Here is a 144179-nt window from a genome sequence, read left to right as displayed (position 1 = left end):
CTTTGCTTTTCATCACATTTGCTTTGATAGAGAAGAAATGAGCATAAAACACATCTAAATTTAAAATACTAGAGATTATAATGTATTTTTCTGGATAGAGGAAAAGTTAAATAAACATCAAACATACACAATGAAATGACCTTATCTTTAAATCCCTAAAGGGACAAACATGAGACGTTTTGTGGAATCAGTCTGAGGTTATATTTGTGAATCACCTGCTGGGTCTGTACACTTGTTTCACTGAGTTTTGGACTTAAATCGGCTAAATTAAACATTCCTCTCTGTCATTTCACATGTGAGTCTTGTATGAGTGAACGGAGAGATGATGGGCTCCAGGCAGATTCAGTACTTTATGTACAGCCTCTAATCAATCAGAGCCGGAGAAGCAAATGTTTTTTGACAAGTTATCCACAGGAAACATCAGCGTAATTACTGCATACCATAAGTTTCTGACAAAATGTTTTATATTCCTGTACAGAACACTATAAAGCTCCAACTGTCCTGTTTGGCCTCTCTTTCACATCCCTGTTTCTGGACTTCAGCTCAGCACCGTGGTGAGCCACCTCACCCTTCACCCTGTTCAACTAACAGCAGAGATATCGTCCCGTATCTGGACGTTATCTCTGCTGTTAGTTGAACAGATTTCTGCACAGAACTGTTACATGAACCTTAACAAACAGACCTGTCTACACAAACACTGATGGTGCAGACAGAACTGATGAGAGGTCTGTGGGAGAACTTAAATAAGACATGTCGTGTGTGTGTGTGTGTGTGTGTGTGTGTGTGTGTGTCCATATTACTCTACAATTTGGCCCGAAAGCATTACTGACATCTTTGCATGAGTAAAATTCTATACAGAGTAGTTAACATAGATTTTGTCTGAGAGCATATGAGTTCTAAACTTTTAAAAACAACAGTGAAGTTGTGGCTACTGTATTATGAAGATACAATCCACAGAGAGGAAGATAAACCGATTCCATGAGGTGTGCATGTATCCAAAGCCTGTTCAGCCTGGATAGTCCGATGGACTCGGTTCAGTTGGGTTTGGTTTGCTTTCACGCTCCACCTTACTTCCAGAACATGTTGCAAGTTAGAACCTGACTTAAATCAATATGTAGAAAAATATTGTTTACAAATATTGCTTATAAATACACTATTTTGGGCTTTTTGAGTATTTTCTTTGTAAGTTTTATGACTGCATCTAAAACTGCAAGACAGGAAGTGACGTAGGAAACGGGAGACGGTGTTGCACCAAAAGAAGCTCCCCCCCACACAGCAGAGGCAGATGGCTGCCTGTCCTGAGCCGGGTTCTGCCGGAGGTTTCCTTTCTGTTAAAAGGGAGTTTTTTCCTTCCCACTGTCGCCAGTGTGCTTGCTCAGGATGGGAGCCTCCAACTCAATCAGTTGGTTTCCTTACATAGGCTGTTATGAATTGGCTTTCATTATGTTTTTTAAAGCGTCTTGAGATGGCATTGCTGTAATTTGACGCTATATAAATAAAGTTGAATTGGATTGAATTGAACCCAATCGCAAGAAGCACAGTAACAGCATCTTGCTTGTAGATGGTGTGTTTTTACTCTTTTAAAGGCTAATTATGAAAACACACCATCTACATGGGGGGATGTTGTTACTGGGATTGGGTGCTTTTTACAGCAGGAGGCAGAAACTGCTCCAAAAGCCCAAAATAGTGGATTAATAAGTGTTCAACATGGGTTCATGCAATATTTCTCCACATATTGATTTAATGGGGGTTCCAACCTGCACCATGTTCTTTAAGCAGACCAAACCACCTGGACAACTCATGCATTTTTCTGTGCTTGCTGGAGATCTGCAGCCTCTGTACGTCCGCTCCACCCAACGCCCCCCTCAGGCTCGTAACTTACATAGATGTGTCTCTGCTTGTAACGCAGGAAGAGGTTGTGCATGATGGCGCCATCGTGAAGGTCCTCCAGCGTCGCCATGTCCTCCACCCCCTTGATGCTGCTGTGGTGCATGGGATGCACTTTCTGCCTGGTGAGCGCATTCTGCTTGTAGGTGTACACCTAAAAAACACGAGACAGTTAGACTTTATTTAGTTCAACTCAACTTTGACCTTTTTTTTTCCAGGGGAGGTGAAGCACAGTAAAAGCTGGACCAGACACCAGAGTCATTTCCTGTTTACAGTAGAGTCTGTGCCAACTTCCCATCTATGTCTGGTCCCGATATGAACATCAGGCCACCATCTCCTCATCGTTACATCAGCCTTCCCTGCATTTGGCTTGTTTATGACACTGAGTCAGTCCAGAACAGTAAAGACCGGCTGAAAGCACAAAAGAAGTCACACGCAGCTCATTAAAAAGGGTCAATTTGCCTTCGTTAGGGCTCTTATCAGGAACAAACTGCAAGAAATAAAACCCCTCAGTTCCAAGAACACATAGCAAACATTGCAACCATTTGCAGCGCATATTTCAACATCACAGTAATGATGATGAATGGTAGAAAACAGATGGGAGGAGAAACTAAAGCACAACGGGAGATGTTCAGAAAAACAGAAATGGGACACTTCTTTTTATTTAAACTGTCTGATGTGTTGGATGACCCAGAGTCAGCGTTTATAAACAGATAAGGAGCTATTTTCTCATGATTTACGACAAGATGGGAAGAAAGATGACCAGGCCAGGCGTCGGATGTGTCGATGTTAACGGCTTCTCTCTGTCGGGTCAGACACTGACAGCAAACAACATCCTGATTTTTATCTCATGTTACCAGAGGAGTGTGAAGGCTGGAAGCACAGCCTGGTGGTTAGACAGGCAGTCCTCCGACAGACACGCAACACATCCATGCAGGAACGTAGCCTCATGCTAAAGGTCAAGGGTCAAAATTCCCACCAGTTAGAAGAGAGAAACCAGATACAGGTGAAGCACAACTACAGCCAGAGCTGGACAAGCAGAAAGAAACCGTCTGACTTTAGTTTCGTAGACGTTTCCCTTCAGCTTGTAGCTGCTTTGGTTTCTTTTGCTTTCTGCCAGGTCCTCGTCTCATCCCGGTTGTTCTGCTATTACACTCCCTAAAGCTGAACAGTGTTTATCTTATTAATTATAGATTAGGTCCATTTCAGTTTGACAGAGAAGACGGAGTCACACCCGGACGAACAGTATCGTCCATCTCCTGCAACGGTTACGTCTGTTGTTTGGTTTGTTTTCAGACGTGATGCAGAAAACGGAGCAACAGTGTTGAGTTGTACAGCTGACACGCAAGCGGCAAAAGAAACAAAGCAGGGAAGAAGAAGAGGAACAGGAAGTAAATAAAGGCACCAGAAGAAGACAAAGGTTGTGTCTCAGTTCAGGGTGTTCTACTGCACAGTACAGCATTTTACTGTCAGTAAAATGAAACGACAAATGATTTGGTTAATTTTTAGCATATTAAAGACGTCTTTCTTTCCATTTTTAATGTGTTTTTACTTTAAATGCAACAACCAAAGTTTCATCTCCGTACCATGCACGTGAATGTTCATATGGAGACCATCTATAAGATTTCTACAACCTCTGATTTCTTCTTCTCTGGATTTGTAAGCTGCAGGAGGTGCAGAGGGGAGTAAAACATCTGAACTGTGCTGGTCACCGCTCTGCAGGAGGTCTGCAGCCTGCTGAGGGGAACAGCTCCAAATAACGGTCCGTCTCAGACGTCAGCATCACGCACCAAACCTGGGCCTGTTTGGTACTTTTACAGGCAGATGTGAGCAGTCCTCTGGCGGTGTCCAGGCTGCTTTCCTTCTCTTTTGGGTTGCAGTGAGGAAGAACTCCATCAGACTCTCGCCAACATGGCTTCTGGGAGGAAGAAGCAGCCAAACCTTCTGCTGTCTCAGGAACAACACAGTTTCCCAGACATTTCAGTTGTTTTGCAGTCTTATACTTTAGTTTCTTAATATTTGGTCTTTGAAAACGTGTTTGTGGTAAATAATCTGGTTTTCAGGGGGGTGAAGCTCCGACACACTCTGCCTGTTGCTGCTCGCTTGGCCAGCTGTGGCCAGTCGGCTCCTCCTGAAGAAAGCCTGCCTCTGTCTGAGGAGTCATTCACATCTGACCCCAAGCACCCCCACACCCCCGCTTACACATTAACACCCAAACTGCCCCCCAGCATCCTGTCAGGCTTCATTTCTCACATTCCTCCTGCAGTGACGCTTCAGGGGAAGCTGAACGTCACAGAGGCTGTTTTTCTCACACTGGAAGCGGCGCGTTGACAGACTCCCATCCAGTTCCTGCTCCCAGTCCGACTGGTGATTACACCTTCTCATCAAGCAAAGGAAAAGTCTTCCTGGTTGCTATGACAACATTAAAACAGTTTACATTAAACTTGTCCCATGTAACGGTGTTTAAAGCCAACAAACACGTGCAGCAGGTCCAGCAGTCACCTGCAGGAAACACACCTGCATCACTTTGAGAAATGCAGGAATCAGATAAGTCCACCTGTTCCTGCAGTCACTTCCACTTGTTTGCTCTGAAACGGGCAGAAAATCAACAATTTTGAAGCTTTACGAGGAAGAACCAACCCGGTCGAGTATTTAGACCTCCCAGCCTGAACGGCTCGTTTCACTCTGACTGATGAAGACAGGTTTCATGTCAGAGGAAGGCTCCTAAAAACCGGATCGGTTGGAAAAATGTCTGCAGTTTCTGAATGCAGCAAAGACCAGCAGTGCAACAGCACATTTATATGTCATATATATTCTATAACTGTCATGGTTTCTGCTCTGCGCCTGATGAGCTGCTCTCTTCCCCGCCAGATTACTGATGTTCCTCACCTGTCCTGCCCTCTCCTGAAACACCAGCTCTGGATCTGCTCGGTGTGAGATCGCCGGTGTTTTTCACAGCTTTCAAACCTTGTTCTTGTACCTGACTTAGAGAGAAAACCTGGTTTGACCCTGCCTGTCCCTGACCACCGTCTTCGCCACTCCCCGCCCCACCACGCCCCGCCACGCCCCACCCCACCACGCCCCGCCCCGCCACTCCCCACCACGCCCCGCCACGCCACGCCCCTCCCCGCCACGCCACGCCACGCCCCACCCCGCCACGCCACGCCCCACCCCGCCACGCCACGCCCCGCCCCACCACGCCCCGCCCCGCCCCGCCCCACCACGCCCCGCCCCGCCACGCTCGTATTGGGATGAACTGATCAGCTGCTGCTGAATCCTGCCTGATTCTCACCCTGCCTCCTGCTCTGGTGTGGACCCTGGACGGATTGTGGACCTTGAGATTCTGGATTGAGGAGATGGTTTTCCCGGCTCTGCAGGACCATACAGATCCTGCTTGTTTCCCATCTCCTGGTAAACATTCATCTCTTGGCCTCTCCAGTATCATCTCACCCCTGTTTTGTGTTCCAGATTCCTGAAGTCAGACTAAGTGAGACCACCTTAACGGCATCATTATATCAATAAATCCGTTTAAACTTCCATGTCGGCTGAGTTTTGGGTTCAGGCGTCCAAAACCGTAACAATAATGTTCCAGAAGACACTAAAAGAAATCTTGTGTCAGAGACTTTCAAGCCTTTGGTTTTGTTTTATTTCCTGCTTTTTGTCACGGAGGCGGTGGGAATCTGGACCCAAATGCAGGAGTCGGGAAGCCAAGATGCAGAAATCAGACGGGATTTTAATTCCAGAACCGAGTGAGGGCAAAACTAACAAAATGATCCAAGAAACCCAAGACAAAAACTGAGGGGTATAAATACACAGAACACAACGAGACACAGTGAAACTAATCAGAAAATCAAACCAGGTGAAACTAATGGACAGGAACCGAGACTCCAGAGAACTAAACAGGAAAACTACAAACCAAAACAGGAAACCAGAACTAAGGAGAAACACAACAACACATCATGACACTTTTACATCCACAACTTTCCTGTTTATTAATATAAAACATCACATCCGGGAAGAGGCTCAAACTTTTCCATGAGCAGTGAAGCAGTTAGAGCGCTGCCTCGGCAGGTTGCCATCAGACTCTGACCTAATCAGGTTTCTAATTAGTCTGCTTGTGTTTGGAGAGATGAAGAGTCCATGCCACCGGGGCCGGGCTCTAAGCCTGGCGACAGATGCTAACAGGAGTAAATCTCTGCACAACAAAGCCGTTGGCCAACGTCAGCGCAGACTGAAAGGAGAGGTGGGAGTTCTGCTGAACACGCGGATCAACCGGCTCTGTTCCTGGATCAGTCCGGATAAACTCTGCTGCTTTTACTCATACGGATCAGAGAAGGGAATTTACACTCTGCAGGAAATCATTTCTCAGCTCCAACAATGGAGCTGAGAAATGATTTCTGAATTTCATTACTTTCCTGAAAAAGGACCAAACTTTCACCGCCTGACTGCGACATCATCCATCCAGATCAACGGAGACGTTAACATGTTAACATGTGCTCTGGGTCCAGTAATGTCAGCTGAGCTGCATCAGGAAACACGAAGAGATCTGTAAACCTAACAAGAACACTTACTTCATACGGCTACATGGAAGAATATTAACATATTAATCAGCAGAAATCCAAACAAGCACCACAAAAGAAGAGGTTAAACTGAGCTATCTTCAGGTCGTTGGTGTCAGAGAACCAAATGGAGGCTAATTGCTTCAATAACATCTAATGATTGAGCCGTCTTTTAGTTTGTCAGACGGGGGGAACGAAACTCTTCATTATGAGTCATTAGGAGGGAAACTGAGCCATCCCACCCCCTCACTTTCTGCCAGAGAGGTGAACAGGTAACCCCTCGCTGGCCTCAAGCCTCCCTCCTCCTCTGTCATCATCAGACGCAGCAGCTGCTCTTTGAATCCCCCCCCCCCATGTCCTCCTGCATTGTCCTGCAGTCAGGGAAGCAGGAGGAGACTGTCTGCGCCGTCAGAACGCCTGAAACCCGAGCAAGACGAGCGAAACCCCGCGACCCTCGCCGGCTACCGCGCCTACTCACACACATCCACACCGACATTTAGCTGTAATGCAACCGTGCACTCTGAGCTGCAACGTGGGCCGATTCATCTGTTAACTGCATCAACACGACGCGGCGCGGGCTCACTACTTACAGACTTGTAAAATGTTCAGAAAGAATTATTTCATGAAGTAATCAGAAGACAGAAACGTAAAGAGGAAACATAAAAGTGGAACGGGCCGCCTGGACACCTTAAAGTGTCCCTGTGGAGACGACTGGGCCTCCAGCTGCAGGGATCAGCTGTTATTCTCTATGATAGACAGATTTCATATGATCATAGAAAAATGTTTTTCTTTCTGAAATGATCATTTAGAAAATTCCTTCCAGTCGAGGCTGATTGGATCAGCTGATATGTTTTACACATTTTTATCCTGATCGGACATTTGACTGATTAAAAGTTCTCCATGTTAACAGTATGATTTTATCATTTCATGTGAACAGAAGTGAGAAGTGATAAATCGTAGAAATCAGCATCTCAAAGCGCCTCGTGTTGATTGTTGGATCCCAAATCAAAATAAAACTTGAAAAATGACAAAATTTATATCAGCAAACAATGAATTGTTATCCATCAGATACATTAACATCATAATATGATCAAACTTGTCTTTTCCACCTGTATTAAATTCTGTTGTCGATGTAAACAGACATGCTGGATTATAGTAAAGAATTTTAATCTGTAGGGAACAGATAATCTGTAGGGAGCAGCTGCAGATAAAACAAGACATTTCAAATAAATATACAATAAAAATAAACAAGACCAAAAAAAGAAGGTAAATCTGTGGAAGTTGACCTTCTAATGTCTCAATTTAGAAAAAAAAAAAAAAAAAAAAAAAAAAGAAGGAAAACAAGAGCTGATTAGGAAACGGGAAATTGCTTTAATCCAACTTTGTCTCCTGGTTCTACAAATAAAATAAATCACTTTGCCCTCTTGGTTAAAAACAGAGAAGAAGGAAAATTCACTTTGGTTAATCAGAAGCGACAGATGGTGGGTTTAAAAAAAAGGTCAGGCAGCAGAATTATACGGATTACACGGTGAGCATCCACCATATTAAAACCACTGACAGGTAACACGAGTAACAACGATTATCTCACTGCCATGGTATCTGAAGACACCTGGGAAATATTAGACAGTAGATAATGGCCTGATAATACTGGAAAGTTCTGGAAGGATAAAAAACATGCAGAAACAGGATCTGGACACTGAAACAGCACCAAAGCCGGGCATTAAATGGCACTTGGAGACTAATAGAAGGATCTGAAAATGAAGCAAAGAGGTGATAAGAATAAAGTGAAGGCTTTCAGCCTTTTTGAATGTCTGGATGTGTGCTTGAAGCAGCTCTCTGATTGGTCAGTACGGGCTTTCCTCACAGAGAGCAACATCTGCTGCTGAACAGGTGATGTGCGTCTCTCGTTACACACAGCAGACAGCCGGTAGACACACACACACACACACACACACACACACACACACACACACACACACACACACACACACGTATAAACGATCCTACAGCCGTTACTGCTTGTACACAGAGACAAAGAACATACACGTATACGGATCATGTGTTCAACGCTGCAGCTCAGCTGACCGTTTCAGGCATCAAACCTGCAACTCCTGATGTTTAAGGAAGCCTGCTGATGCTGCTGGCTACATCTGACATGCGGCGCACGCTGAAGCAGTTAACGTTGCAGCGCAGATCAAACGCGACACTCATGACACCTTTAATTCTGAACCAACCCATGACCCGTAACGTTGTTACGACTGTTATGTGGAGCTAAGTGTGACAACAGGCTCCACCATGTGGAAGAAATAAAGTCAGATGTAGGAAGAAAAGAGCAAAAATAAGAGGGATAAAATTATGACCACAGACTATAAAGAAACGGAGCTGCTGCCAGATGAGATTAAACAAGATTGGAGGAGATAATTGTTTTAAAAAGAGGTGAAATGAACGAATGATATGCCAAAAGGTGACTGACAAACAAGAACAAAGACGCTACTATAAAATTAAAACAATATCTTAATAAAAAGAATAAAGCCATGACTGAAGACAGAAGAAGAAATCAGCATTGTTTATTGAAGATGGCAGAAAGAAGAGACTAAAGGAAAAAAAAAAAACAAAAGCCAGCAAAGAAAAATTAAGTATCTTTACAAACAACTTAAGAGACGAGACTGGAAACGATGACAAAAAGGGTAGAAAGTGAAGCGGAAATCGGACAGAAAATAAAAATGTTAAAGTTGTGTGTTTGAAACATTTGACATTGCTGTGAAATTTTTAGAAATTCCTTGTTTTAATAAAAACAATTCCGGCTCAATAGATTGGTTGTTGGTTTTTCTTTCAATAAAAAACAACTTTTAATCACATTGTATTCCTTTTGCTTCCGTTTACACCACCCTCTGATAGGATCATCTGATAGTTCTTTTAGTCTACACCAGGTGGAGGAAATGGCAGATGCATATTTTATTTGTTTACTGGCATTATAAAAAATGGCTAAAATTTGACCTGAAGAATTGAATGGAAACACTAAATAAAAAACACTGTGTTAGAGTAGCATGTTAGCATGTTCACTGCTACGTGTACCACCCTCTAAATAAATTCAACATTTTCAATTTACTGACATTTAAAAAAAAAAACAAGCTTCAACATTAGCTAACAACTGGATTAAAACACCAAATGGTCATGAGGTTAGCTTAGTATGTTAGCATTGCACAGTTTAGCAGAGGTTTATGTGCATCTCACAAGCTTGTACTACAACACCCTAATGACACTTAACTTAGTCCATTTAATCTAAACCAAATGAAGGAAAACATCTTGTGCATTGATGTTTAGATAAAATAGATCAGATAACAATTGTACAGTAACATTAAACGTTCAACATGTTAGCTTAATATGTTAGCAAATTCTCTGCAGCCAGTACTAGCACCCTGTGAAAGCACAACTTAATTTAGTTATACAATTAAAACCAGGTGAAGGAACCCAAGCAGGTGTACATCTTATTTATACTCACATTTAAAGAGATTGGCTTAAATTTACCTTGAAACAATAATGTTTATCATGTTAGCTTAGCATTTTAGCATGTGTTTAGCTATGGCAAAATAAAGATACAGTTTACATTTATTCAGTCAAAAGAATCAGTAAACTTTAAAACAGGAAGTTTGTCAACACAGCTGTGATTACACACTTCATCTGAAGATTACAATCCTTCATAAACTGCATCTCCATTTCATTTTTTTTTTTTTTTTTTTTTTTTTAAAAAGAAGCTATTTTTGTAAATTTTGACAAACATGTTCATTGTTTTGCACGTGTTTCCATTCCATTCTTGTAAAATGTTGTCGGATTGACGAGATTTTAAAGAATTCAGCTTATGCAAGGTAGCCCAGTATCGTCATTTTGGGGTTTTACACTTACTGCAAAAAATTTGCTAGTTTATCTAAGCTTCCTCATTTTCTTTCCTAAAACTCTGAAATTTACTGCGCCATCTTTACCAGAAATGAACTTGTCACAACCCCCCATGTAACCTCCGGGGACATGTAAATGCAAATATAGTGTTTCTATTACACTTTTGCAATATGTTTATATATTGAAACATCTGAAAAAAAAACTCATGAGAGGGAAGAAACTTTCCAGAGATATTTGAGTCTTTTTTTTCAAAATGTAAGTCTTTCCATAAGGGTTTTTTTTTTTAATTCTTTTTTTAATTTTTTTATTTTTTTTATTTTAATACATAGTTTTTGTGCAATTCTAGGTGTAATGTTAATGCATGTATTCAAAGTGCAAACAATTCTGCACTTTGCTGAAGTCAACAAAACCTAAACTTCACTGTTGGAAATCTGGAATTTTATGACATACTTGAAGGTTTTGCCAATGCTAAATAAGAGTTAAACAGTTAGGATCACTGAATCCTTTAATAATTTTCATGTATTACTTTTAAAGGTTGTTGAGACAACCTCATAAAGGTGCCAGACTAACTTCAGACTGTAAAATGTGGCATAGCGGCTCATTAACTGCAGCAGCCGGCAGGTTTAACCCACCCTCTTAGAGCCTAGGAGCAAGGAGATAAGAATGCCTTAATCTGTCAGTAAATCTTGAGGACAATACACCAGCTCAACATGACCCTAAATCCCTCAGCGAACACATTTCCAGGCCATCCTTGTGTAATAACCCTCTTCTGCTCGCCAGCTACACAGGAAGTCTTTGTTAAAGCTGTCAGCACGGGAGGTAGTGGAGAGAAAATCCACCCAAACAGTTCACACAGATTATTGTTTGTTGGAGAGGCTCCAACGCGCTGGCTAAACAGAAGATAGGTGGCAGTTAAACTCGCATAAGCTCAGACTTGTGTTGGAAAAACTGAAGACGTTAAACTTTCTAAATTCAGAGAACTTTTGTCCTACTTTGTGTCTCGTTTTACACTGAAGTACAAAGGTGACTGCATGAAAATACACCGTGAGTCCAAAACTTTCATCCTTCGTTTTCGAATGAAGAATGGTTCTCCAGGATTCTTGAAGGACTTTTCAAAGCTCTTTGGTCACTGCTCTACCCGCACTGCGCCACTAATGTTTAGGTCTGAGTTTATGGGAGGATCCATCCCTCCATCAGACCTGTTACCACTAATCTTTAGCCCAGTTCTGGTCATGTGACATATAACAGCCTTTTCTCTCCGCTTCCCTTCCTTAAGAATGGCTTCTTGACATCCACTTTACCATGGAGGGCATTTCTGAAGAGGCTTTGGCCAACAGTAGATGTGATCGACTGAAGGTCCTGATTCAGGTCTTTGCTACATTTTTTCCTATCTCTTCAGGACAACACCTCCAGATCCTGTTCATCTGCTGTAGATTGTATTTTAGTCATGACTCCTCTTCTCTTATCCTCCACATGTCCTGTTTCTGCCTCTATGCCGAGATATGCCAAGTTTTCTGTCTTTCGGACTGATCTTTGCCCTTTTCTGAGATCCAACTTACAAATTGAGGAATAAATTATGTTTTTATTACAGAGTTCTATTAAAAAAAAAAAAGGCATAAAATGCCACTTTTTGGCATTTTTAAAACAAATACCCGAAAACAAAGGTCTATAAGCAGCTTCTTACAAAGGTCAAGTACAAAGACTGGACTGAAAATGAGTAAAAAAGCAACAAATAGAAATAGAAATGTGGGTAGTTCTTTAATGTTGGTATACTGAAAGCTCATCCCTGGAAACCTGCTAAAAAGGCCACCGGTCCCCGAGAAGCAGAAGTGTTTGATCTTTGTGATTGACACCAAATGATGCTAGCTTTGATTTCCTTCCACACGATTCCCTTTAGTGTTTCGAGTCGCAGCAAAGCACTAAAAGCAGAGGAAAGCCACTGTGTGAAGACACACACCTCTTAGTGCCCTCATGACACATAAAAGTCATTAGCCTGTGTGAAGGGAAACACCTCACAGACCAAATTGTTTTCCATCAAATCTAACTTCAAAATCTCCTTGATGAGTTGAGTAAAGTTCATTCTTCATAATCAACCCAAAACCCATGAAACCCCTGTGCCGTGCGTAACTTCAACCTCCTCCATATCCACTGTTTTGACAACACGTGGATCAAAGCTCTGATGCAGAACCATATGGGGTTTAGAGGATTTGCCACACCTCAAGCTGATTCCAAATTATAGGTAGATCTCTTTAAGCCTTTGCTCTCTGTGGGAAAGATGGGGGTTGTCCTCAGCAGGCGCATCAACAATGGAATTCAGCGAGTTTTTATGACATTGTGTTTTCCTTTCTGCATTCAAACTGCGCTAAAAGCAAAATGAAATTCCCATAAATAATCATCCATATTGTTGATATAACACCATCACTTTGCTTCGTTTCGTGCTGCTTCCATGCTTTACTGTTACTCTAAACACACTGGGCTTGCTCAAGTGGGTCAACTAAGTGTTGGTTAAACACTGACTGAGAACAGTAAAACATTACAGCAACACAAACACCATCTAACAGGCCAAAAGACAACTTTACAGAGAAGTCTTTCTAGACCAGAGGTCTCCGGCTCCTGTCCTCAAGGACCCCAATCTGACAGGTATTCAACATTTTCCTGTTTCAACACAGCTGACTAGTATTGAATCATTCTGCAGAACTTCATAAGCTTCTGGATGCATCTAATTTAAGTCAGGTTTGCTTAAGCAGGGATTCCCTGAAAGTCTGCATGAGTGCAGCCATTGAGGTGTCTTTAGACACCCCTGTGATAGGCTTTAATTCTACAGGGGTCCGGTCCAATCTGGCCAGCAGTCAGCCAGCTAACATGTCTTCATTTGTAGAAATGAAGGAAGCCGCTGAGGATGCATTCCCATCAGGATAGTGTGCTAAACTCAGTCCGGTTGGAGACTCAGTATAGTTGGGGACTGGCATTGCGTGCACTTTAGTCAAACGAGCCAAACCATTAGAATAATATATTCCCCAATCTCATCAAAGGAGGTGCTGCACTAGTATTTAGCAAAAAGAGGACAAGACCCACATGAAGAAGAAAACTGTTTCCTCCTATTTCGAGTTAAACATGGAGACGAAACTACCGCTGTCTAGTTTGTTTGTTTTTTTGTCTTATTGAAGTGTACTGCAGAAATACACTGCAACAATGGACGCAGTATGAACAACAGACGTGGCAAAAGGACCCTTTACGCCATCGCCTTGTAATTACCACAATGCATTGCTACTTCAAATAGAGGAAGTTAATTTTTTTGTAGTCCACTTCCTGTAACGGGCCGAGACCTGGGTTTATAGGCAGACCGAGTCCGCTTCTTTGATCCAAATCAGAATTCATTTGGTGCATTCGCATTTTCCCAAACAAAAGCAAACTTTCCAAGCAAATGGACTAGGATTTGAATCAAAAAGGCTGACGTGAATGTGCCTTAAATCAACCGACATGGGAAGTGATTAATTTACGTTACAGTTCTCACTTGCAAATAACAAGGATGCAGCCTGACTTCGGGGGCAACTGGTGTCACTGCAGGGATGCAAACAAAAGTTGAGTTATTAGTCCCAGCTATTGGGTTCCATGACTTTGTGTTAATTTCCCACCTCTTTCTAAGTTACCAGTTCCAACTAATTGAGCAGATCTGCAGAGGAATTCCGCAAATATACCACTTCTATCGAGCTTACAGTGTAAACGTCGACCCTTTTCCCACCCTGCTTCAATAAGACAACTTTTTACATGGAGAAATAACACATTGGTCCATTAGGCAAAGGCTGTTTGGAAGTTATTGATTCCAGCTGTTTTCCTTTAAGGATGAACTAAAACAGGACGTGGAATTTGATTGTGTAGTCTCAGAGGTACAAGTCACAAGCAACCATTTTATTTGGGAGGAATACAAAGGATTGTGGATACCAACAACTGGTCCTTGAGGGCCGGTGCCCTGCAAGTTTTAGAAGTTCCCCTACTGGAACCAGCCTTTGAGGACCAGGATTGAGGATCCATGTGATAGATTATGTGTATAAAGGTTCTTACCTGGCCGTAGTCTGTAGCGAAAACAACAACGCCTCCTGAGCAAGAGGACACTGTACTGGGAAGGTATTGGTCATCCTCCCGTAGCCACACTCGATCACCCTGAAGAAAGAAAAGATTATTTTTAAGTAAACCATTTCACGTTCTGCAGTTTTGCTTCAGTGCTTTTTTTTATTTTTTTTATTTTTTTTTTTTTTTATAGACTTCTTTATTTTCTTTTTTAAAGAAAATGTTATTTGTTGTTCTGTGATTAGGTTTCCTTCAGTTTTGTTCAAGGGACAAGTAATCACAATTATTTATTGATTTAATTCTGTAGCTCCTGTAGAGCTATAAAATGCTGGGTTTTCAGGTTTCCATGGTATTACCAAGGCAGTCACCTTTCCCTAGCCAACAGGAGGGTTTCTTCTCTCATGAAAGCATGCATAAGTGAGCAGTGTTGAGTTTCAGAGGTCTCTATATCTGCAGTTACCCGGGAGGCCAGTAAACCTGCATGTTTATTGATGCTTTTCAAAGACCGACAGCAGAGCAGAGGACGAAAACCCTTTCATACCTGCTGAACTGTCAAGTTTACTGCTCCTGCTCTAAAAGACTTTCCTTCAAGCTAACAGCTGGATACTTGAGTTTTTCCAATCTGTTGTGCTTGTGGAGAATTAGCAGCCAATTAGAAGGTGTTAGGGAAGAAGGCCAGAGTGTCGGCTGCAAATTCAGCTCATTTTTGGCTTCATATATGTGAACATAATGGCTATGCATTTAAAAATTCTTCTTTTGTGACAGCGCACGTGACTGATGAACGTGTTAGCTTGGACGTTTGTAGCGGAAATTGCAATTACACAGAAAATTTTAACGAGTGGCGCTGAAGTGGTCTTGTTGAAATATAACTGCGGTAAAGGTTCAAGGGGCCCTTAAAGTGAAATTCCTTTTAATCGCAAAGCCACATGCGCTGCGGTTCATTAGCGTGGCAGGCTAATGCTAATGGCAAAAACAAGTGCTTTTCCTTTGTGGGATCTCCCTTTTTCTCCCTCCTCTTTTCATGCCAAATGAATAGCCTTTGACCTACAGGTCCACATCGGAGGGAGTGATTGAGGCAGACGGGGGGCACCTGGCCGGGAGAAATGTTAGCAGATGAATGCGTGTGCAGTAAACACACACAGAGCAAAGCTCAGGTTTGCAGTGTCAGCAGTGGATCAGAGGGAGCCTGTCTGTTGTTCTAAACCCTCGGCCTCCCTCTCTGTAGAGGGAAGCGGCACGATTAAAAGGTCCTCTGATCTCCCGGGGAGATATAAATATGACACTCAGAGGAAACTCATAAAAGAACTCCCCTTTTGATCCAGACTATCACAAGGAGTTGCAGAGAAAAATGACATGTCATTTTTTCCTTTGTTCAGCAAAGTGTAGAGGAAAGCTGATCTTTTAGTTGCACCATTGTGGTACTGTTTGATTATTAGTATGGTTCTTGTTTTCATTTAGTCAGTTTGTCTTGTTTTTGTTGTCTATTATTTAGGTCTTAAAAAGGTCTCGGACATCTCAGGAAATGAAGAAGCAACCAAACACTCTGTAGTTCTCCTGAAGTTTAGCCTAAAAGCAGCACTATATTACATTACAACCTTGAAACTTTAGGCTTCATACTTGTTTTGATGGCACACTGACATTCATTATGTAGAGGGGCTTTGAGAGAACCTTACAGATGATTATATTTTATTGGAATTCTCACTGGATGAGTTTCCATTACACCTAGAATTGCGCAAAAACTAAATATCATACAAAATATACCATAAAACTGAAATGGAAACACTTTTTCCACATTTGCGTGTCCCCAAATGTAACGTGGGAGGCTGTGACCAGTTCATATCTGGGAAAAAAGGTGTGATATGTGACAAACAGTAAATTTCAGAGTTTTAGAAATAAAAATAAAAAGCTTAAAAAAGCCATAGCAAATTCTCTGCTGCAAGTAGAAAACCCCTAACAATGCTGCATGGCTACCTTGCATAGACTGCACTTCTTGTAAAATCTTGTTGACTTACAAATGTTGCTTTATTTTCTAAAGAAAAAAAAAAAGTAATGGAAATGCAGCTACTGATACTCCTAAATAACTGATGGAAAGGAAACTCCAAGGCTTCAAGGGACTTGTTTACAAAAAACCCACAAATAAAGCACAAGCTGCTATTTGAATAAAGATTAATCTTTTAATGCTGTCGTGTTTTTACATGCAGCTTCAGAGACTTCTTGCAACATTTTATGGTAAAAACTTTGCTCACAACCGTGTTCAAAAAATTATTTTTGTCAATTAGTTTTTCACATTTTGTTAAAGATTTCAAATAAAACATAAAATACAGCTTTTGTCCCATTTTTTTCTTGTCTTAGGTTTTAAAGAGTTAAATATGAAATAACTCCCAGATCATTTTCAAAAGGAAAACAAACACAGAACCAGTAAAAGGAGAACAGAAGCCAACGTCTGGCTCTTTGATTGTCAAAAAAAAAAGGAAAGAAAAAGGAGTCAAACAAAGGGAGATGCTTTATTCTTGTGAGCACAAAGAGGAGGCGAGTCCATATGGACATTCCTGATGTGCACCACCAGAGGAACCTGAAGCTGCCATCAGGTTTGCATGGACAAAGACAGAGAGGGGTCCACCTCCTCCCACTGGCACACTTTTCCTAGACCCCCAACTGACATACAAACACATGCAAACACACTGATGGTGTTTGTGAACAGCGTGTGCTGCCCACCCCCGTCTGCAGCGAGGGAAGAATCCAGCAGTGGCACCTCATCTTGTTTTCTCTCCCTCCTCTCTTAATCTACTCCACACACACTTTAACCTCAGAGTTTGCAGAACATTTAACCAAAGGGCTGCGAGCCAAAAGCCCCGGCTTCATCTCCTCTCACTCATTCATCACCACTGATTGCCTGAACTCTAACATCAAAGATGTCGTTTGTAGTTAATAATGGACTGCAGAAAATGAGGAGCCAAGCTGCATATCTCTGTTAATGGAGAAAAACCACACTTAGAAAGCATGCTAGCTCCACCACGGCTGCACAAAGCCTTCATTAAATGCAACAGTACCTGACATTGTCTACACTGTCTGATGATGAGATGGTACTGTACACACTTTTTTAGTTTATATCCATTCAGGCTGACCTTATTTAAGAAGTGACAGATCATATAATGATTTAAATACTCTGGCTCATTTGCATACTCAGGCTTATTTTCATCTGCAACACCTGGCAGACTGAAAGCCTAAAACATGAAATGATGAGCCGATGCTGCTTGATAAACACTTGTCTGAATGATCACTTACATCTGTGCTTAAGGATGGCTGTTATTAACAAAGACACAGTAGAATAGAAGTCATATACGACACAGTTGACACCAGTTAAATTTCTCCCAATTTAGTTTTCCTTGTTTGAAATTTGACTTTCTATTCAGGATTATCTAAGTTTGTACAAATGTCGAGTACAATGCCATCCTGGCTGATTTGCACACAGCTGATACGACAATCAAAACATGAAGAAAAAAATATGTTTAAAGTTGTGAATATATTATTATGCCTAATGAGAAGCAGAGATTACATTTCTGGATTTCTGTTTAAGTGCATACAGCTTTGCTGACATGGCCCAGTCTGGGAAGTTCAATGTCCTTTATCTGGTTTTTCATCATAGATAAATCAATGTGTCCTTAGTTATTATCTTACTAGTTACAGTTAAGACTCATTTATGCCTGTTGCAGAAGACAGACAAATGCAGATGGACTGACTGTTTTGTCCATATTCTGCATCGGTTATGCTACTACCAGAAATTGTGGGGACAGTGACGAGGACAGTGAAAGGAAAAAAAACAGAGAAGATGAAGAGGAAAAGAAAGAAGACGACAGAAACTACCAAATAAAAAGAACCTGATGGAGAAAGAAAAGTTGAAAACAGCACTTATTATTCTGGTGTTTTCAGACCGATGTAATGGGTTTTACAGCGGTGCATTACCGCTACAATCCTGTGTCAAAATGAACTCAGGACCGCCCACTAGTGGATGAACTGACTTAAACGACACATAAGGGACACATAAGACACATATGTCCCCATTACGCATGTAAAGAAGCACAAATGGGCCTTAAGAGGACAAACTTCAGGAACGTTGTCAATATCCAATCAGAATGACCGTGGGCCCGATGTTGAACCTTGAGGAACACCAGTAAAAATACACACCACTAGGCCAGTTTAGCGACCAACTATGCTCCATTTTCTGGACTATTTTTCAACCTTTAAATTTCATCGAGTAGAAAATACACTTTTGCTAACAAAGGTTTCTTTAAATTCAAAATTAAATATTTTCATTTCAAAATGTAACATTTTCAAGAAGAAAATCTGCAGTATTTGTAGAAAAGTGGTTTAGTTGAACAGGACACTCAGGAAGAGATGCTGATTTTGTGCAGTAGTGACAAACTGGAAACTGCCTTTCTTCAACGGACTGGCTTATAAACTGTGGAAATGCGTGGAGTGAGAGTCTACTCATGATTTTTCATGGGTCTATATTTATGTCTACAATATACTGTCTCATATTCTCATAATGCCTTTAAACTGTTAAAAGAAGAAATAATCACACAGAAGTTTAGGTTAAATAGGCCAAATAGTCAAGATTTCATTAACAAAATACAGACCAATGGCAGAAAATATCAGACATGTTTAAGTTAAGGGGTAAATCTTAGAGGTAATCTACATCAGCTGCCACATTGATTTTCTCCCGTCATGTTGAGATGAAAGGAAGCAGAGCCTCAGCCGAGCTAACATCAACATTAGAGAGGGAGACTTAAGACTCTTCACAGCGGCTGGGAGTTGTGGATCAAGGCCCAGCTGTTGCACCAGAGAGACCCCTGAGCCCTTCATTCCAGCTAAACCTGAGTAAAGCGTCTCCCACGGCGGAGGCAGAGGTGTCGGAGTGGTGCCAACAGGCCAGATTGTTCACGTTTCTTCCTCTGTTGGCCAAAAACTTCAAAGCTGAGATGATTAAAGCCTCCATGTGGATCATTTCTGTTAAAGCTGATTATATTAAGAGGTTACAACTTCACTTCTTAATGTGGTTCGCTTTACTTGGACATCAGATCCATTAGTGTCCTCCCAGCCACTGCAACCACCCCTATATGATGTCCTCAGTAAACAATGTGTCCATTATCCAGAGAGAAGCTCCATTTCTGGACTTCATCTCTCTCCTGACACTCCCTCCCGGCCAGAGCCAAAACATCAACACGGACCTCCCGCCCCAAAAGTCTGGGGAGTAAAACCGGCAGCGACCCGTATTTTCCCTCCGTAACCTCGACATGTGTGGCTGATGCGCTCTCTGCAGGGTGCCGAGGGGGAAGGGGGGGCATCTGCGGTGGCTGTAAGCGTTCATACGCCATCGGGGTCAAGAATGAGCAGCTGTCTCAGACTTAGAGATTCCGCTTCCTCCCATGCAACAAACCGAGTCTTGTCCTCCATGACAGCCATCCTCTCTATGAGAGGCCTCAATGGGAAACACTGTGAGGGTTTTCTCTCCTTACAAGTACCAGAACTGACCCAACACAACTGGCTGGATGTTCTCTGACAGATAAGACGCTGCTGCTCCTGCCAACAACATGCCTCTATCTTTAATTTTCTGGATTCACATTCAGCTACTGTTTTAAGAGAATACCTTAGAATGAACCGTCTGTAGACAACGTGGCCACAGCAGAGCTTGTTTTCTGCAGTTGAACAGGCACATCACCAACAGCTGCAGCAGACTCTCTGCAGAGCCAGGCTTAAAGTGGGAAAAGACACCAAGTTAAAACTAGCTATAAATATTAGCTGACATGCAAATCCTTCCTCTGTCAGGGTGCAGAGACAACTGCAGCGTTCAGGAAACTTTTATTCTCAGCGTTGCTGGAGATGATAACCACTGGAACAGACTTCAGCTAAATAAGTTGAGACTATATTTCATTAAATGATTTTTTTTTTTAAAAAGCGAGAAAATCGTTTAGGGTCAGCTTATTTTTTGCAGTTTTGATCAAAGCAGCTCTAAACGTTGCTGTGTTTGTTCAAGCCTCACATGAACAACAGATCAGAGGCTCGGCGTCACGCACCATTTATCTGAGGTCTAACAGGCTGTTTGATCTGGACTCTGAGTGCAGGTGTGCATGTCCATTCTCTTCATTTCATGACCCAAAACTTCTGAGAACCTCTTTACAAACCAGCTTTTTAAAAACTCAGGATGACAAAGAAAATCTGTGTCAACTATGCAGCAGAGGTGGACATGAGGATGATGTTAAAGCTGGAGGTTAAAACATAAACAGACATTATAGAAACTGTGTTGTGGGATAAAAAAAAGAATAAATAAGACTAAAAGGAAACAATTAGGGACCACATGGTCCCACTTCAGCCTGCAGGGAGCAACTGGAAACTAACTTAGCGATGAGTAACTGTAACACTGGCACAATAATGGTGTGATGATGTGATGTAATAAGACCATTAAAGTGTTGTCGTTTGATAATAAATAATCTAAAACCGAACAGTGACGGCTTTTCTGAGCTGCTCTCCTTCCGTTCACTGATCACTGATCACATGGCGGCTTGGGATTCCCAGACTTCACTCTCAGGTGTTAAAAATAAACGTTTATCATGAGACACACACACATTTTAACTTGATGGGTCCCAGGTATCACTGATGCCAGTTTTAACTGCATTCAGGTCTTCTCCTGAGTCCAGGCTGCAGATCTTCTCCAGGACTCCCCGGTACAGACATGGCTCAGTCCATTTCTACTCATCATGACCAGCAGCCAAAGCTTCCCAGTGCTGCTGGTCTGAATCCCAGTTTGTTTGCTCATTCATACGAGTTTATCTGGGGAGGCGTGAAGGTCCAGGTCCAGACCACCCAGAGACATAGGCCTTTGTTTGCTCCAAATGCAGGAAGCGGACTAGAACAGGCCTTCAAACATGAGTAAAAGCTGGAGGTTACCATGACGAGACATTATTTATGTTATTTATTGTTCATGTTTATTTGTGTCTGATGATTAAAGTTGGTTTGAGAAGCAGTTTGGTTGAATCTGAAGAGTGTTTAACAGGAAATAAAGACACGTTTTTATTTGGTTTGAATGAAATGGGTGTCCTGCGACGGACTGGCGACCTGTTCCCTGCCTCTCACCTGCTAACTGCTGCCACAGCCTCCAGCTCCAGTCCTGAACTGGACTAAGCGGTAAAGAAAATGAATATTACTGCGTGACTTTGCAGTAAAATTTCTTAAAATAATTCAGAATCCCACCAAGCTCCTCTGGATCCCAACAGATGCTTTTCCTGGCTGATCTTGGAGCCTGCAGGTGCGGATGTTTTCCGGACCACCGCTTTGTTTGGCCTTCAGGACATAAGTGCTCACCTCCTCATTCGGCAGATTAATTATTAACTTTTCCAAGGAGGTTTCTTTTTAAGGCAGAGGTTAAAGTGAGGAACCGTCTCACCTCACAAGATTAACTTTGTGTATTTTGAATTTGTCTGCTTTGTTCAGTCGATAAGAGCCAGAAGCAGCGCGGAGGGAGACGTTTTAGTTTCAGGACGTTTCCCTCTGCTGGCTGCAGCTTTTGGACAATGTGTGCTTTTCTTGTTCTTGTTTTCAGTGAAAATATGGTTCATTTTGTATATTTTTACTGCAGCAAATCTCAAACAATCTTTTTAGATCCTGAAGGGAAAGAAGTTGGATAAACACGTTCAGTCGGCTTTCTTTAGAAGACACAATAGAAACAATACATACTATGTGTTTAATAGGGACCTGCTGTCTGGGAAACACAGCCAGGAGGAAGTCCACAAGTACAAATTGACCATGAACCTTTGCTTGGACCAATCACCTGACAGGGTCGCTGCAGAGAGCCAATCAGCTGCAGCTCAGCGGCTGGAGGTATTTAGGTTTGAAAGCCTGGACTCAAAGAGCAAGAGTGTGTTGTGGGAACTGATTACTTCGCTGTGTTGACTTATAAGTCTCATTCGGACAGAGACGTTCTAAGAACTGCGTTCTGAGAACTAATAGCGTTCTAAGAACTGTCCTTCGCCAGAGAACCGTGTCACTTTGCATTCGGACATGAGTCGGAGACCCGATCGCTACCGATCTGACGCAACCATCTGCGACAGTGACGTGTTATTTTAGCGCCACTCAGCAACAAAACAAACCGCGAAGAGGAAAACACCACAAAGGAGCAAAAATGGAGAGCGACAAGGCCATCGTGTTCTTTGTGTGCTTTCGAACCCCCTCTGGATTTCCCCGGCTGAAAAAACGGCCAGCAGGGCTCTGACTTCGTCGTCCGTCCACTTATCAGCTGCGTTCTCCATGCTTCCGTAAACAGTGGTTTTTAAAAATGGCGGGGTCTGACGATGCGGAAATTAAGTAGCGGCGCTCAGCGCGAGGGCGTAGCTATCACCTACGTCAGCCTGCTTCGTCAGATGCGTTCCTACAGAACTAAGGAAAGACCCGGAAGTTGAGTAGGCGCTGAAATGGTTATAGGAACTCAGGGGCATGGTCCCTAAGTTCCGATCTGTCCGAATGCGCCAAAGAACTGAAAAGGTTACAGGAACGTCAAATGGTTCCTACAGTGGGAAAGAGGCTATAGAAAAGGTCTGGGAAAGCCTCACAATGTCAAAGCAAACACAAACCGACAATCGAACAAGATTAAAGTCAAGCACACAAGTACACACACTGACAGAAACACAAACACAAGATCATTTATCTGCGAGATCAGGTCAGATAAATGCGTTTCAGTCAGTGTGTCAGCACACAGGTGCACGGCCACGTCTATCTGCAAACCACCGCTTTCTCATGCTGAACACATGACATGAACAGGCAAAGCCATGTGTTGACGCCAGAACATAAGCAACACACTGCAGCACAACAAGCTCACTTTTTAGAGACTGCATCACCTGGTCTGACGAGAGATTCTGATGTGCAATCTCCATTTTCCATTTACTGAAAACTTCACAGTTTATTTCCGAGTCTGCTGTTTATGAAGGTTCCTTAAATGCCTCACGAGGCTGTTGAGACAACTGCAGAAACAACTTTTGAGTGAAAACCTGAATCTAAATAACTTCAAATTTTGTTTCCTCAGGTCATCAGCAGCTGCCAAGTTAAAGGTAGAATTAATAAACAGTAGAGGAAGAAAACACAGACGATGAGGACACAAACACATGGAGGTAAAATAAATAAAGACATACTGAACATGCTGCAGTTTGCCTGCCAGGCCTGCTGGTGGCGCCGTAGTGATGCTACAAAAACACAGCAAAACCAGAGAAGAAGACAAGGAGCGTACCTTCAATTCATGCGATGTAGACAAGGAAAGTTATGCAGAAATTAGCTAAAAAAAAAAACATAAATGTGACAAATGACTCCAACAATAAATTATTGTTGGTTTTTTCCAGTCGCTGTCCAACTTTCTGAGCCAGAACTGAGAAAACACTGGTTTTTGTTCAAGTCCAGATTATTTAAAGGTTTACTTGGCCTCAGTGTTTACTCTGAGCATGTTTTTAAGTAAAGTAAAAGCTACTGTGTCCTCCTTCTGTGTCCTCATTTATTTAAAAACAGTTCTTAGAAGGTTTATTTAAGCCCGCCGAGATATGTGCCTACTGTGTCTGTTGTGTATATTGGTCTGTTTTCAGTCACGTAGGAGAAAATGGATCAATACCAGCAGATGTCAGCAGGGAGGCAGCATTGTGTTGTATAGCTAACACACAACCAGCAAAGGAAACAAACCAGAGAAGAAGAAAATGAACCGGAAGAAGATGACGTAGAAACGGTGAAATAAATGTTTTTAGATATTTGCAAATGACTTTATAGTCATTAGTAGCATTACCGCTACTAACTGGTATCAAAACGCTTTGGTCCCAACACTGCCCCCTAGTGGATGAACTGACCAAACAACTACGTGAAAGATGCATGGAAGTTGTCACACGGCGACGTGTGACAATGTTTGAAGAGGACGTCCCCATTTATGTACATAATTCCTTAGAAAATTGTGGAAAATGCTCCTTCTTCCCTTTTATAGAGAATTGACCAGCGTTTCCAACATTAACAGACACAATGACGACAATATAAAGCTTCTTTTCTGCACAGCTAAACAAACTCCTATCATAGCTGCTGCTTAGAATTTTTCTGTTCACTTCAGTAACTGTCTTCAACAATAACAAAAGATGATGCTAATAAGCCACGTCCCTTGCTTCATCAGCGATATGTTTCTACACTGCGTACCAAACACCACCAAGCACACCTGCTTCCACGTTTCTAGATCCCACTAGAACATCCAAACACCGCAGTATTCGCCCAGCTGTTTGCAAAGACGAAACATCGCTGAATAAGTAATGGAATTAAAACATAAGCGCGTAGCAAAGCCAACAAACACGAGGCGCAGAGATCTCTAATATGTAAATGATTTGTCTTTTTGGTAATAATGATTATTATTAATAATAATAATTGTCACTAAGATAAAAAGCTTTCCATCCAGCAGCAGTCAAACTATTTTAAAATCAACAACTGCTGTCATTCCCAGAGGACATGCATGATATGCTTATTTATCATTAGGATTTTAGGCATCTGTAAACCATTTTCCCATTAAAATCAGCTCCTTCCAGCTCTTATTCCTGCTCAGCGTTTGGAAGCTAACTCCACTTTTATTAACTTCAGACTGAAATCTACTCTAAACCTGAGTCTGGAAACTAGTTTGGATAAAAACAGGGAAAACTCTTCAGCTCCACTCTTAAAGACACAACTCTGGTCGGCTGCTCTGGATGAAATATTAAAATTGCAATCAAATTAAAATAAGTAGGAGATTTTGGAGCTCCTGAGGCGGTAGCTCAACCACGGTAAACACACATCATCTATCATTAGAAATTCTGCTGTTGCTTCAGCTCCCCTCTTATTAAATTTCCAGACTTTAATGCCCCTTAAGGAGACGTTACATACCCCTTAACCATGCACCTCAGAAGCAGTGCCACGTCTGCTCTGGCCTAAACAGCATTTTCTGCGGGTGATGCTTCTTCCTTATCAGTGCATTGCTGCATATGCATGCACACGAGGCGGACGCTCTGCTGGCTGCAGCTCTGAAGCAGCAAAAAGACTCCAATCGCACCCAATCAGCTGCCAAAAAGCCTAATAGCAGCTTCCCTGGAGGAGATCTGCATGTGAAACTGGCTGTCTGCTTCTGCAGGGTTAAATGAAACCATGTGTGAGGCAGCGGCTCTGCAGCCACATCCGGCTTGTTGGGAATATTCAGACATTTTTCCGTAATCCTGCATAAGGTGCTTTTTCCCTCTTCCTTATTAAACATGCTGTAGGTCGGGTTGTTTAATAAAACTGGTTGTTTAAAGACGTATTATGAGATGGATTCAGGTTGGAAACCTACTGAACAGTTAAAGGCGCTGTCGGCGTTTCTGAGGAGTTTGTACGGACAAGCAGAAAGCTGCACTGTGATTGGCTCCTTGCAGAAAGCTTTTCTAACTGATAAAGATGACGACAGGCAGAAATAAACTGTGTTCAAACATATGAATACAGTATGTGTACACACACAGGGCACCGTAGATCATCTGTGACTAACGGCAGTCATGAACAAGCAGTGGCCGTAAAACGCTTGGAAAGCGCCTCACAGCAGCCAATCACACGCTGGGAGGAGCTGCTGACTTAACCGACTTTAAATAATGCTGATTAGTTTTTACGGGCAGCAATAATCTGACTGCTGGCTTCATTCTGGGTCTGACCGTCTCTGGGTGAAGCTGTTTTATGAGGCGTTTATGGAACTATGGCACACGTGTTCCTGTTTACAGCAGGCTGAGAAACGACTGAAGATGCTTCGGGAGTTCCCTCCAGCTTCCAGCTTCACCTCTCCGTCACATCGCTGTCGCACCAAATGCTCAGCTTCCATATAAACTCACGTCTGTGTTTATATGTCATCCTTCCTTCCACGACTCCACTGGGAGGATTGCCAGAGCTGCCGAACATCTCAGAATACAATAAACTGTAGATCAGTGGTTCCCAGTCTGTGTTGAACACACCTTTTATTCAAATACTAAAAACTGTAGAGCCCCTCCCCCACACTGAAACCATACCTGGTTCTAAACCATAGACTGTATATAAAAAGATGGGCGGAGCCTCCGTGACATCACCCGTAGGTTTCTGAAGACCCGAACCGAAGCTCGGTGGGCGGTTCCTACCATCACCATCTTGGCAGGGGCATGCATGTCGTCTCGCCCGGAAAATACAAATATGGGCAAAGAGGTGGAGCTGAGAGGGGGGCTGTGAGCGTCATGGTGGATGATTGACATCGAGTGAACTCTGAGCTTTCTGTAGCTAAGAGCTAACTGAGCTAACCCAGAGATCATGCACCTGTCAATCAAAAGGACACGCCCCTAAATATGCTGAACTTTGAGATTAAATTACTTTTAAACGGGCGAGTTAGAAAAAAATTCACTCTCCCCACAGTTGTCATGAAGGTAAACCTGACCTATTAAACCTAACATGGATTTTTGTATCAGGTTGTAAACATGTTTATTTCTGCTGTAAACATGTTTATTTCTGCTGTAAACATGTTTATTCCTGCTGTAAACATGTTTATTTCTGCTGTAAACATGTTTATTTCTGCTGTAAACATGTTTATTCCTGCTGTAAACATGTTTATTTCTGCTGTAAACATGTTTATTTCTACTGTGAAGTTGGTCTTTTTAACATGGGAGTCTATGGGGATTTGCTCTGTTTTGCAGCCCCTAGTGGATGAAGGGGGAACTGCAGTTTTATGAACTTCTGCATAGGCTTCACTTTTAACCTCCAGAGGTTGCTGCTTGTCCTAAACCCAACTATGTGGACCAGACCCGACCTCGCTAAATCCCAGTACATGGAGAAAAATCCAGTTATAGTCTTGCAAGTGGCTTTTTATTCATTTTATTTGATCATTATTATTTTTGTCCAACGCTACATGCGTTTATACTGTTATTTACTTTAGGACCTGATTTAAAAAGTTTGTGTCTTCAGCCCCATGTGAACGAAATGCCCACATGATTAAAAGAAGACTTGAGTGGACACACTTCACCTTGTCTCTATGTGGTCATTAATCCCACTGATCAAGCTTCGGGGGCCCCTGTGCTTTTTGGAGGGCCGCATGTTGGGAGCCCATGCTCTAAGTAAATAAATAAAAAAACACTTTTTAGGCATGTGTTTGAGAGTTGCATGTCGTTTAGATAAAGTTGTGCTTTGGTGCACATTTCTATACCTAGATATCATGGTTCAGGTGCAGAAATTGAAGGCAGTCCTCATTATGCTTCTTCTGTTTCAGGTCTAAATGTTTTTGCAGTGTGGATGCTGCATATTTTCACACTGACTGCAGAATAAATCCCAGATATGTAATATATTGTGCAGTTTAGACCAGAAATGAAAACTCTAGAAATGAGTCCCTTTAGTTCCTGCTGGGAATCCCGAGGTCGCGATGAACAAGACAACACAGACGTCCGTATAAGAATACCGACTCTGCAGAGAGGAGAAAACCAACAGGTCTTTCAGGGACTCCGGTAACTAGTAGGGATATTTCTCTTGCATTAACATATCTTGAGGGATCTTATTTCATGAGGCCAGCTTGATGTAAGGTCACATGTTCTGTCTGAAGTCACGTCTTCTATTTGGCTCTCATGTCCCACATGTTTATGCAAATAAATGCATCAGGATACATATATAAGAAACCAGAGCCAGAATGTTTCTCAACATTTGCTTAAAAATCCCCAACATGTCAACATGAGTCCCATAACCAGGATGTTCATTGTTGTCTTAGATTCCCTGAGAGCTCCTGACACTAAATGCTTCTTGTACTGATTGATTAAAACATGGGAGATGGTCCCCGACCCCCCCGCTGTACCTAAAGGGCACGCCACTGGAAACCTGTAGAGACCAGGTCCAGTAGGGATACCTGCCAAAACGAGTTTATTTGAACTGTATTTAGTCAGCTGAAATGAGGCACCGCAGTGAGAAAAAGTGACCCAGAAGAGCAGGAAACGTGACATTAAAATAATATATTACTATGTTTAACTAAATGTTTAACTAATGGGATCAGTTACCGAGTTAACCACAGACTCCCTCCAAAGCGTCCTAGCGCTAACGCTCGACGAGCTTCAAAATGAAGGCCAGATGTCCCGACTGGAAAAAAGGATCCTATCCATGAAATCCATATCAGAAAGCTTCATGCAACAGCCGGAGTAACCAAACTGCTGGAGATGCTGAGCGGGGATGAAGTTCACACCCAAAAGAGCGGCTTTAGCTAGCCGCTAGCTGCTAAAGCCGCTAGCTAAGAAGCTCAATGCAGAAACAAAATGCACTTCAGTTTGAGAGTTCTGAAAGCAGAGATGGACATTTTGATATATTTATCTGGAGTTTCTGGTTTTTACTGACCACAGGATCCACTTTTAACAGGCCGCTTTTGGTTTCTTCGCCTTATTTCACCACCAGTTGCGTCACCGTTAGCTCAGTGGTTTAAATATACTTCAGAGTCCAGACTCAGCTCAGAAATGGTCAACATCAGGAGAATAACTGTGTACTTTTCTTCTTTTTTCTTTTCCTTGAGGTGTGTGTCAGCAGGGTTCAGACTGGGACAGTTTATTTAAAGCAAGTCTTCTCAGCCATGACCGAACTTCTTTTAAAATTTCCAGCCAACTGGATGCCAAAAAAATGTTCCCCAGGCTGCAACGCAGGCTTCGTTTCCAGCTGCACCCACGTGCACCGCTGAAAACACATTCAACTGCACATCCACTTTATTTCCAGGCTTTGTGAGTGAACTCAGAAAGTCAGTAAATGAGACAAAAAGTCTAGTCACACCCTTAAACATGTCAAATACATGTTTTATTAGGAATCCAAGGCAACAAAGCTCAGGAGAACTCCTCAGCTTTGGGTTTAAAACACACCAGCTTTGGTCTTTAAAACCCCCAACAAGAGTTTTTCTGTAAGAAGTTTGGTCACTTAGTGTCTGTTTATGCTCAACGCAGAAGATGGAAAACCATTACACAGAGTTTGATTAGTTTTTAAGGGGCTCATCTATCCGTCATTTAGCATAGAAAACAGAGTAATACCACCAGGAATCGCAGGGGGCAGCGTTGAGTTGTGTAGCTTAAACGCGCACAGCAGACAGAACAAACCAGAGAAGAAGAAGAGGACACAGTAACCACCAGATAAAAAGCAGCATCGACAACATCAGCAGCTTCGCGCCAACCGGTGTCAAAACACGTTAGTGAACTCTGAACTCAGCACTGCCCACTAGTGGCTGAACTGATTTAACTACCATGGCAACAGAAAAGACACATGAGGACGGCGACGTCTTACAAAGTCTGAAACATTTCCCTACGTAAGGAAGCATAAAGGGAACTTTAATCCTGCACCACCCCTCCAACCTCCTGCAGGTTAATACTTCTTTAGGATGAAGATGAACTGCATGTTCTCTGTGTTTTCCAGGTTTACAGCGTTGCAAACGCAGCTCAGTTTCATGGCCAGTCTATAAGACTGATGAGCAAACGGATGGTGCAAAATTAGGTAAAAGATCAGGTATTTTGGTCGGAAAAATATGATTCCAAACAGCATTTATACATTTAATTTGCAGCTCCATAGATTCAATGAATAAATAAATAAATAGTAAACATTTTGGAAAACACAAGTCAGCTTTTACAAAGCCATGAATTTCCAAACTGCAGTTTCATCTTTGCCTATAAACATTGTCAGAACATTTAATGTCATCAGATGGGGATTTTAAACGCTGTTATAAACTAAATTTATACTTTTCATTTGCTGCACTATTTATAAACATCATTCAGCATTTTTAAACAGAGGCCAATGTTGCAGAGCGTTCACAAACTCACCATTTTAGGTTGTTAATATCACAAGCCGGTGGTGATAAATCTGGTTCCAAACAGTATTTATACATCTAATTAGCAGCATTGTGGGAAAAAAGTTTAGCATTTAGCATTGAGTGTGTTACAAAGAGCGTTCACAAACCTGTTTACAGCATCTTCCACTTTGTTTAGAAGCATCGCAGGAGGTTTAATCTCCCAGCTGGTGGGAAGAAATCCACCTCCAAACAACATTTATACATTTCATTTACTGATAAATATCATTTAGCATTTGGAAACATGGGTCAGTACTGCAAAGTTCCTAAACATGTTTCAGTTAGCTCTTAGAAACCAACCCACTGGTAAATACACATCCGTTTAGTGAGTGTAAACTGTCTCCTGCACTGGTTCAGACTAAAAACTGGTTCTCCCACCTGGAAAAGCTTCAGTTAAACAGAGAATTTAATCACAAAGCACATCAGCTATCGACTGCCTGCAGTTCTCTGTGTGATTTACAGCAAACATGCAAATCAGGCTTTGAGCTGAATCTGCTCTACATGGTCAGCTGGGACACATTTTCACACCCAGAAACTTAACCGGGCCAGAAATGGTCTTCAGCCAGTAGGAGCAGGTAAAATCTGGAATATTGTATGCAAGATGCCACATTTGTTTTAATCTTTTAATCCGTCCGGACGACGTGAAGGGGACGTCGCCGTCCACACAAGTTTTGTGTGGTCCCTCCTCACACCGTCACACACTCACTGCAAATTTAACATGTTGGTTTTGCTTTTGAAGGTAAAATAAAGAGTCAGCTGTCAGTCCAGGCAGGAAAAAATCAATAATTTTACGTTTTGGGTGTAGAAAGACGTGTTTGTATCACGCTAATGCTACGAGTACACAACAGCACCTGTATTATGGGTTATATATCGCTAAGCAACCAAATGTTGCATTCATAGTCCACACTACTGTAGGAATTTGCTCAACTTAAGTAGATATGTCTGAATGCTTTTGATGGTTTCTTTATTTGTTTTGGCAGAACCACATGGAAACAGGTTCTGGGCCTGGTTCTACATTTAAACAGGCACTAGACACCAAACAGCTTTTCTGTGTCGCGGAAGGGACAAACAGCTCCGACTGGAGGAAAAAACCTGGAGAAGATTCACATTTTCATTCACAGCACAGCTGCTGCTTTTCAGGACGTTTTCTGATCCCACATACGCAGAAAAGGCTGGAAAAGAATTCAGAATGAGTTCCAGAGAGTTTCTCTCTGTGTGGGTCTGACTGAAGCTTCTGCTTATAGTTTCTGTTTGTGTCTACAACATCTAATAACAACAATAAAACAGCTGACATGTTTTCCAAAGTAAACACTGCTCCACGTCATTGTTTCACTTTAATGGCTTTAAGCTTTTCAGCTTTCAAAGCCTGTTATGTCTTTCCTCTAAGCACTTAAACATGTATGAAAACACAAGCTAAACCCTGCTAATAGCACACAACACCTGGTAGACGTGAATTATTAACAAAGCAATAGTCTGGGGGGTCAGGGGTCACGTCACTCGGCAGACTGCAGTCAGAGGTAGGTGTGAGCAGAGACGTTGACTGCAGGCCAAACAGGAAGCAGCTGCTCGCCGACAGATCATTTTATCCACAAGTGTTTACACACCGAGCTGTGGACACGAGGTGTCCGCCCGCTCACGCCGACATAAATGATGCTGGAAGATGAAGAGCCGACTCATTCTGATGCCAGACAGAAAAATCCGGACAAGACCTTCCCACAGTAAATTCCCCAAACTTCAGGCCTAAACTTCTGGGAGATGAAGCTCTCAGGATCCTCCTCAGCTGCTGTCGGCCTGTCGGTGTGGATCTGCAGAGCAGCTGGAGGGTGGATCCATGTGAGCTCGCAGCTGACTCGGGAGAGACTCGAAGCCTCGTTTGGTTGGACAACAACCAAACCGCCAGGGAAAAAATGCACAAGCAAATGTTTCATAAGATGGGAAAAAGAACTGCCTCGATCTGAAGCGGCTTGGAGGAAATAAAGCGTGTCTGCAAACACACGGGATGACATGTTCACGTGGTTGTACGCCTGAGTCAGCTTAGACTTCCGGAGTTATCAGGATGCAAACGAGGACTTTCAGACCATTTCTGCCTGAAAAGCTTTTTCTTTGGCCAAATGCTTGGACTGTCTGCGTTTAGTCGAATTAAAACATCCTCAAAATGTAGAGAAAAGAAAAGTTGCTGATGCTTTTAAAACGGCCAACATGACTGAATGCAGCTCCGGTTCGACGCAGAAGTCAAACTGTAGACCAGGAGATGAGAACTAAAACCTCAACACAGACGGAGACTTTGGTCCGCCTGCAGAGCTCGCCCTGAGGCCTGCCACGATGTCCTTTTAATCCTGATTGGATTCCATTACCATCTTTTTGGCTGCCAATTCACTTCAAATTGCAACTCTCACTATTCTTTGATATGGCTGATTTTTGTAGACTAAAAATAATTTTAAAAAATTAACAAAACTTTTTTTGCTTGTCATTTTTCTTAATTTTAATTAAAAAACAAAAGAACAAAAAAAAAACAACAACCCAGCAGCCAGACCATTGTTCTGCTGCTTTAACGCCCAAGAAGACAAGTAAAAAGATCCAGACAAAACTATAAAAAAATCACTAAAATCTTATAATGGATTATTTTTATTTATTCTATGACAAAAATCAATTTTTTAAACAAAAAATTGATTATGAAATTGTGAAGCAAAAGATCCCGATTTTCGATTCAGTTTCCCACCCCTACTTGTCGTAGAGTGTATTGGCAAGAATCTGGAGATACGATATGTATCAGATTACAGGCGCAACAATACAATATATTACAATATTTTACAATATATTGTGACACTATAAGACGTTAGATGGAGATTCATCTGCAGGAGAATTTAACAGTAAGAAAAGTGTCTCGGCGCAGTAGACACCTAAAGCGCCGCATGCTTCACGTCCACTTCCTGATTAAGATGCTTGTTGATCGCAGCACATCCACTCCAGTTTTCAGCACCTTTCAGGTACATTTTAATCTTAGTGGAGTTTGGAAAGCCACTTTGACTGGTAGTGTCCCAGTTAAGACTTCCAGTAAAAGTTCTGGTTATTTGTCATTTCATTTTCTATACCACTTATTCCAAAGATCTGATTCAGAATAAAAGAAAACTCATGAGGACAAAATGAGGAAAAATTTCCGAAAATACTTTTCTTTCCAGTAAAAACTGGTTTTCCTCCATGTTTCCACTGACTGGTTTGTAGCTCATAAACTGGGCTGCATGCTGTTATCATTGAGGATGTGGTGAAGATAATGTTACCATGGTTACAATTCAATGGATGTAGATGTTCCAGCTAAAGAACAAACTGCAGTGGACATCCACAGAGGGAGAGTGGAGACCACTCCACTCTTTGACTGACTTGCAGTGATTCAAGATATTCTGGGATGATTCGGATCAGTCTCGGGGTTTTATCATTTGCTGGCTCAGACCAGAAACAGCTGATGCTGTTTTAACCTTCATCAAATCAAAAGGGCCCTGCGATGGACTGGCGAGCTGTCCAGGGTGTACCCCGCCTTTTCCCCACAGACTGCTGGGATAGGCTCCTGCTTCCCTGCGACCCTTCGTTGGACTAAGCGGTCAGGATAATGGATGAATGAATAAAAGTCAAACAGGACCTGAAATTTGCTTAAAATTCCCCTCAACGGCTTTAAAACCTGAAATTCTTTTTGCAGTTTTTACCATGTTTTTATTTTCCTTCCAAAACAACCGCAGAAACTCCACTTGTGTTATTTCTATAATCCCATGCGTGGTGAACACAAAGCAGTGTTTCATAGAGGAGACAAACAACCTGGCCTGAAACGAAGCTTGGTCTGATGATGTGGAGTTCCTCTGAAGTGCTGCAGGTCACACACCTGAAGCCGGACACGACGGACTCGTTCTGACTCGTTCTGACCGGCAGAATCTTCTCCCTGCGTCGCACAGCTTCTCTAATGACAGTCAAACGGGTCGTTATCGCATGGCAGGAATGTTTACTCCCATGTCTCACGTTTGCAGGTGATGCTGCCCGACAGGTAACCTCCTGCCAGAAACACCACATGTCTACAGTCTGACACGTTGAAATGAGGCATTAAGGAATTTCACAGTCCGTGATCATCTGAGGATCCTGATGTCAGAACATCACTGTAGAATTCCAGGATTTCACAATTCTTTCCATTTCATATGATCCTTTCTATAAATGTTGTTGCTCAATCATCCATAAAAATGCCCATGGCCATGTCAGTGAACATGTCTGACGTGTTTCGGGATGAATCTGTTGGTTTCATGATGCAACCAGGCTGACTCAACGGGGCGTGAAAAGTCACTGGGATGACTGTAAATGTGGAAGTTCATTCAGGACATCAAGGCTCTACATCCGGACGAACTTCAGTTTTCCTGTGATTTTTATTCGCTTTGAAACGTTTGGTATGATGGATGTGAATATAAAAAGCTTCATAAGCATGTAGTTACTTCTAGTTATTATGGAATTCATAAAATATTTACTTCTCAGTCCTGAAAATTAAGTAAGGATTCCTGGATTTTGAAATTATTTAGATTCTGCGAACACTCTGCATCTGCAACAACGCAGGCCAACACGTGAACTTTGACTTCCGCTCTGCCCAGCAGAGGATGAACCGACTTCATAACCATGGCAACGTGAAAGATACTTTGAAGTGTGAAGCTTTGAAGCTGTAATGTATGAATTGTTTGTCACGGACGTTTCTGTGCGTAAGGGAGCAGAAATGGGCTTTAAGGTTTGGGAAATATTTACCGTTTACGCGTTTTCAGTGTATGTCTTACACTTAGGTAACGTGTTGTGTGTGCAAGGTGCAATATTGACCTGAATGCTAGAGGCGCTCAATCGAACAAGACTATGAAGACAAAATCGGAAGCAAACGGAAAGCGGATCGTTCTGAAAAGCGCCTCGTGGACTTTGTTCGCAACTCTCAGCATTCTTATAACTGTTCCTCCCCGTTGCACAGTCGCAAACTCGTGTGCCTAACGATAAGCGAGTGACCTTTTCACCAGTCAGAGCCCTGGTGCTGTGCACTGCCCCCTTGTGGTGGACGCCAGTATTTAATTTTAATTAATTAATTTATTTTCATATTTACACACGTGCAAACTGAAAATAGCTGCTTTCATGTTTCTGAGAGAAAAGAAACACCCTTAGAAGCTACAAGCTTGTAAAACAAGGGTGCTAATAGACCACCCGATACATAGTGTAGCATTGTCTCAATGTTAAGTATTGAATGTTGTGGCTGCAGCATGCTTGCATTGTTTACAGCGAGTACACACACACACACGTAGCTGAACGAAAGCGTACACAGCAAGTATATCCCAGCCTTAGAAAACCTTTACAAAGTGAATTTAGCATATTATGGGACCATAATTTACACCTGTCAACAGATTACATGGGTATAGCAGAGGCTATACGTATATGTATGTAAAAAAAAAAAAAAAATTATATAAATAATGTTGACCTGTCTGAAGGATACATCAGATCAGTCTCATACTGGACAAGTTTACTAGAAACGGCTATGACACCATACTAATATACAGTATAATAAAAAAAAAGACATTATAAAACCATCCCCAACAACTGCAACAGTAAAAAAAAAAAAAAACTGTCTGGGTTGTGTTTACTGAAGCTGTATTGATGACAAATGAGAGCAACTGTTCCCCCACCTTCAGATTTCCATCAACAAACAACCTTTAAATATTTACCCGCCGGCGTTTTGATGAATTCCTGATGACAACCAGCTTTTGTTTCCCTCAACTTCCTGAACATCGACGAGCACTTGAGTCACTGGGTCTCATTAACCATTCAGTAGTTCTCATTATGCTGTTCTAGTAACTTGCCAAGATAACCAACTCTCCATTCACACGATACCAAGAGTCACATTATTGATATGAATAATGGTCCTGACCACAACATGCATTCAGCATTTAGAGGAAACCAAACTGAGGAACAAAGGCAGACTTGAATACGTGTTTAGCAGCCTGCAAGTCATTTTCTTTGGGGTTTTCACATGAGTATGAAAACCTTTCAGATGAATGGTCTAACTGTGTAAAAGTCACTTTTGCTGTGCGGTAACGGCACTAAAACAATTCCTTGAAGAAAGGAACAAGTAAAGGAGCAGTTTTAGGCACCAACAACAAAGACACGAGTTATACTGAGCATGTGAACAAACTGCACGTGAATAAACAGAGAATATGTTGCAGACCGATGCAGGACAGAGATGCATACTGAGCCCAAACCGCACTCTGTAATTACAGGCTGAAGATAATCAAAGAAACAATGTGCTGCGAATCCATTCATACAGAGAAAGCAGATGTTAAAACAGGTCCTGAGGGTCAGATGTGGAAACGTCTCGACTCCCCCTGAATATCTGACAGGAGGTGGGTGGGGTTGGAGTGGAGGCTGATGGAGGAAACAGGTGCCTTTGCAGCTCAGATATGAACTTTTAAATAAGCCCAACTTCTCCTGGCAGCTCAGATATTAACTTTAACGCTGGATTTTTACACAATGCTTCACAATTCTCCCTCCTGCTGCAGGACAGTAAAACCTTACAATTCACCTATTTACAGCTTACACAGCTCAATGTTTTACTTGAGCAAAAGTGCATCAATATTTACTTTCATGTTGTGCAAAAATACAGTTTATCTGCAGCCAAGGCAGCTACAGTTGTCATGCAGTGGAAGTGGCGTGCATCAGAGTTATCATAACTAGCTGTTAGAGCTGTAAATGGCACCCAAACATGCATCCAAGCTGTGATTGTGGCTAAATATTCATGTGACGTGGCTCACTCAGTCACATAATTACATGTAAACAGATCTGTGATGCTGTCAACACACAGTCCTGTTGCGTCCTCACGCAGTCGGAGCAACGAAACGTCAAGAAACACAAGAACCAGCTTGGCGATCCGGTCCAGACACCTGCACGCTGCGACCTTTTGGCACCTGCAGTTCTTCGTCATCTAAAGAGCCGAGCGTCTTTGAACTGGCTGCTGATGCCGAGACAGCACCTGGCTGCTGGCCGCGCTACAGATGGCTGGGAAGACGCTTCCCAAGTTCGTGTTTCAAGGCAGCCACATGAAACAACAACAGGGCGAAAAGAAGCGTCCAACCCTTTGACTGGAACATAAACACACTTATCCTGAGCAACAAAAATAAAAAAAGGTGAATATAGTCAGAGATCTGAAGACACGCTTTGAAAGCAAATAACTTCAAATGGAGGAAATTCTAACTTTTCCTTTCCAGACTCAAGTCTTTGTCGACGTTCTTCTGGTTTTTCAGCAGGAATTTCTCTCTTCTATGTGGCGGCCATTTTGGCTGGTTAAAGTTTGTCCAGATGTGCAGAAAGTTGAAAACTCGCCGTCATTCGGCTTGTTGGAACCGTTTGTCTGGAAGTTAAACCCTGAAAGCGAGACGGAGTTGTGTCTTTCTAAATGAGGCTGCTTTTGGTTTGCAGAACAAAGTGACTGAATCCCACAAACCCAGGCTGTAATCTCCACCATGCTTACTGGGCAGCTTCCCTTTTCCTCCTCACACAGTCAGACATGCAACATCCACACTAAAAGCCTGTTTGTTTGCCATTTCTGGTCAGGCATTTTTAGAGGGGGCCTCCATGGTCCCAAAAGGGTAACAGCTGCTTTAACAAAAAAAAAAAGGGACATTTTTGATTTGTCTGGAAGTTTTGAAACTTTTAAAAGAAAATGATGTAAAAATCTGCATTTAAATCCAGTTAAGTAGCTTCATGGTTTTACTGGTTCAGGTTCTCCGTTCATTTTTGTTGTTTTACTGAAAATTCAACCAAACTAATTTCAAATGATAAGATTCTGGTGTAATAATAGTAATAATGATATGAATAACTAGAAAAGCACGGACCTTCGCCAGCAGCTCGTTTCCACACCATGTAATAGTTCTACGTTTATTTCAGAAGCACTATAAGAGTCAGGGATGAGCAAAACGACCTTTTAGCATTTTAAATCCCAAAACCTTCCCAGAACTAACACCCTGCATGCTGGAATTACAGGAAAAATGTTGAAAGTACCAGAGAGTAGACAGAAAGCATCTGAAAGCTAACACTGACTGCAACTAGAGTCCTCCATCTTCCACTCACTTCTACAACCAAGTGATGTGCTTCGTTTGGCTTTCAGCTTCTCTGGAACAACGTCTGGTTCTCTGCATTTCCAGCTTAAATAGCTCACCATGATATGGAAGATTAGAGTATTTGCTGGCGTGTATCTTTGGGAGGTGAGCTCACCTTTAAAATGTCACCAGTATTTGCATCTCGTCTCCCACTTGGAACCAGTCAGGATACACTTTACAGGTTTCTGGAAGCTAAGTCAGACCACAGGAAGCCAAACTCGCAATCAAATTAAGCTTTTATTTTCCTGTTTGAGCAGATTAACAAAAAGCAGGATCAGCGTTTGGCGAAACACTATAAAAGAGCCTTTAATGTGTAAGAATGTCATTTTAAAACATGTAATTTCAGATAAAATCACAGTAAAATGTGGCGAATCGTTTCCTAAATGTCCTGACTGAGACGTACGAGTCGTGAGAAGCATGCTCTCGCAGAGCAAACGAACTGAAACTAACTAAAGTTTGAAGACTCTTCAACTTTCTGCAGACGTGCAGCTTCAGATCAACAAAGACCCGATGCTGAACTAACTGGGTTTAGACCAGTTTCCACCACTAAACACCACTCAAGCCAGAAAAGAAGGAAATGACCAAACTTTAGTCACTAAAGCCCACCTGACCTACTTTCTCCTGCTCTGTGTGTGTGTGTGTGTGTGTGTGTGTGTGTGCGTGTGTGTGTGTGTGTGCGTGCATGAGGAAGTGTGTGAAACCACGAGAGAGTCATTTGTGCATGTTTTGTATTGTTTATACAAGTGTGTGTGAGAGTGGCCAAAAATGTGAATGCATACAATTACAAGCAGTGTGTGCTTTGAAGGAGGATTGTGTGTGTGTGTGTGTGTGTGTGTGTGTTGCTGGCTGGCTGCAGAGGCCAGAGGTGGCATGTGTTACCCAGCTGTGGTCTCCTGGCATTGCTCTGCAGACCTGTAGCACAGGGAACGGTGGGAATATAAATACTGTCTTCCCTTCTCAGACTTTCTTCTGACATAAACAACAGACGCCTTGTTGGAGAAAACGCTCAGTTTCAGCTCCAGAAACTAGAGCAGTAGCTCAGCGTGTCCTGAAAACATCAGCAGGCGTTTACTCGTGCTGCTGGTCCACACTGAACCCAAACAACTGGCGGATCATACTGGAAAGTCTCCCAGACTCCAGGAGGGAGCTGTGAGCAACATCTGCAGCTAAGCATCAGTTACGGATAAAAACTACACACCTTTCATTATGTAATCACTAAAGAGCCACTGCTGCACTGGTCAACACACCAGTTTCAGCTTCATTCCTACTGGTTTGAGCAAGATCCCTCAGCCTAACTGGATCTGAGAGACACACACACCCTTACAGTCCTGCAAGGCTGCAGCCTGTAAAAAGTTAGATCACGATGTGATGTTATACTGACGGATGGGAAATTTGCTTTTCCTGCAGTTTGAGCCAGTAAAGCAAATCCAACCCAGTAAAAACGTCTTCGTGGCTTCATTCCAGCCATGGAGGAGCATTACTTCTCTTTTCACACACACACAGAATCTTCTGATTGCTTGTCGATCCTTCGCTGCTCCTGACTGGACATTAATGTCAACCTAAGCTCTCTAATTGGTGGAACGTTTGACAGGAAGTGCACTTCTTCATTATTTACAGATCTACATGGAGGTCTCTAAGCAACAAAGTAGTGATGTTTAGTCTTTTTTATAATGAAAATGTGATAAATAATGGTGTTATCATGGATTTACCACACAGTCTCTGAATAAACACAATATTTTGAGGCATCCTGGATGGGATAGAAATGTCTGGAAAACATCTTTAGACCACCTGAAGGGTCAGATATCCATCACAATTCACCCCACAGAGTCACTGTTGCTGAGAAACTGATGCATATATAAGCAATGGCGCTCATAGACGCTGATATCGTGCTGATATCGCGCTGATATCGCGCTGATATCGTGCTGATATCGTGCTGAAGTTTAAGGGTTAAGGGATTCTGCATAATTACAGGAATGACTTGAGTTTTCATGTTTAATGACAAACTCAAAGGTTCAAAGTGGTTTTGTGAACTATGAACACATCTTTTATGTATTATAGTTTTACACGTAATGGAGCAAACAGCTAGCTAGAAATGGAGGTGGGTCATTTCAACAAAGAGGTGATGAGGCTTCATACTCGCTGTGCTCTTCAGACTCCAAGTCCAGACGGATGCCACAAGTTCTTCAGAAAAACCACTGAAGGAAACTCCTCTTCTAAAGTATAAGAGATTGCACTGACATTTGCTCTAATCAGGCCAGTAGTTCATCATTTGTACTTATTTAATGCAGTCAAAGCAGTGTTTTTTTTTTTTATCTGAGAGGAGTCAAAGTAAAATGCGTCTCTGCTCTGGTGTGGTTTACACAACCCAAACCACCAGATTCAAGTCAATCCAAAGTCGATGAGACCAAACAGATTAACTGTTTCAAACTTTCACATGCAGCTTTGCTTTAAATAATCCAGTTGTTTTCTGGCATCATGGCCTTCTGCGTTTCTGTTCTGGTGAAACTATCTGGTTAAACTTTAGTTTAGGAAACAAAGCACAAATTCTTCAGGTATTAAGTCCGTCTGAAGCAGCCTGACCCTCTCAACTCCTGAGATAACTTTGTTTGCTCCATCGTGGCGTGTTTGCTCAGATCTGTGTGAGAAAGGCGAGATTCTCAGACCTGCTTCAACCCAACAGCATCTAACTTCTTCTAATGACTTTATGGCTTTTTTGGAAAAGTTTCAAGACATTAAGTGCAATTGCAGCGTTGATCTACGATGCTGATGGCTTGGCCCGTTGGGAACTGGGTTAAGTGGTGACGTGAGGCCAGCATTTGTGTAAATAAACTATAAGACTATTTATCACAGTTGACTTTAAAGTGTGTTTAAATTCCTGCATTTCTCGCAGATTAATGAACAAATTGGCCTCTGGGCTGAATCTAACTCAACAGATTAGGTTGCAGACTGTAATAGACAGACTCCCTACAGCTGCTACACAATGTCAGGTTTTAAGTGTGCATATTTTGTCAGATCAGAAAACCTCTGAAATGCAGAGTAGGACTGTACGATGTGCCTTGATGCTAGCAGGTTCCTGTTCAGGTTCAGCTGAAGGCAACCAGAGTTTAAAGCAACAGACATCTTTTCCTCAACAGAAGGTAACAAAAGTCATCACATGCACCGAGACTAAAGCAGAGACTCGCTCAAGTCGTGAAATACAACAAAATATGTCACCAGTTATGCTGATGACACGCAAATCTACATAACCATCTCACCAGGAGACTTTAGTCCAATCCAAGCTCTGATCATCAGGGCTGCTACAACTCTCAGCTGGCCTTGCCTTACAACAGCAGCTGCTTTAAGAATGAAGCATCCAAACTAGATGGCATGATAACGGCGAGGAAGAAGAGGAGCCAGGTGAACATCTCTGAGCTGCCAATGGAGGAGTCAGTGTGAGCAGGTTTTCTTCAGAGCAACTGAAGCAAATAAACACAATGAATCATCTGTTTATCATCTGTGATAGATGAGTTTACCCACATCAGTCACTATCTGGGAAAATCATTTAATGGACGGCAATAAATACTTTGGTACTTTAACCAAAAGTATTTGGTTAAAGTGGAGAAATGCTAAATATTGTATATATGTAAAACAGCACTGTGTTTTACTTGAGTAATACGTGATCAAATTTAAAGTAGAAAGAGTACAGAAACATCCATCCCATCAGGGGAAAAGCATTAGAGCAGCAGCTACATGGACCACGTTGAGTCCGGACTCGCTTGCAGGTTAAGTGCTTCCAACTTTTTATAGACGTCAGTATTTAGAAGTGAACCTGATATCTGAGGAGAGATGCTCCAACCGCATTTTAGCTCCATAGAAAAATCAATCAGCCACATTAAATCGGATCATTAATGACCCAACGTTTCAGCGTTCCCTGATATCGCAAATAAAAAATAAAAACAAAGTGCGATGTACCGTAAAGTGCTTGGAGTGGTCCTGAGAGGAGAGGAGTGGCATGAGGCTCATTACTGGAAATGGATGTTTGGCTTTTCAGGTTGGGCCTCGCCAGCACTTGCTGTGCTGTGTTTGTGTGGACGGAAGGGGTGGGGTTGGGGGGGGGGGGGGGGGGGGGGGTTCCAGGAAGCTGCATTTAGCTTTAGATCAGATAAACCTCCTTCTACATCTCAGATCTGATCAGAAACAGAGGTGGCTCGCAGAGATGTCCAACAACCATCATCCAGATAATGTTTTGGTGTGGTCTCAGCCCAAGCCACTTCGGCCGTCACCATCAGGTAGACGTGTTACACCCCCCCCAACATGAAAATGGAGGAAGGACTTAAATGATCATTTCTTTTTGTTTTTCTTTTTTACATCCATTTTTATTACCTGGAGGTCGAAAAAGCTGAACATCTTTTGGATAAAGATTTCTGCATCAACATGCAGGTGTCCTGAACAAAACACCTATTTTTCATAAATATTGCAAATAATTGCTGGAAACACATCAGTTACAGTGAAACAAAGACTCAACACTGTTTGAAAATGAGGATTATTTTGTATTTTTGAGAAACTGGTCATCCAAAGAGCTGAATCACAGGATTCAATTGTGAATGTTAGACTTTTGTCTCCATGCAAAACATCACACATGTAGCTCTGTGACAAACAAATGATAAAGTCTTAAAACAAACACATGACCCCGTTACAGCTGCAGCGGCGGAGGAAAACCATCCTGCTTCCAGGCAAGTTCAGCTTGATTCAGAAAGTTTAGTTTTTAAGATGCTGAACTTGTTTTTCTCATGGTTTCTGATAACCTGGACTCCCAGTTAGAGATGGAAGAAATATCGGAATATTTTGTGTGACAATATTATATCAATATTCAAAAGCACTGTTTTATCAAACTGATCTTTATTGATGAGGCAGATTTTTATTTCTTATCCCTAGCGACAAATCTAGCAGCTTTTACTGGAGTTATTAGAGACTTTTCTGGTGTTTTGGCGACTGACTTGAAGGCACATATTGTTCTGCAGTTACTGTAAGGAAGGAGCAGCGGGAGCCTCTCCCGTCCTAAAGCACTCCCAGGCGGCCAGTCTCAGTCGGCTCCGGCTGCAGGTCAATGTAGAATAACTGCAGTAGGTTGTGGAAGTTCACCTAAACATAGTTTATACCATTGTCTGTGACAACTGGCTGCATTATTTTCCTATACATAGTTCGGCAAGTTAAACACTATTGTAATATTCCTCCGTTACGGGGCGTTACCATGGCAACGCGTTAACCAGCTGGTTCAGATCAGCCGTCTTTTAACAGGTGAATGAGAGAAACGCGCTGCAGCCTGACAGCGGTTGTTTGGTATAAAACGTACATCCAGCCCAACGTAAAATAGTTCCTATATAAGCGGTAAAAGTGGATTAAACAACTCGGAACCGTACATTAGACGGTTATAATGCACAGCACGGAGTCTAGAACACCACGACGCGCAGAGATGTTTATAAATACTGGATAACCCTGTTAAATAATCGAGATCTCAATTTCAGTCCAAATAATCGTGATTATAATTTTTGTCATAATTGAGAAGCCCTAGATCTTCTGTTCTTATTCAGTAAGTTGCTGCCAAACATGCAGCGGCATTCAGTGTTTACTCGTAAAAAAAAAAAAAAATTACAATATATTGTCTTGCTTGTAGTATCCTCATATGTTGCAATATATGGTATTGCGGCTGGTATTATGATACATATTGTATCTCCAGATTCTTGCCGATACACACCTTCCAGTAGCCACAACGTGAAACTTAAAAGAGCACTTAAAGCTTCTACAGCGGTAAGTCAGATCTGATTAAACTTGTGTTTTCGGCCATGTTGGTCTGGTGTGAGGGTTAGCAATCCAATTCTGTCAACCAACACCAGGAGGCGTAAGAGAAGCTGCAGGAACTTATGGTTGGACTTGATTGGCCAGCGAGGCAGAAGTGGTCTTCATCAAAAACCAATGAAGGATCCCAAACATTTTCAGCCAGTCTCACCGTGCAGCTTGGAGCTCCAAACCCAGACACAACTATATCAACCTGAAGGAAACGGTGACAAACGCTTATTTCAGGAAGCTGCAGGTAATTTACAACAATTTACACAATTTCAACAGAAAATCATGTCTAACCTTTCAACTTTGGAACTTTTTAAGACTGATGTGCGACCGTGGTCTAACTTTACGGCACCCTGTATGATCCGACACCTGCCTTCAGACATGCCTTTAAGGCTTTTTCTTCTGCTCCTCCAGGGAATGAGGAGAAGTGGAAAATCACTTCCTTCATGCAGCTGTTTCCATTAAATTACTGCAGCAGTTTGTCAGTCAGGTGATGCCAAGAATGGTTATTTTGCAGACCAGGTGTGTGTGTGTGTTGCACAAATATATGAGCATGACATGTGTAAAGTGTCTTTAGGTATGCGTGAACCATAAATTAAAATACATTACAGTTGACAAGCATATTACACAACAGCTTCGCAGCGTGAGGCTGACAAATCACAGACACAAATCCTGACTTGTCCTGGAGAAACCCTCTGTACATTCCAGATCCCATCCGAACAGGATTGTCTGGTTTGGTTTTACGTTTCCTTTCAATTTAGTTCTCATTTTGTTCAGAAAATTCACAACAAAGGAGCCGTTCCAAACAAAAAGCCCAGATTGAATAAGAGGTATTTGTCCAGTCTGGTTTAACTTTAGCTGCTTCCTGCAGCACGCCGACATCCTGTCAGGGAAAATAAGCCAAGCCGGGTTGGATCCAGATCTTCCATGCCAACTTTTAATTGACCATTTTATCAGCAGGGAACCACGACTCCACGGGATGCTGAAGGATTAGTGTCAGCTCAGCAACGTGGACTAAAACCGATTTTACTGGATACTGCCTCTGCAGCCAACCAGCCACCAAATGACCCCATGAGCACGGTTTCACTGTAGAGCTGTAAAATATATAAATCCGGCCAATGACATGAGATCAAGAGGACTGACGGTTTTTAACATCATATTAATGGAGTTTCCACTTTGTTACACAGTGATGAGGTGATTAAGAAGTCAGAGAAGGTAATGAACCACAGCTAAAACACCTTCCTAACATTGTTAGACGTTGCTACAAGCTGCCATATGTTTGATATTGTGTCAATAAAGTATCATTAAAGTTATTAAACACCAAAAATAGCAAAAACTTGGTAGTTTTACTCTTCTACTTCTGATGTTTCAGACAGTTGCAATCTACTTTACAGCTGCATTACTGCTTCGAGCCGGTGTCAAAGCATGGAAGTGAACTCTGACCTCAGCACTGCCCCCTAGTGGATGTACTAACTGAACAACCATGGCAACGTAAAAACATAGAAATATGAGGGCGGCGACGCAGGATGTTTAAAATGGACGTCCATATTTACGTACACAATCTTTCTTGTTGACATCGGTGTGGCTGTTCTCAGTTCCTTCACTAATAATCCCAGTTGTGGTTAAAACTGTGCATCTTTACAGCCTTGTAAAGACGTGGGAATAGATGTCTGCTCGCCATGATGTGTTCAGATGTGCAAACATGGAGGCAGTTGGACCGAGCGAGAGGTTAGGAAGCATCAGGATCCAGAGGAATGCTCACATCTATCCGGCAGGAAGTCAAGCCTTGCTAAAAAAAGCACAGGAGGAAGGAATGAGGAGGGCAAAGCGGGAGGAAGAGGGAAATAAGGACGTGGTAAGACGGTGAGTTCCTGCAGAGGCGTAGTGTCTTTAACATGCATAGCTGGAATAAAAAGCTTCAAATCTCTCAAAAGAAATGATTTTCCTGTAGCTGATGATATCAAAGCCTGTTCTGGCCTGAGGACCGGCTTTTCTTCCGTAACACCCTGAGCTTATCTCTTGGTGGCAAACTGAGGATAGTAAGGTAACAAGTGTTGCTGTAATTGTCAGAAGCGGATTGAAAGACGGCACAATAAACCGGCATGTCCCGTTTAAACGAGGAAATGAGCAGAAGCTGCCAGGACGCTTTAGGAGGTTAAGCAGGTTAAACAGTTCATAGTGAGAGGAAGAATAAAAGAAGACGACTTTAAACCTCATCCTTGAATCCTAATCTTCACACTGATTTGTTTGTAGTCAAAACACATGTACGCGATCTGCAGCACACAATGGCCGACCTTCCCATCCAGAAGGTCTGCTGTTGTGGCATCCAAATCAAAGATTAACCCACAAACCGGGGCCACAAAGCAGCTGTGGGGGGGGGGAAAAAAACAACTAAGAATGCTCCGTAACACCATTCTGTAGATAAGGTCAAAAATGTCTAATCCGACTGTCACACAGGACAGCTCCTGCTGGGTGGACGTAAAGTGCTCCTTCTCAGCATCTTTGGCTTCACAGTTCACAGGAAAGCATCACAGTTCAATGTTTAACTGCATGCAAAAAGCCGAAGATGGCATCAGCTGATGCAGCGATCTACTTTAACACCGTGGCTTACATCTGAGAGTGAGAACAACACAAGCAAGAAATCAAACAGTTGAAGGGATCTTAGAAATTAAGTTAATCTTAAAGGTGTTTGGATTGTATTAGGGAGCAACACTGGCCAAAAGTAAGACAAAAAAAGATTCTGTTTTTTTTTTTTTTTTAATTTTTAATTTTTAATTTTTTAAAATAAAAAAAAAAACAATAAATAAAATAAAAAAATTTTAAAAAGACAAAAAAAGCTTCAATTTTACTTTGTCTTTAAGCAGAGCTCCCTAAAATAAACAAATAGATAAATAAAACCATTGATCTATTTAGCCAGTTAGCATTTTAATAAGTACTTTTCATAACCCCCCCCCCTGTTTCTCACGTTTGACCAAACAGAAAGAGAAAAAAAAATCATCATAAAGTTTTCAGAACTTCAAAGATTCCTGTTTATTGATGTAAACTTTCTTTTTATTCCCTGGAACTTTTACTGAAGCTCATTTCTTTATTATACACTTCAGGAACCGGACTTTGTTCTTATCTTATGAAATGGTTTTGAGCAGTAGATCTGCAGACTCTCAGAGATATTTGGCATCACTTTAGGTGCAAACTTTGCTCTAATTCCTCTGAATTACAATCTGATGTTGTCCTTTGGTCCTTAATGGACACCAGAAAGCAGAAAACTAAACAATAAAAATGTTTATCTTATAATAAATGGTATATCCCTAAAAATGTTTGGTAATTTTTATTTTACATTTTGTTAAAAGGGACAAATAAAGACCTCATATTACCTTATTGGACTTCTCTCATCTTTTCATGGGTAGAGTCTGAATAGGTTAAATCCCATCATTTTTCCTGACCAGTTTCAAATTAATCTGTTTTTCTTTTTGTTGTTGTTTATTTTGTTGTGCATCATTCAAGCACAAAAAGCCCTTAAATCAGACAAAGACTCAGCATTTTGTCTAAACTTAGCTGGTTAATCAAAGAACCTGTTTTAAATGCATTTTTTTTCTTAATTTCTTTAGTTTCATGTTTGAAAAACAGCAGAAACAGACAGAAAAACAGGATTTCAGCAGCAACAAGGTGATTCCCTGTTATAGCTGGAAACTCGGCATATCCCAGCATGGAGGCAGAAACTGGACAAAAGAAGAACAGTTGTGCTATGAATTCTCCCCACATCCTGGACCTCAGCATTTCTGAAGCAGGATGGGATGTGAGAACAGAGCAAAGAACTTTGGAAAGTCCTTTAAGGGTCCTGGAGAAGTATGAAGGCACTCAAAGAAAAGACAGAAAGCTTCTCAGAGGGTTTAGACTTGGCATGAAGTATTCTGGAGCGACATTTATGTAGGCATGTTTACAAGAACCACTTCCTGTTTTACAGTTTTATCTAGAAAAAGCTTGTTGTGTATTTTATATCCCAAATTATGCTTTAAATCTCACGTTCTCACCAGCAGCCTGATAAGCTGCTCATTAAAACTGGCAACCTAAATGCGAACTATGCAACCATCTCACTGGTGCAGCTGGTGGACGGGGATAAAACAGCGTTCCAGTCTGGGTCCTGGTCTGGACCTGCAGGCCTCAGACTTCACTTCCCACAGTCCCAGTTGCCCCTCTGCCGTCTTTACCAGTTCAGCAGTGAAACCAGTTTAGGATGGAGTGCAGGCAGCTCTGGCTCGCATCCAGAGCGAGTGTCTGAGTAGATGTTATTTTAGCAGCGAGTGAGCCCCCCCCCCCCCCTCCCCCTCCCTTCCTGTACACATTAAAATGAAGTGGGAAATAAGATCTCAACCCTTCGCCTTGTATATGAGGCTGTGGAAATGTATATTTTTGGTCCAAATTTAACAGAAAGTTTGCAGAAGCAGAGGCAGGAGTGGAGGGTTCAGCTCCAGACAGACATGCTAACACAACATGGACACTTTGTCTCTACCTAGCAGCTTAAATGGACTTATTTTAGACTCTTCCACTTTTATATATAAAGCCAATCTCCACACCATCAAGTCAACTCTGGTTTCAGTTCATTGCAGCTAGCAAGGCCATGAACAGGACACATGTCTGTGACTCGGATTCTTCGAACTCTAAGCACCCTGATGATCTTTTCAGTGATTCAAACAAACTGAGAAAAGTGCAGGAATTCAGCTGGACGTGTAACGGAGTTGTTCTACAAGGACAACACGGTTCGGGGAGGCCTTCTGCAGCGCCCAAACATCGAATCTGCAAGCTGTTTAAATTCCTTCCAGCTCCCTCTGGCTGCTCCACAAGTGTCAAGTTTCAGCATTAACACAAGCCAAGGAGAACCAGGGGGAGGGAAGGGAAACAGTCAGCCTCCTCTGGCTGAAGGCATCATTAAAACTTAGCCGTATAGGAAAAGAGCTTGTTGTGGTGGGCCGATTAACATCCATGATAGGGCTGTTACGTTTTATGGTCGTAATGAGAAATCCAGGCAGCTCAGGCTTTCAGGGCACAAAAAGTAAAAGTTGAAAAGATTCAGGACTGGTTTCAGGAACCGGCTTAACGGCCGAACGTGGGATTTTATCAGAGTTATGACGTGAAAGCTCTCAAACTTCATCTGCCACCGGCAGAATTCATCACGTTTGCTGATCTTTTGTCCTCCGTGGTTTGTTTGTCTGACAGTGAAACAGCAACAGAGCTCTGCCAACCAGTTATTTAAAGACCCGAAACTTTCAGCCGTCTTTTATCTCCAGTTACATTATTTTCTTCATGGTCGTGACGCGCTGGGGTCTGTTGCTGATGTCATGGAGACGCATCACCAATTCATCACCAGCTGAAAGAATCAACCCATGTAACCTTCATTTAACCCTTTATTGCACACGTTTTGATGGTACAGACTGAAAACTATTTAACATTTTATGACTGATTTTGAGCCATTTTTATTGCCAAAATACCCAGAATTCCAAGATACTTTTCATTGCTCCGGTCAGCGATCGCCAACTGTGGTTCCTGTTGATGCATCTACCAAAAAACTGCTGGTCATTCCCCAGCACATCCTACATGGATGGACTTGTAGGATGTGCTGGTGAAGGACGGACTCCTGTAAAGAGAGAAACTCTCAGTCATAGTTGCTTAACACCAAACACACAGAGCAAAAACCATATTAAAAAAAATGATGAAAAAGTGGCTTACAGCAACAGAAAGATTGGTCAAGAAGGGTCTTAATGGTTCCATACTTCCATAGTTTTCCATGCATGGCCATGAAGAAACTCGTCAGAAGCAACAAATAGATCCAGATGTCAGAAAACTGAATGACTGGCCTCTCAGCTGGGGCAGCCAGGTCAAGTCCTCAAGAGCTACTGTCCTGTAACTTTTGCACCCATTCCTTCTCCAACTTGAATAAAGTGGCTGAATGCCCTCATCAGCATGTCATTCAGCTCTGGATCACGAGTCAGACGTTTGATTCAGATGTGGTGGAGAAGGGTTGCAGGGTAGTAGATCTCCAGGACTGGACTAGTCCACTCTGCTGTAAACCATCGCAGAGCTCAAGTTTTTAAAAACATGAAATGCATGAAATCACATCAGCTTAGAAAATACTGAAACTCACATGTTCATTACCCAAAAGTGCACCATTGTCTGTGAAGTGCTTAACAACTGAATGGAAACCTTTTCCAGGACTGTGGAAATGCTTTCCATCGCCACACCTGACCTCCTTGTAAGTCTATGTAGCCAACGAAACACTGGGAACGCATGGAAAGAAAGTCTCATCAAGTGGAAACTGTATGGAGACCATAAGCAGACATGTAAAGGTGTCTAAACCTTTGTCTCCTGGAGAAAAATGTTAGAGTTTTTGAGCTTTTAACATTGTGTGCTCAGAACAGACATAGATATCGGGGTTGGCAACTCTGGACCTCAAGGAAACAAATGGAAGCATGTTTTTTATTCTCCTAAACACTCGTGAAGAAGCCGGCAAGACAGATGCAGAACATCTGCACACCGTCATCAGATCAGAAAATAAGGAAACCCCATTAAACATGGTAAAAAGCTGGTTGTTGTGAACAGAAAGAATAAAAACCACCTTGGCTGTTTCAGCTCGTTGCTGCCAGATAAACAAGCAGTTAACAGTGTTATCACTATAAACCCACGCCTGAGGCAGAGCTGCTCTCTGATTGGCTGACAGGTGAAGCCTACCTCGTTCCACACCTTCCAGTTCAAATAAAAACAGCTCTGTAACTGTCCGACAGGCTGAACCGCCTGACTCTACTGAGTCAACACACACACACTCACACACACCATAGCCAAACACAAAGCACGTCTTGCTGTTGGAGAACCATCAGATCCTCTGCTGACTTTTCATTGGACACCATAAACCTGGATACCGGCCAATCACTGACTAGGATTACTTTCCCATGAAGTGTGTCATTTGGTGAAAAGTGAAGGAAACCTGCCTGGTCCTGTCTGCTGAGCTTTCACACAAGTGAAACAGTTTCTCATGAAACTTTTTGACCCAACATGAAGCCTCATGTCTTCATTTCATTTCATTTGTAAAGTAAAACAAAAATCACGTCAGTGTTGATTCAAGCGAACTCTTATCGCAGGTTTAAAGCTCATTCAAAGCGAAGAATCATGTGGTTTGGTTGTAAACAATATGAACTGATCCAGATATTTTCCTAAACAGTGTCAATCAGAACACAGCAAACGTGAGCTCATCTGAACAGGTGAAAAGTCATATTTCTCTACTCAACTACTTTTCTATTTACTCTGATTCTGACTGGACAGGAAAACAGTCATGTTTCAAGAAAAAGGCCCAGTGATGAAAAAGTGCAGTCTGGATTTGTGCTTCCATTCTATTTATAGTTGCCGGGCTGAATCTGGTCCAGGCTGTTTTGGCTGCAGTTCAGTAATTAGAGATGAGAAACCTCCTGCTGAGGGATGTGTCACCGTCCACACGTTCATGTCTCTAAAGTTAGGAACAATGCACTCCTGTTTAGCTCTTCAACAACATTCCACTGAAGCGGTGAGAAAATTTTCTCCTGGCTAGGATTTCCATTTTATTTTCTCAATACACTTCGAACATTACAGGCATGATGTGGAGAAAGTGACGCAGACTTCAAACATGCTGCATTTAGGCTGCACATGCTGTCACACACCCTGCCAATGACCCTGCCATCTTTAAAAAAAAAAAAGATGAATACTGATTAATTGTATCTGATTTAATTAAATGAATATTGATTCATAAAACAATTAGTTTTTTGTTTTTTTTATACATTTCCCTTTCCAGTGGCAACAGTGTCTGTATGGGATTTACCGATCCTCAGCAATATCTTAGCATATGCAAACGGCAAGGTTAACAGCGTCACTTCCATCCAAAATCTTCTTTCTCTCAGATTACGTCAAATTTTATTTATTTTTTATTATTGGATTACATTCACCTGAAAACTATTTAGAAGCTTATTATTTCCCACGTTAGCAGTTAACTTTATGACTGTGAGCCGTAACATTAGCATCTAAAGCTAAGAATATCGGCTTTAACCTTTTAACTTTCACACAAACAAAAAGACCAGAGAAAAATGTTTCTGTTTGTCTGTTTTTTTATTTTGTTCTTTTTTGGGGGGGACAAGAATAAACAAAATAAATGCTTCTCATCAAATGGTTGAGAAAATTCAAGAATTAAAGAAATTCATCAAAGTCACTACAAATTTACCTCTACCAAAAGGCAGAACAGAACCTTAAAGAGTTAACATTAGCAGCTAATGCTAAGACCGTGGGCTCTCACATTAGCAGTAAACGTCAAGACCAACCTTTATGATATTCAACAAACACAAAAGTTTTTAAAATCACAGGAAGAGATGTCACCACACACGTACATACTTCAAAATAAATCTGATAATAGATTGGTACATGTAGACAATCTGTCATTAGAAGCTAATGCTAAGTCTATGGGGTTTAACATTAGCAGCTAATGCTACATCTATGGGCTTTAACATTAGCAACTAATGCTAAGACTATGGGCTTTAACATTAGCAGCTAATGCTACGTCTATGGACTTTAACATTAGCAGCTAATGCTAATAATATGGGCTTTAACCCATAGTTAACAATGATCTTTTCAGAAGAGCATGTACGTCTATCGAATCAGATTATTAGTCGTGATTTTAACGCTGATGTAAACGGGCTCAGAGTCTTTAATATTCAAGCTAAACTGGTGTCACATAATTATCTGTAAATTAATCCAAATAGAATTTAATCTAATCAGTCATGAATCGAATCAAGCAGTTTCCAATTAACTTGAATCAGGTAATAAGTGGTGATTCTCAGAATGATTATCTATTGCATCAATTTATTTTTGTACTGTTACCAAACCTGTGATTTGCATGGTTGGGATTATTAGTAGTGTATAAAACCATAAGAAAGCAGATTATTTATGTGCCATGATGCTTTGTGAGTCTGAGTTTGTACAGATAGAAGACCATCAGTCATTCAGATGCCTTCTCGAAATGAATATGAAACACTCCAGTTTCCCTCACAGTTCTTCTCAAACTGTAACCACTGACACCGCTTTACTTCATCATCCGATGCCCTTTTGCGTAAAGACTGGGCTCTTTGTTTCAGCTGCGATTAGCTGGCAGATATAAAGGCAAGCAGGCTGACATTTGAGACTATTGTGCGTGCCTGAGAAATATTCCCTCTCTCAGGCTCGGGGAGAGCTGAACCGCCAGATGTACGCTTCGCTCGTCATGAGGTCCAGGAGGAGAAACTCTGAAACCGTGGGGTGTTTGTTTTACTCAGCCTGAGCAATCACACCCGCACCTATGCACTCCCCGAGTGCAACGACCTTTGACCCTTCATTCCTCTGAAAACCCCACTGGGTTTTCAAACAGCACCAATGAGAGCATGCGATCTTTCAGCCAGGAAGGCAGAGCGGCTGGTAACTGTTGGGTCTGTCTGTTTCACCTCAAACCTGAAGAGAAACTGGTTTTAAATGACTGGAGTAACGTCGGCTGCAGGGATGACACACTTCTGCTGCCAGTTCCTGACGGACGTGGTCCCAGTGAGGTGTGGAAACCAGTGTTGGAAATGAAATCAACCACAGAGCCGACATGTTTAACTAGTTCAAACGGTCAGACTTTCACATTGTGGTTGTTTGGAGGAATGAAGCAACACATGGTGGCGAACTGAAGAACCCCAGCGGCTTCCTCCAGAACTCACCAGTTTTACCTTTACTTTTAGTTTTCAACCACAAAGCAGAAAAGGTTGAGGTTATTCTGTCATGAGAGTTTTAGTTTCTTTCTAAAACTAAGAAAATAACATGAAAACTTCGCTGATTAAACCAAAAACTTCCATTGTCTTTGAGAAAACCCACCTGAGAGGTGGAAAAAGAGGGAAGTGTTACAGAAACAAACTAAAGAGCAGCTTTGTGACGGAACAAAGTTCTGGTCCATCCAACACACAGCTGCGGTCTGCTGGTCCAAAACTCCCCTTCAGAAGCACCTTTAGTCTATTTATAGTTTTACAGGACTATTTTTTTCTTCTGAGGAAACCAGAAAAGAGGTGCGGAAATACCACAGACCCACTGGGACCCAGTGGGACCCAGTCTAACCCCAGCGTGACCAGAAACGTCCTGTGATAGTGCATGGGTGTGACCCTGCAGCACCAACCAGGAGATGTTCCCTGACTTCTGAGAGTAAATAAAGAACTTTATGACTAATTTTTGCCCTTGCAGGCTGGTAAAGCAGCTCTGTCCACCTCATGGTGTCCTCACACACTTTATTTGCATGTTAAAGCAGATGAAGCCACTTCTGCAGCTCTATCTGATGGTTTATATATGTGTCACAACTCTGGCTGGGTTTTCCACTTCTGCATGAAGGTCACAGCTTTTTGGCTTTTCTCTGTTTCGTGTTAAAGTTGTGAGTGGTGCCTCATGCTGCAGCTCTCTTACCTCTGTGAAGAAGTTGTCCATTGGCCTCCTTAGTTTAATCCACGAGGATTTACAGTATGGAAAGCGCGCGTCCAGACAATCCCACTCATGTGTTGTTAGTGCGCTTCCACGCCAAAGAAGAAACCAAAAGAATCCTCCAGAAGAAGCAGCAGATCCACAGTTTCAGTGCATCATCTTCCTCCTGACAGGCTGCAGCAGGAGAGTCACCAGGAGCTCCAACTGGACATGTACTCTTTGTTTCCAGGACTTTTCATCCACAAGGAACACCAAGAGTCCCCCAAAGAACAACAAAAAGAAACTTCTGATAGTTCCCGTGTGTCTCCCTTCTGCGTCTGTCACGCGTGGATCTGCAGCCGGTTGGTTCACTGTGGAGCGAAACGTTGCAGGAGAGCTGAGTCAAAGACACGCCGGTGGAAGTTTGGAGACTGGTGGACAATAATCCTGGAGCTCCTCCTCCTCCTCCTGCTGTCTGTCTCACTGACTCCTCCTGCTGTCAACATGTGGACCAGAGACATCCTGATGACTCACGTCCTCTGTTTGCAGCAGCAAGGAATATAAAATAAAATAAAATAAAATAACGTGGAGGCCCTGGTCCAGTCCTCGTGTCTATATTTCGCCTCCCAGATTCAGATTTAGGTATTCGTGGGTTTCCTCAGCTTTCTGAGGCTCTTTCAAAGCTTCTCGTTGTGTTCTGACGTCTTTTTCAGCCATTTTTGGCCCAGTCCTCCTGCCACGCCATGCATGCATGCAGAGGAGAGTTTTACATGATGTAACAGCATATTTAAAAAAAAAAAAAAGCTGAATAAATAAATAAACAGACCTTAAATAAACTATGATCCAAAATAATTTAAAACAGGCAACATGTCGTCAACAAATAACAAATACCAAATGACAATAAAAGTATTACAATAAACAGTATACTAATATCCAGATACTATTCTATTCTATTCTATTCTACAGTCATTCAGCAGACACTTTTATCCAAAGCGACTTACATATGAGAGTGAGAACAACACAAGCAGGAAGTCAAACAGTAGAGGACATGGTAGGAAGGTGCTGGTGGACTGTCCAGTTGGACGCCAGTCCTACATGAAGTGGAATATAGCGATACTAAGTGTTTTATCTGTTGGAAAGTTGGAGAACTTAGCCCAGTTCTTTGCAACAAACTTTATAGTATTAATTAGTCTTTTTATAACATAGGTGATATTATGAGGTGGGAAGGGAGTAAACAAAGATAAATAAATAAAAAGCCTGTAGCACTTCATGGACCAGTCTGGTTTCAGTGTTCATCAGGAGCAGTGGGGTAAGAAGGAAGCCGTTAAACACCGACGAGTCTGAAGTCTCTGGAAGACAGAAATTCCTGTCCCTGTCTGCTGATTCCCTGTCTGCTGTCCCCGCATGCAGGCAGAAACCAGACACAAAATCCAGCGAAGACCTGAACCAGGACCTGAGATGTGGATCTGGATCTTCAGCTGATCTACTGAAGGCTGAACCCTCATCAGAAATGGTCTCCATGGAAACATCAGAAGAACCAGAACATTGTTTCCACAGTTTACAGTGGTGATTCTGCAGCGTCAGAAGAAGCAGAGCAGCTTGTTTATGAAGCTGACCTGAAGCTGAGCTGGAGATTAAAACAGGAAATCACTGAAAAATGTTTTTATACTCAAATGAAATCTTGTCAGTAAATATTTCGGAGGACATCCAGATGTCTCCGGCTTTGGATGAACCAGCTGGGACTGGTCAAACAGCTCGGTTAGCTAGTTAGAGGATCTCTGATGTCACGTCGTCATCAGTTTCCTGGAGCAAACCATTAAAACCAGTGCAGATGTGTTGGTGGCGACCACAACGATGACTCAGCGCCGTGAGATGGAAGTCCTGCAGCTGCTGCTAAAAGAACCACGAGTTCACCTGGTTCTGATCCACTTCTGTTTAAACTTTTCCCCTTTGCTTCCCAGTAGCCTAAAAACTGGAACATTTATAGAAAATATGAATAATTTATGCCATAAAAACACTGGTGGTTTGGTTCCAGCAGCTTTTTATGTTTAAGACGCCAGGATGCTGATTGTTGACTGGATTAAAATGGGATAACAGTTAGCTGGATGGGAACTGGTCTGTTTACTGGGATTTTACTGGGAGCTCTAATGAGATCCAAACCCAGGACTTGGAGCAGAGCGGTGGTCTGGATCATTAAGATAAAGAGTCAGAAATTCAAACTTTAACATTCCAGCTGTAGGTGATCAACATGTGATGTTAACATCTGTGTGTGTTTGTCAGGTTTTCCACTCCAAACCATTAAACCCACCATGTGACCCCTGGCCCTTGCTAACTCCAACCCTGAGGCCCCCATTGTCTAAAACTGGACCTGCCTGCAACCATCTGACCCTCAGACTCACCGTGTGTTTGGATTTTAGGGATATTTATAACTAATAAATATGAATTATTGTAATGAATTTAGTCTTTGTCGTGCTGTTAGAAAGACTTCAATGAAAAAGCTGCAGGAGGTTCAGATTTTCTTTCTTTGCCTGACTGCTTGTACTTATATCGCCTCCGAAGGGCCTCGGCTAGCGCTCGTGTTTCCACCCAGACACCTCGTCTGCACTGCTCTGGGCTAAATCTGAACTTGTAGACATAAAAACCACAATGTTGGACACGGTGGACGATCCCATGACTCTCAGCAGCTGCATAAAGACTGGAAACACAATGCGAGGAGACGGTGAATGTGCAATAATCCGTCCTCATGGTGGAGATAGTGGGGGGTGAGCTTGACGTCTGAGGTTAAAGGACTGTAAATAAGACGTGGCATCTGTCCTGATGATGGGGGCCGGTCGCTGTGGAGCCGCCTGGAGGTGAGTAACTGGATGGTTTGGTGGAGCTCTGAGCTCTCTGAGTGTTTCTAGTTTAGTTCTGATTCACTTTATCACAGCTGGCTTTTGCATAATGTTCACATATGGTACAACGATCTGGTCGAGGTTCAACTCTGCAGCTGCATCGTTAAACACCAGTAACACCAGTAACACCAGTTCCTGCAGCTCCCAAACGGCCTGATAGGTTGAGGAAAGAAGGAGATCAGCTCTGATATGGGTTTAGAATATGAATTCAGTGCCATATAAAGATACTAATGTTTTAACTAATTGTTGGGGTTATTATTGGGGGGTTATGGTGGTGGTGGGGGTGTTGTGCTATCAGACGGTATAAAAAGATGTTTCTATTTGGAGTTTTCATGTTATTTTTGGAAAAAGCCGCCATACAGGGGTGGATTTTCCTCTTCATAATGTTCTTCCTGATTGATCTGGTATTGTTGTCTGAGGCAGACAGCAGGTCTGCATGTTCAGACCAATCAGAGTCCCACTTCAGCAAATACATCTACAGATCTGTTATCATCTCCACATATAATCTCCTTCCACAGGTCACCTGGCTGGATAATGTCACCTCCGCCATGCTTGACCTGTAATTAGTGCCCATTAACAGAGGTGAGGTTGCAGTCATTCCTTGTAGCAACAGTTTTTAAGCCCCTGGGGACTCGGGGTCAAACTGTATTTAAAGGGAGCAGTGAGCTCCGCCCACCTTTTCAAACCCACATTAACCTGATTGCTGCTCCGCCTCCAGCCTCAACCTTTGCTCTCAAAGATTTCTGGCCGTTGACATGAAGGTGCTGATTTGGAGTCAAAGGCTATTCCTTGTTGTGACACTAAAAGCTCAAACTGTTTGGTGTTCTTTGGTCCAGTGGAGCCACCATCCTCAATGACAAGATGCGACTCTGATCGATGATTTTACAGAATTAATAGTGTTTAAATGCAAAATTCCTGCAATAAGTTGTTCCAAAAAGAAAAAAGGCAGAAATATAAAAACACTAATAAAACTTTTCAGTCACTTGGTTAAACGTTAAGCATAAAGTAGCAGATATGTTCACATTCAGCTGGTGTTTTCCTGCAGAAGGAGCCACAGAAAACATGCAGATAACCAGCGAATAAAAGCGTGTTCTTAATCTGTCATCAAACATAAAATAAAATAAAATAAAATAAAATAAAATAAAATAAAATAAATAAGAACCAACATAACAAGGAACATTCGTACCTCCTGACAACATTTGGCCCAGGAAAACCAGTTAACCCACTGGAAATGCACCAACGACCCACTTTTGGGTCGGAACCCACCAGTTGAAAATCACTGTTTCCTCTAATTTCATTGAACATTTTTCTGTTTTTGTGGACTTGTTTTTAAATCAAATTCAGACTGAACTGTAATATCATGATAATGTTGGGAAACTGATATAAAAACTCATGTTTCCATATAAAAAACTCATTCAAAGGAATTCAGATCAAATCTTATGAATATAAATCCCTGCAGAAAATATAAACCAGTTATATATCATAAAATATAAAATGCAACATTTTCATACCATGAAATGATTACAATTTATATTTTTAAAAACAAACATTGTATAAAATTATTTCTGTTTGCTCTAATTAGATTCAAATCATTTTATATTTTAAAATACAGTAAAGATATTTGATGATCTTTTTATTTTAATTCTCTAATACTGTACACATTATATTTAGTACCTGCAGTTTCTGAGACCTTTTGGATCATTTTCTGTATATAAAGAAAAACTTCATCCAGACGCCTGTTGTCTGCCTCCTGGTGGATACTTTAGGTACTACAATAAAAAGCTGTACATTTATTTATTTATTATTTACATCTTGTGACAGGGGCAAATGTTTAGTCCATAACTTATTGGGCTTGAAAAACTTGAACAAAATATAAAAATGTCTGACTTTTATAGTTTCTGTTAATAAGAATCTGAATAGGAAGTAAACAAAAGTTTTGCACCTGTTTATACATTAGCAATGATTTTTTTTTTTTAGTTTATTATTATATATTATTACATTTGTATCCTAACATGTTGCTAACATAAATAAAACTACACTTTTTAATTTAGTGATGTATACTTGATTGAATTTGGTTAAATTACAGTAAGTTTAGTTTATTGCAGGAGAGATGAGTTCAGGGAGGATTAGCTTCAGTTTAGTTTTGCTGATCAATATTTTAAAAGATGAAATCCCGTTTTGGGGAAGAAATGTCACCAAACTGGCCTTTGAGGTGACCCCACCTGAACTGTCCGTAGTAAAACCACTGATTACCTCCACCTAAGTAGAGGTTATGTTTTCCCTGGAGTTGGTTTGATAAACTTTTCGGAAATCTCTGTGATGGAAGAAGGATTTTGGGAGCGATCTGGATCATAGTCTGATTCCAGGATGGAAGGGTAACGTTATCTTTAGAGCTTCTAACTCAACAATGCCCAGAATCACTAAACTCCCCAACCTTCCCTCAGCTTGACGTCTGAGGGTTTGTTTCCAGGTTAAAGGACTGTAAATAAGACGTGGCATCTGTCCTGATGATGGGGGCCGGTCGCTGTGGAGCCGCCTGGAGGTGAGTAACTGGATGGTTTGGTGGAGCTCTGAGCTCTCTGAGTGTTTCTAGTTTAGTTCTGATTCACTTTATCACAGCTGGCTTTTGCATAATGTTCACATATGGTACAACGATCTGGTCGAGGTTCAACTCTGCAGCTGCATCGTTAAACACCAGTAACACCAGTAACACCAGTTCCTGCAGCTCCCAAACGGCCTGATAGGTTGAGGAAAGAAGGAGATCAGCTCTGATATGGGTTTAGAATATGAATTCAGTGCCATATAAAGATACTAATGTTTTAACTAATTGTTTTTACACTTTTGTGGCCGAATAAGTGCAAATATTGTTGTTGCATTTATAGTTAATTAAAACAAACATGTTGTTTTACTAAGTTTGATCAAACTCACGTCAGATACAGCGACAGAGTGAGATTTATAGTTTAGTAGGAAAAATCTGACCCCTCAGTGACATTTCTGATGCTCCATCTGATTCCCGTGTCTTTGGGCTGATTCGGGTTGACGGCTGACTTTTAAGGCTTGACTCGCTGCCAGCTTCTCCCCAAAGCAGGAGGAGGAAGCCAAACATTTCCTGTGACCATTTCAGACTCGTCTTTAAGATGTTAGATAGCGAGACCAGGAAATTCTTCTGTCTTTCAGGACAGAGACCTGAACAGACTTCCTCAAAGCGGAGTCATGCTGCACTGAAACCTGCTGGATGCCGTGTGAAACGTAAAAGAAACAGAAGATGCGGGAAAGATGAAGAGGATTAGCTGGACTAATCTCTGTTCAGAGAGAAAATGAGGAGTTTCCCGGCTGAGATGAGACGTTTCTGATCCTCCTGCAACTATCTGGATGTTCAGCTGCTTGGTTTTCATCATCTGTACAGAAGATCGATACGTAGATGGACGGACAATATCAATATTTTTCATGTCGATACCATACGATGAGTCTATGGTACTTTTTCTTTGATACTGATTCTGGTAAAAGTATTGATAACACTAATACTAATATCGATACTGATACATATATCAACATTGGTATTGATATTGATACCCCTATTGATATTGGCAGCAGTATCGGTGGTATCAAAATCAGTATTTCTTGGCCCTCAAAAAAAAAAAATAAAAAAATCATAATTCCACAGTGTGCATTTATCTCTTTATTGCGAGGGCAATATGGAATATAGATAGACTATCAATACTCGTTGCTCCTGAAACAAAATTAAATTCTATTGTTGAGTCAATAAAACAAAAATAATTTAAAATGATAAAATAATTAAACTTCAGATTATTATAACTTTATTCACATTTAATGGATAAAAATATGTACAAGTAATGTGATGAAGGATAAAAATATAAAACAAACACAAATCAAAACCTCATCATTAGTGACATCATTATGATGACATCATAACACCTGATGGGCTGCCATGATCATGTGACACACACAGGAGAACACTTCACCTGCTGTCATCTAAAAGTCTCCGAAGTTTAAGTACTGGCATGTTAGTATCAGCTGAGAGGGATCTCCATACTCCAAAAAGTATCAAAGTGTCACCATACACCCCTCTGGAGCAGTTTTATACGTGTCCCGCGCTGGGAACACGTGTAGCTTGGTCTGTTTTTAGGGTCTTAGTGACCTTTCAGTGGTAAGAGCAGAAATTTCCTGCTATGGTGGAACCATGAAACGTCATGAGGCTCCAGTGGAAACGAAAGGAGCGCAGCAGGGCCTCGGCTGGACAGACGGTGGGCCGGGGCGACTCTGGGATTCACAGCTGGACCCTCTGGAGGACGAGGAAGGAGGACGTAATGCTCGTAGCAAACCCCAATGTTCACATGAAAGGATACCATCATCCAGGTTACTTCCTGTTAACCCTTTAGTTTCCTGCTAAATCGTAGCTTTCCAGATGCGTACAACGTGTGCAGGAACTCAGAGTGGCGACTAAGTACAACACATAACGGGACGTCTGGTCTGGTATGAGCAGACTGACCGCTGTGTCACACCTCTGCATGCCATGCCATTTGCCACCACATGGGGGCAGTCTCAGGATCCGAGCAGAGAGCTTTAGCTGAGCAGTGGAAAAGACTGGAACTAGCTAGAATCTGCTGGAGATGAAAATAACTGGATTGTCCTGAGATGTTGCTGTTGGATGTATTTACTCGGGTCTCCTCAGAATGTGTCGTTGTTGTTATTTATTCGGTTATTGTCGCCCCCTAGTGGCTCTGCAGCCACTCTGAAGCTAATTTGTGTATTTTTATTTTATTTCATTTTATTTTATTTTTTAAATTGGACTGAATGTGAATCAGTTTGCTTTAAATAAAGCTGACCGTCTTTCACCCTGTGATGGAGTGGTGACCTGTCCAGGGTGTACCCTGCCTTTCGCCCAGAGACTGCTGGGATAGGCTCCAGCTTCTCCACGACCCTTCAGACTAAGCGGTTAGGATAATGAATGAAAGACCATCTTATAGAGAGAGAGGATCACTGCAAACATGGGATAAAACTGGAAATATTAAAAGTTAAGAGGTGTTAGTCATAGATTTTTCCAGAAAAACACTAAAACTGCAGCAGATTCTCTGCAGTGAAGCAGCCTGTGATTCTGGATTTTCATTCATAAAGAAGAAAAGAAAAACCAGACGGTGACCCTCTTGTGATGTGGTCACTTTCTGAAGATTTCATGACTGAATAATTTTTCTCTCCAATCTCCTAAATGTATCACTGATGCAGCAACAACACCGGTCTGCATAAAAGCAATGAGCTTGACTCTAAATTAATTTAATTTAATTTAATTTAATTTAATTGCACACACATAGAAACAAATAAAATACAGAAAAATAAATTGGAAAAAAATGATAAAATAGACAAATTAACTACAAATGAATATTGAATAAATGAGAAATAATAAATAAATGAAGATAGTTAATAAATGAATATGAAAACATAAAGTGAATAAAAACATTTGATGATTGATCAATTAAATTAAGAGAAAGAAAATAAACAAAAGAAGTTTCATTTAATTTTATTTTATGAATTTGTCATATCGTCCCTTCGTCCCTGATCTGAGGTTCGAGCATGACAACGACGTTGCCGAGGCTCGGTTCAGTTTGGATAATTTGTCCCTGCTGGGTGGAGAGTGTCCAGGCTTCTGCTGGAGGTCTTCATCAGGCCTGGATGCTGGGAGTTTAGAGACAGCTGTGGGACTTGGAGGGTCACTCAGACGGGATGTGATCACCTCCCAACATGCTGCATTTATCAGCAGGTCTGCAAAGAGGTCATGTCCAGCCAGTTAGGTTTAGACACAGCATCTTCTAGAACAGACTGACCTCTCCTTAATCCCCACAGGCTTCCTGCTGCAGGGAGGGAGGCGCTGGACTCAGCTGGTCTGGGAATCCCTCCAGAGCTGCTGAAACACTGACTTTCAGTCCTGCTTCTGAACGCACGCCTCATTTAAACTTTGATTGTTGATTTCCTGCGTCTGAAGAATCAGATGGTCCTCTTTCACTTCCTGTTAAAACCTGATGCAACATGTGATGTTTTCTTGTTTTAAGTCACTTTAAGACACACAACTTGTTAGTTTTAACTGGAAAACACAAAAGTCATTAAGTTTCACAACAAAACAGACTAACAATAGTTAAAGCAGCTTTTAGAAGGACTTAGAAATGTACTTTAAACGGAGTTTCCGGTTATAATGGATAAAACAAACAGTCACAAAGCCATGTCCTTAAATGCATCACAACCCAGCGTGACACATATGATCATGGAGCTTGGCAGCACTGTACAGACTTTGCTCAGAATCCAGTGAAACACATTCTGATTCTCTCTTCTGCTACTTAATGGACAACAGAAAGCAGAGTGTTACACTGTAAAGGTTTTGATTTATTACATAAAATAAATACTAATAATATCTAAATATTATTATAAGAAATAAAAATAGTAATAAATACTAAATATCCTTAAAAAACGTGTTACTTTTTATTTTACATCTTTTTAAAGGGATAAATAAAGGCCTAAATATTGGTCTTATCTTAACAGTTTTTCATGGCTTGGATCTTCATGGGTTAACAAAGTGAGCTGGATCTCTGATTTAAATGAGGCGTTGAGCGTCTCAAAGAGCTGAACTGTGAAGGAAAGGAGGCATAATGACCAGCAGATGTACATAATGACCATTTATCCTGCATAAACTTCACGTCATTTCACCTAAAATAAACTTGTTTGGAATTAGTTGTTTCCAAAAGAAGAAGAAATCCTAAATTATTTGTAAACACCGCCACCTAGTGTCCAGCTGTAGGAACTGCAGCGTCTTTTTACATTGAACCGCGGAGGATCCTTTATCGGCCAATAAAAATCACATTAAAAGCTTGAAAATCCAACATTTTATTTTCTGTCGACAGAATTCAAACAGAACCTCTAAAAGCACCAAACCTGCAGCGTTAAACCGGAACTTGGACTGAATCTTCTGACAAACCTCCTCTCAGATTATTGTCATGTCTTTGTGTCTACTGGAAAAATAAAAACTGCAGCAGGAATTTATTTGTTACATAAAGTTTTTATTTTTATTATTCAGAAAGAGAAAATAATTTGCTGCTCTGCAGTGCACGCGTAGCTCTCTTTCCCCCATCATTCAGGTCTGGAAAGTTCCTGCGGGACGCACCGGTTTACATCAACAAGTGCACCCAGCTGACCAGCAGGTCTGGAGACAGAGAGGCGCGCAGGGGGCGCGCGCGGGCAGCGCGAGCAGCGCTGAGGTTGTGAAAACCTGGAAACCAGTAAAACCAGCAGCCTCCCACTAAATCTTCCTGCTCCTTCCTCCTCCAACATCCCACAAAGCAAAACACCTGCTGGTCTGGAAACATGTTTTTTGTCTCTTTAGAATAAATTCCCGAAAAAATTCAAATATAAATAATTTTAACAAGTAAAAACTTCTTCCATGTTTCCACGCAGGAAACGTGCACGCTGCTCCTGACTGAGGTGAATCTGACTGCCTTCCTCAAGTGGAAAAATTTCATTCCACGTGCACAATGCTCGCGCGTGCACGCTCGGATGGATGCGTGTGCGCGCAGGATCGCGGAGTCTAGTGGAGCAGACGAGCCGCTGTGCGCGCAGGGAAGCCGCAAAAAACACAACAGCACGCGCACACGTGCACGCAGACACGCGCGCGCGCGCAGTAGCCGCTACTTGGAAGTGCGAGGAGAGCAGAGGGATCGTCGGAACTTGAGCGCGAGGTAAGAGCTTCATTTCTGCTTCCCCACGCGCACACATCCTCCTCTCCTCCACGCTGCGTGTTTCCATCACGGCTCTCCTTCATGCCTTTTGTCTTTTCCTCCATCTGTCCGCGGGGGAAGCGCGCGCGTGCCGCGTGGCTGATGGCAGGGACCGGGCAGGAGGGATGAGACAAAGAGAAGAGGAGAAAGGAGGAGAAAAGAGGAGAAAGGAGGAGAAAGGAGGAGAAAGGAGGAGAAAAGAGGAGAAAGGAGGAGAAAAGAGGAGAAAGGAGGAGAAAAGAGGAGAAAGGAGGAGAAAGGAGGAGAAACTGCTGGAATCAGAAAAGATTCAGATCAACTTAGTTTCTGGAAGCCTTTGGCTTTTCTCTGGACGTGCACGAGCGCAACAAAAAGGGGTGTGTGCAGTCCAGACACAAACACGCGCACAGAGACGGAAAAATTTGTCTCTTTATCAGTTTATTATGGATTATTGATTCTGTATCGATTTCCTGCCTGAATGATGGAACTGACTGAGGCAAAAGAAGGGAGGAGGTGTGTGTGTGTGTGTGTGTGGGAGGGGGGGTAAAGAGTTGAACAAGACGCGTCGCCCCACCTTTCAGTGCGTGTGGGGGTGTGACACCTCCTGTCCGCGCGCCTCTCGCGCGCACAGCGACCAGATTATGTCACGATTCAGATGAATTATTAACATCATATTTTCCTTTTATTGCACTGAGAAGGAAACAGGGGGGGGGGGGGGGGGGGGCGGTGATAGAGATATGGGGGGTGCACCTGACCCCCCCCCCCCCCCCCCCCCCCCCCCACACACACACACACACACGCACAGGAGCTAAATACACATTTAGTTCCTCTGTTTTATGCCAGGCTGCGGTTTCTGCGGAGAATCAAACTTTACCTCCTTCCTCCTCATTTCTCCTCCTTTCTCCTCCTTCCTCATCCATCCTCTTCATTTCTCCTCCTTCCTCCCCCTCCTTCCTCCTGCATCCCTTAATTGCCAGCTCCTTTGTTCGCCGCGGCACGCATGCGCACTGGCGACAGGGTGTGGATGGGAGAGATGCCACCTTGTCTATCAATAGGATGGAGAGGAGGAGGAGAAAGGGGGGCTTACTGGTTTTTATGGGAGAAAATAGATTGTTGAAACAAAATGTGAAGCGAAACATCTTCATTTCTATTTAATATGAAGAAATTCTGTGTATGGACAGAATATGTGTGTGTGTGTGTGTGTGTGTGTGTGTATTAAGTCAGTGGATCAGGTTGATGCTGCACCAGAATCATTTAGCAGGATGTATTTATGATTTACAGGGATGAATTTTAATATTAATTATAATAAACGTCAGCACTAAATGTATGAAACGATGTTTTATGCTGGATTTTTTGGCCATTTTCTGCTTAGTTGTAGACGTTTAAACGCTGGTCAAAGTCTTTCAGGACAGATGTTGTTAGTGTGACAGATGGACGTCTGCGACTTTTCACCGCTTACTGGGAAGACTGGGAAATGTGGGAACGGCACCGTTCCAACCCGGGGAAAGGGGAACATGTGAAAGATGGGGAAAAAAAAGTCCACATCTGAGGAAATAAGGAGATTATTAAACTAAAGAAGTCATTTTATATCACATTTATGAAAGAAAAACTCTGTTTTTGTATGTGTGTGTGTGTGTGTGTGTGTGTGTGTGTGTGTGTGGGAGGTGCTCCTACATTCATCACTTCCCTCCTCTAGGGAAGCAACAGTTGGTATTCATGCATGTGAAATTCTGTGCTTGACGTGCACGTGGGGTTTGCAACGCAGCAAAACGTTGAACTTTAGCTGCCGTCACATGACTACAACAACCAATCAGAGGAGGTTTTGTTGGCTGATCACATAGAACCTGAAGTGGATCATAGGAGGATATTCACTCATGTTTCCTTCTTTGTTTGGATAATAAAAAAACATTTTTTATTTTGTACTGTAGAGTCGACAGCAAGATTTCTGATAATTCCAGTAAAATCTTCTGACTCTTCATCCAGACGCCTCGTCTGTCACGGACTGCTGGAAAAATGTCAGAATTCCCTGAAATATGGTCCCCAACCTGGAGACAAGCGATGCGAGAGAGCGATACGCAACGCTGTTTGTTTCTGCTGATTTTCAACATTCAGGGTTTTACCAGAAATCCACCAGCGGCCTGAATGTTGCAGCCAGTATGAACGATGAACGCATGAATCTTTAACCTGATTCCATCCTTGAACTTGGAAAATCGCCGTTGTTTCGCAGCAGAGAATGTTGCTGCTGCATTTCCTGCCTGGAAGCTGCGTTTCCTGGAGATTTGCATATGTTTGCATGCAGGTTCCCGCATGACTGAGAACGTCCTCCTGGCTTCTGCCTGGACCTTCATGCAGCAGCCTGTTAATAACGGAACATTTTCCAGCAGTCTCTCAGACAGAGGTCAGGAGTTACTGGGATAATTAATGCACATCAGGTCTACAAGTTACTCAATACAAGGTTCCGTACTACAGATATGCGTGACATATTTTACTGTATATTGCAGCAATTCCCAACATGTCTCATCAGGTCTGCGAAGAGTTATGTTGCTACCGCACAATAAATAAAGCTAACTTTATGAACCCCGCAGGGAATAAAATCCCTCTTAGCCGTTGTTAGCATCCCAGGGATAAAACCGTCCACAAAGCCGAACATGCTGGTTATGAAATCTAACTACAGCTGGACAAAAGACGTCCTCACTCAGTCAGTGGAGCATTATGGCATCGCTGGCGTCTCCCTGAAGGAGCTACACCATCCATTAAAAGACGATGGCTTTTAAGATGCACCGCTTATTTCCTCCAGAGAATCCGGAGGTATGCTGGTCACAGTTTTCTTGGTAAGCTTATTAATCCTGTTCTTTCATCCACCACATTCCACATAAAAACTGAACATGGAATTTACTGGAATAAAATGCAAAGAAGGCTCTTGCTAACGTTACAGGAGCTGAGCTTCCTCAGAGAAATCTGTTGAGCCAGTTAGACTGGTTTTATTCTAGTTTACACCATAAGCTGAACCATCAGGGGGAAGATAAAATAATAAAAGGCAGGTTTGGTTATGAAACTGGAGCCAGACTCTGTGGAGGCAGAGACTGATCCATCATGGCGACCCCCCAACACTAATATCGATACCTATACCAATACCAATACCGATACCGATACCAATAACAATACCAATACCAATACCAATACCAATAACAATTCCAATACCGATACCAATACCAATAACAATACCAATACCAATACCAATAACAATTCCAATACCGATACCAATAACAATACCAATACCAATACCAATACCAATAACAATTCCAATACCGATACCAATACCAATAACAATACCAATACCAATACCAATACCAATAACAATTCCAATACCGATACCAATACCAATACCAATAACAATACCAATACCAATACCAATACCAATAACAATACCAATACCAATACCGATACCAATATCAATACCGATACCAATACCAATACCAATAACAATTCCAATACCGATACCAATACCAATACCGATACCAATACCAATAACAATAACAATACCAAGACCAATACCAATAACAATACCAATACCGATACCAATACCAATACCAATACCGATACCAATACCAATAACAATAACAATACCGACTGATACTGATACCAATACCAATACCAATACCAATACCAATAACAGTACCAATACCAATACCGATACCAATACCAATAACAATACCAATACCGACCGATACTGATACCAATACCAATACCAATAACAATACCGATACCGATACCAATACCAATAACAATACCAATACCAATACCGATACCAATACCAATAACAATACCAATACCAATACCAATAACAATACCAATACCAATACCGATACCGATACCAATACCAATAACAATACCAATACCAATACCAATAACAATTTCAATACCAATACCGATACCGATACCAATACCAATAACAATACCGACCGATACCAATACCAATACCGATACCAATACCAATACCAATACCGACCGATACTGATACCAATACCAATACCGATACCGATACCAATACCAATACCAATACCGACCGATACTGATACCAATACCAATACCAATACCGATACCGATACCAATACCAATAACAATACCAACACCGATACAGATACCGATACCAATACCAATAACAATACCGACCGATACTGATACCAATACCAATAACAATACCAATACCAATACCAATAACAGTACCAATTCCAATACCGATACCGATACCAATACCAATACCAATAACAATTCCAATACCGACACCAATACCAATACCAATACCAACACCAACACCAACACCGATACCAATACCAATACCAATACATACCGATACCAATACTGATAACAATACCTATAATAATACTGATACCAGTACAGATTCTAGTACTTTTTTTTATTAGGGTTGGCAAAATGTTCACGTTCATACAAAGTCATTGATCAGTGCGATTAACGTATAACCCCTCAGAGCCCAGGCTGACATGTATGATCCACACAGACTTCATGGTAAAAATCCTATTGAGCTCAATCTGATTATTTTCTTCTGTCCTGTCTGAATGATGCACGGTCATCTGGACACCAGAAAGCAGAAGATTACGCTACATTTGACACATCACGTGGTAATAGCAAATATCCTTTAAAAAATATTTTTCCTTTTGCTTAAAGGACAAATAATAACCTCAAACAAAAAAAATGGGATTTTTCATTAAAGTGTTAATTTAATGAACTATAAAAATCCACAATTTTACATTTTAGAATTAATTTTAGTTTATCTTGTCTTGTCTTATCTTATCTTATCTTATCTTATCTTATCGTTTTATTTTCATTTCCTAACCATCTCTCTACTGTTGCTGCTGCAGGAATCAACAGATGTCTTGCAGCGCTTTTGTTCAAAAGTTGCTTTTTGCAATGTTTTTTATTTATTTATTCATTAATTTCTGTATGCATTTAGTAAAATGTACACATTATGATTGGCTAATACATTCCCATGTGACGGATGTTCAATTGCACCTGCAGCCAGAGATCTCCATGGTAACGACTGGACAGTAAAAATGACGTTTACTCTGTTATTTGGTCTGTCCGGCTGCTGATTGGCCGCTGCAGATCCATTCCTGACTGTGTTCATTCATCTGGTTGGATGCAGACAAACAGAAACCTGATGAGAAGTTAGAAAGTGACTCATCTCTTACAGCTGCTTAGGGTGTGTGTGTGTGTGTGTGTGTGTGTGTGTGTGTGTGTGTGTGTGTGCAGACACACAGTAGTGATACCTGCTACGTACAGATTGATAACATGTCTGAAAGTTGAAGGGATTTAAAGAACCATGTTCGTGTCAGACCGTGTTTGAGGGTTTCAGACAAAATGGAAGGAAGAGATGTAGTTGTCATGTTTCCTCTGAAAGTCTCTTCTTCATGCAGAGATTTAAAAGCAATGTGCAGCAGAAGCCGTCATGACGGAGTTGTTGCTCATTAACTTGAAGCATAGAGGTGCAGCAGGACAATGAGAGACTCCAGATTGTGGTAGAAAAAGCTCCACGGTGTTGACAGCGGTGGCGTGGGCGGTTTAGTTTGAGTCACGACTGCGGCTGGCACTAACTGATGGCACAGAGAAGAAACATCAAACCACTTCAGACACATTTCAAGTGTCATTTTTAGACATTTTCAACCTTTTTGGGTGAAATTTTATGGTCTTAAATTATCCTTAATGAGGTAAAAATAAGAAATACTCACTTCTGCTCAACAAATATAACGTGGAAAATGATTAATTATATTTATTGCATTGTCATTTTGCATTCAATTCAATTCAACTTTATTTGTACAGCGCCACTTCACAACAACGTTGTCACAGGACACTTTACATACACATCATTTCAAGCCAATTCATACATATCCAACAATAGAAACCAACTGACTGCATCGAGTCATGACTTTGATCCAATCCCCGATCCTGAGCTGCATGAGGCGACAGTGGGAAGGAAAAAACTCCCCTTTAACAGGAAGAAAACCTCCGGCAGAACCCGGCTCAGGGAGGGCAGTCATCTGCCTCGACTAGTTGGGGTGGAGACGACAGGAAAGACAGATCATTGTCATGTGTCTCTTAAGCTTGGACAAGCACATATTCAGAAGTAGCTAGCTAAGCGATAAAGCTAATGTACACATACAGTTTAGCAAGTAAAGCTATTAATGTAGCATCTTCTGACGTGGTTGAAACTCATAAAAAAACAGATTGACCAAAAATTAATAAAATCAGTTTAGAGAAGGACCAGTGTCTCTTAGCATGCTTGGAATATGATTTCTTTGTGTTTGCAGTAGTGAGTTAAAGTAACGCTTCTTTCTTTGCCTGTTTGCTGTTTCTCAGAGAGAAATTCTTCAACCCATCTTATTCCATGTCCTCTGGATGCATCTGCTTTCTGTTTAATGTCAGATTTTAAACATGAAAAGAACTAAATCTTTCCACATATGAGGCTGATTGAACCCAGAAATTGAAGCAATATTTTGTAGCTAACCAGTTTTTAATTATCTGTTGCATGTTTCTGAGTTAAATGGCACTAAAAACAGAACTGAATACATAGCTTCTCCACTTCAAGCCACAATGCATAACTAGTGAAATTTCATCAAGGTTTGCTGGTTGGTGGTGGCCAATTTAAATGTTGGAACAAGCGTTGTTAGCTTGACATGTATCTACTGGACTGACTGGGCTTATTGTAAACACATGTAGCCATCTTCTGCATAAAGAGCCTTTTGAAAAGCTGCGAAATAATAATGTGAGTCACGCAGTGATTCAAAGTAAATGGACGAGGCTGTGCAGTGTTGCTGCAGGTCAGCAGTGTAAACCGCATTACTGGTTCAAATCCAGTAGAATAAGGAGTTTCATATAAGAAAAGTCTAACTGCGGTGGACATCCACAAAATATTTGCTAGGTTACATAGGATTGACAAACTTATTTCCACTACTCTTAATGTGCATCAAGGTGTCTTTAAAACAGTCAAAAATCACATTAAATTAGCATTTTGAAACTTTCTGACCTTTAAAATGTGTTTCTGAAGCAACATTTTGTCGCTGCCCAGTTTTTATCCGTTGCATGTTTCGAAGTTAAATGGCACTAAAAACACTGAAAAGATTCAGAATAATTTTCATTTGTTCAACTCCACCAAATGCACAGTTCCAAATGCCCCACAACTGTCTGTCACTCGGTTGTGAAAGTGAATGAAAATCATGCAAATTTGCTTGCATGCAAATATGATTTACATGTAAGCAATCCCAACGCCTTTTACTGATGGAGTCGGGCGGCGTCTGGCAAGCAGGCATGACGTCTGCTGTGCAACGTTGTTCTGGACACGTAGCCGGCGTCTGGTTAGGACCTGCAAAGCCCATATGGATCACATAACTAACTATCAAACACAACCTCATGAGCAGTGCTAGCTTCATAGTTTAGTTTAGTTTATTAAGGATTATCTTTAGCAAGCTGCAGCTATTCTTCCTGCGGTCCGGCACAATTATAACATCAAAAACAAAAACTTGTAAAAAGTTACACAGCACATCAACATTTCGGTTCAATGCTGGAATACAAGCTATTTGCATATTCAAAATCATCTCTGTAATCCATTTTTACAGTAAATGCATGCATGTAATGTCCATTCATGTTACATCCTATCATGTAAACTATTACTTATAATTGGATATCAACCTATATATTTGATCATCTATAATACAAATCTTCTAGTACACCTCTATCCACATTATCAATTAGTTTACTCAATTACACATTCATTTGTATTTATTATACTTTTATCACCAAACCCTTATAATTATGATTTATATAGATACCTGTACTTTAGAAAAATAGTCTTTTAATAGTATTTTAAATGTTTTTAGATAAATGTTGTCAGATTGTGGGAGCATCTTTGTGTTTCTATAATCTGACAGAGGCATGAGGCAATGTTAGCCACCGCTATCATAACACTTCATCTAGAAAAGGGGAAACTTTACATTACTGTTAGAGCAATTATTTTCCATTTATTAGAATAATATTACAGTTCTGTTGTTGAAGTAATAAAACCAAGCGGAGGCAGCTGCTCTAACCTGGCAACCATTTTACAAATCCTCCTCTGCATTTTGTTACCTTTTGATCATGGAGGTGTACTTGTGGCATGGTGCTCTCTGCAGCTCACCTGAAAGCTAAGCTGACACATGCTGCTTCTGCCAATCACTCTGAGGTTTCAAAGCTGCGCTTGTTTCTTTGCTTTTCTCCCTCCGGGGGAGTGACATTTCAGAAACCGACTTCTATTCTTGTTATTTTCACCACTATTTAAATCCTTGTTTCTCTACATTTCCTGTGTAATTCTGTCTTCAAACTTGTCAAAAGAAAAAAAAAGTGAAATGACACTTCTCAGTGTTGGAGGAAACACCGGAACAGCCAACAGGTTTTTACTAAAAGAGCTGCAAGTCGGAGAATCGGCCTCCGTTGGAGCCAAGCTTGTAGCTTTAGACCCGATAAGACGGCCTCGGTTTGACAGTGTCAGTCTGGCCTGCTCAGGAATGAGGAAGTTTGAGGTTTTAATTTCCTGTTTGAGGAAGTATGACACTATAAAATGACAAAACTTTTTTTCTGATGTTTAATTTGGAGCTTTTTAAGCTGAAGTGTTGTGAGAATGCAACACACAGTTTACAGGAAGATGGAGGCTGCGTGATAAGTGACAAATATAGTCATCTGTGGCTTCCTGGTTTGTTTCTGGTGGCTTCTTCTTTTCCTTCCTTTTTTCATCAGTATGATAAAGTAAAAGGCGTCGAGTACAGAACATCCAGCTGGAACTCTTGAGGTTATTCTGGGCATTTTGGGCTGAAAAACTCCTTGTACTTTGGAACACTTCAGCTCTGTTAAGCTTCTTATTTTGTCTATTTTCATCACGGCGATTTGTCTTGATGTTTTTAATCCAGTAAACAAAAATAGGCGCACAAACAAATTCATGCATTTAGTGAAAGAAACGTAACATAAACAAATATTTAATCTCCAAATCGGAGAGTCAGAGTGTGCTCAGCCGCAGCGTGTTGTAATAAACTCATGACTTTGACCTGGTATCTGACGCATGACGTGTCTTGGAGTCTCTGTTTTTGCAGTAAAAGTATAAGAGAATGAAATGGGTTCTGCGTCCCTGCACCACCCCGGTCCTTCCGGAGGTTTGATGGCGGTGCAACATGTCCTCGTCCTCTGCAGCTCTTTCACCGTGAGCGCCATCTGTCACATCGCCCCTCGTCTTCCAGGAAATTACAGCTCAAACTGAAAGCGACAACATTATCTGATATGTACCCCAGTGGGGCGGGAATGAACTCAGCAATCTCAGCTTCGCTCTTTGCTGAATCCTAAATCCACTCAGTGGTCCTGGTGGATGTTTAATCATTTGGCGCGGGCAGATAAAGGGACAGCCCAACGAACTGCCCTCTTATCTCTGCAGAAGAATGATTTCATTCTAACAGCGAAGCAGACGGCAGTAACATTTAGGCAGTTATGACATTTTAATAGCCAATCAGATTTAATGTCTGGCCTGGCTACCAGCTGGCTCCTGTTGTTGGAAAGTAACTGCTTTGACTGAGAGGCTGCAAGAGTATTTTCATTGTTAATTACATGTGTGCTTTCCACATGAGAAAATCACCACAAAAATCCCTTTAACGTTGGATTTTGAACGAGTTTTACATCCAGTATGTTCATCATCTGATTCTAAAGCCTGCAATAAAATCCAAAAACATGTGGCATTCATGCTTCTTCAGCTGAGAAATTCCTTCTATTATCTGAAAAAATAAATGATTAACTGGAGGGATTTCCTGATTCCGTAATGCTGTTGAGCTACGGATCGAAGTAAACCTCATGTAGAGGTTCAGTCGCTGGTCTGAGGTGGGCAGCAGCCGCTGTCCTGCAGCCCAGCAGCACAACTGAGAATACATAGCTTCTCCACTTCAAGCCACAAAGCATAACTAGTGACATTTCATCAACGTTTGCTGGTTAGTGGAGGCTAATCTAAATGTTGGCACAAGCGTTGTTAGCTTGACATGTATCTACTGGACTGACTGGGCTTATTGTAAACACATGTAGCCGTTTTATGCATAAAGAGCTTTTTGAAAAGCTGCGAAATAAATATGTGAGTCACGCAGCGAGTCAAAGTAAATGGACGAGGCTGTGCAGTGTTGCTGCAGGTCAGCAGTGTAAACCGCATTACTGGTTCAAATCCAGTAGAATAAGGAGTTTCATATAAGAAAAGTCTGATAAACAATAACTGCGGTGGACATCCACAAAATATTTGCTAGGTTACATAGGATTGACAAACTTATTTCCACTACTCTTAATGTGCATCAAGTTGTCTTTTAAAACAGTCAAAATCACATTAAAGTAGCATTTTGTAACTTTCTGACTTTTGAAATGTGTTTCTGATTATTTTGATGGTACAATGAGAACATCATTTATATTCCTGCAACCGTTGTTGCCCTGCAGCGTTTCCAAGCTGAGAAAACACTCACAGGACACCGCAACTGATTCGTCAAAGAAATGCCAGGGCCGTGTTTCCCAATGGGGGGGTCCCCTAAAAAGTACCACGGTCCCCAAGGCTTTGACTGTTCAGAGCCAGTGATGTGGATGAAAACCACGTCCACACAGAGATGAGTCATATTTTATATACTTAAGTTTTTTTTTTGTTTTTTTTTTTTAAATCATTTACCAACAGAAAGTTTACATCATTTTATTATTGAGATATCCCAAATAATGCCATTATTATGAAAACAACAAAGTAGGGCGGATAATTGCTCAACTTTGGTTTTATCAGAAGAAAAGAGTAAATCAGGTTACATTATGGTAAAAAACTAAAAGCATAAAACCATGGCATGGTTTCAATACATGGGTGGAGCGGGTCCACAACTTATAGGTGGTTGCATGGAGTTGGTCCCCAGGGAAAGTAAGTTAGGAAGCGCTGAGCTGAAGACTTTATGGGAGGAAGAGAAGGAAAAGACTGAGCAACAGATAAAACTAGAGTCAACATCAGACCGACTTTTACAGGTTGGAGAGATCTCAGAGAAGAGACAGGATGCAAGAGGGTTGCTGAAATAGCTGCTGTTCGGAGTCGCCTCACTGAGAAGATTTCTGTAATGCAGCTTTGTATGTGTGTGTGTGTGTGTGTGTGTGTGTGTGTGTGTGTGTGTAAACTTTGTATCCGCATTGGTGCAATTTTTTCTCTCTTTTCAGTTTTTATTAACGCTGTCGCATGCATTTTTAAAAAAAATATAAATCACTTTGTCTCTATTTGCCTGTAAATCTGTTAAACCTAGTGGTTAAAAAAACAAATAAAAATGCCAAGAAAATCTTAAAATGTGTAAAGATGAATGTCTTTACACATTTTTGCCTCAAAGCACGATGAAGCTACAGTCTAGAATGTTAAATTAAAGCTGTTGGAAACAACATAGCGGTCGCTAACTGGAAACAAAACAACAAACACGTGAAAAGTCTTTTCTTTAAAGGGGTGCTATTCTGGTATTTGGAGTTTTCTGAGCTTTCTACAGTGTTACAGTGTTGAATCCTCATCAGACATGTGAACGGCACTGTTTTTTATCACCTAAACGCATGTTTGAGTTTGAGTTTGAGTTTCAGCACGCTCTCCGTTCGGTTTCCATGGCGACGAAAAGCGCGTCGTTTTAGAGAGTTTTTTTTTACTTGGAAATCCTTGTGACGTCCCAGGGGATAAGGTTGGGTGATTGGTTACCTTCTACTGGTTAACAAGGGCATGTACAAATACATCAGGCGGGTGGAAAACGTGGGATAAAGTTATTTCCAACGATGGCTGGTGAGTTTACCAAAGAGAGACATCCTGCTGCATTCGTTGCTGTGGGTTGCTGTTTTCCACTTCGTTTTCAGGCTCTGATTCAGGTTCCAACATGTAGGACTGTATGCTACGTGTTGACATTGTATTCTGTTTTTTTTATTGAGTTCATATTAGCCTAATCCTTCTGTTTATGAGATGTTACAATGACGGTGAAAGCAGGTGCGATGCGCGCTCCCGATGTAGTGCAGTGGCGGGAGGCGGGGCTTAATGCGGAAGAGTCTCAATCCACTCGTTTTGCCCGCAGGCTGATCTGACAGCCTACGGAGAGGGTCGGTCTGAAGTAAATAAAGCCATTTATGACAATAACTCCATCAATCCCAGCCCTTCTGGTCTCAGAAATAAAAATAAATTAGCCTGAAATGCACAGAATAGTTCCACTTTAATGTTTGTGTCATTTTCACCCAAAAAAGTGGAAACATGAACAATCTTGTAAGTACAGTGTCTGCTATCTTTCATTTTATGCACATCAGCAATGTTTTTGTAAATAAACCTCCCTGTAAAACAGCGGACATTTTTGCAAAACTTTTGCAAATTTTTTGCAAAAGGATGAAAAAAAATTTAAAAAGTAAATTTATGAATCCAAGTAAAATTTCTAGTTTTTTAACCAAGATTTCCCTCCAGTTCATTTCTTTAAAATGTTTTTTAAGTTCCAGTCTGATTCCTTTAATTCTTCAAATTTGCATACAATGTGCATAAAAATGTAAATTCTTGCAGAAAAAATTAGAACGTGACTTTTACTAAATCTAACGAGTCTCAGAGTTTCTGCAGCAAAAAGGACGAGAAAATAAACAGCTCCCTTATGCAAGATGCTGATTTTTAGCCAGTTGGCATGGCAACACTAACATGCAGCTTGCTCTTATTGCATGATTTAAATTCCAGTCTTTCACCAGAAAACTGAAAGTTTTCCCTGAACAGACTCCACCGGCGTTTCTGTCTTAGAGAATAAACAGAGACTTTGGGACACGAAGCAATTCCGATTTTATTCTCAAGTCTGAATGATGAACGGCCGTCTGGAGCCATCAGCATCGTCTTCTTCTCCTTCGCTGCCTTTTTCCTCTCTCTGATTCTTGAAGGACTGCCAAGTCTTGGAAACGGCACCAACGGCGCTCTTTCTTGTGAATCTTAAGCGGTCCAGAGACGAAGTCTGAAAATAATGAGACGGTGCAGAGTTTTGACTCGTAGGTGCTCGGCCTTCTCGCGTTTGTGTTTCAGCCCCAGTTCTGTCAGCTCCCATCAACGGCAGAGAGACTGAGGAAGAGAAGAAAATTACCAGAATATCTCTCACTGGATTTTCTTTCCCTCAAGTGTGAGATGTAATCAAGGGCCTGTCGAAAATACTCAGTGATGTGTGGGCAGTGGGAGGCGTTGATTATATGCTGGATACACGTGTTGTATGCAAAGTTACAGTTGGGATGTTTCCCACATTTCACTGACCGCGGTACCCCAAAAGAGAAAAAAAATTAAATAGAAAATATATTTTTTGAATTAAAAATAATTTAACTAAATTTTTTTTTAAAAGAATTGTGAATAAATGTATTTTTTCAGCATATTTTTAATTTAGACAATTAATTAGCAAGCATTTTATTTGTACATTTTATAAAAGTTTAAAATACAATACCATTTCTGACATTTCTCAAATTTATCATTTTAATTGTGTTTAAATATTCAAATGAATTCAGATTTAATTTAAACAAGTTATTTTTAAAAAAAAAAAAAAATTTTTGTTTTATTTATGGAGTGCTTTTCAATACAGAAAGACAAAAACCCAACAATACAAAGTGCAATGCAGATGCATGATGGAAACTGCGTTTGCGGCTCGTTCGGTGACATCTGTCTGGAGCGTCGCTGCCCAGCAGTGTCCTGCGGCCTTAAAGCCAAACTATACGTTTCCTTCCACGATGCAGGACTTTGCAGCGGCCTTTTGCTTTATGCACCGTGTCACATGCTAGCAAACAGAGATGAACACGGCGTTTGGCTGACATTAGAGGCTGACTCAGCAGAAATAAAAAAACCTGAGATAAGTCGAGCATCCAGAAGAAACTCTTATTGGCCGGAGAGATGGAACAGTTCAGGTCGGATGCAGGTCGGATGCTGGGTTAAGAGTCTGTTTCACTGAGAAATCTGTAGGAGAAAAATATTAAACCTTTTATTAAAATAGCAAAAAGTGAAATAGTTTCATGACAAGGTTTGCTGTCGTGCATCGCCAACAAAGTCGTTCAGAAGCCCAAAACATCACCGAGATGTCGGGGGAACTTCCAGCGTTTCTCTTGTTGCTTACAGGAGAAGAAGAGCTTCATGCTGCAGCTGTTTCAGCTCTCACTGTGGAAATACAGACTCATTCATCTGGTTCTGCATTTTTCCAGCAACAGCTTCACCAGCGGCAGTTTGTTTAGCCGTAACGTCACATCCTGGTCATCCATTGTGGATGTCTCGTTCCACTCCAAGCCGTTTGGCTTGGAGAACATGCTCCCAGAGGAGCACGGAGGCGGCGCGTCACAGGAACAGACTTGAACATTGTGTGATGGAAGCGTGGACGTACATTTTCTGGTCACATGCACGTCTTTATGCATTTATGTAAATAGTGGCAGTGTGATTAATATTATTTTTGTTCCTTTTATTTACACAGCATCATCTCAAAGTATTTTCAGTGAATAAAAACATGAAATATCTTTTCAGTTAAAGCCAATAAAAATCATTTAATCAAATCAGACATCTTTATTAAAACTGTATTTATATTAAAAGAGCCTAAAGCAGCTAAAGATAATAAAAGTATGGCAAAAAAAAAATAAAAAAGCTGGGTTGTGTTTGGAAATCTTCTCTATTGTTACATCTCCAGTTGATGCCAGAACAACCAATTACAGGCTGTCTAGACGGCGTGCGTGCCCTGGATCCTCGGTGTGTCCAGTCAGCCTGCTGGATAATGTGCTTCTTGGCTCTCCACCCCCGTGGCTCTTTTCGGGGTTAGCTGGAGTTTAGAGTCGACTTTGTCCCATGTCCTCGTCTGGCCTGCCACCCAGCGCTGCTGACTCCAGGTCTGCCCTCTCTGCCATCGCTCTCATTGTCTCGCTGTTGTGACTGAGGACAGCGGACGCCCGCCGCGTTTAGTTTCACTCTGCCGGCATCTGGCTGCAAGCAGTGGATGCAGTGGTGGCGGGTCATGCAGATGCAGCGCTGGGAGGGCCGGTTTGTCCAGACCAGACAGACGTAGAGCGGTAAACAAGGCAGGGCTGGGTGTCTGAGGCTACAGCTCTGGTGAGTTTGGAAGAAATAGATGCGGCTGTGTTGTTAGATGTCAGCCTGAAGCCATGTTTCACTGCTGCAGCAGTGTGGTGAGAGAGACCAGTATCTGGTGCCATTTAGAGGTCACAACCAGTTTCCTTTCTTTGTTGTGAAACTGGTGGCAACCACAGAGAAGATCACATGCAAACGTCACATGACTCAAGAGACGCTCATTCACCACTTTGTCTCAAAACTGGCAAGTAGATTTTTTGCAGTGAACTCCTACAGGACAAGTTTGCTGTAATTAGTGACATTAGTGTTTGAGTTTGAGTTCCAGCACGCTCTCAGTTCGGTTTCCATGGCGACGAAAAGCGCGTCGTTTTAGAGAGTTTTTTCTACTTGGAAATCCTTGTGACGTCCCGGGGTATAAGGTTCGGTGATTGGTTACCTTCTACTGGTTAACAAGGACATGTACAAATACATCAGGCGGGTGGAAAACGTGGGATAAAGTTATTTCCAGCGATGGCTGGTGAGTTTACCAAAGAGAGACATCCTGCTGCATTCGTTGCTGTGGGTTGCTGTTTTCCACTTCGTTTTCAGGCTCTGATTCAGGTTCCAACATGTAGGGCTGGATGCTATGTGTTGACATTGTAGTTTGTTTTTTTATTGAGTTCATATGAGCCTAATCCTTCTGTTTATGAGATGTTACGATGACGGCGAAAGCAGGTGCGGTGCGCGCTCCCGATGTAGCGCGGTGGCGGGAGGCGGGGCTTAATGTGGAAGAGTCTTCCCATTTTCTCTCAAAACTGGCAAATAGATTTTTTGTAATGAACTCCTACAGGACAAGTTTGGAGAAATTAGTGACACCTAGAGGTGAAGCTGCAGATTACAACTAAGATTTACCCCCTTAAAATCCTGAAATTTTCACCTAAAACAGCTTTTTATGGATAAAAGATTTGCTGTGGACCCGGTATTTTCTGTCCTGTAGCTGATGTGAAGGGGGCATTTCTCCTAGCGGTGTCAGAGGACAGTAGCTCTTCACCGTTTGTTATTGTCTGATTCTCCTCGTAATAATTCTCCATACATTTCCAATGGGAGACGGATGTGGCCAGTCAAATCAAATCAAATCAAATCAAACTTTATTTGTATAGCACTTTTCATGCTTAAAAACAATGCAATGTCAAACACAATGACTGCGTATGCAAAGCCATGATGGTGGAAGCTGTGCAGAGAGAAGCGTGACTGAGTTTCCCTCCAAGATGTAAAGCTTGACCCATCCTTGCAAAAAAAAATCGAAACCTTTGACAAATTCACCTTTTATACCCAATCCTGACACCCATACCTGTGTAATCTGCAATCTGCTGATTGTAAACTGCTCCTGGACACAACTTTTGTGTAATCTTTTGGCATTATCATAACTTTTGATCATCTGAGTGGATCTGAATGAAATTTTACACTTATTTATAGTTTTTTAAATACAACAAAGATGGTCAAAGAAACTCTAAAATTCCTCATTAACAAATGACAGATTTACAATTGTAGCACATCTTAAAAGATTTATGAATCTTTATGGCTTCAGATGTGTGGCCCTGTATCCATCTTTATGTTTATTTTAGTCCATTATGAGTGAAAGGCTGATGTTGATTGATCAGGGTTTCCTGATGGTTGGTAAACTGATCATCTCAGAGGGATCTGGTGTGTTAGAGGTCAGATCAGGTCTCTCAGGCCATTTCTGACTGAAACTCACTTTGCAAACATGAACATAGACAGATAGATAGATAGACAGACAGACAGACAGACAGACAGACAGATAGACAGATAGACAGATAGATAGATAGATACTTTGATGTAGATAAATACTATAAATACTTTAAACATGCAGGTATATAAGAGTTGTAATCGGCTGAGGAAAAACATTAACAGTTAAATCTGTGCAAATCAACCTCATTTTCAGTTGGTTTATTCCCTGAATGCCGGCTCAGAAACGTTTGCATTCATAATGATGCAGTTTTTGTACATCTACATTTTCTCCTGCATGGAATGCAGCAAGTTTTTTACTCATTTGGGGAGAGATTAAGTGACCTAAATGGGGTAAGACTGCAGAGTTAAGATAAACTGCAGCAACGTTTCTCGCTGTGAATGCAACTTTAGATCAGCTACACCTACATACACAATACTGTACCCGAGCGTGTGTGGATTACAGCTCCAACGCTACAAAATATGCTGCTAGCAGGAACTTAAGACACATTTTGTGAAAGGGCGAAAATGCAGAGTGAAGAGCTGCGTATCAGCTCTGCGTGGGCAGCGTCAGCTCTCAGGAGGAGCTGGTTTAATGCTCTTCTCCTGCTTCGCAGCTCACGGCCTCATTCAAACGTCTCTGTTTGCCTGATTTACAGGAAGATGATTCCAGGGAAAGCTCTTTATGCCTTCCTGTGGCATCAGATCGAGCTCATAAAGCAGATCATAAACATCATGGAAAAGTCCTCCGGAAAGCAGGGAGGAGTTAATGTTTCCATCTCTGGGATCAGAAGCAGGAAGACGAAGGATTTTTCTTCAACTCTGATTGTTTAATAAGACATAAAACAGACTTAAACGCAAAACCTCGACTCTGCAGAGCATGTAACTCTAGAGACCACAGGGGTTAACATATAGACTTAAACTGTCAGTAGATTAAACACACCACTGAGACGTCCTTTTTGAGGGTATGTTGCATTTATGCTTCAGACGATCCACATCAGTTCTTTCTTCATTCCATAAGAAGCAGCTGGCAGTGCTCTTCCCGCTTGCAGTTAATGGGTGAAAAAATGCACAACAACCTGCAGCCTCTAACAATTCTTCGCCCAGCTGAACACATCATCCTTTCACAGAACTTTGTCAGAAATATCACTTGGCCCCAATTTGCTTTGAAAAAACCTGCTCTGCTCAACAGTGCAGATCTGCAGAGATATTGATTGATGGAGGACCACGTCTGGCTCCGGCTGGAAGCTGGGGGCCTCCGGGACCTGCGCAGACAGATGGAAAGGAGGGCGGTGTGGGACACTGGGAGAGCAGAGCTGCTAGTGGTGGGCTTAAAGCTGCAGTGCTATTGATTGACACCAGAGATAGAGCGGAGTTGACAGCAAGACAAAGGGAACAGACAAACTCTGCTCAGGATCAATCCCCGGGGTGGGTTCCAGCAGCTGCAGCTGAGATCATAACCTGATGTGGGCAAATTACTCGCAGGACTCACGCTGGAGGTGGAAGGCGCTTTGGAAGCAGATCAGCAGTCATTTAAATTTTACCTTCACTCTCTTGACCCATCACAGATAATTCTCTCAACACGAGGTCTCAGCAGCATCGGTGGGTTTTCTCATCCTCTCAGGACGAAAACTTCAGGCTAACAGCCAATAACACATCATCCGAGCACATCTTTCTTCTTTTCACACAAAACAACGGAAAATAGGCTGCACCAACAAATTAATGAAAATGTCGGAAACAATCAGAGAAGAAATGGAGGCTTCTGCAATGAGAATGCGATTAGAACGTGATGAGAATGTGACAAGGATGCAATGAGAACGTAATGAGAATGTCATGAGAACGCAATGAGAATGTGATTAGAACGTGATTAAAAAGTAAGAACACAATTAGAATGTGATGAGAACACAATGACAACGTGATGACAACACGATGAGAATGTGATGAGAACGACATGAGAATGCAATGAGAATGTGATGAGAATGCAATGACAACACAATGAGAATGTGATGAGAACGACATGAGAATGCAATGAGAATGTGATGAGAACGACATGAGAATGCAATGAGAATGTGATGAGAATGCAATGAGAATGTGATGAGAATGCAATGACAACACGATGACAACACAATGAGAATGTGATGAGAACGACATGAGAATGCAATGAGAATGTGATGAGAATGCAATGAGAACGACAAGTAATAAGAACACAATGACAACGTGATGACAACACGATGAGAATGTGATGAGAACGACATGAGAATGCAATGAGAATGTGATGAGAATGCAATGACAACACAATGAGAATGTGATGAGAACGACATGAGAATGCAATGAGAATGTGATGAGAACGACATGAGAATGCAATGAGAATGTGATGAGAATGCAATGAGAATGTGATGAGAATGCAATGACAACACGATGACAACACAATGAGAATGTGATGAGAACGACATGAGAATGCAATGAGAATGTGATGAGAATGCAATGAGAACGACAAGTAATAAGAACACAATGACAACGTGATGACAACACGATGAGAATGTGATGAGAACGACATGAGAATGCAATGAGAATGTGATGAGAACGACATGAGAATGCAATGAGAATGTGATGAGAATGCAATGAGAATGTGATGAGAATGCAATGACAACACGATGACAACACAATGAGAATGTGATGAGAACGACATGAGAATGCAATGAGAATGTGATGAGAATGCAATGAGAACGACAAGTAATAAGAACACGACAACGTGATGACAACACGATGAGAATGTGATGAGAACGACATGAGAATGCAATGAGAATGTGATGAGAATGCAATGACAACACAATGAGAATGTGATGAGAACGACATGAGAATGCAATGAGAATGTGATGAGAATGCAATGAGAACGACAAGTAATAAGAACACAATGACAACGTGATGACAACACGATGAGAATGTGATGAGAACGACATGAGAATGCAATGAGAATGTGATGAGAATGCAATGACAACACAATGACAACACAATGAGAATGTGATGAGAACGACATGAGAATGCAATGAGAATGTGATGAGAACGACATGAGAATGCAATGAGAATGTGATGAGAATGCAATGAGAATGTGATGAGAATGCAATGACAACACGATGACAACACAATGAGAATGTGATGAGAATGCAATGACAACACGATGACAACACAATGAGAATGTGATGAGAACGACATGAGAATGCAATGAGAATGTGATGAGAATGCAATGAGAACGACAAGTAATAAGAACACAATGACAACGTGATGACAACACGATGAGAATGTGATGAGAACGACATGAGAATGCAATGAGAATGTGATGAGAATGCAATGACAACACAATGACAACACAATGAGAATGTGATGAGAACGACATGAGAATGCAATGAGAATGTGATGAGAACGACATGAGAATGCAATGAGAATGTGATGAGAATGCAATGACAACACGATGACAACACAATGAGAATGTGATGAGAACGACATGAGAATGCAATGAGAATGTGATGAGAATGCAATGAGAACAATGATGAGAATGTGATGAAAATGTGATGAAAACGCAATGAGATTCTGATGAGAACGTGATGAGAATGCAGTAAGAATGTGATAAGACATGATGAGAATGAAATGAGAATAAAATGAGAATGTGATGAGAACATGATTAGAATGTGATGAGAATGTGATGAGAATGAAATTAGAATAAAATGAGAATGTGATGAGACATGATGAGAATGTAATGAGAATGTAATGAGAATGCAATGAGAATGAAATTAGAATAAAATGAAAATGTGATGAGAATGTGATGAGAATGTGATGAGAACATAATGAGAATAAAATGAGAAAGTGATGAGAATGTGATGAGAACGTAATGAAAATGTGATGAGAACTTGATTCAAATGCAATGAGAACGTAATGAGAATGCAGTAAGAATGTGATGAGACATTATGAGAATGTAATGAGAATGTGATAAGACATGAGAATGTAATGAGAATGTGATGAGAATGTGATGAAAATGCAATGAGAACGTAATGAGAATGCAGTAAGAATGTGATGAGACATGATGAGAATGAAATGAGAACGTAATGAAAATGTGATGAGAATAAAATGAAAATATGATGAGAATAAAATGAAAATGTGATGAGAATAAAATGAAAATGTGATGAGAATGAAATGAGAATGCGATGAGAACTTGATTCAAATGCAATGAGAACATAATGAGAATGCAGTAAGAATGTGATAAGACATGATGAGAATGTAATGAAAATGTGATGAGAATAAAATGAAAATGTGATGAGAATGAAATGAGAATGCGATGAGAACTTGATTCAAATGCAATGAGAACATAATGAGAATGCAGTAAGAATGTGATAAGACATGATGAGAATGTAATGAGAATGTGATGAAAATCCATCTTACCAGCTAATAATGACTCTTCAGCTTCATAGAACCACTTGATACAGTTGCTAAGCAACAGCAACAGCATGGAAACAGCAGAAAAAGTGCAAATACACCATCGATTTAATGAGCACTCGGTGCGTGTCACTGAACCGTGTTCAGACTGCTCATTGCTGCGTGTTATTTCCATGTATATTCAGCATCCCACAGGAAGTTGTGGTTTTCATAAACTGCTTTTATGTCTGAATATTTTATACCAACACGCTCGACTAAAAGCTGATATGATGATCATTCGGTCTAAATGACAGTAATTTTTGGTGTGTGGACAGTGTGTGTTTACTTTAACCAGCCTGCAGCAGTTCCTCATCGCTCTGCTGAAACCGAGCACCTGTGCAGCATTTTCAGGTATTCCTTTGTTCTCTGTGTGCTTAAAACCGGACAGAAAAGGGAAGGTATTCAGAACAAAGCTGCAGTATATAAGGCTGATAACATGCAAACACAGCTGGAAATGCAGACCTTAATCCTCTTCATGGCATAGTGCACGAATAAAATGAACTATTTGTGGCATAATAAAGCATGTTTATGGGTTTATTTAAATCTGCTGAAACAAACAAGGCACTGAAACGTGCTAAATATACGTTTAGATGTCATATGTGTGATGTGGATGCTGGGTTTGCATATCGGCGCCGTGTTTAGGTGCATCAACTTTCCTCGGCAGGTTGCTTGATGAATAAAGAGCTGCTGCGTCACGTTTATTCTCCAACACACAGCAAACCGGTCTGCTGGGTCTTCTGCTGCGGTGAGAGATCCAAACTCACAGACCGAGTGCAAGCTTGTAACTCTCCTGTCTTTACAGCAGGGATCTGAAGCTGTGCTGTGCTTTCTGAAGGGGGGGGGGGGGTTATTGGCAGGAGGGTGAGATGGCGTGGAAAATAGAGTCGGCTGTCACAACAGTTTGGGGAAAGTATCTTTAAAATGACAGCACTAACACACCCCTGCATCATCTCTAAGGGTCCATTTTGGTTCAGTGGTGCATGGCGTGTGCCTTATCGCAGCTTATCTTACACGTACAATGTACATGACTGCTCAAAATGGCCGCTTTACGCCCTGCCAGCAGGCAGGGTCGGTCAGCTTCAGGACAGACGCATCATGCAACAGCTTTCCAGGGAAAATAAGCACCATGTTGACGACACAGTGCATAAACAAACAGAAATGCCGAGCTGATGCGGTCTCTCGTTGGGAGACAGAAACCAGCTCAGAGTTTGGTTAAAATGAACCCAGTTACTGATGTTCAATGAGGCGCCACTGAAAAGCGAGGAGAAAATGGACTTTACATTAACGCGAGTGTTTTATGGAGATGAACGAGCCCTGCAGGCTAATTTCCATCTTTTCTACATGCTGTTATGCTGCGACACAGAACACAAAGAGTCAGGTTCGGAAGGAAGTTGTTTCCCACCTCCAACACGTCTGACTTCCTTCCACGCGGTGATTTAATGCTGTTAAACTTTGGCTTTATGACACTGAGTGGTTTATTTACCACAAGGCTCAATTAAGAGGAACAAGAACTTCACGGTGGTGTTAGGAACTTCTTCATTCCTCGTTACAAAACGAGAACGGCGAGATGTGAGAACATAAAGCCTTCTGATACACCAAGTTTAGATTCTTAATATTTGTGGGTAAATGAATACGGACAAATAAATATTATTCAACAACGATTAATTATTGGATCCCAAACTTAAATGTCTGGACTCCAACAAAACCACGAAAACCACTGGCAAGACCATTTTTTTTACCCAGTAAAACAGGAGTGATGAATTTGCAGGAATCTTTTCATTCAGATCGACAGTTTTCAGATTTTTTTGTGCCTCTAAAACATCCAAAGAGCTGCACAGTATTCCTGGATTTCCACAAATCTTCCATTAGACTGTTGTGTCTCGTTCCCCTTTCAGAAAAACCGCGCGTTCACATGTAAACATGTAATTCCACGTGCAAACTTGTAGTTTCACAACAATTTCATGTGAAACCGTATGTGAACCGTAAATCTCATGTTCTTCACATGCAGACCACATGGAAAAGTTCCAAGCCTACATGGTTCCATTAACATGTGAAGCCCATGTGGTTTTGTTTTTTCTCATAACCAGGATTGTTTCCAGATTAAACAGCCAATAGTTTTATATGGCCTTTTTTTTTTTTTTGGTGTTTTAGGTTTTATTTTAAAGCACTTTGAGATTTTATCTTGCGACATAAAGATTTACTACAACCTACATAAGATAAACAATGGGTGGTGGATGGATCGTCACCTTCTTGGTGTTTGTCTCATGACACCGAGACAAGCTTCTCCATCTTAGAGAGCCTGTCTGAGATCCTGCCTTTGGTGGACGGAGAGGTTTCTGTTCGTTCTGAGCAGCTGGAGTGCCGCCAGTGTCACAACGAGGTGGAGGTGTGGACCCAAATACAGAGATTGAGCCAGAATGCTGAGTAGGTTCTGGGAATGTTTGACAAGGCAGACAAACTCAGGTGACAACAGATAAAATAACAAAATTCTATTCAATTCAGCTTTATTCGTACAGCGCCACTTCACAACAATGTTGTCACAAGACACTTTACATACACATCATTTCCATCCAATTCATACATATCCTATAATAGAAACCAACTGATTGCATCGAGTCATGACTTCGATCCAATCCTCCGTCCTGAGCTGCATGAGGCGACAGTGGGAAGGAAAAAACTCCCCTTTAACAGGAAGAAAACCTCCAGCAGAACCCGGCTCAGGGAGGGCAGCCATCTGCCTCGACTGGTTGGGGTGGAGACGACAGGAAAGACAGATCAACATGTACAACTGCACTTATTCAGGAAGACCTGCGGAAAAAAGGAGAAATAAGTTAGAGACGGCAATACTGGCATATATTTATACGTTAATATATCAGAGAAATAGAGCGCGGTACTTCTCAGTGCATCAGGTAACATCCCCATTGCTACATAAGTAATGGTTGGCTAGACTACCCATAACTATAAGAGCAATGAGCAGAACCTGGACAGTTGGGTCCCGTACATGCATGCAAAATGAACCAGCAACTGGGAACAGAAACTGAAGGCTATAAATACTGGGAAACAGAACAAGACACAGGTGAGATGGATGAACTATTTGAGTCCAGGTGTACTTAATGAACACCAGACAAAGCAGGAAACGAGACAAAAACAGAATTAAACAGGAAAATCTACAAAATAAAACAGGAATCTGAAACTAAAACGACAGAAAAAGTACAAGCCATGACAGTTTGCATGTTTATGCTGTTTTGTGTTAAAAACCAGTGAGATATCTCACACCAGAAGCTGTACAGAACTGAAAAAGGCAGAAGAAACATGAACGCCACATAGGTCACAGAAAGGAGATGCTGAGCCAGATATTTAACTAAATTTAATGTCTGAATAATAAGCAGCCTGTATTTAGAATAACTGAGCAGTTGTGAACACTCATGTGAACAAAGTGGGAAATCAGACGTGTAGAAGTCGGTTGTAGAACAACATTTTCCTAAGTTGTGTTTACAGTTTATCACAAAACAAAAACAATATTTCTATAATCTCAACAAAGTACAGCTGTAACATGCAGGTGTTTGTATTAAATGGTGTTTGGCTCATGAGCCGTAATTCTTGTAATCTTGTCCTGCGAGATTCCGCTTTGACGACAAACTTTCTGCGGTGGCTTTAGATGTGTAGCTGTGTTTGTTAGGAGTTTTTTCTGATATTTAGGTATAGTGCAATATTAGGGAGAATGGAAACGCATATAGCAAGTACGGCTTGATGGTTTTGTTGGGAATTCATGTTTTCTTGTAAAAAATGTCGAATTTGTGGTTGGAAATAAACAACCAACTGTTTTTCTGGATTTCTAGATTTATTAATTAGCTTACATGAAGGCCTGTTGCTGGAAGAGAATTTTATCTGCTACCTCTCTACATACCTTTATATATTCAGAGCCATAAAATGGAACCAAGCAGCATCTTCAGACTGCTAATATAAGAAGACAGGGAAGCTGGAAAGTCTGAAACGGCTCCATATTCAGCTCAGAAATGTGGGCTGTGTTGTTAAAACAATCAACTGTTGTAACAAAAGGCTGAGAACATCCAATATGGCTGCCAGAAGCTGCGTTTGTGTTAGCAGAAAGTCTTCGAACATTTATCATAAACAAAGAACACAGAACAGCAGATCCATGACACACAGTGTTTCTGTGAAACTGGGACAGTGATGGTTGTTGTGTGGGCGTAGACGGCTCTCTGTAAGCAATGAAGGGAGCAGACAAAGTGCTCTGCTAGGAAGTGAGAACGGTTTGTACTGTAAGCATGACGAACAGCCAGCCCAGACTACAGGAGGGCTGAAATAAGGTTGCATCACACTTCACACACGCTGCTCTGTCTCATTGCAAACAAAGGCTCGGAAACGAACACACACACACACACACACACACACGTTAAAGGATCATTTTAAGATGATCTAGAAAAGCAGAAGTTTTCCAGTCTTGGAGGAGTGGTCGGAGAGATACTGCCATCGCTGATGGCCTGTTGTTCCCTGCAGCTGGAAGGGAGATGTTAGCAGTTTCTATATTAGTCAGCAGTAGTTGGAAATGTTTCCTGTAAGTGTTTCTGCTGACATTTGCCTGGAAACTCGACTGTTCCTGGATCATTAGCATCCAGATTCACACCGCTATCTATCGGGCATTTAGCACATTATCAGGACCCTGATCTGTGAGCAGTTCGGCAGATTTAAGGCTGGATTTCTGCACACTGAGCTGTGAGGGAGGGTAAACCAGGGTTAAATCCAGGCAAAAAGTAATTAGTTACTAGTTACTTCTGTAAATTGTAATAAGCTTATGTTTTTACCAGTTCCTGCATTTGGAAGTAACTTTACTCAGTTTTTCATTTTTTCCGAGCAAATAATCGACCTAAACGTGGTTCAGTTTGGGTGTCAGAGGTAGTTAGAGAAACAAGCTAACAGCTGGATCATTTCCACATTTCAAGCTTAAAGACACATGTAGGTGACGTTGGCATAATGTCCGCAGCTAAACACGCTTCATACACATCTGAGCATGCTCAATGAAAAATTATACACTCCTCGGTGATTCCTCGCCAGCTTTATGGATCCAACTTATATGTGGTTGTACATCATATTGCATCTTCCTGTCATGTTTCCACTAGGACTGTGACGATATGCTTTTGTCCCGATTCGATTCGATTCAGTTCCGATTTTTTGGGACTGAATTGATTTAAATTGCGATTCTCATAATTCTACAATATTGCTGATTTTTGTAGATTAAAAACAAAATAAATGTATAAAACTTTGTTATGCTCGTCATTTTTCTTCATTTCAATTAGGAAAAAAAACAACACAGTAGCCAGACCATCATTCTGATGCTATAATGCCCAAGAAGACAAGTTAAATGAAAGATAAAAAACAATAAAAAATGACAAAAATTTTACAATGGATTATTTTTATTTATTTGAAAAAAAAAAAAACAATTATAGAAAAAAAAAATCGATTTTAAAATTGTGAAGCAAAAAAATCCTGATTTTTGATTTTTCGATTTGATTTTCCCACCCCTAGTTTCCACCAGTCTGCTTTTCCTTCAGCAACATTAGGAGGCGTAGTCTGTGGAAAACCAGCCAATAGAAAAGAAGTGCTTTCCTCAAATGAAGACATTTACTGTAGACATGGCTAAATCTAGAAACTGTGCATCTATTAAAAGCAAACATGAATCCCATGAAATCAACTTTCCCTGTGCCACAAACATGGAAAACATAGAAAGGACTCAAGAACTGTGATAGAAATAAGAAATCCTTTTGAGCTGAATCTGTACTGTGACTCAGACTTTATTCGTAACACTGGACACAACATGTCTGACCTAAAGGGACACAGCATCATGGCTGAGAAAGTACCAAACAAAAACCAGTTTTACATACACTGTAAAACCTCAGGGGTTGTGAAGTAACCAGAAGTAACCAGGCTGACTCATATTGTGCCTCATTACTGAACAAATTGCTGCCGTACATCTGAACAACGTCAGATCCTGGCATAAATAGCTCTTTTTTAAAAGATATTCCCTTCAGACAGCTGAAAGAGCTGCTTAGATTAGTTGTGTTTATTATTTTAAAGCCAGTTTAGCTAACATGTATCCGCATGTCCCATCTGGGCTCTGTGACGGACTGGCAACCTGTCCAGGTGTACGCACCCCTCACCCAATGACTGCTGGGATAGACTCCAGCTTCCCAGCGACCTTCAACTGGACTAAGAGGTTAAGAAGATGGATGGGTGTTTGATCTGATCTTTCTTATTCTGTGTAACACATAGATAATAACTTGGATTGTTTTACATTTCTTACCTCTGCCAAGCAGGTTATGTTTTACCCGTTTATCTGTCTGTTTGTGTTCAAGATAACTCAAAAAGTTTGGGACGGATTTTCATTGAATTTTCAGAAGTTGTTTGAAATCTAAAAAGCAAGAACTGATTTAATTTTGGTGGTGATCTGGATCACCGTTTGGATCCAGGAACTTTTTAAAGCCCTTGCGGAGGTTTGCACTCTCCAAGCGCTTCTCTTTTGATTTCTAAATAAAATCAATAACGATAATAAACAAAGTCATATTCAGGAGGAAAAAAATAATCACTTTGTTTCTTTAAAACTGGGCTGCTTCCAGCTCACAGTCGACGCCCCTTTGAATTAGTACTTCAGCTTTGTGTTTGCGTCCTCTTTGAAACCGCGAGACAAATATTAATAAAGTGGTGTTATAAATAAATGGTTTTGGCAGATGTGGCGGTTTGAAAACACTGGGGTGCTTTGGCTAGACTTTGCAGCCCTCCTAATTGAGAGGATTCAGAACGCCTTTGACAGATTGAGTGGACTGCAGCGCTTTGCATGATTTAGTAGATGGAGGAGGCAGGTTGCCAGATTGAAAACATTCAGGGGGGTTGGCAGCATCCAGAGATGCACTCAAAGGAAAAGACGACGGGCAGCTTGGCGCTTCAATTATCTCTATGCACATATTCGGTAGTTGCTGACATGTTCCCGAGTTAAAGTCATGCTGGTGTTGAATTGTGGTTCACCTTAAGGTCAGATGGGAGTTGTTCATAAACATTCAAGTTTTTACTAAAGAACCATCCATGACTCTGAAAGCCACAGTCAGCAGTATTTTTGATGTCAACAGGGGATCTAAGGACTGCCTACACAAACGTGATCATTCCTGATCACTCTCCGGTGCAACTCCCCTCAGCCCAGTGAGGGTTTCTAAAGCAACTTCCAGTTCTGGTTTTGCATATATGAAAATATGAACAGAAAGCAGAAATGTAAGCAAGTGGACCAAAATATAAAAATCTTTCTGCTGCTTATGTAAGCCATCTCAGCTTTATGAGGCATTTGCACAAATGTCAGTTTTCATGCTCCCATGTGCCCAAGGAAGTGAGCAATGCTGCTTTAAAACTCTGGTGCAGTGTTACTCTATTCAGTCCTATAAGTTCTGCAGGTTCTCAGTCTATCCCTGCTCCAACACACTTGACTTAAATTAAATAGATCCAATAGCTCTGCGAACTGAGCTGGAGCAGGGAGACATGGAAAACCTGCAGGTCTACTGCCCTTATAGGCCTGATCTCAGTTGCCCTGCTCTAGTAGAAGTTTTCCTATCTGCCACAAAATGATTAAAGACGCATTACGTAACTTTTTTACCTTAAAACTCTACATTCAGGACGTGTTCAATGACACAGTGACATCTATCATATGCATTTCTAGAGCCGCTGCTGCCCAGCAGCGCCCCGAAGCTGAGAAACCGAGACTATGCAACTCTTATATCCGGGACGTTTTGCTTCACGGTGTGATAAGGGAGTGTTTGTTTTGAACACGCAGCATCGTTGATTCAGCAAAACAACGCAAGATTAAAAGAGAGAAGGAGACAAAGCATCATGGTAAGATCGTCTACTGCTGTGCTGGAGAGAGCTAACGGGTCAGGTAGGATGCAAGATGGAGGCTGGATTAGCCGTCGATGGGGGGCGCTGATGGGAAAATGGCAAAAGTTCTGTCGTGTGTCTTTAAAGGCAAAAAATTCTGAAAGCTTGATTTGACACCTGTATGTCCCACCGTGGACTCTGTAGTAACATGACCATGTAGCCGGCTGCAGGAGGTTACCAATCTCAAACCCAAATACAAGCAAAAGCTCGAACAGCTTCCACTCTAAGCTGCAAATATTCCTTTATGCAGATATCCATCTGGCTCTGCTCGTACCTGAACCCGAGTCAGAGCGTTCGGGGAGACGTTATCTGCATACGCTCATGTTTCTCTACAGTCTACTCATAGAATTCAGAGAAAATGAAGAATCCACTCAGACTCTTCGTCGCTCTGACGGGCCGAGCAGCCAACCAGAACAAATGTTGTCACTCTCTCTAAAGCGGTCTGTGCTCAGCCAGGGGTGTCTGCATTGTGTGTCTGTGTCTTTAACTCTTTCATCTTTGTCTGTCTGCGGTCATCGCTGACCGACATGATCTCAGCTCCTTACAGCAAAAACACTTTGTTGTATGTTTCGCAGAACCTTACTCAGCGGGACTTCTTGTAGATTTTCTAAGGTTGTTCAAGTGTTTAGGATTTTTTCTTTTTTTCTTCAGAAAAAGGGTGGAAAAAACTATCAGACAGAGTTATCACCCTGATAACAACAGAATGGAGGCGAGGCTTGTTGCAGATGGGGGATGTTTGTCTTCTCACATCTGGTCAGTTTTATTAACCAAAGATATGAGTTATTACTGAAAGCTTCACGACTAAACTTGGGTTAGGACCAATCTAGGACCAATATAGGGCGAATCCAGGTCCAACGCAGGTCCAATCCAGGGCCAATCCAGGGCCAATTCATGGTCAATCCAGAGCCAATCCAGGGCCAATCCAGGGCCAGTCCAGGTCCAATCCAAATCCAATCCAGGTCCAATCTAGGGCCAATCCAGAGCCAATCCAGGGTCAATCCAGGTCCAATCTAAATCCAATCCAGGGCCAATCCAGGGCCAATCCAGGTCCAATCCAGGGCCAATCCAAATCCAATCCAGGTCCAATCTAGGGCCAATCCAGAGCCAATCCAGGGTCAATCCAGGTCCAATCTAAATCCAATCCAGGGCCAATCCAGGGCCAATCCAGGTCCAATCCAGGGCCAATCCAAATCCAATCCAGGTCCAATCTAGGGCCAATCCATATCCAATCCAGGGCCAATCCAGGGCCAATCCAGGTCCAATCTAGGGCCAATCCATATCCAATCCAGGGCCAATCTAGGGCCAATCCATATCCAATCCAGGGCCAATCCAGGTCCAATCCAGAGCCAATCCAGGGCCAATCCAGGTCAAATCTAGGTCCAATCTAAATCCAATCCAGGGCCAATCCAGGTCCAATTCATGGTCAATCCAGAGCCAATCCAGAACCAATCCAGGTCCAATCCAGGGCTAATCCAAATCCAATCCAGGTCCAATCTAAATCTAATCCAGGGCTCATCATAAATCCGTGTCATAATTCTTGTAAAATCTTTTCTGTGGGATGATATTTTACGAAAGTTACAGTTTATACACTACATCATTCAATGGAACCTATCGCAAATCACAGTTGTACTTTGTCAAAATTTTTAGAATTATAGCTTTTATTTTTTGAAAATCTGTAAAGGAAATGCAGCTTGTATTGCTTACTCTATCTTGTGTCTTCTCTGAGATCTCGCTAGCCAGTAAAAGTCACACCAGTGTTGACTCCTGTCTTTTTCCGTGATTTGTCACTTCCTGTCTTTCTTTTCCTTGCATCTTTCCATTGTGTCCTTTTGTATTTCATTGATTAATCAGCCAGTGAGTGAATTCAAAACAGCAAGTATATAAATATCAAGTTGCTAGCTTCTGACACCGGTACCATAAAGTGACATGCTGCTGCAAACTGCAACAACAAAGAATTAGCATAATAAATGTCAGTGTGTCTTCAAAAGTGATTCAGAAGCACAGAGATTTAAAGTTGGATAGTTTGGTATTGTGCTACTTGTGCGAACCAAGTAGGGCTTAACCTAACCAAGAAGCAAAACCAATTAAATTATATGATTAAATACAACAAACTAACGGCAGATAAAAATGGCAGTCCCAGGCCAACATACCTTCAGCACGGTGATGGTAATATATACCATTCTGTTAGATAATACAAAGTTTTGTAAGTATATGTAGTAAAATGTTTTGGTCCAAATAAGCAGCCCTGCGGAACTCCAGGTTTTATCATGTAAAAACTGGAATCTATCTTTGCAGATTTTTAACAGACAAATTGTAATACTTCCTCCTTCCTGAATGGCTGCCACAGTTTTTGATAGCCGTTTGCTACGTATGTTATGTTTCTTAAGTTATCTAAGGTGCAACTAGATGATAATCAAGGCATCTAAAAGGTATTCATTATTTTATGTTGTAAATATTTTCACTGCTGGAAAAAAAGTGATAGCTTGATCCCGTTGCGAAATTGTGGTTCTCAAGGTTTCGGCACAGAAAAAAGCAACAACAATCCATCCAAATGTGGTAGTACAATGGGCTTTGCATGTGTGTGTGTGAGTGGGAGATAAGAGTAGTTGTCATTTCTAAGTGTTGTTTTATATTCTTTGCGTCATGGAAACTCTGTAGTTTATTATCATGTAAAGCATTTTGTGCTACTCATCTACAAATCAAATTAGATTAATTTGATAAGACTTCATTGTCATTTTAAATATTAAAACAGTTTTATGCTTTTAAGAAAAATCTTTCTAAAACTCATGAAATAAATCTTGGAATAATTACAGCTAATTATTGTGTTTTCAGGAAGAAATGTTCTGTTTTATATGGACACGCTCCACTTTCCATTCCCACAGACCCGTGATTTCCCAGAGGATGCGAGTCCTCTGAGGACTTTGCTGCTATTTATGGAGAAGTGATTTGGGAACATACACATTAGGTTAATTTTCATAAAGAGGTAGATAAGTGCTCTGTGGGTTTTTATGAGTTGCTCTTCTGCTTTGATGAGTCAGAGGCCACTAATTAAAGCAACTCTCTCCCCATCTCCTGGTATCAAGTAGAAGTAACATGAGTATGAAGGAGTTGAAGCTATTTATTGCTTTCCTATCATAAAACCTCCACATTCAACAGGTGCTTATAGATGGTATTTCAGCTTTTTTTTTTGCAAAAACCAAACAATGAGGCAAACAGGGTGGAGGAATAAGCAATGTCTTCAGACTGAACTTCTATTGTGTAAAACTTCCAGTTTGTATATGAAGAGAAAATTATGCTGAAAGCCGAAATCCACAAGCCAAAAGCATGTTTCCAGTTTATCTTCTTCTTTTCCAATTAATTTCACATTAAGCATGGCTCATTTTGAGCTTTTCTCTACTGATTGTGAAGTAAAGTCAACATCAGAAAAATTGTAAATCAGTCTGCAACTTCAAGGCTGAAAAGACACATTCTGTTCGTCTTTCTGTAAACTTTTGTGCTCTTTCTTGCTAAATTTGCGGTCTTGTTAAAGCCACGAGCTTTTAACACATGCAGGACACAACAAACCATGAAATATGTCCATTATCAGAATAATCTGCAAGACTCAGTACGATTAGAGGCTTGGGTCATTCTTGGTTGAATGGTCGAGTTTGTGTTCACACTCCACACAACTCAAACAAATCGAACCTTTTAGATAACATATTCCACTTTCTACCTGAGGTGGCGCTGCATAAAGAATTACTGAGGGAAAAGTGCAGTTCATGTGCAGAGTAGATAACCTACAGCAGGGTAGCCTACTGCTGCTGGAGGTGCAGTTCAGAAATGCTGGTCTTGTCCATGAGAAACCATTTTAAAGATGTGGAACTAACAATGCTAGCGTGCTGGCCCGTCAGTGTCGGGGAAACTCTGCACATTTCCCCAAACAAACTGCATATCCACTAAAAGCAGATATTTTAACCAGAATTACAAACCCAGGATGTCATATCAAGTAAAAACTTCCTGTGGAGGTTTCTGTACAGTTCAGAGTGACCTGTCTTATCGAGGCAAGAATTTCAACATGTGGGAGGCAACAGAAAGCAACAGAAGTAGCAAAGCATCCGATAAGAGAGAAAGTTTAAAAAAAAAAAAAAAAAAAAGGACGCTTGTTTTCCTCTTGCAAGGGTGTTTTGCCTTCATAGCGACATTACGTGTACAGGAGTGTTTTATGGCTCCAGCGCTGCTTGTTTGACCTCGACATTCTGCGATGCTGCTGGTAGACAAAGCTGTCCGCTCTCCTTCAGCAAAGGCATCAGCTAAAAGCCCAAGTGTAGGAGGTGACTCAGATTTGTTGATCATGGCGTGACGTTTACCAGGAGACATGGAAGCTGGACGTGCAGATGGAGCTGAAAGTTTAAAACCCAGGATGAGAGGAACATCTCAGGAAGGAAAGTAGACTGCTGAGAATCTTTGACCCGCAAGAAACAGATGAAAGTCAAACTGATGAAAAACAGTCGGTGTAAACATCGCATCACCAATAAACCGATGGTGATGAGGACAGAAAATGAGATGACAAGTTGAGTCGTGTGAACTCTGAGTGGGAGGCAGAACTTCTGAACAGTTTAGAAAACAGGAGAAGATGCTGCTTTTCATTAGAGTTCACAACATTTTCTCCAACAAATCTTTCCAAAAGCCCCAAACCAATGAGCTTTTTTATGTTAAAACAACATTAACAAGTGGTCACTTTAGCACGTCCAGTGAGAGACAAGGAGCAACATTCATCAACATCTTATGAATGTTCTCAAATTTGCTCTTAAGCAAACAGGAAATGTTACACAATGTCTCTTTAAGTTATACTTGAGAAGTTTTTTGAGGAAAACCCTCCATCATGAACGTCTTTGTGGATGAAGAATAGTTGGTGCTTTTCCGCTTAGATTGGTGAATACCAATCCTGCAAGTTAAAGCCACCAACCAGTTGGTTGTACTGTGAAGGTTAAGGCCAAAAAATACCCATAAAAGGTCCAGATTTCCACCCGTGTGCAACTAGACACAGATAGACAAGGAAAAAAAAAATGACAAAAGCATGACAGAAAACCAAAGATGATTAAAAAAAACATGTGCATTGAAGCCTGATTTTGCTCATTTCTAATGTGTTTATTTGATTCTAAATATTCACATGGAGACCTTCAAATAATATGAAACAGCTTTATGGACAAACGGAACAAAGATCCACATCTTCATGGTGTTGTGCTGAAGGGTTAACGTGGTAAACAAAGAATAAATCATCATTCCATAAACTACTGAACTTTGTAGAGTTTTAAAGCAGATTTCCAGCTGCCGTGGCAGCGTTTTACAGAGCAGGTGGTGCATTTGATGAATCCTCCAGGTGAGTCTGACAGTTGTTATTAACCAGACGGCCAGCAAATAACTTGGATTTCTTCATAGAATGAATCACTAGAATAAAAAGTCAGTGTTGCAATAAACTAATAATTAAAGACGCCATCCTGGGTTTGGGAGTCTGCGGTGAATTGGACATTTACGGGGGGATAATCTTGTGGTTGAGGGAATGGATCTGGCTTGGCAGACCACTAATAGAATTAAACCCATCCTGACTGGGAATTGTTCTTGAATTAAATGAATAAAAATTAGTTTAATTTTCCTGTTAAAAGGAAATCATGACATTTAAATAAAATCTGCAAAGTTTTTCCCATTTACTGTAAATAACAGAAACAACTAAACTTATTTAAAGATCTGATAAAAGCTTTCCTGTAGTTTTATTGTTGTATTTTAATGATCCCAACTTATTCTGATTCTGTTTGAACGTGTCGGCACCAAAGTTCATACGAGTGTTTGTAGGGTTTATTCTCAGCTCAGAAACAATCCATGATAATCCAGAATGCCACAATTCTCCTAAAATGCTCGTAAACAGGATTTCAGAACAAATCTGTTCGTAAGAACAGTTGGTGAATGTTTTTATGCATGAAGTAACACACAAGCTTTAATATTCCTGTTTAGTAGGTGTCACAATTGGTGTGGAGATGTGGACCCAAATGCAAGAGACGGGAAGCCAAGATGCAAGTACAGATGAAAATTTAATCCAAGAACAAAGTGAGGGCAGAACTAACAAAATGAACCAGCAACTGACAACGCAAACCAAGAGGTATAAATACACAGAAGAAGAAACTAGACCCAGGTGAAACAAATCAGAAAATCAAACCAGGTGAACTAATGAACAGGAACCGAGACATGAGAGAACTAAACAAGAAAAACTACAAACCAAAACAGGAAACCAGAACGAAGGAGAAACAAAATATCATATCATGACAGTAGGAGGAAATAATTTCAGGTCATGTTACAGCTGTTCTTTGGTCCATCTCACCATCTTTCTGCATGACACATATTCAGCGTGAGAACAAAATTAAACATCTTGTCCATACTGCTATTTATAATAATTGGACCATTGAAAAGAGAAATAATGAAATATTTTAATACCCATTGATCCCCATAATTGTTTAAAGGTCATAGTGCCTGGAGTTTAAACCCGAACAGTCAGTCAGGATTTTATGATGTGATCTATGGTGATAGCCATCATCTCTGTAAATCCCTCCCTAAACTATTCCTGGAGCGGTGCCATGATTATATACGAGCTTGCTGATAATGTCTGATTGATGCTTTGCTGTTTCCAGGTGACAGTTTGTTGAGGGAGACGAGTTTTAATTTTTAGAAGAGCCGACTTGGCGACTGTATCTTGGGATTGACGGCTCACCTGACGCCGTCTGCGCTGCACTGACGGCGTTAACACCACGCGTCTGGCGCTGCAGGCAGCTCACAGCAAACACCAAGTACGGCCTGACCCTGGGTCTGTTCCGAAGAACGGGGCGGGAAGAGGAAAAGTTCCGACTTACGCAGAACGAGTCCTTCACTTATGATTTTCAGCTGGATCAAAGTTTCTCAAAAACACAGACTATAAAACAGACAGTATTAAATAAAAGTGCGAGTCTCTTACTACTCCACAAACAAGGACAGAAAGAAAAGAAAAATACTCATGAACTTGTCAGAGTAATTCAGGGATTTATTGGCAAGAATTCCCTCCCCACGGCGTCGAGCTGAGAATATTCTACATCGTATGTTTTCTTATAAATAAGTGATGACGAGGAGCTGCCTGAGGCTGTAGGTTATCTGCAGGTTTAGCAACAGGACAGAAACTCAGCAGCTCCTTTTCATGCAAATTCACAAGTAAATGATTCAAATTAGGGTTTCTTCCGATTTCCTCTGGAGCTCTTCGCAACAAACCTCCTGCATGTATGCAGGAAATCATCTATGTAGAGCTGATTTCACTGCCTGATTTCTGACAGCCTTGCACTTTGCTTGCATTTATTTTCCCACCATGCTGGTTGTTTTACATGCGTCTGTTCCACGCAGAACTGTGTGACTTTACAAGCTAAACTTAGCTGAAAAGCTGAATAAATGCAAGTTTCAGGCCTCTATCTCTGCTGTGCTTCAGCTCTGGTAAACCTGGCAGTGACAGAGGCTCCTCTTGGCTTTTTACATTCATGGATATACCATCATCTCCAGGTTATAAGCCGCTACTTTTTTGCACGATCTGAATTCTTCGGCTTAAACAACGATAACGCAACTGCATGGATTTTTAATGTCATTTTACGCTTCATGCACACTCGTTATGGAAAACACATGAAGAAAGGTATATGATGCAGCTTGAAGGCCATCGATGTGGCTGTGAAGGTGTGGCTCAGGTGCAGCCTATATCTGTGTGCTCTGTAGACTGCAAATTCCAGGATATGTGACATTTTTTATATCATAGAAGCATTAAGATTAGCCAGAAGCATCTGATTGTTTGAAACGTGGTCAGTCACATGTATTACTGCCACACATCAGTCTCTTATAAGATGCATGTTCCATGTTTCATTCAGGCTGTGGGGGTTAGAGACTGCTAATTGGTCGTATTGTTTATAAAGGGTAGGAGGGAGGGGAATGGAGGCATTAGTCACCTCCCACCACCTTTACCACATTCCTTTCCATTTTTAACTTCCATTTACTCCCAAATTGTAATATTTAGGAGTTACAAGTTCATGGTAAGGGTTAGAAAATGATTTAAATGAAAGTAATCTGGTAAAAATGAGTATATTCTGAATCCAAATGTGACTTTCATTTCAGTCATATAGATCCGAAGAGTTTTCATTGGGGGTTTTTGGGGGACTGAGGTCAAGACCGAAGTGGAGGGAGTCAACGACAGCTTCCTGTCACAGTTTTACAAAAAGATCTGCAAAGGGAGGTTTTCCAAATACTGTTCCAAACAAATAAATAACACAAGCTCTAAAAGATTTGGTTACATGTTAAAACCACAACATTCTTCTGGGGGAGGAGTTAATGGTGACAAAATGGAACTAAATACACCATAACCATGGAACATATACTTAACTTGGCCATCTTCAAACCTGTTTAATGTTAAAGTATTTATCTTTTCTTCTGTGGTTAATCACCTTGCAACACAGCATGTTATGTAAGAAGTTACGCAACAATTGTCTGAAGACCAGGACGACATGACAAGTTATATTTAGACATCAGTATTTTATGTTGTGCTATTCCCACCATTGTTGGCTGCTTTTATTTCAGTAAATTCTTTCAGATGAAGGATTTACCGTCACATGATTCTGCTTAAATGTCCTACATCCATGGTGCAGCACGAACCTTTTCCATTCCCACAGAATTTCACCAGACAGAAGAGAATCAATGCAGACGTGGAGTAAAGAAAGTCTGGCAATCTTTACCAACTAATCATTTATAAGTGCTGCAAAATGATGTTATAGTTGATATGAAATATAACTGGATGAATTTAGACATGAAGTTTGCTTGTTTACTGTCTCTGTAATGGGCTCTGGGATGACTTACCAAACTGGATTCTGTGGATATAAAACAATTCAAATAGCTGAATGTTGTTAATTAAAGAAAAAACGACTAACTTTATTTACACTTTATGTGAAACATTACAGGAACTTTCGAAGAATCGGACACTCTGTCACCACCTTGGTGAAGACTTCAGCCGTGTCTTATCTTAGAAATTCCTTGCTCTATTCCTGCCCGTCTCTCCTTAAACGTTGGCTGTTTGGTGGAGTTTACATTTTGCCAAGCAGGGCCCCTTCTTGTTTTTTTTATGGCAACCTTCAGGCTGATGGATAGCCGTGTGTATGTGTGTTTGTGTATTTAAGCCAGTGTGAAGCTGTGGGCCAGTCAAAGGTCACATATTTCTCAGACACACTGTCCACATTTCTCATTAATAAACAGTGTGTGTGTGTGAGTGTTTGGCTTTGCATGCATAAGCCATGGCCGTTGTGCTTTTGTGTGTTTAGGTGTGTGTGTGTGTGTGTGTGTGTGTGTGTGTCAGCACATGCATCAATGCTGTCTCTGTGGTTTTCTGTAAAGACACAGACTGTCACTCTGCAGAAACTGCTCACACAGTCATCTTCTTACCTCCACAAGACAGACAGACAGTGCCGTGTGTTTGAACTGTGCTCCCCTTACAGAAAACACATGAAGTACATGTAGATCGCATGTTTTATGTCCAAATCATGTCATTCAAAAATTGGCATGTGGTTTTTGTGTGTTTATTGCTGACTGATGACTGGTCTGTTATGGTTACTCAATATGTTTATATTTGAGGGGTGTTTGGTCGAAACCAACTTCCTGTGGGGCTCTTAAACCTCCAGTTATCCAGGACATATTGGCCCAACATCCTGCTACGCTGAAGCCCTTTGTGAAGCGGTAAAACACCTGATAACAACTGGCTTTTAAGCACAACAGGAAAATGTTTAATCTGCAGTAGTTGTGAGTCTAGAAAGCATCTATGGGAACATAACACCAAGGTGCACACGGTAGTTTACATCTGGGGTCGGTTACGGTGTTACCTCCATCGACTGCATCTAGGGTCATGGGAGGCTAGACGTGCACCTCTTCCAGAAATGCACCTTTTCCACACATCACGGTTATGTGGAAATACTCCCCTGTGATTGGTCGGTTTGTGTGTTTCTGGATTTCTGGATCTTCTCTATGAATTTGTGCAGTCACCAACAGTTTTATAAACAACACGCACTATATATTTATTTCTTTGTTTGCTTCCACGAGCTTGTGAAGTCGCTGCAGCATGTCAGTCACTGTTCTATAGGAGGAAACACTGGCAGGAACCGATGGAAACCACCATGTGAAGTTCACTACTGCCACCTCCAGATGCAGAAGAGAAACTGCAACACGGCACAATAATTATGCACACAATTCACTAGCATCTTCTACGCCGGTCTTACTGTATGCAGATGACACACCAGTATAAATCCAGCTTTATGTTGCTGCATTCAAGGCTGCAAGAGGTACCACATTTGACCTTTTCCTGACAGAAAACACATTTTCATCAGCCTTAATATTGTAATGGACCATTTTATTCTTTTATATTTTTAGGTTGAAAAACCTATGAAGCCTCATTATCTGTAAAGTTGTGATAAGGAACATGCTGTCACACAGAGTAATATCAGTCCTCATGTTGTCATGTGGGAGCTTTCATCCTGGGAAGTTGTCCTCATCGCTGTAGAGACTAAGTTCTGAGCACAAAGGTGGAAGAGACTACTGCTGGAAAAGGTTTAGTGGCTTGTTTTAGTGGCGTGCCAGCATCTCAAGATGCCTCTCTAATGATGCACCTTTTGGTATAAAAATAGCAAAACCCAGAAGGATGATTCAGGGAAGATGGTGGAGAGTCAGCAGCTGGACAAACAACATCATTAGATTATCAATGCAGCTGCAGGGTTACAGTTTGGAGTCTAGGTGCTGATGCTTGGTTTGACCTGCATTTATTCAGCTTTTTCTCTGAGTTCATCGTTTCGTTTCACCTGCCTAGTTAGTAACAGCAGGATGCAGCGAAGCGATAAGGGAAATGGCTCTCAGGGGGACGTGTCGGCCAGATGAAACCAAAGAGAGACTAGATGTGTGTTTGTGAGCGTTTTAGTGAGCTTGTTGTGGTATTTCTGAAAGAATAAGATTTGTATAAATGGCAGCAATGAGAACGCTTCAAATGATAAAATCTTTAAAACCTCATCTTCATCTTCATCTTGTTTAAAGCTTCTTCTGCCCCTTTCAGACTACAAAAAATTAATACCACAGCTTAAAAGGTTGATATTTTTACTTTTTGGCTTCCTGCTTTCAACTGGAACGCTTTGCATTAAAAGTTTGGACAGGATGTTGGACCTGGACAGATGAGACAAATCCTCAAGAATCACAGTGTTCAGACTCTAAAATCCTCTAAGTCAGACCAGAATTCCCCAAACTCCCAACAACAAACACAGCAGTGAAATGAGATGCATAGACTGCAGTGGCTTTGTTTGTTCAGCAGGACGTGAACGCTGGACTGAAAGCCCTCAGACGCTGCACTCAGTTTATTTCAGCAGATGATTTCTGGAATCTCGTGCAGGTTTCGTATCACATGAGACTGAAAGCATTGCGTGTTTGTGCTGCAGGAGGATGAAGATTTGAACTGGTTTCAATTCAGGGTGTCAACTTAAATGCAAGTTCATTTGTTTTAATAAGATAATAAAATGCACTCAGTTGACCTGCATGATATTAAACAGGCACATTTTTTTCTTTTTCCCCAATAAGACCACCGAGGAAACGCATGGCTGCCAAACGCGGTCCATTTGTCCAGAAGCTGCAGAAGACCTGTGTGTACGGCTGAGCAGCTGTAAACTAACGCTCATTTTGGGAATGCTGACATGAAGCACACAAATCTGATGCACTGTGAGAGGCAGAAATATGTCAAAGAAGAAGATGAGTTTTAATGGATCCAGATGCTTTAATTAAAAATGCTAACGTTAAGTTGCATTTGCAGCCTGATCATCAAAATCAAATCAAATCAAACTTTATTTCTTGAGCACTTTTCATGCCACGGGCAACACAACATGCTTTACAAGATAAAATCAAGTCATAAGGAATAAAACAAACAGTGGATAAAAAGGCATTTAAAAATAATAGACACAAGCTCTTTCCACACACTCTCACACACACACACACACACACACACACACACACACACACACACACACACACACACACACACACACACACACACACACCCACCCACACACACCAAAAAACATCATTCCCTGAATACTGTCTCTTTAACTGAATGCTGGTTAATAAAACAACTACAAACATTAATGAAGTGATAAAAATTCATGTGGTGTGAACGGTTTTTACTGGTTGCACAAAAGACTGGACATGTGGAAACTGATGAAGAAACTGTGTCTAAAAGTTGATGACTTAATGCTGCACGTCCATCATGTGGTCTGCTCCAGCATTTAATCACATTTTGATATTAAACACCAGTAAAAGACTTTGACAAGTTAATGCTGCGAGTGTTTCAGAATCTGATGAATATAAAACCACTGAAATAACTTCCATTCTAAAGTGGAAAAGGCTAATAAAAGTATTTTAAATGTTAAAAGTAAAAATGATCCACTAATTTCACAAATCACAAGTATAATTAGTCGATTTTATCATTTTTATAGTTTCCTTAAGACATTATTCATACTGTGCACCATCACCTTGCACTTTGCTCCTCTTCCTCCTCAGACTCTCTGCTTCTTATATGTCCAACTGAATGACTCTAAAGGCTCAATTTGTCATTTTATGTTGTGGTTTTACATATTTGAACAGAGCTGTAGATAAGTAACTGCAGGCGAGCACGCAGATAGAGGCAAGAAGCAATCAGCGTATTTATGAAGCCATGCATAAGAGATGAAGAGGTATTTCGCAAAGAAAAAGAACACGTTTGAATTTGCAGTTTTGATGTAAGAAAGAAAAACTTTTAATGTTGGTCCAGTTTACTTCAAATTAATCAAAAATGTCTAATGTACTTCATTTCTCATCGATATATCAAGAAATTGCATATGAAAGATATGTGAGGAAGAGATATATTAAAACCTTCTGTTGTATCTGTTGGAGCCACTTCTCCAGTGTGGGGGACACGGCCCCCAGTGCTCCCATCACTATGGGTACTGCTGTTACTTTCACCCCCCAGGCCTTCTCCGGTTCTTCCTTGAGGCCTTGGTACTTCTCCAGTTTCTCCTTTTTCCTGATATTTCCATCATTGGGGATGGATCCATCGATCACCACGGCTCTCCTCTGCTGCTTCTCCATGATCACTATGTCCGCTTGGTTGGCCACCACCATTTTATCTGTCTGGATCTGGAAGTCCCAGAGGATCTTCGTCCTCTCATTCTCCACCACCTTGGGGGGAGTTTCCCACTATGACTTGGGGGTCTCCAGTCCATATTCTGCAGAGATGTTCCTGTACACCATGCCATGGCGCTCCATGTATTCTTTGCCTGCTAGTATCTTACACCCTGCTGTGAGGTGCTGGATTGTTTCAGGGCTTTCTTTGCACAGTCTGGACTTGGAGTCCTACCTGGAGTTGTAGATCTGAGCCCTGATGGCCCTGGTACTCAAGGCTTGCTACTGTGCTGCCATGATTAGCAATGTTTATATAAATAAATATAAATGGTTAAAAATTCAGGCGAGTCTGATGTCAAGCCACATTCAACATTAACCACATGCTGTGTGAGCTGCTATAAATATATACGCTTTCTATATTTTGTTGTGCTGAAGTCACCTTCACTGCTTGTGGACTAAGTGCACCTAAATGCAGACCTGAGAGGCAGGAGGCAGACTGCTGCAGGGACAAGGACTTAACGACCAGAACCAGAGGAGACTGGCTATGCAGGAAAAACACCAACAACGTAGCAAAGAGGACCTGAAGCTAAGAGCTGTTCATATTGAGGACAACTAAAGAGAGTTGGTGAGGCGAATTAGCAAATTACAGCAGGTGAGCAAATGAACAGGAAGTAAAACTCAACAGGAATGACCTTCAAAATAAAACAGGAAAGAAAACTCAAGTTGACGAGACTAAACATAAAAAGACTCAAGAATTACTCAGTTGGGAAATTATTTCTCCACCTACAGGAATAACAACAGGACAAAAACAAAGATCAAATGTAGCATTCAGAGTCTGCTGAACTTCATGGAAATTACACGATTGTGCATGTTTGGGTCAAATATCGAGGAGTTTTTCCGCCCAGAACTGCTTCATCAAGCAAACATCCATCTGAAATAAACTAAATGAGCAGATGTTGTGAAGCTGCAGAAAAACTCCAGTATAATGATGAATTAATGCCGTCAGGAGTCCATGAGACTGCGCAGCCGGACCCACGGTCCTCAAATGCACCAAAAATACAAATTTTTTTCTCCAGAAAAACAGAAGTTTTGCAAATCTAAATAACAAGCAAATTCACATTTTTTTCATCAAACACTTTCCATACATGAGTTTCACAAAGTAATTTACACAATAAGCAACATTCATTCATTCATTCATTTTCCGAACCGCTTATTCCAATTCAGGGTCGCGGGGAAGCTGGAGCCTATCCCAGCCGGCTTTGGGCGACAGGCAGGGTACACCCTGGACAGCTCGCCAGTCCATCGCAGGGCCACACAGAGAGATGAACAACCACACTCACACCTAGGGGCAATTTAGAGTGGCCAATTAACCTATCATGCATGTCTTTGGATGGTGGGAGGAAGCCGGAGTACCCGGAGAGAACCCACGCATACATGGGGAGAACATGCAAACTCCACACAGAAAGGCCACTGACCAAACCAGCCAAGGATTGAACCAGCGACCTTCTTGCTGTGAGGCCACAGTGCTAACCACTGCTCCACCGTGCAGCCCAATAAACAACATGAAAATAAAATAACAAAACACACACCTACTCACACACACCCAAAGCCCCCTGCACCTCTTAACCTCTTATAAATATAAGAAGCTGGCTTGACGCTGCTGTGGAGAAAAGATATCTTGGGTATCCATCCACACCAGGAGTTACCATGACAACAGAGGGCATGGCAGGAGCAGCCCGGATCCGAGAGGCTCAACGAGAGCATCGATTCGAACGCTAAACACGTGAAGTCGGGCACTGGACAGATATTTAGTTATTTGTGAAATCACAAGAAGTTTCAGCAGAAGCTGGATTAGCTCATGACGAAATAATTCCTGTGTTTGTGTTTTCTTTCCTTCATATTTGTGTAAGATATAGAAATCGGCCTCTAAACTCTGCAAACAGACGTGTTTGCTCATGAATCCTGAGCCTCGGCTCCATATGAGTAAGTTACATATTTACATGTAAAGTTCATATTTGCCCGTCCTTATCTGTTCCCCGGCTTCTGTGGGTCAGCTCATGTGTTGTTTATTGTGACTTCTGAACATGTCATGGTGTGTAATTCAGCAGGAAAATGCAAAGACAGCATGAGGGATGATGCTATACAGTCTAATATCACAAATAATGAAGCCATAGTCTCAATGTTGAGCTAAACAAATATTTTACGATAGAAAATATTCATCAGAAATCCTCTTCGTTTCAGAAGCTGACTTGAAATAGATGTCGCCTAGCAGCCCAGGTTTCTCTGTCCAGGTCAAGGAGTTTGTGTGGAAAGAGTTTTAATGATTTACAATCCAGGCCTCATGTCTTCAGATCGTACCAGGAAAACAGAAAGTCGGTGCAAGAAAACATAAAACTACAGCGTACCAGGTACAAAGACCAGCTGTATAATTCTAACCAGTGGAAGTGGATATTTGGTCCCAGCAGCTTCATTCTTCAACACAGTCTGATCCACTTTGTGGTTTCTTCAGGAACACTTCTCCAGGATCCTTGAAGGACTTTCCAAAACTCTTCTTTGGATGTTTCTCCCTTTCGTTCTGTTCGCTGTCCAGATGATCCCACATTGCTTCAGTAATACTGAAGTCCAGGTTCTGGTAGGGTCCATCCCTCCCTATGGCCTGTTGAGGTCCTGGTTCTGGTGAGGTTCCATCCCTCCAACAGACCTGTTGAGGTCCTGGTTCTGGTGAGGTTCCATCCCTCCAACAGACCTGTTGAGGTCCTGGTTCTGGTGAGGGTCCATCCCTCCCTATGGCCTGTTGAGGTCCTGGTTCTGGTAGGGTCCATCCCTCCAACAGACCTGTTGAGGTCCTGGTTCTGGTGAGGGTCCATCCCTCCCTATGGCCTGTTGAGGTCCTGGTTCTGGTGAGGGTCCATCCCTCCCTATGGCCTGTTGAGGTCCTGGTTCTGGTGAGGTTCCATCCCTCCAACAGACCTGTTGAGGTCCTGGTTTGGGCGAGGGTCTGTCCTTCCATCGGACCTGTTAAGCCCACTTAGTGTCATGTGACCTCAGCCTTTCCTCACGGTCTCTCGTCTTTAAGAAGGGCTTCTTTACAGTCACGTTTCCATGGAGACCGTTTCTGATGGAGTAGATGGATCGGCTGAAGGTCTAGATGTGTCTCTCAGATCTTGGTTCATGTCTTTGTGGGATTTGTTCCTGTTTCTGGTCAGGTATGTGGACTGGACTGAAAACTATGTGAAAAAGGAGACCAACCCCTAAAAACCTGAGGAAAACCCGGCGGTGACCCAAAACCCCTTTAATAGACTACATGAAAGCAGAGAGGCTATAGGAGGCTTTTGCACGTAAATCTGCTGATTTTGGGCTCCTGGTTGTTGCAGACTTTGTCACTAATTTGCAGGTTTCAGGTTTTACTGCATTAAAACTCACCCCCTGGGTGTTTGCAACTTTATTAACTAGAGTTTGAGATGTCCTTTACTGTGAACGTATTGATGCAAGATAAAGTTTGTCAGACATTGTGAAGTAAAAGTTACAACTTCAAAAAACCACATTCAAGTCATTTTCATACTAAAACGTTATGCTTTCATTTTTCTTAAATATGAATTTTTCATTTTAAACAATGAAAATATAAGTTAAATCAAACATTTAGGTAATACATATTGGTTTTATGCAGCGCTGTTAACAACTGGGTGGCAGCCATAAAGTTTCTCCAGTCAACGTACAGGAATGTTAGGAGAAATGTAAACTTTTCTAATCTCTTTTCTAATGCTCCCTCTAGTCTCTGATCTCTTTCTGGTCTGATATGTGAAATTATCTTGATAAGTTGAGAAAAGCTTAAACAAAATCTCCTAGCTGAACCCTTTACTTGGAATCTGAGAGCTCGGAGACCAAAACTTGAACCCTGTACATATTTTTTCACAGATGAATTATGGATCTATACGTGCTTGAGAGCCGAAACCTCTTTGTGTCTCCACATCCATCAGGAATGTGTGGAGAGTCAAGAATTCAATGGTGGGTGGAAACTATGCGATGCACAAGAAAGCAACAAGTCAATGTGTAACCCTGCATAGTTGTGAGGAGGTCTACCACCTCTGATGGCCCCACAGCTGCCCAGCCACTGGTCTCATGTGGCGTTTGTATGTTTAAAAGAGGAAATACGCAGTGAGGTTTATACAGAGACTACAATGTCATTTGAAAGTTTATTGAGTGGTGCAAACACTCTCAGGTCACCTCAGGCTTTAATGTGATGATAGCATACTTACAGCAACATGATTGGCAATGGGTAGTGATAGCGCATCACTTCAAGATGTTTCACATGTCTCTTACACACCTTTTAATCTTTTAGGATGTTGTTTCAAATCAATTGGATTTGAGGGTTAAAGTTCAGAGAGGCTTGTCATTCTTTCACAGCATATGGTGAAACACGACACAAAGACTGGCCTTTCTTGTGACAACAGACTAATTATGCTACTTATGTATGTTTTTGTTACCATTCTCCATTTGCCATTAGATGCAGAGTTGCCTTTGCTGTTTGGGATAATGATATAATAAAAATTCAGTACTTGGCAGTGTTTCCTTTGTGGTCTTAGTCTTGGGGTGGCAGCAGTGGAGTGGTTGGTGTAGCATTCCAGACGGATTTTATTGGATTGCTATTCCAATCCATTTATTGAAAGAAATCACAGATACACCATAAGAGCTGAAAGCAAAATAAAATATAGTTTACTTCACAGGCGACCACATTTCACCTTTAGCTTATTTGCATTAGCTCGTTTGCTTATTAAACGCATTATACACAAAAAACAATATGCATACAAATAAATAAACAGTTAAAATTCTCTCAGCCTTCATACCTGTTCGCCCTCCAGCTAGACGCTTAATGATAATCAACAAGAACTTTCGCCAACAATGACTGCATTCGACATAAAAACGTCCACATTCCAATCTTCCTCCCCGTCTCTGTGTTTGACTGCATCAAAAAAAAAAAAAAAAAAAAAAGGAACAGGAAAGAAAACTCACAACAGTGCCTTCACAGTAAAAGTAAACATGTAGATTTCAAGCTCAAAACTTAAAGACTAATCTGAAGCATTAGGCAAATACTATATGTTCATATAAAAAGTATTCAATAAAGCGAGCAATCTGGGTCATTTACGGTTGGTGACAGCAGTTGATTTCTGATGGCGGTGGCTGATTAGTGACGATGGTGGCTGAATGTTGAGGTCGGCAGCTGATTGTAAACAACGGCGGTCTATTCCTTACAGCAGCAGTAGCCGATTCTTAATGATAGTTACCCATTTCTGGCTTTGTCAGTTTCTCCAACATCTGCTTTTTAAGTCTCACACCGCTGTCCGAATTGCTTTCAGTCACATTTTCCTCCAAAAACCTCGCTATCCAAGAGCATCATTTTGAATTTTGATTGACCAAATGTTTGCCTTAACCTGAAAAGAAAGCAATCTCATCAGATTTTAAAAGAAATGAGTGTATATTGTCCAAACTGACCTAATGAGATCAAAGATACCTCAAGCTGTACGTAACGTCTTTCTCCATGGTAGCAAAAAATAAGCTAACTCATAAACTCTAGACTGTCCTCTAGTGGATGTATTTTCTAAAAACCATGCCAACATCAAGGCTGCATGGTGATTGTGGGCAGGGACATGAGACAGTGTTTGACATTGGCGTATCTATTTACATACGGAAAGGAAGCATCATCCATTGCAGCCTCACCAGAGGCAATGACGGCCACAAGGCTTGGAGATGCCAAGAGCTGCTGGATGAAGCAGTTTGGTGCTCTATCATGGCACTCCTTTCTGGGATGAAACTCACAGGCTGATCTGCCTGAGAAGGTTCGCTTGTTTCAGAATAACACCAGAGAATTAATTCACCACTTCATAGTGAATTCCAAACTGGAAGGATGTTTATTAGTATTCATTCAGAAATGATTAAAATCCTGAGCAGAAGAAGCTTCTCTGAGGCTTTCTGATCAGACATAACCGTCTGTTCCTGGCTGCTGTCTTCAGCCATGTAAATATCAAACAGGCCTTGGGGTTCTCTGCCTTCGTCCTCGGCCTCCCCGAGTCTTTTATCTGTCTGACAAAATAGAGCGAGTGGCCGAGGCAGTGAACGCATCTGACAAATCCAATCAGTCACATTAACCGCGGGGCTGATGGGATCCATTGTCTCTGTAAGTAACCTCAGTGGACAGGTTTAATGTGAGTCTTCATGTTGCATTCAATGCTTTTAGTCCAGCAGCTGCAAAATTAAGATTCAGCGACCTGGGAACGTTAAGTAGCTAGCACTAAAGCGTTAGCATGGCACACCTTTACTGACAGCACATGTAGCAGCACATTTACTGTGATGGGTTTTCATGAATTACTGAAACTTTTTACTAATTCATACCTGTAAAATAAGACAGCAACCCACCGTGCTGATGTCCCATTGAACACATTTGGGGCTACGTCAGCTTTGCCCATTAGCAAATATCGATATTCCAGGGACTTGTGGGGATTTTGTCATAGCTACTGAAGCTTTTGCAGCACCTGTTCCATCACTTAACAGAGCCTGAAAGGCTGACCTGGATGTGTCAGACAACAAAATCCTTTCAACATTTTACAGGAGAAACAAGGCCAGAGGCTTCGCTGCATTTCACCGGAAATCAGGGCGGAACGACAAAAGTTTTACGGGCCGGCACACAGAGGGAAGAAATGTCAGCGTTACAGCTCCAGCTGGAAGAAATGTTCGCAGAATGAAGTGAAATGAGGCAGTGAAGAATGAAACACAAAGAAAACCTCGTTTTGCATGACAATGCTGATATTTAACCTTTAAGTTAGGATGTCAGATTGATCGTAGTGTTAATTTGGCTTTTGTGATGATTCTGACTGAGTGATGTTCTGGCACACAGCGTATCCCTGAAGTTAAAAACACCCCCACAGAGCCTGAAGTTTGCCATTTTTATTTTTGCCTCTATTTAATTGAGATACAAGATAAAAACTGTGAAGCTGTCAGTTCACTTTGACAGCTCTGGTAAAAACGTAGGTTATATATCTTATAAAACAATCTGACAACCCCTGTTTGGGGTCCTGACCCCAGTTAAAGAACCACTGCCTTAAAAAGAGCTAAGCTTAGTTTGACCTCAGTGTAAAGAGTTGATTTGAAAGACAGTTGTTCACATTCTCAGTTTGGATGCAAGTGCTTGTCCAGTTGCTTGAAAAGCAAATGTAACATACTGTCAGTGGTGTTTTTACAGATTCAGATGAGACAATAATTCTAAAAATAAAGCAAGAAGTCCATTAGATGAAATGACAAACTATGTTTAATCCATTTCTGTGTCAATCTGTGTCAACATTTTTAGTTTGGATTGATACTATATAATATAATAATAAAACAAGAGGACCCAAAAGCAGACGAGCAACCTTGTGGTGACAAAACCAATTTATTTACATAAAGGTGGCACATGGAGTCTGCAGGGCAGGTTGGCAGGCGAGCAGGTGGGAATGGCAGCTGACGGACTGGAATGGACAGTAGGTGGAAAAGCTTATGGAAAACAAGGTAAAATTCCTTCGAATAGCATGAAATGATAAACCATTGCAGAGACCAGACGTTACCAGACGTAAGAAACGATCTGGCGGAGAGTTGTGCTCAGACCAGGGTAGATACACTGCAGCCAATGACAAGACTGACATCAGCTGTGAGGGAAACCAGCCAGGAACAGAGCCTACACCTAGAAAACAAAAGATACGCCCATACACACCACACTCACACACCAGGGTCATCAGACCCATGACACACATTCTACCATCTAATAATATTGTTTTTAATATTGTTTCTTTTTGTTAAACACATTCATCAGGTACTGAAGTTCAAGACGCCTTTAAAAAACAACCAGATAATCTGTGATGAGTTCATTTCCATTCAGACAAAATCCTGCCAGCTTTGCAGACATGGAGGTCACGTGAGCGTCTGAGGGAGTGCAGATCCAGCAGAGCGAAATGCCACTGAATCCACAGAGATGGACATAATCCCTTTCACTTCTCTGTTTTGTTTTGTTCGCTCTTGGTTTCCTCCACAACCAACAAAGCATTTGGAAAGATTTTGTATTCAGCATAAATGTCTTGGTTGAAAAACGGCATCTCAAAGCGCCTTGCTGGCTTTCATCTCTGCTGAGTGCGTCCTCTGACTCACAAACAGCAGCTGAACACAGCGGTTCTTTGTCGTTGCACTGATCAATACCCATTTCCAACCCAGGACTTTTCTCAAGCTCTGTCAATTTGCAGCATTGATTGTCTAAACTCCATGAATGTGTGTGTTTGTGTGTTTATTCAGTACCGGGTATTTCATGTACTTAATCTAACGTTTATAGGATCCACATTATTTTCAACAAAAAGCTGCAGTTTTTCTTACTGGACACAACATGCACGCAGAAAACAAGCGTTGATGCGACAGATATTACAGAGTCAGAAGAATCAGCTACAGTAAGGCAACAAGATGAGAATTTGGAACATCTCACTGGACTTAAAACCATCTGGATGTCTCAGCAGTGCAACTCGTGGAGGAAGATTAGACTCTACAACAGCAATGTCAAAGTCTGTCCAAGTGTACATGTCAGACTACTGGTGAGTAGTAAAGGGAGCCATGAGAACTTTCCACAGCATCTTCTGGTCTTACAAAGTGTCCAACAGAGAACGCTACGAAGGCTTTTCCATGTACGCAGACCAGATGATGACAGGATACTGAAGGTTGCATTGAGACTGACACTGTCCAGAAGATGCAAGGCTGGATGGCCGAAGATCACCTGATAAAGAAGTTCGCTGGGTTGAAGCTCAGGAGATAGCGAAAGATTGAGGCCTTATTTCCCAACCGGAAGAGGACTAGCCATAGTCATGCAAGGACATTATAAATAAAGACTATCAGAAATAACAAATTTTAGTTTTTGGACCCATTAAAGCAAAAGCCACCATCACAAACACCAACATCACAGCTGACATCTCTTTCCTGGATAGAAGTATCCAAGCTGTTGGAGGTCGATCTGCTTGGCATCCCTGCCTGCAGCACCTCTTGCAGTGCCCTTTGCGGGCAGCTACAGGGTCCTCAGCAGGGCATGGCTGGAGGGGCGTTACCGCTGCAACTGCCCTCACTGGGGTGCTGGACCCCAGCTTGTGTCCCAACCAGTAGCTCACCTTCTCCACCTCTTCTGACAGCTCCTTGACGGACCTCTACTGGCCATTCGTGGAGCCTGGAGGCGCTGGGCTGTGCATGTCCTTACATAGGTCCTGCATCCTACTTCTCCCGGATCCACCTTCCACCAGGTGGATGGTGGCAGCCCAGCATGTCCTTCTGCACTATACATCACTTCTATTCCCTCCTTCCATGGCTCAGTAACTTCTATGATGAGGACCTTTTTTTTTTAAAGGTGTTATGTACTTTCCATGAAATCCAGGTAGGAGTAGTACCATGCCCTTTTTTTACTCAACGATAAAACATCATGGGAAACATACCACAGATGATTCTACACCAGGGATCACCTGATTCTGACTTCCTGGGCCAGTGTCCTGCTGGTTTTCAAAGCAAGCGACACATGTGGGTCCAGATTTGTTGATCCCAATTCTATATGCTGCATCTTCTAACAACCTGGTTTTAATCCCCAGTCAGACAGAAGAAATTAGATGCTTGCAGATCAGAGCTTCTCTAAACTGAGAAGTGTTTATGGTTGGACAAATATAGACGTGAGGTGGCTGCTGTTCTTACTGGGACACATGGGACCAGTACTGATTCCACAGGCGGTACACTTTGTACTGGTGGATTTTACTCACAGCTTTGTTTGCAGGCTGAAAATGGAGAGATTTAACAGGAACGTAGGGGGAAAATATGTTTGCATCATCTGGCAGTGATAAAAGCTTCGGGTTGTTGGGTTTTTAAAATGTGATTTTCTGAACAGCAGAAGGAGAGACTTCAGTCTGTCGCTTCGGCTACTTAACTGTCTGGAATCAGTCTCTTCTGACTCTCCTCTCCCAGCATCCTTTGCTCCTCTCCTTTTCTTCCATCTCAGTGCAGAAAGCCAGCACAGAGTGTTTTAAAAAAAAAAAAAAAAAATATATATATATATATATATATATATATATATATTTGCGTCTATGTGTATGATTGGGCCAAATTTTCTGCTCCAGTTTTCCCGCCTGTCTACTCATGCCTGCTGCAGTTTGGTGAAACAGACTCGTCTTAAATCAGCCAGCTGGATGACAGCAGGAGGAAGAACTCAGGCCTGTGTTATGAATTATGTTACATTTATTCATACGCACTCAGGGTACATACTGTTCTTTATGTGAAACTACTGAACCACTGAGTATTCAGTCACATCGCACAGGGTTTAAATGATGAAACAAGTGTCGTTCATTAAGAAATTCCAGCCTGAACTCCCTTTGAAACCTCTAATTATCATTTATTTATACGTTTACAAGACGGGATTTGAGAATTAGTGACATTTGAGGGTGTTGATGTTTGTATTTTTGTGCTTTATGCTGAGCCAGGCAACCTACTTCCCTGCGCTTAGCTTTTGTGCTGAGCTAAGCTAAACACAACCCAGTTTTAGCTGAATCTAGCATTTAATATACAGTGCTAGAGGAGGAGGAAAAAATGCAGGACACACAGGTGGGAGGTGAGCAGGTGTTGGATCTAAAACTTTACTCAAAAAAAAAAAAAAAAAATGCATGCAACCAAGGCAGGGGGAGCTAAGTATTAAATCCAGGAGCTAACCTGTGATGGAGGACAAGTGTAGCTAGCATGAGGACAGCAAGGATGTGATACAACACAAAGGAAAACTTTGGAGAATTTTAAGATATTGAGATAAAAAATTTACAAGGTCTTTTGGAGTTTGCACGGCTTTGGCTTGAAGGACAGCTTTTTGTTGCATTTTCCAGGTGTGTACATATTGACACGACAGCTACATATGACTGTTGTAGCTCAGCCCATGAACCTGTGGTGAGAAACGGCTTTTCAACACTCGCTAACTTAGCATTCAGCTAACTTACACTATCAGACTTTGTATTTTCTTGATGGGACTGTAAACATAGACTCAACAAACTCCATCGAAGCCATGAAGAAAACTGATGGAAATTTTATCCATCATCTTTGTTCTTCACATCCAACATCCAACTTACTTTATCTGGTTGCAAAGCTAACCAATGCTGATTTGTGGATGGATCTTCTATTGAATACTTTCCTCTCAAATGATAATATTCCAGCTGAGGTTGGATTAAACTTCATTTATTTGTTTAAGAAACTTTTTGCCAATTGTTGTCTGTAGCTTAGCTGGTTTCTTACAATTCACTCCATTAGCGTTAAAGCTTGGGTAGGTAATCTTTCTCAGAGACATTATTTTATTACTCTGGGTGAAGTGGTTCCTCGTCCTATACATTCTGTAATCGTGAACAGTAAGAAATATAGTTAGACCCCTCAGTTTACTGTAAATCTGTAAAAACTGACCAATCCAAACGTTCTGACCCAAATGGAGTTGTTCATTTCTTATATTCCGTAGCTTCTTCTCCCGGCTCCCCTCCTCCCCCTCCAGCAGCACATACCTGATAGCCACACCCTGCATATAAACAGCGTGGTAGGATGAAAATACAAAGTAGTGAAGAAACTCGGAAGGCAAACATGGCTGGGAAAATGCAGGAAGGATTTCCCGTGTTCCAGCTGTGTGTTGCTTTAAACACCGCATCACTTGCTTGCAAGCAGATATAAACACACCGCTTGTTTTGTACGCCTGCAGCTAAAAAATGCTAGAAGAAATTATTGGAGGAAAAAAGAGAAAGGAACAGACAAAGCGATGAGCGTGAGTCAACATACGACTGACTTTTACTGGTCGGAGAGATCCCAGAAGACAGGCAGGATGCTGGATTAGTGACCAACGGTGCATCTTTTAACCTAACACTACCACACCAAGAGCCAAGCAATGTGAAGCATTTTTCTGCTGAATTTAAGGAAATAAATCTTGAAATTTGTTACAATGAAATAACTGTTAAAATATCTGGTATCATTAGCCATCTGTGGTAGCTAAAATTCTTTTACAAGATGTGCAAATGGGCGTCTGGGAATCAGCTTTTCAGACAAAATTTTTGTCCCAAACATCGCTGCAACTAGCTAATTTCAATATTGCCCAAAGAAGGCTAGCAGTGGCTGCACATGCAGTCACAGTCTTAAACTTGTTCCATCCTCCACGAGAAGCAAGAACTGAGTTCTTGCTCTCGTGGCTGCAAGAACAAGAAAAAACTTCTTGTTCGTCAGGTCCATCCATCCTCCAGGAGAAGCAGGTCTGCAGCGGGGAGGGATCACTGCGGGGGGCGATGTCTGCTTTATGTGCCATGAGCCCGGTTGTTACCTCCGCCAAGGAGGTTGTTTTTCCTGCCGTCTTTTTGCTCAAGATAACTCAAAAGGTTACGGATAGATTTTTGTAAAAATTTCAAGAGTTGTTTCAAATATAAAGATGAAGAACTGATTAAATTCTGGTGGTGATCCGGATCACCGTTTTGGATCCAGGAATGTTTTAAAAGGATTCTTTAACATTGTGCTTGGTGGAGATTTCTGCTTTCCGAGTTTCTAGTTTCATATTTAACGAGCAGCTTCGTCCGCGGCGGGGCGGGTCGTGCATGCGGCGGGGCGGGTCGTGCACGCGGTACTTTCTCACCACCTCGATCAGCTGTTTTATCAAAACAATCCGTTTTACCTGCAACAGCAAAAACGCGGAAGCAGCAACTCCGCTTCCTGCTTTTTCCGTATTAACCACGCCCACCTCACATGTGCGACCAATCACACGATACTTCTCACAGCCCTGCAAGAAATAAGTTCTGCAGCCCGACGTGTCGAGAACTGTCTTCAAACACGTCCGCGAGAACAAAATGACGTCATTTTCTTCTCGGAGCCTCGAGAACAAGAAAACATTTCTGGCTTCTGGTGGAGGATGGAAGAAGCTTCGCTTCATCTGAAGCCTGTAATGGACCAGCAACTCACTCAAGCATGAACCTTATTATCTATAGGTATAATATCTACTCTGATAAAGATAATTAACTGATAAATGAACTCCTCCTTCAGTACAATAATAAAGCTGAACACCGATCTGCTCTTTTCTTTTGCAACACTTGATGTATTTAATACGGTCTGGTTTGCTTGGAAGAAGCTGCTGCTGGCCTGGTGAGGGGTCTCCAGACATCAGGTAAAACATAAAAGCCTGACCGTCTGATCTGCTGGATAAATTGGGAGCAGCTGTGCAGAAGCAGCTTGTGTTTTGGTTGCAGCTTCTCTCAGTTTGATGAGGCTGAGCTGTTTTAAAATGGAGGTCAGTGTGACACGGGAGGGGAGGCTGTGTGCTCTTCAGCCCCAGGCTGGATTCACAATAGGATACTATGTGTGTCACAGTTCTGGCTATGTTAATGTGTTTGTGAGACCCTCTGTTGTACTACAGTTATTCACAGAATGCTTTTGTAAAGCACTTCATCACACTAGTTAATTACACATTTATAGATTCATCTCTGCTTTGGGGAGGGATGACGTTCCCTCCGACTTTCTCAGGCCAACAGGTTCATTTTTAATATTTTTTTCTCCTTAAAAGAGAATAAAAATGCACCGTCTGTCGTCTGCTGCTGGTAACTGATATGAAGATAAAAACACAAAGAGCCTCATCACTCGTGTTTTCTTGGCTAGCACCCCCCCCCGTTAAGTGTTCAAACAGATTTCATGCAAATGCAGGAATAAAAATAGATTTTTTGGTCGGTGCTTTTCATGCTGCCATTACTCCTCCAGCAGCTCCTCCTGCTTTCTGCTGTCAGGCTGATTTCCCAGCAGACGTGGAAATGCAGTGAGAGGGTGAAGCAGGACAAGGGGGGGTCACATAGTGACAGCCCTAACCTTTAACGTGTCATCTTGGATGGCAGGGATGCAGAAGCTTCCATGCCGGGCAGGTTGACGGCTGCTCTCAGGCTGGGGATTTACTGTGAGCCCAAGACCTCCTGGAGACCTCCATCTGCTGGACCAGAGGGGCAGGAGAGGGGTTGCAACGTGACCTGCAGAACCTGTGCAGAGAGGCAGAGCTGGGCTCGTACCGTTGAAAGGTGGAGGATAATGTCTCTGCAGTCAGTAGAGCTTCAGAGGCATGAGTGAAAGGTGAAGCAGAGTCTGCAGGTGACTACGGAGGCAGGTGGTGTCGCCAGTAGAAATGGGGGTCGAGCAGCAGTGTTGGGGTGGGGGCGTGACAGATGACTCGCCAGAGACGGTGAGAGTTGGAGGGAAATCTGAGGAGAAGTCAGCCATCTGCTCATTCAGGGACTCGTGCTCGTCTTCGCCTCCTTCCGACATGCAGAACACAGACACCACTGTAGTAGAGATACTTCCCCGCAGAGCGCCGACGTTGCTGTGGTCAGTGGCGTTGTGTCAACGCAGCAGCTTGTGGGGTTGAAAGATCTGTGGTTTAACGAAACGACTGCAGAACAGCGGAAAAAACCAAACAAGGGAAAATAGCTCAGCAGGTTTTAATCTGGTGGACATGCTGTCTGAGGAAAACAAGAGGACCTGAGGGAGATGCACTGAGCTCTGTAAATGTCCAGACTGCAGGTTGGACGTCTCGCTTCTAGTTTGATCTGAGAAATGAGTCAAAAAACACATTCCTCTTTTCTTTTGGATGAGAATAATCATTAATAAATGATTATGGGGACAGAAAATGATGTAACAACAATAAAAAAAAATTGAGTTTCAATAAATTCTCTCACATTCAGCGGATTTAACTCTTGTTTATTGCTAAAAATGCTGATTTGGTGATGTAGCTGGTGGCTAACTTTCCCATTTTAATGCTAATGCTAACAGTGGAATCTGAGTGGCACGCTACACATTCAGATGAGCTCACCAGATGGAGAATTAAAACAACTGCACGTCCTTTCAGCTGTCAGAACAAACTGTGCAAAACCAATTAAGCAGAAGGCATGAGGGGGGGTGTGGCCATACGTGTAGACACAGTCATGGAAACATGGTGGAAAGTAAAACGCTGTTTTATTTTCTACTGTAAAGCCACGAAGAAGAGACGCGTTTTCACTTCGGGATAAATAAACCAAACCGAGGAGGAAGAGACTGTCATGATTTGGGTTTTTCGGTGCTTTGTTTTTGGGCTTCCTGTTTTATTTTGTAGTTTTTCCTGTTTAGTTCCCTCGGTTCTTGTTTAGCTTCATTGATTTCCTGTTGAGTTCACCTGGTTTCATTTAGTTAATTTGTTTCACCTGTGCCTCGTTTTGTTCTGTGTATTCATACTCCTCAGTTTTCATTCCTTGTTTGCTGGATCATTTTGTTGTAGTTAGTCCCTTGAGTGTCCTTTGTTATAATAAATCCACTAGAATCGACATCCCTGTTCCCCTCATCTCTGCGTTTGGGTCCACTCCTCCATCATCTTCACTGCCCGTTCCTGAGAGAGACGCAACCGACAAGGATGTTCACAGCAGGACTGAAAAAATCTCCAGAGCAGAAATCCTTTCATGTGACTGTTAACACACACACACACACACAGCTGCAGTTATTTATACACAGAAAGAAATTAAAAATAGCTCCGTGCACATTGTGCGTGTCACACAGAGAAGTGTATTATTCATTAAATATGTCAAACTTTCTGTATTATTAGAAAATAAATGGTTTATTTTAGTGATGGTTTTATGTTCCACCTCGTCTTATTTTTCATTTCCACGTCCATTTTTCAGGTTTTTTTTTTTTTTTTTTTTAACTTTTCACATGTTCTGAAGTAGCATGTCCATGAGGACCAGTTTCCCCCACCTGAAAACACACGTGCTCCACATGTGCACGTACATGTGATTCTGGAACATTTTCATTTGATCCACATGTGTAGAACATGTGAATCCATTTGGTTGGCACATGTGAATCACATGTAAAGACAATGTGCTTCTTTGACACGTATGATTACATGTGATTCACATGGAAATTACACGTGAAGAACATGTGAAAAATATGTAAACTTCATGTCATTCACATGTTCTTCACATGAAATCTTTACAAAATTTGCACGTTTGCACATGTGGTTGACATGCACAAACGTCTGGTTTCTGGAACATATTTATGTGATCCACATGTGTAGAACATGTGAATCCATTTGGCTGGCACGTGTAAGTCAATGTGAAGACCATGAAAAACACATGTAAAATTGCAAACATGTGAACAATATGTAAACTTCACATGTTCTTTCCATTTCTTTACATAAAAATCTTTCAAAAACTCAACATTTGCACATGTGGTTCACATGTGCAGATACATGCAAGCATGGTCCACTTGTGGTTTTTCTGGAAGGATTTCTTCATGTGAGTTTTTGTGAAATTAAACTTTTTAATTAATTTCTTTTAAAATCACATGAATAACTGATAGATGAATAATTAAGATGATTATAATTTAAAAGATAATCTTCATCAGGATGAAGATGAGACATGAAGGCAGACTTTAACTGATGAAGGATCATTTTTCATCATAATGTTTTTATGTGAAGAAACAACACGACTTCCAGCAACATTTTACTTTTAACATCAGGCCTCAGAACGCATCATGAGAAACATCCAGGAGCTCAAAGCTGAATTTACAAACATGTTTCTGGATAATTATAATAATCACAATCAGAAAGCTGCATTGTTTCACATTTATTCTGTTAAAAAAGGCAAAAATTAACCTGATTTCTACTTAAAAGATGGACTAACGTGGTCTCTCCTCAGACTATTCAGACTTTAGATTTTAAATGACCAAGAAACCCTAAAAGGTAAAAAGAAGAGGATGTTCCTGTGGTAAAGATCAGGGTTTAGGTTCAGCTTCTTTAGATAAAGTAAAACTATGATTGAATGGATCGGGACGTGCGACTCAGACTTTGTGGGAGTCTTTGAAAGGCAGATAAATCAGTGAACTGAATCAGTTTACAGATAAACTGATAAGAAGTGAGAGGAAATTCATTTTGGTGCGGTTGTGAGTTGACAAATGAACATTTCAGGATTTATACATTCTTCAAATAATTCATTTTAAAAGCCATTTTCACTCAGTGTTTTGCCACTTCTTGTTGAAATACTCTTTGTTCTTCTTTGCCAGTGATGCTGGCAGTTCATCGTCAGTCGATCGCTCGTCTCCTCTGCTCCCCCTTCTGCAGCCTGCAGGTTAAATCAAGTCCTTTGTGCAAGCCGTGGCATTTTCTCCAGGTTGTGTCGGCCCTGCCCCAGCTCTTCAAACACTAAAACCACACGCCCAGCAGTGAAAAAGCGTGCCTCTGCTTGAATAGCCATTGTCTGGCCTGATGATTGTGAGTCATTGCCCTGGCAGCGCAAGCCGGGAGTCAAATGATGTGATGCAGCAGTGAGACCTCCATTGTGGCCCGTACAAAGCTGCGGCAGGAACGGCAGCCCTGGCAGACACCGACTGCTGGACTTTCAGAGGAGTTTTGCATGAATAGTGGAGTAATTTCAGTCAGTGGCGACGTGGTGATTAGCATTTTGAGTGGAATCACCGCCGGCTCTGTTCCATTCACAGAGCGAGTCTGAGTCGCCTGCAGAGACCCTCACTGGTCCGGCTCGTTGGGAGGGAGTGGTGGAGCATTGCAGACATAACAGGTTCATCCACAACCAAAACTCTTAAAAACATGACTTATTTTACTAATTTTCTTTTGACTTGCAGCAGCATTATGCATGCAGCCGGCTCACATAGATGAACTACTTACATTTTACTGTCACATGGAAGAAGATGTGTATGAACTATATTCCTCATTTAAATGTATTTATTTATAATGTAACTTCATGTACCAAACCAAAGCCTGGTTCATCTGGTTATGAAGAACATGCAGCTCCTTAGTTTCCAATCCAATTATTTAATTCCTTAAACCAGTTTCTCTCAAAGCCCTGCATGCTTTTGAGGCAACTCTTCGGTAGAACGTGGACATTAAATGAGCATCTCTTAGCGGGCTTGCGAAGAACTTGGTGAGAAAGTTCATTCATGTAAATCAGTTGTGTTGCAGTAGGAACATGTCTAAGACATGCAGGGTGCTACGTGAGGACCAGGACTGGCTGTTGTTCAGCCAGATCCAGGTTAAAACAAGAAAAATCTTGTGAACATGTGTGAGCCAAGAATCTGGACATGCGTAAGGCATGTAGACGCTGTGCACGCGTAGAAAAGCTAGAACTAACTGATCCAAGTAACTGAGAAACTGCACATCATTTTCCCAGAAATGCAGCTGAAAAGCAGGAGTCATGCACAGTAACTAAAGTGAGTTTTAAACCTTTTTTGTCTTGACTGACGTCTGTGTGTGATGAGGATGGTTGATTATTAACCCTACTGCCCCCTGGTGGACTGATTGACGCTCTGCATTTAAAAGCAGCTCTTCGAGCCATTTTCAGAACTTCTGCATCTAATAATGATACAAATGGTTTTCCAAAGTTTGTTTAAATGCTTCTGTAAAAAATTTAAATAACAAAATGAATTCATTTCTTTCGGGCAGCCACTCTTCCTGGTATCTTTTCAGGGTTTGGGTGAAACTTCAGGAGGCAACAGGTGAATAAATGGGACTTTAACCAGTAAAACTGACCAGTAAAAGTTAAATAATGTATCATAATATTTAATTATTTTAAAGACTGAACTAAAGTGATGACTGTAAATACACAGATAGGAAACTAAATCCATGATATAATGAGTATTCAACCAATCCCTGGACTTTCAGGCAGATGCAGCATCTCAAAGATAATTAAAGCCGCATTAAGAATTAGGATTTGCTCACCGTTCATAGATTTTATCGTAGGAAAAGGCTACGCGGTGGTAAATTTACAGTGATTTAGCTGTGCTTTGAATGACTGCTGAATGTGTGTGAATATCTGGGGTCTGGTTTAAAAGGCAGGTATGGGTCTATGAAGTCATGAACCAGGACCAAGATAAGATTCGTGCCTGTTCCTCTTTTCTTCCTATGGTTTATGATCAGCTAATCAGTAACTAAATGCGGTTTTTGTGTGTCTGTGTTTAAATCTCCTTTATTTTTAGATATGAAGGCCAAATGTTTTGGCTTTCCTTCATCTGCAGAACAGACTGACGAGTCGTTGCCTTTAAAAAACATGAAATGGTTCCATGACTGAGCCTTTCCTCCCGTTACGCCTGAGTTGTTGGCCGTTTCGGCCCTCTGTCCCGCGAAGCTGACAGATGGTGAAATCTATGAAAAAATCTTCAGTGGAGAGAGTGAGCCAGGAATCTGCAGGTGTGTGTGTGTTGGTGTGTGTGAGGATCCTTGCTTTGTGGTGTTCATAGGAACGATTGTGATCAGTTGTTGCGAGTCTGCACGCCTGACTCTTACTGTAGTGCACGTGTGTGGTATGACTGCAGACGCAGACAAATGACCGTCTAAAGGCCTGTTGAGGCTTCCATACAGACGGAAATGGGATGTCCGTTGCCTTCATGCCTCCACGCGCCGTTTACGTTGCCAGTCCGTTCATCCACTAGGGGGGGTCGCTGAGTTCAGAGGTCACTCCTGTGTTTTGTTCATGGCAGCAACGCACCACTATAATCTGAAAACACCAGAAGAAGAAGAAAACCACAAAGTTTTTAGCTGTTTTGAACTTTTTCAGGTGCTTTTATTTGTTGGTTTCTGTGTCCTCTTTGTCCTCTTCTTCTTCTCTGGTTTGTTCCTCTCTCTGGTTAAGTGTCAGCTATACAGCTGGGATTTTGGTGGAACTAGTTCACTGCTGTGTCGAGGCATTTACTTTCCCTAAACCAGCTTCTCTCGTGGCGTAAACGCAGGATTCAGAGTTTTCATATGACTCTGATTAATGAATAAAATGAAGGTGATGTCGTCACATGATCATGGATTTATTTTGACAGTCCTGGTGAGAACTGTGAATTTATTTGATCAATGTAGCTTTTGTACTTTTAACAGTCATATGTTAACATTTCCTCACGGACCCCATGGGGGTCTCGACCCCCAGTTTGAGAACCACAGATCTAAGAAGACAGCAAACTGGACTGAAATGAGGAGACTTTCCATTAAAATGGTTGGGATGGCTAAATGCTTCCCATATCCGGTCCCCAAGACGCACAGTCCTGCAGACTTTCAGTGTTTCTCTGCTGCAACAACCTTTAATCACATTATCGGATCAACAGCAGGCTTGTGCAGAGCTTAGCAGAGATGCATTTAACTGCAATTAGATGTGTTGCAGCAGGGAAACACCTAATACCTGCAGGATAGGGGATCTTCAGGGTTTACAGGACATTTCTGTTCAATCCCTTGAATTAAACCTGAAAGTCTGCACTTCATTTGTTTCATTTCAACCCCAATCTGGTGTCCTGCGAAGCCCAAATCATGAAAATGGAGTTACTGTCAGGCGTCTGCACCTCATATGAGAAGAATTTTACATTCTACTCCAGATTCTCTAAAGTTTCACCCCTGGTTCTGTGTTCAACACAGCTTTTATGTGTGCAGTGATATCTATAATCACTGATTAAAACAGAATCAGCGGTTTCTGGAAACTCATTGTGTCAAGTTGGATGCAAACATTTCAGACACACCTGAATACCCAAAAATATACGTCTGCATAATTTTTCATCATAGAATATAATTGTTGCCAGAAATCAGTGCTCAGAGGATTTTTTTTGTCTCATTTCAGGGAAAAGGGAGAAACAGGAGACGTCTTATTGACCTAATCTGCTTTTCTTTTGTCTCTTTTGAACATCTTTTTATTGATCAAGATGCTAAAATGCAGCTCAGTCTTTGAGTTAAATTCAAATCTAAGGTGTGAAAAGTATTGAAACTATAACTGTTACATTTAACCAGCTTTTGGGAGATTTTTAAGCCATTTGATTGAACTGTTGTCTCACTAAATGCAGATTTGTCTCAGTTGTAGAAGCGTTTTTTGGATTTACATGTTTCTGCCGTAAATGTTGGACAAGTTGCGTGTTTTCAGCATCTGAATAACTTTATTGTTAAGCTGTGTTCAGTTTCCACTGAAATCACATCACGTTCCCTCATTTAAACAGGAAATGTGTTGTGTTGTGATGCTATCTGCTGATCATGTGGTTCAGTTTGAGGAAATGCGTGTTAGCATGTAAGATAAGACATTTCTGCATCACGGTATCACTTTATATACTCCTCTATATACCTGGTGGAAGAGCTGATAGGTACAAGCTGCTTTTATGATTCCTGAATGAAAGTTTCAATTTTCTTTTTTATTTAAATGGTAATGCTGCAAACAAGGTCTGAGAGGCGTTCTTTAAAACTATCCGCCGTTGTGTGGGAGTCTCTGAATGCCAGGATTTGTTAAACCTTGTTGTTCTGATGCCTCTGAAAATATGGATTTTTCCTGATCGAATTAAACCCCATTTTAAAAGCAGTTTCTGTCCATGTTTAGTCCTAGATCCTATCCTATCTGGTAGAGGAGTACCACTTGTTATGTGGCCACTCATCTCCATCCATTGTGGTGCAAATATCCACTCGTCTTTTAATCTGTGTGAACTTGAATTAATCTGTGGAAAGGAAAGACCACCTTTGTCTTTAGCTAACTGTAGCGTATCATGTCGAATTCTAGGACTCCTAGTCTCCTAATTTACAGGTTGTTTGACCTTTTTGTTGGATTCCAATCCTCCCAGTTCACATTGCAAAGTTTAATTAGGTAACATAAACTGGATAAAACACATTAGCTAAATGAATCCGTGCAGTGCTGCTAACGTCATGCTCATTTTTGGAACGCTACATTAAACTTCTCCTTTTCTCTTTCAGAGGTCAGAGATCCAAAATGGGAGGCAAGCTCAGCAAAAAGAAGAAGGGATACAATGTAAACGATGAGAAGGCCAAAGACAAGGATGCCAAAGCAGAGGGCGCCTCTGCTGAGGAGAGCGAAGCTCCGAAAGATAAGAAAGACGAAGCGCCGGAGGCTGCCGACGCTAAAGAGGTAGCGAATGATACGGCGGCCAAGGAGGCACCAGCAGCCGATGCTGCAGCACCAAAGGAGGAGGAAAAGAACGCCACTCCTGCAGCAAAGGAGCCCGCCACCAACACTGAGCCGAAAACAGAGGCGCCCAAGAGCGCAGAGCCCGCCAAGGCCGAGGAAAAACCAGCTGCCCCTGCCCCGGCCAAAGAATCCGCCCCTGCCGCCAAGGAGCCCGAGGCGAAGGCCGCTGCACCCGCCCCGGCAGCCGACAGCAAAGGTGAGGCCGACGCCAAAAAGACTGAGGCCCCCGCGGCACCAGCAGCAAAAGCCGAGGCGGCTCCAGCTGCCTCTCCTGACCCCAAGCCCTCAGAGGCGGCGGCGGCTCCCGTGCCACCCAAAGAGGCCGCCGCTGCACCACCTAGTTCTACACCAGCCGCCGAACCGCCAACCAAGGAGGCCAACGCCACAGAGGCACCAAGCAAGGATCAAACCGTAGCAGTTCAAGATTAATGGACAGCTTCTTTTCGGAAATGAAGAATAAATTACCTAACTCAACAAGGATGAAGATTAAAAAAAGAAAAAAATTAAATTTACTAGCCCGCCCATATTCTGATAATAACAATAATAATAATAATTGTAATGATGATGATTTGTTGAATAAGGAGGATGGAAATGTTTCCCAGCGTTGCAGATGATTATTGCTATTATTATTGTTATGTTTTATTCTATTTTTTTCTGCTGTAGTATTTGAACTTTGATACGAGTCTGTGTCGGCCATTCGCCTCGCCATCTCACCTCCATCACCCCTCTCACTCATACAATCCCATCTCGGAGGGCCTGCATCCATACATGTACCCGCACCTTCTGCTCTGTGGATGTCCAGTGCTTTGGAGAAGGTTCTGATGAAGGCACGGTGGTGGCGGGTTCGGGGTTAGGAAACCACTTTACAACTGGATCCCATCTGTCCAAACCCCAGCTCTCCCGTCCAGCTCCTGCTTGTCAGGGTATTGTGTTCTTGGCTTTGGCGCAGTACCTCCAGTTCTCTGGTGCAGTGGAGTTGTAGTTGTTTTTTTCCACTTTATTTTCAACCCACTTCCTCCAGATTTCTGGTACCGTTTGGGTTGTGGTGTCACCCTTTATGCCCTCCAAGCCCCTCTCCGTCTGAACAGCAAGTTTCGACGAGAATGCTGAGGCTTTCCAAGACGTTTCAAAGATTCAACAAAGCTAGCTTTGCAGAGCAAAACACATTCTTTGTGTATTAGACAGTTGTTGGGCTTTTCTGATAATCTTCTACATTTTTTTCTACTGAAACCCTTAGATATATTCTAAGTGTACTAAGAGGTTTTTTTAACATTTGTAATACTTATAAAAATCTGCAAAGCCTCGCTGGAAAGATCTTTGCAGCGTTCTCTGAAAGTCTGACAGCAAATTTCTGCTTCGCTGTCCAAATTTGATGACAAATTACAGTAGGTTTGTGTTTTACAAGACATATCTTCTGCTGATCAGGGTGGAAAAGGCATGGATATGGTTAGAACTTGCTTATAGTGCTGAAAAGGGGATGTTTATGGCGTCGACAGCAGTGTTTAAATAGTGTACATTCAGTTGTGTCTTTGTAAAGGTCGCAGACTAAACTAGAATTCAAACATCCTGTGATTGTCTTCACTCTGGCTTCTGTTATTGGACGAAAACTCAAAATCTTCACTGAAATAACAGCAAAATACAAGAGCAGTTTTACACAATTATAATACAAGCTGACCACTACAGGTCTGTTAAAGCCGCTCCAGCTGTTCATGGAAGCTATAGTCTGTGTTGTTGCCGGCACCTCACCGGTCGGCGTAGGCAGATGAACACACCTCAAGCGAGATCGTTTGCAGATGTTCAGTCAGTTTGACTGCACGTTGGATCCGTGTAGCTCTCCACCATCAGCAGTGGGAAACCAGAGAAGAAGACGGGTGGGAGGAGGTGGGCCGGTTCAGTAAGAGATCAGAGCTATCGGCAACTGCTTCAATGCACTGTGGTCCATGTTTCCATGGCAACTATAGTCCGTGCTGTTGTTATAGGATGGTGATATGTTACACTGGAGAAGGGGCTTCTGATTTGGTCATTTTCACCCTCCATGCGTTTTCCGTTTCTCTGCTGACACACACACACACACACACACACACACACACACACACACACGTCTATGTAGTGGTGGAAGAGAAAGGAATTGTAAGGCATCTCTGATTCTGGTGAAAGCAGTGATATAAAAGAAATATCTCACACTTTTCATGCTATCCTGCAAAAATCCACCCCAACTGTCCAAAAATAAGGAAAATGGTGAAAGTTTATAACATTTTACATAAAAAGTCATCCCTATCTGGTCTAACTCACCACCAAGTCTCCTCGTATCCCCTCGTACCGGAGTTTGCATTGTTAGAGAATAAAAAACAGCCAAATGAGGAACTTGCAACCCACAACTCTTAGCGACTGCCAAACCTTCCTACTTCCACCTCTGCATAAATGCAGGTGTGTGTGTAGTTATGTCAGCCATCCATCCACCAGCATCCTTTTCAGTTCCATCCATCTGACACACAACCTGTTCCTCCCAGCACTTGTCAAACCGTAGCAGAAACCAACACTCGAGGAGCGTTTGTGTGTCACCCCCTTCAGTTCGTCTTCCTCTCTTGACTCAGTATTTTGCATGTCCGTGGTTGGGTGAACCTGTAGTCCTGTCTTTTTGGTCAAGTGGAGAAAAAAAAAAGAAAAAAAAAAAGATAATTTTTCAGTCTGCATCCATGGCAACCACAGTTGATATTTTCATTCCATGTTTCACCAATGCTATTCCCACACCAACATGTTCAAAACAAACAAAAAGATGATATGAAAATTGATGCATTCAAAATTATATGTACTTGTATAAATGGTGCAACAGTAATAAAATGTAAGAAATTGACTTGACGATTCTGTGCAAAGAAGTTTTTTTCGTGCACTTTCTTGGAAAACGGTTTTAGAGGATGATGTGCTCCATGTTTCTTTATAAAAATCACAACTTTTGAACCTTACTTACTTAAATCTTTATTCTGGACTCAAGGACCATTTAAAAAGATCTACAAACAGACAAAAACATAATAGATTGAATAGACATTTTAAAACAAACAATCATGCCAATGCTTCTACAAGTCAGACTGAAAACGAGTCACACTTCACCATATATTAGTGACATTATTTCATTTGCTGACCTATTGAGACGACACATGAAATTGTACTTGTAAGATGGAAGCAAGGCCTAAAGTGTCTTCCCACCAGCTCTGACAAACATTTCTGTGGCACTTGTCCATCTCGGCCTCCTCAAGAGCACTCACAGTGCATCGTTGTCAGCCACCTGCAGCGTGCGCGGACTGGCTTCCTTATATTTAGCCCAAAGTTGAGCTGTATACCGAGGAGTACAATATGCCATGCACAGAGACAGTTAACATTTTCTGTACAGCAACTAAACTTCCAAGCCAGAGTTTTAGCCTGTCCATACAACACTCTACGTTGTCTACAGATGTCCTCGATGCAGGCAGCTGGGATATTCTGCCACTCCCTTTACGCTTGCGTGTAAATCTACTGTTTTGTGCCAAACCATGTGTTACAAATGGCACAGATGTAACCAGCTTTGTCTCTGTGTAAGATATAAAGACAAGGTCGAGTGAAGGCATGAAGGAAAATCTAATGTCCTTTTTTAAAAACATATTCATTGTGATGGCATACATCATTTTACCTAATCTTAGAAAGAAAAAATGTGAAAATTTAAGGCATCAAAAGTGCACAGAGCACACATGGTCTGGTCTACAATGAGCTGGACTCCAGTTCAGACTACACACAACTAAAGATTTCATGTACAAGCAAGAGTTTAACCAGAAAAAAATCTAATTCGAAGACACTGAAAGGAGGCATGTCAGCATATATTAACACTCTGGGCTCGTCGGCGATGCCAGAGACCATGTTGTGTTTAATCGAGCTTAGCTTTCGAACCATAAAAGATAGAAATATACTTTTCCCCCTCTTAATCGGGAGACTCCGGGCTTTCAGACGGTAGTTCCGGCATCACTGTAGCCCATTCATAGGTGATACAGTGTTGTGTCAAAATAGGTGTTCCAATCAGAGCCTTTGTCTTTGGCGCATGACACATGTTTGTCCAATCAGAGCCGATGATGCCTCAGGAAACGCCTCCAAACAGTGTCAATCACTCTGCATCGGTGTCATTAGCAGCCGGATAGCTGCCTTCTGCATTTACAAGGCCGATAAATTATGAAAACAACAGCTTTTATGCACGCATACCATGCATAATTGCTCAAACATTTGTATTACTCAAGTAGTTTATTTCAACATGAACGCCACGACGGCGTCGTAACAGATGTATAAGTTGGTAACAGATACAGTGTGTGCAGCGGAAAGCTGCGGCGCTTCAGCCCCCTTCAGTACCTTTAGTCATGCTTCAAAATTATAATACTCTTTATTTCAAGCAAAGGAGCCTCATTTACATTGCAGTTTATGATATTTCAATTAAAAAAAACAAGGTATAGGACATAATGGAGCATTGAAAGGTGGCGTTTATTAGCATTTAAGCTATAAAAAAAAAAAAAAAAAATCAGGCGAGGTTTATTTCTCTAAAATACCCTTGGTCCCCAGAGGGTTAACCCATCTCTCATGATATTATAGCAACAAAACCTTTTAAAGACATCAGTTTAGTCTAATTTTCAGCAATATTTTGTAATTTAATGAAGTACAACATGATGCGTCACTTCGGGGTCGTTTGAGGTGACTGGGTTCATACCGATAACACACAGGGACCTATGATGGACTGTCTGGGAGGTCTCTGCCGCCGAGCTGAGCTATAATTTCACCCTGCATGTAAAAAAATAGAAAAGAAAAAGAAAATCAGGGAAAAAATATTGATGGGACAAGAGAACAAGGACAAATATGAAGGTGCAAAGCCTTGCCCACCAGTAAAAACGGATGTCTCAATCCCCTCGCTCTTTCTCCTCACTCTCCCTGTCGCAGCAGGGCAGGGACAGTAAATCATGAACTTAATCTCACTGGCATGATTTACACCTGTTCAAATGCCGTTTGTCACTCCTTAATGCATCAGCAGTGATGTTACTCAAGCCACAACAAGGCTGCATAAGAAGTGATGAACAGAAATGGGAAGTGGATGGAATGAATCATGTGGCTAAGAACAGGTTTTTAAATGAAGCATCAATTACAGCTGGTCGAATAAATGAAGAGCATGTGAAGGACGACGACTCTCCTTCATTTCTTTTGAGGGTTTTGAAAGGAGGCGCTGAGATGAAAACCTGCGTGCACAAACTGCACGACATGAGCGACTCTGGCTTTCCCAAACGTTGCCTTCCTTTCTGCATCTGCACCACTTTGCAGGTTGATACTTCCAACATGTAGATGTGGTTTCCATTTACCCCAAGGATCTTTGTCTTGCTATCTTGGATACAACAGATAAGAGTATTTAACGTTCCAAGATTTTATGAGCTTTATTTGTAGGCATGGAGGTGACGAGGGGATCCGGTTTGGTGGTCTCAGGATTAGGTCTGGGCTTTATGCATGAGGTACAGTATTAGCAAGTCCAACAACACCCATATAAACTTTAATTACACTGTATACTGTAACTGTTCTCAGTTAAACACTTCGCCACTATTATATCCAGAAACAGAACAGGGTGTTTGGTTTTTTAAGTTAAAATAATGTATTTTAAGACATAAAATCAAACATCTTGGCAAAAAAAAGGCCATGATTCCCCTCAACACTGCACTAATAAACTGTTATCCACTTCAATAAATGGTTTACGATTCGCCAGGCATAACTCAGACAAAGAAAACCCAGAGAGCAATGCAGAGTTTGTAGTTTCAAACCACAGACAGTGAGGTCTGAACTGATCGAGCTAACTGGCAGAAAACAAGGCAAGAAGTAACCTGCAAAGACCAGTACAGTAGCCAGGTGAGTGTGTTCCTTTGCCTTCTCGAAGGCCAGAGAGATCGGAAACAATGCCGGCAGTGTTGTGGCATGACTCATCCAATCTGACATTTCTTCTTGTGTTTATATTTGACAACGCCTGCAAAGCTGACGTTGTCAATATGTCAGAAATGCTAAAAAACTCAGACATGGAAGCAAATATAAAGCCGTAAACACACACAGGCTTCGGTCCCCGTAAGGTCAACTGGACCCAACAAAGATGGCTTTCATGACGGGTCCCAACAAGGTAATGCCAGCATGTATGAACACACACACACACACACACACACACACACACACACACACACACACACACACACACACACACACACACACACACAGAAGTAACTCGAAGCTACAAAGCTTCACCAGCATAAAACTGGTTGACAATGGCAAACAAAAGAAAACACAACTTTTGTTCCTGCTGCCACTTCTGTCACATCTTTGTCCATCAATCCACACCAGTACAAATATTTTAGATAAAAGATGCAGACATGCAGTAATTATTGAAAGACAATGAATGAAAACTTGTCATTTTAGCACGATGAGCATCAAATCGGTGATGAGCTCAGCGTAGCAGCTGTCTCCACTCAACACCAGTAAACCATAGAGGTTTCTATTAATGTGCAGATCAATACTAAAGCCATTCTTCAGCAGATTATCGGCTTCTTCACATGCAGGATTTCAAACGTCGCATGGTCAAACATGCTGAATGAACAGGAAGATGCTATGATGGTTGTTTTCAGGTTCTTTCTTTAGAAAAATGCATCGAAAGAAAGATGTTTGTGGAGAAAGTGTTCGGGGGAGGGGGGGGGGGGGGGGGGCAGGAATGTGGGCTGTATGCGTTACAGCTGACGGCGAGTAAAACTTGTCACATGTTTACAGATAGATAGAAAATATCACTCACATCTGACACTACAGGAACTCAGACGCCATTTTGTTCAAGAACATCTGACAGTTTGTTGGCTTTGATTGTAAGGAGGAGATCTGGACACAAACTAACCTGATATCCTGCAGTGTGTCCCACCTCTAGGCGGTAAGGATGCTGCAGAGGTTGATGTAATTAAATGTCCTGAATAATAACCTTTTTTTGGGGTTTTGGAAAATAGAAATAGATCTGGATGATGACATTCATTGAACATTTTTATATACAAGGCATATTGAGGCATTTTTATATTTATTTATGCATTTTTACTGGTAATTATAGTTTGAGTAACAAAGTATTGTATAAAAATAAAGCTATCAGTTGTTTTTGCCTCTGTTTAGCCTCCTTTAAAAGTGACTTTCCAAACGCTTTATGATTTTTTTTAAGTTATCAGTATCGATATCGCCGATACTGGCTTGAATTTAGCTTTGTATTGAATTAAAAGAAAACTCAACAATATTATTATTTTAAACAAATAATCTTCTTAAGTTTGATAAAAAATAAAACAAACACACACAGATTTCTTAAAATGGATGAAATTTCAGACCTTCTGAGTTTTGTCCCAAAATGTTTTAGTTAAACACTCGTCTGGTTTCTGTCGGAGCTGCAGAACAGAAACGATCAGAAGGACTTTTCCACTGCTTAGAGGGAGAAACAAACTTTCACTTTTCTTTGCCAGTATTTTAGAGAATGAGGGCAAACGGTGATTTTTCTGGAGCTCCTCATTTGTCCCACTCCGTCTCATCTTGGAGGCCTTTGTGTCTTTCTCTTGGATGCAACAGCTTCTAAAGCCTCTGCGGGGAACCATGCGAGCGCTGCTTTCAAAGCGTCTGTGTCATTTAGCTGACTGTAAGCAGGTCCTTTACCCAGCCTCCATTTCAGGCTTTCAAAGCCAGGCGTTGTGGGGGAGGATCACAGGAAGGAAGAGAGAGCGAGTTCGATGGAGGCGAGGCTTTATGGAGGATCAGTCAGATCTCCCTGATGGCTGGGTACCATCAGTCTGGGGGCCTTCAGGCCAAAGAGGCGTATTCTACCAGCATGTCTGCTTGGTGGCTGTCAGGGACGATCAGTTTGTATATCTGTCATCAGACATTTCAAGTGATTGCAATCAGAATGTTTGTGATACGTCAGAATGGGTCTGTAATTCAGTGGTGTTGTTTAGTACCCAATGTTATGTTTCTGAAAGAGACACCATTTGATTCATAGGCATATAAATACTTTATTTAAAAAGGAAAAATATCTGGAAATAATGCACCAAAACAATAACGCTAAAAGCAGCAAAATGGCATCATGTTTGTTTTATTTAAGTTTCACTTAAAGGGGTGCTATTCTGGTATTTGGAGTTTTCTGAGCTTTCTACAGTGTTACAGTGTTGAATCCTCATCAGACATGTGAACGGCACTGTTTTTGATCACCTAAACGCATGTTTGAGTTTGAGTTTGAGTTCCAGCACTCTCTCCGTTCGGTTTCCATGGCAACGAAAAGCGCGTCGTTTTAGAGAGTTTTTTCTACTTGGAAATCCTTGTGACGTCCCGGGGGATAAGGTTCGGTGATTGGTTACCTTCTACTGGTTAACAAGTGCATGTACAAATACATCAGGCGGGTGGAAAACGTGGGATAAAGTTATTTCCAACGATGGCTGGTGAGTTTACCAAAGAGAGACATCCTGCTGCATTCGTTGCTGTGGGTTGCTGTTTCCCACTTCGTTTTCAGGCTCTGATTCAGGTTCCAACATGTAGGGCTGTATGCTACGTGTTGACATTGGATTTTGTTTTTTTTTTTATTGAGTTCATATTAGCCTAATCCTTCTGTTTATGAGATGTTACAATGACGGCGAAAGCAGGTGCGGTGCGCGCTCCCGATGTAGTGCAGTGGCGGGAGGCGGGGCTTAATGCGGAAGAGTCTCAATCCACTCGTTTTGCCCACAGGCTGATCTGACAGCCTACGGAGAGGGTCGGTCTGAAGTAAATAAAGCCATTTATGACAATAACTCCATCAATCCCAGCCCTTCTGGGCTCAGAAATAAAAATAAATTAGCCTGAAATGCACATAATAGTTCCACTTTAAAGATGAAAACCCTGTGAGGATGGTGGGATAATACACACTGCTGTTTGGTCCACCTCCAGGGACAGTACCATCCATCTGAACACCAACCTTACTGTGAGGCAGACCACCGATGCAGACTCTGGTCTGATTGAAACCTTGGAGCTTCAGTTCATTTGCAAACTGACTTTTCAGCAACCAATCAGACAGTGACTTCTGGCAGCAGGAATGAAGCATGAAGAAGAAGAGAGTGATGCAGATTTTTGTTTGGACAGAAAAACCAAACCAACGGCATTTGTTCAAGAAACATATGTTCTGTCACAAGACCAGAGTCCTGCAAGGGTGTAGTTTTACTGACCCGAACCCACCCGAAGACCTCACAATAACCAAATATATCACCTGGTGAAATCTGGACCCAGCTTGACCCACAGCCCAACTGGACTGTTAAGACATTTAGTAATTAATTCACTTGTTTACACAGAACCAAACAGGTAGTTAACTCCACCAAGGAGGTTATGTTTATCTGTTTGTGTTTAAGATAACTCAAAAAGTTATGGATGGATTTTCATGAAATCTTCAGGAGTTGTTGAAAACGTGAAAAGGCAGAACTGATTTAATTTTAATCACCATTTGGATCCAGGAACTTTTTAAAGGCCTTGGCGGAGGTTGGCGCTCTCCAAGTGCTTTTCTAGTTTACATATAAAACTTAACAGTACACATGAAAAATTAGATTAATATTCGCAACTATATTATGGCCACACACACCAGATTCCTCAAATTTCTGAGCTCAGTTTCAGAAGTGACAGATGTATAAAAGTTGGCAGAAGATCTTGCTCATTGGCCCCAAAAGGCCTAAGCCATCGGAGGAATAGATCCTTTCTTTTCTTACAGATCATGTCAATGTGATCCTTCCGACGTCCTCGCTGGTCAAACATGACATTCTCTCATCTTTGTGTTTATTTGGAGATTATTTTTGTCACAACATTCAACCTCTTGATTAACACCCTGCTGGTGCAGATGTGCTTGTCTGAGTAAAACTGTATTATCTGAATACTTGCTGATTTTTATTGGCTTCATCAATACAACAATCAGTGCAAAGAGTGAAGAGAACAGCGGAACTCGCAAGTTCACAATTCCAGTTCCAACATGCGCCTCAATTACAGACTGAGTTATGTAAAACAAAAACAACAAACAGATATTTTATTAGCAGGAGAAAAGGACAATAAAAAAATCTGCATCAAACCTGAAGATAAGAAACAGGCAGGAGTTTAAATGCTTCCAAGAAAATTAGAACATGTAAACAAAGAAAAACTAAACAATACATGCAACAAAACAAACAAATAAAAAAAAACTATCTAAACAAATAAGTACAAAATAATCAATCCTTTTGTTGAAACCCAGACTGTCATGTACGGCACAAATTAAGACACACCCAGTGGTGGCAATATCTAATCCAAATCCACCAGACTGATCTGATTAATAACTGGTGATTAGCCTGCAGCGATGAGAATACCACTTCACTTTGCTGACTTTTAGTGTCGTAGTGACTCAAACACCAGTATAGGCACGCTTGTAGGTTAGCTTCTCCAGTGCTAACACCAGCAAATCCATGCTAAAGGATGTCAGATTGAGCACACAATCCCAGTTGTGTTTGTGGTTTGAATCTCAGATGCTAACGCACATCTCGGACATTACATGATCCGATGAACTGCTGTGCTCGATTTTAAGCAGATAGTCTTAGTAAAAGCATTTTTCATAAAAATGCTTAAACATACAGAAGTGGCACAAACAACAATACTGACAGGTTAAAACAAAACATTCTTCTTCCATTTAAATTGAATATATTTTAATATAAAACAGCAAAAGAAGTTACAACAAAGAAAACAACACCGGACACATGAAAACCTTCCAGTTTGAATTTGAATTAATCTAAAACAATTTGATCTCCAGAACGCCCCATTTCTGCCACCACTGTTAAATAGGAAACGCCACAGAAGCAGGAACAATAACGAGTCTAACAAAAGGCCAAACTAAACAGACTTACAACACGTATGCAAGGAACTGGCAAAGGACAAAGCAAACCGAAGCAGATACTGAAGCAGGGGACAGGAAGCAAAGCAGACGGAATAAACACCAGGAAAAACTCTTCAAAATGGAACACCAAACAAAACAAAACTCAAATATGGCAAAAGAATAGAAACTAAACAAGAACAACAACATAAAGATCAGGAAATAAAAGCTGAATATTGTTTCATCCCATCTGATGACACAAGTAGTTTACACCGACACGATGGAGGTGGAAGGTAAAAAGTTGGGATCTGAAGGACCTACTCAGTGACGTTAGGTAGAAACAGAGTTCAGCGTCATTTGTCGAGTTGAAACAGTCAGTCAGATTCTCTTTCAGTCTCTTTTCCATCTGCTGAGTTCTTCCTCTTCAGACCACGTAGCTGAGCTTTTGTAAAACCCAATAACTTTCCCTCTCCTGCCAGTTAAAAAAAGAAATAAAAGTCTACATCTTGTTTTTCAAAAACAAATCATCCACATCTATCTGCATATCAAACTTCCAGGTGGCAGCAGCGCCCCTAATCTCATCCAGTCAGAATAACATTCTGTCTTACAACCTTCCACACTTCCACAGAACACAAAACATGCCTCCAACGGGAAATGGTTCGGTCAGAGTTGGGCAACTCCGGTCCTCGAGGGCCGCAGTCCTGCAAATGTTGAGAGTTTCTCTGCTGCAAAAGCTGATACACAAACCTAATTAGCAGACTGGTGCAGGACTTGGCATGAAACTCTGCACCAGTCTGCTAATTACCCACCGATTTGTGTCACCTGTGTTGCAGCAGGGAAACTCTGAATACTGGTCAAATCGGAGAAAAATATCTTTGTTTGGTGAGATACCTGCTCTGTGTGGACAACCCTCAGTCTCCCATCTGTAGGAGTTGTATTTCAGGTTAAAGACTGGAGCTGCATATCTGACTGGGACTGATACCAGAGACATCGTACCGCTGCCCTGTCTCCGCCGTGGACCTCCAAACTTCATGTGACTGCAGGCGGTTAGAGACCTGCTGGCATCTGAAAGCGTTGAACATCTTGACTTAAAACTTGGACATGATTCACATCCACTGACATCAGACGGCAGCTGAGTTCTGGTCTCTCTGTCGGTGTGATGACGAAAACGTAACGCCGATCGCAGTTTCTGTCCAACAGCTGACAGCATGTTGCCCACATCGCTCCTTTCTGCAGGAAATCATGAATTTCTCTTCACTTTCTCAACTTATCTTCTATGCAACCACCGATGTTTGACTTTGTGTCCAGTACAAACAAGTTTGGCCAGTTTTTTTCTGTAATTTATTCATAGATATAGATTAACTTTATTTTATTAATTTTATTTTTCATCTATGTTCCTCCTCATGAACAAACTGAATCATATCTATTACATTAAAAATATGAGCTTATGTTAGAAATATTTGACTCTTATTGGGAGACTAATCTGAAGCTGTGCTGGCAGGAAAATACTGAAATAATGCAAAATATATTTAAATATTTAATGAATTAATAACAATAAAGAAAAAGATAAATAAACCATATGAAAATAAATCATTAAAAAAAAATAAATTTAATTCGATGAAAAATTAAGAAAATAAACAGGCTAGAAATTTGTGACAACGGGTTTCAACAGGTTCTCAACAACACAAGAAGAACCGATTAAATCCAAGAAATGATTATTATCTTTTAATCTTATTTAGTTGTATTTTGTTGATTTTAGTAATAATGGCGCATTTGGGATTAATGGGCAAAATATGTGTAAATGGCTTAAAGAATAGAAAAGCATTTAGAGCAACAGAACACTGTGTTGTTGTTTTTAAGCAAAGTGTACTTGTCCATTAAAACAGCTCTGTGAAACACAGAAATCAACTCAGATAAACTAAAACTTTAAACCAAATATTCCAGAAACATTCATTCATCATCCTAACCGCTTAGTGCGATGAAGGGTCGCGGGGAAGCTGGAGCCTATCCCAGCAGTCTGTGGGCGAAAGGCAGGGTACACCCTGGACAGCTCACCAGTCCATCGGAGGGACACACAGAGACAAACAACCACACACACTCACTCCTATGGGTAATTTAGAGTAACCAGTTAACCTAACATGCATGTCTTTGGACGGTGGGAGGAAGCCGGAGAATTAAATCCTCTGCCCAGCTCATTAAAACTTAAAAAGCATTTCTTTCAAGTATTAATGTTGTTAAGTTTCATTTATATTGCATGTTTTCCTTGGGACATAGATAATAATTCCCATAGTACAACTGTGATTTTCCTTTGAGGGCCAAGAAGTATCACTATCAGTATCAGTATTGATGAAGTATCAATATTGGAATGGATGAAAAGGTATCATGAACTCATGGTATAATCTTGACAGCAAAAACTAAGATATTGCCCATCTTGAGCATAAAGTCGCAAATATTTAAGGAGTGCATGTGTAGAGTCTTGGAAGCTGTTTCAACATGTCTAGCTGGCTTCATAAACTGAGTAGAATATTTAAAAGCACTGATTTAAGAGGAGATAGCAGCTTGGATCATCTATATTTGAATGATTACTTGAAGGAGTCATAATGGAAATGAAGCTTTTAATTCTATAAGTTCCATTTAGCTGAAATAAAGGATGTGACATTAATGTGAGAATTAATGACCTGAAGTCTAAAATAAGATTGTCTCCATCAGAGAAAGTAGCAGCGACTTAATACAGAATAACTGAAGAGAAGCTAATCGTGACACTTTGTAAAGGAGGGGAGTTAACCATGAAGCTTCTATCTGTGGTGATAAAAGTAAGAGCACTGAGTGTTTTAAGAAAAGTGGAGCATCTTCTGATGGAAACTTCCAGCAGGATGATGCACCATGTCACAAAGCTCACATCATCTCCACCATGACGATGAGTTCACTGTCCTCCAACGGCCTCCACAGTCACCAGATCTACATCCAACAGAGCAGCTTTGGGATGTGGTGGAACGGGAGATTCTCATGGTGATGAGGTGGAACGGGAGATTCTCATCATGATGTGGAACGGGAGATTCTCATGGTGATGAGGTGGAACGGGAGATTGTCATCACGATGAGGTGGAACGGAAGATTCTCATCATGATGTGGAACGGGAGATTCTCATGGTGATGAGGTGGAATGGGAGATTCGCATGGTGATGTGGAATGGGAGATTCTCATCATGATGAGGTGGAACGGGAGATTCTCATCATGATGTGGAACGGGAGATTCTCATGGTGATGAGGTGGAACGGGAGATTCTCATGGTGATGAGGTGGAACGGGAGATTCTCATCATGATGTGGAATGGGAGATTCTCATGATGATGAGGTGGAACGGGAGATTCTCATGATGATGAGGTGGAACGGGAGATTCTCATCATGATGAGGTGGAACGGGAGATTCTCATCATGATGAGGTGGAACGGGAGATTCTCATGGTGATGTGGTGGAACGGGAGATTCTCATCATGATGAGGTGGAACGGGAGATTCTCATCATGATGAGTTGGAACG

At 41.6% G+C, this 144179-nt stretch overlaps 2 protein-coding genes across 2 annotated transcripts in view; one reads left to right on the top strand and one right to left on the bottom strand.

Annotated features, from left to right (window-relative positions):
- Window positions 1-55036, bottom strand: part of myo10 (myosin X) — a 170150-nt gene extending 115114 nt beyond the window's left edge. Inside the window, exons 1-3 of the mRNA XM_079243723.1 lie at window positions 54708-55036; window positions 14403-14501; window positions 1883-2041 (exon numbers count right to left, since the gene is read on the bottom strand). Coding sequence (XP_079099849.1) covers window positions 1883-2041; window positions 14403-14501; window positions 54708-54728 — 279 coding nt within the window. The 5' untranslated portion in view covers window positions 54729-55036. The remainder of the gene's footprint in view (window positions 1-1882; window positions 2042-14402; window positions 14502-54707) is intronic.
- A 10185-nt stretch (window positions 55037-65221) lies between these two features.
- On the top strand, window positions 65222-130714 carry basp1 (brain abundant, membrane attached signal protein 1). The gene is made up of 2 exons (XM_079243128.1): window positions 65222-65334; window positions 129528-130714. Exon 2 carries the CDS (start codon window positions 129544-129546, stop codon window positions 130186-130188), a length of 645 nt encoding a protein of 214 aa, XP_079099254.1. The 5' UTR covers window positions 65222-65334; window positions 129528-129543; the 3' UTR covers window positions 130189-130714.
- The last annotated feature ends 13465 nt before the right edge of the window (window positions 130715-144179 follow it).

This window comes from Telmatherina bonti (assembly GCF_933228915.1).
Source record: "Telmatherina bonti genome assembly, chromosome: 7".
NCBI lineage: Eukaryota > Metazoa > Chordata > Actinopteri > Atheriniformes > Telmatherinidae > Telmatherina > Telmatherina bonti.
Note: the sequence above shows the minus strand (reverse complement) of the source record. Positions and strands in the feature narration are given on the sequence as shown.

Excerpts from the sequence above, each read along its gene's own strand:
- basp1 (XM_079243128.1), top strand. The coding sequence starts at position 129,544 with ATGGGAGGCAAGCTCAGCAAAAAGAAGAAGGGATACAATGTAAACGAT.